The sequence below is a fragment of the Oppia nitens genome, unplaced genomic scaffold, assembly GCF_028296485.1.
Source record: "Oppia nitens isolate AA-2021 unplaced genomic scaffold, nextdenovo-longstitch-racon4-pilon3 scaffold12_pilon_pilon_pilon, whole genome shotgun sequence".
NCBI lineage: Eukaryota > Metazoa > Arthropoda > Arachnida > Sarcoptiformes > Oppiidae > Oppia > Oppia nitens.
Window position 1 is genome coordinate 697269 of NW_026533191.1, and position 144179 is coordinate 841447.

General features: G+C 22.6%; 11 protein-coding genes across 12 annotated transcripts in view; 7 read left to right on the forward strand and 4 right to left on the reverse strand.

The window, feature by feature from the left end:
• LOC128954473 (aspartate aminotransferase, cytoplasmic-like) overlaps window positions 1-1095 on the forward strand; it is a 2351-nt gene extending 1256 nt beyond the window's left edge. Inside the window, exons 4-7 of one of the 2 annotated variants that reach the window (XM_054300058.1) lie at window positions 1-285; window positions 358-454; window positions 600-668; window positions 750-1095. The exon at window positions 1-285 is cut by the window's left edge and continues 99 nt beyond it. In XM_054300058.1, the coding sequence (XP_054156033.1) occupies window positions 1-285; window positions 358-454; window positions 600-668; window positions 750-1029 (731 nt within the window). In that variant the 3' untranslated portion in view covers window positions 1030-1095. The remainder of the gene's footprint in view (window positions 286-357; window positions 455-599; window positions 669-749) is intronic. The other variant, XM_054300065.1, reaches the window with a different exon arrangement.
• Window positions 1096-24401: 23306 nt separating this feature from the next.
• On the forward strand, window positions 24402-27547 carry LOC128956579 (nod factor export ATP-binding protein I-like). Its single transcript, XM_054302304.1, has 7 exons — window positions 24402-24510; window positions 24563-24676; window positions 25748-26221; window positions 26681-26872; window positions 26933-27127; window positions 27263-27443; window positions 27523-27547. The coding sequence occupies exons 1-7, from the start codon at window positions 24402-24404 to the stop codon at window positions 27545-27547; spliced, it is 1290 nt and encodes a 429-aa protein (XP_054158279.1).
• A 2328-nt stretch (window positions 27548-29875) lies between these two features.
• LOC128956589 (ABC transporter G family member 23-like) lies at window positions 29876-32504 on the forward strand (the record flags this gene model as incomplete). Its single annotated transcript, XM_054302315.1, has 5 exons — window positions 29876-29918; window positions 30264-30740; window positions 31602-31755; window positions 31942-32437; window positions 32490-32504. Coding segments are annotated over 5 exons (1185 nt in total), but the record flags the coding sequence as incomplete, so codon positions are not given.
• Window positions 32505-37189: 4685 nt separating this feature from the next.
• On the forward strand, window positions 37190-41781 carry LOC128956600 (ABC transporter G family member 20-like). Its single transcript, XM_054302322.1, has 5 exons — window positions 37190-37597; window positions 37937-38095; window positions 38930-39195; window positions 39425-39554; window positions 41720-41781. Exons 1-5 carry the CDS (start codon window positions 37243-37245, stop codon window positions 41779-41781), a joined length of 972 nt encoding a protein of 323 aa, XP_054158297.1. The 5' UTR covers window positions 37190-37242.
• Window positions 41782-60326: 18545 nt separating this feature from the next.
• On the forward strand, window positions 60327-61787 carry LOC128956610 (uncharacterized). Its single transcript, XM_054302332.1, has one exon. The coding sequence runs from the start codon at window positions 60327-60329 to the stop codon at window positions 61785-61787; it is 1461 nt and encodes a 486-aa protein (XP_054158307.1).
• A 3737-nt stretch (window positions 61788-65524) lies between these two features.
• On the reverse strand, window positions 65525-66923 carry LOC128956622 (uncharacterized). The gene is made up of 2 exons (XM_054302341.1): window positions 66497-66923; window positions 65525-66385 (listed from the first exon to the last, which is right to left on the reverse strand). The coding sequence occupies exons 1-2, from the start codon at window positions 66881-66883 to the stop codon at window positions 65525-65527; spliced, it is 1248 nt and encodes a 415-aa protein (XP_054158316.1). The 5' UTR covers window positions 66884-66923.
• A 960-nt stretch (window positions 66924-67883) lies between these two features.
• Window positions 67884-69228, reverse strand: LOC128956631 (uncharacterized). Its single transcript, XM_054302352.1, has 2 exons — window positions 68887-69228; window positions 67884-68798 (listed from the first exon to the last, which is right to left on the reverse strand). The coding sequence occupies exons 1-2, from the start codon at window positions 69226-69228 to the stop codon at window positions 67884-67886; spliced, it is 1257 nt and encodes a 418-aa protein (XP_054158327.1).
• Window positions 69229-70008: 780 nt separating this feature from the next.
• Window positions 70009-70851, reverse strand: LOC128956641 (motile sperm domain-containing protein 2-like). Its single transcript, XM_054302363.1, has one exon. It carries the CDS (start codon window positions 70849-70851, stop codon window positions 70009-70011), a length of 843 nt encoding a protein of 280 aa, XP_054158338.1.
• Window positions 70852-71816: 965 nt separating this feature from the next.
• LOC128956652 (elongation of very long chain fatty acids protein 7-like) lies at window positions 71817-73925 on the forward strand. Its single transcript, XM_054302373.1, has 3 exons — window positions 71817-71865; window positions 72178-72615; window positions 73576-73925. The coding sequence occupies exons 1-3, from the start codon at window positions 71844-71846 to the stop codon at window positions 73923-73925; spliced, it is 810 nt and encodes a 269-aa protein (XP_054158348.1). The 5' UTR covers window positions 71817-71843.
• A 14516-nt stretch (window positions 73926-88441) lies between these two features.
• Window positions 88442-89981, reverse strand: LOC128955213 (uncharacterized). Its single transcript, XM_054300864.1, has 2 exons — window positions 89941-89981; window positions 88442-89872 (listed from the first exon to the last, which is right to left on the reverse strand). Exon 2 carries the CDS (start codon window positions 89822-89824, stop codon window positions 88442-88444), a length of 1383 nt encoding a protein of 460 aa, XP_054156839.1. The 5' UTR covers window positions 89825-89872; window positions 89941-89981.
• A 35363-nt stretch (window positions 89982-125344) lies between these two features.
• On the forward strand, window positions 125345-126337 carry LOC128956690 (uncharacterized protein F54H12.2-like). The gene has a single exon (XM_054302407.1). The coding sequence runs from the start codon at window positions 125345-125347 to the stop codon at window positions 126335-126337; it is 993 nt and encodes a 330-aa protein (XP_054158382.1).
• Window positions 126338-144179: the final 17842 nt, after the last annotated feature.

Here is a 144179-nt window from a genome sequence, read left to right on the forward strand (position 1 = left end):
ATGACCTGAGTCGGGCACCGGTTGATTCGGTAGTCGTATTGCATGCCTGTGCACACAATCCTACCGGTATGGATCCGACCCGTGACCAGTGGACACAGATTGCCGATTTGATGTCCGAGCGCCGATTGTTTCCCCTATTTGACTGCGCCTACCAGGGCTTTGCATCGGGCAATCCCGATACGGATGCCTGGAGTGTACGGTATTTTGCGGATAGAGGTTTTGAGTTGTTATGTGCCCAGAGTTTTGCCAAAAATTTCGGACTTTACGGTAATTTATACAAAAAAAGTATTAAAAAAATTTATATAATATAAGGTATATTCAATATATTTAACCAAAAAAAAAAAAATTGATAATTAGGTGAACGTATTGGCAACTTAACAGTTGTATTGAATTCAAGTCAAAACATCAATAAACTACAGTCTCAACTATCACTGATAGTTAGAGCTAACTATAGGTATGTCTAATATATATACTGTATATATACTATATATATATACTGTCAAATAAAATAAAAAGTTTTTTTTTAAAAATAAATAAATAAATATTTAATAGTTTTTTTGGTTGCTTTTATTTTTGTTTTTTTTTTTGAAACCAAACAGTAGTCCATCAATGCATGGCTCAAAAATTGTTAGCAAAATTTTATCAGATCCTAAACTAACTGAGGAATGGTATGTATTATATAAAATAAGTTAAATTATAAACTAATTAATAGTTATTATTATTATTATTATTATTTTTCCACACAAAAGGCATGATTGCATCCAAACAATGTCCGCACGTATACTAAATGTTAGGCAATTGTTGCGCGAAAAACTGGAACAATTGAAAACTCCGGGCAATTGGTCGCACATTACCGAACAGATCGGTATGTTTTCCTACAGTGGCCTAACCGGTGATCAGGTGCTTAGGTTGCGCCATAAGTTTCATATCTATATGCCTCGTAACGGCCGAATCAGTTTGAGCGGACTGACCACCGATAATGTTGACTATGTGGCCAAAGCCATCAACAATGTTATAGTTAATCAATAATAATAATAATAATCTTAACAATCAATTAATTTGATGATAATATTTAAATTATATTGAATTTTAATGTCAGTGAAAAAAATAATAGTTTTTTTTAAAAAAAAATTTTAAATAAAAATTATTTAAATAAAAGTTATTTAAATAAAAGTTATTTAAATAAAAGTTATTTAAATAAAAGTTATTTAAATAAAAGTTATTTAAATAAAAGTTATTTAAATAAAAGTTATATAAATAAGTTATATAAATAAGTTATATAAATAAAAGTTATATAAATAAAAGTTGTTATATAAATAAAAGTTGTTATATAAATAAAAGTTGTTATATAAATAAAAGTTATATAAATAATACTAAAAATTTAGAAATACAGTAATATTATACACTATATAATGATTATTAAACTAATTTTATAAAAAATAAAATAATTATTTTTTTTAAATAATATTTATTTTAAAGTTTATAAGTTTATAAGTTAAAGCTATAATAACTTTATTTTTTTAAATGATTAAAAAAGTATACTTTATTAAAATAAAAAGTGTTAATTAAAAATCACTATATTAAATTTATTTATTTATTAATTATTATTATTATTATTATTAAACTTTTAAGTAGAATAAGTATAATAAATATCAACTACAGTAATAACTCGATATAAATTACAATTAAATGTATTTTATTATTATTATTAGACATAAATAAGTAATTATATTATGTTATATAGTATTAATAGATAACTGATTTATAATGAAATAATAATTTTGTTTTATTGAAAAATATTGTGTAAGTATTACTACAATTTTATTATTATTATTAAAAAAAACAGGTATTAATTATTTTTGAATTAATTCGGTGGCCGGAAAAGTCGGTTGCGACCGCAGTATACCGCCGTCGACAGGCATTATATGTCCGGTAATCCACGGGGCTGTCCGTTCGGAGGCCAAAAATACTACGGCTTCGGCCACATCATCGGGTCGRCCGATACGTCCTAACGGATAGATTTGTTGGACATTCGACTCAATTTTGGCCAAATGTTCGGCTCCGCCATCGAATCGGTCAAAAATCGGTGTCCGAACTGTGGCCGGACTATTGAGAATAATAATAATAACCATAATTACCGATAAATTATATATATATATATATATATGCTATATATATAWGCTACAGTATATATATATGCTATATATATATGCTATATATATATATGCTATATATATATGCTATATATATATGCTATATATATATGCTATATATATATGCTATATATATATGCTATATATATGCTATATATATATAGTATATTACTTACTTAACACTATTAACCCGTACGCCTAACGGTGCCAGATTCAGGGCCAAACATTTGGTAAACATATCCAATGCCGATTTGGCCATACAGTAGGCCATGGCTGCCGAAGTTGCCGTCGGCTTGAGTCCGGCCACACTCGATATATTAACAATATTGCCATTGGTTTCGGTCAGATAGGGGACGAACAGTCGGGTCAACAGTTGAACACTTCGGACATTTGTTTGCATAACACAGTCATAATCGGCAATATATTTCTGATCGTCAAACGATACCCGACCGCCGCCGGACACTACACCGGCATTGTTGACCAAAATGTCGATCCGCCGGAACTCGGCTACAGTTTTCCGATGAAGTTCCGAGATATCCGAGTCCAGCAATAGGTCAGCCCTAATACCGATAGCTCGTTGGTGTTGTTGTCGGCGGGAAATGGACAGACATTTATTGACCACAGAGTCGATACGTGTCTGATCTCTACCAGTGATGACAACACTGGCACCCAATGTATATAATTTTAAGGCAATAGCTTCTCCTAATCCAGAGGACGATCCTATTATTATTTTTTTTAAATATAAAAAAATAATAATTTTTTAGATATTATATTATAATTATTGTAAAAAAAGTTTTTAATTACCTGTAATTAAGGCTACTTTTCCAGTAAACTCCATATTATTTTAAAAATATTTTATTAAAAAAAAATATTTAATAAAATTTACAAAATTAAAAATAATTATATGTTGAAAAAATTTTAATAATTTATATATTGATGAATAATTACAGTCTATTTATATATTATGTCTTTTTGTTTAAAAAAAATGTACTAAAAAGCACTTAACAAATAAAAATAATTTTATCAAAAAAACATAAGTTTTTATTAGTACATTATATACTATTTTATTTATATACAAAATGTACTTGATAGTGTATTGAATATTTTAGTACAATTTTTAAGTATATATAAATATATTACTAAATGAACTAAAATTTTATAATAAAAAAAATCTAAAAAATGTTCAAATTTTTAAAATCACAAAAATATTTAAAAAAAAATTATTTCTATATAATTACAATTTTTAGAAATTATACATTTTTAATTATAATTTTTTAATAAATAAATAAATCTATTTATTTTTTAATTAGTAATTTGAATAAATTTTGAAATTTATTTTATGATTTCGTCTAGCACAAAATTGATACAGGTCACTATTATTATTAGTAATTTTATTAATTATTTTAGTATGTCTAAAATTTTTGTTATTATTATTATTAGTAATTTTAATAATTTTTTTAGTATGCTTAACAACTTTGTTATTATTATTATTAAATTTTTAACTATTTTTGAATGACAATTAAATTTGGAAAAAATATTTACTAATTTTTCTGCCAGAAAAACAATTGATGCCAWAGTTAGACCCAGTAATAGAGGACAGGTAGCTGTTTTCATTTCGTCTAATATAAACAATGTATTATATTGATTATCTTGTTCATTTTCACCCAATTCATCTAGCTGATTTTTATTTGAATATAATAAATAGGTATATTGTAGGCCAGTTATCTTCCACTTATCAATTAGGCCGCACTCGATACCTGTCCTCAATCTATATAAGATTGTTAAATATAGTTAATATAGAAAAAATAACAATTATGATTACATATATTTTTTTTATCTATTTATTATATATTTAATTAATTAATAAAAATAATTGTTAAAAATATTTTTATAATAGTAATATATATTAGAAATTAAGATTTAAAAATTATTTTTTAAAAAAAAACAAATTTTTAAAACAAATTAGTATTACATTTGATGAAAATGTTTGATCACCAGTGGATCGGTATATCGATTATAGACATAACCATAGATACGATTGAAATAGGATTCACGGGATTTATGTAATATTCGGGAAAATAATTCCGGTTTTAATTTCATACAAATATCGATATCATTATCGGTTCCCAACACAACATGTGTCTTATTGTTGACAATAAATCTAATGATTTTATTGATTTCCGTAAAAAATTTTGTATTATCATAATTTAAATAACTTTTGCCCATTAATAATGCATTTTCGATAACTTTTTTTTCAATTTCCAAACCTTTATACTAAAATCAAATAATAATAATAATAATAATTTCATTTATAATTATTTACCTATAATTAAACATTATTTTTTATATTACTTTAGTTTATTAATTTAAAAATTATTAAATAATTAAATTTAATATACTTAATTTTTTTTAAATAAAAATATCTTATGTTAAATTTTGTTATTTTTAATTTCAAAATAACTAAATCTATTACTATCTAAGCATATACTAAATACTAAAGATATATTGAATACTAAATATATATTAAATACTAAATATATACTAAATACTAAAGATATATTAAATACTAAATATTAATATATATTAAATACTAAATATTAATATATATTAAATACTAAATATTAATATATATTAAATACTAAATATTAATATATATTAAATACTAAATATTAATATATATTAAATACTAAATATTAATATATATTAAATACTAAATATTAATATATATTAAATACTAAATATTAATATATATTAAATACTAAATATTAATATATATTAAATACTAAATATTAATATATATTAAATACTAAATATTAATATATATTAAATACTAAATATTAATATATATTAAATACTAAATAAATGCTAAATAAATATATATTACTCTTATTTCATCGATTTCAGCCGAAACCATCAATAGTCTAGGATTCAGATTAGGCATATCTATTAGGTTGTCCAATGTGTCCACCACTTTATATGGCTTATTAATTTTGATGGATAATATCAATTGATTATATAGTATAAGCCATATTAGTTTGCTCAGTATAATTAGGCCAGTCATACATAAATATCTATTGTTGATCAGTTTATAATTGAAAGCTATGATTGAAAAAATTATTAGTTTATTTAATATTTTAAAAAATTATTAGTTTTAAAAAATTATTATTTTTTTTTAAAAAAATTATAACTATTAATAAAAAAAATTATTAAATAAATAAATATATACATTGCACAAACATTATGTTTAATGTTATCCAACATTGTTGATATAATATTTTATGATATTGTTTATTATTATTTTTGTTAATTGATAATCTAGCAATTAATAAAACAAATTATAATAATTATTATTATACTAATTATTATATTAATAATAAATTACTAAATTTTTTTATATACCTATTATTATTGTTATTATTATATTTGTTGTTTGAATAAATTATTTCCAATGATAAATATATTGATACAATTGTAAAAACGGCAATCAAACATAACCAAATCTATATATTAATATATAGTATTTAAATAAATTAATAAAATTATTATTGTTGTTAATAATATATATAATTATTTCTATAATATATTAGTAATTCAATTGATATTATAATAATATAATATAATAAAAATCAATAATTTTTTAATTAATAATAATAACATTTCTATCAAATATATCTAGAGATGAATCCCAATCAACCGATTCGTTATTTGTATAATAAGCGCCTAATATACTGATCGCGGCATCAATTTTGGCCACCGATTGGCCGGCAAACGAGCCGATCATCGGTGTTAACGGGTATTCATCGACCAGAATGTTAACAATCTTTGTTTGTCCGGAATATAAAAAAACAATTAATAATTATTTTATTTATTATAAATAAATCATTAATTTTTTTATAATTTTAAAAATTCATACTTTATATTGATATTATGTAATTAATGTTGTGATATATTTATATATTTAAAAAAAAAAATTGTATTTATATTGATAATTATACTTTTTATACATATAATTATTATACAATACTATTAATAGATAAACTTAAACTTATGGTTTAATTGCATTTAATAAAATTTTATTTAATAATATTTATCATATTAAATATTTTTTTTTTATATAGAAATCTAATTCATCAATTTTGTCAATAATAAAACTGTAATATATATACTGTGTGTATATATATATATATATATAAACATTACTTACATTTTGATAAATGTAGTTTAGCTGGGGTTTAGCATAAGTTTCATATTCATCTAATATTAAATAATCTTTATAATCGACAATTACAGGCAATGCACTATATACAGTATATAATCAAACAAATAAAATGTAATTTATAATTTAATGTTATTAATAATTAATAAATAATTAAAAATAAATGTTTTTAAAAAAAAAATTTATTACCCATACTGGGTGCGCTTAACCAGCTCCTTAGTTATAAAAAATAATGGCCCACATAACATTTTCCAATCAATTTTTGATAACTAATTAATTAATTAATTAATTAATTAATTAATTGATTTAAATTTTCATCAACAAAAAAAAAATAATTATTTAATACTAGACAACTAATATTTTTTTCTATTATTTATGTATTATTATAAAACTATATACAATAATTTGTCAATAATATTGTTAACTTTTTAAAACTAGTAATGGCAATAATTACTAGAAAATTTTTTAACAATAATAATATTAATTAATTAATTAATTTTATCAACAACAACAAAAAAAATTATTTAATTCTAGACTAACTTAATTATTATTTAAATTAGTATTATTATATCAATAAAACTATACTATAATTATTCAATAATATTGTTAATTTTTAAAAAAAAATAATTAAACAAAATAATAACTAAATTTTTTAAAAATAATTTTTTTTTTACTTACAAAGTCAGCGCAGGTAAACGTAAAGTTGCCTTTTGGTACAAAATCATAGCCAAACAGTTTAGGTATGTCCTCCTCATAGGTAATCGACAAATCGCACTCAAAATTAGACGACTTGGGTATTGATAACATTATTTTTATCACAAATTTTATATACAGTATAATAATAATAAAACAATTAAATCTAAATAATCATTTTTAAACAAAAAATAAAAATCTGTATAATTTATAAATAATTTTTTATTAATTAATAATTAGTAAAAAAAACATAATTTGTGTTTTCAAATCTATTTAAAAAAAATATAATAAAAATTGTTATTAGTTGTTATTTAATTTGACATAAAATATAAATTATAGTTAATTTTTATTATGATTTATGTTAATAATGTTAATGTATTACTAATATACTAAATATTGGTAAACAATTTATTGATGAGTAAAAAAATGCATTTAGAAAATTGCTATCAAAAAAAATAAATCATAAATATTTATTTATTTTAAAAAAATAACTACATTATGCTAATAATTATTATAGATATATATTAATCAATAAATAACCAATTTGTTAATTGACTACTTTATATAACTGATTGTATTTAATTAATATATTATAATTTTTTTTGAATTCAATTAGTCTATCAATTTTAAAATAAAATAATAAATTTTATTAAATAAAAATTAGAGAAATTACTATTTATTCTATAAAAAAATATATTAATATTTTAATTATATAATAATATTAGGAATAATAATAAAGTTATTAAATATATATAAATAATTATAATATACTGTTAGAATGCAAAAGTATTTTCGTTTTTTGGTATTCTTAAAAGTAACTAAGTTTTTCTGTGACTTATTGCTATATTTAAAAAATAATTTTTTGCCTATTATAAACTTTGATATCTAGTCTTAAAATGTATAATTAAATATTTGTTATATATGTTCAAATGGATCAGTAATAATGCCTGACATCACATGACATCTGTTTAAGATATGTCATAAACTATGAATATCGTCGGATAATTAACGATACGCTGGCGGCCTAAAATTTTAATAATGCTTATTCTAAAGCCTTAAATGTAATCTCTTATCAAGCTTAATAAAAATAATAAAAATGAAAGATGTAGAAGTATATTACTAAGAAAGTTCTGGAAAACCATTCAAACTTAAAATTATAAAATAATAAAGAAATAATTTAGATAAATCCAAGATTTTAAAGAAAAGTAATATAAGAGATAGTATGTTTTGATTGATTAATTTTTAAAAAACTTTCAGCTGTAATAGGCTAAAGATATGTGACATTTAATTAGGTTCTATTTAAATTTAACTCATTACCAATAGGAAAAGCATATCAAAATATGGTAACAATTATTTTAATTTAAAATTTCAATGGATTTATACCATGAATTAAAATGGTTGATTAATCATTTTATACAGCAAATATTGCTTTGTCAAATTACTATTAGTTTTGATTAATAAGACACTTCTTTGGTGGCAAAAATTCAAAAATCGGAAAGTGGTCAAAATCGGTGTCAATGAGTTTACCGCTTCAAAAACAAGGGAAGTTGTTAGTCGACGGTATTCAAAATTTTTCAGACAAATGAAGATATGATTGAGAATTAAATTACGATTATATAATTAATAAAAATATAATAGTTTTTTAATTATATAAAATTTAATAATATGCAAATAAAGCGAAAATAGTTTTGCATTCGAACAGTAAATAAATAGCGATATATTTTTACACTTGTTTATTGTAACTATTATTTTAATAATTTTCTAAATAAAAATTTATTTTATAATTTTGTCTAGCATAAAATTGATCAAGGTCATAATAATTAGTAATTTTAATAATATTTTTAGTATGTTTAACACTATTGTTATTATAATTATTATTAAATTTTGTTGAATGACAATTATATTTGTCAAAAAATATATTAACAAATTTTTCGGCTATAAAAACTACCGATGCTAAAGTTAGACCCAATAATAGAGGACAGGTAGCTGTTTTCAATTCATCTAATATAAACAATGTATTATATTGTTGATGATGTTGATCTTGTGCATTTTCACCCAATTCATCTAGCTGATTTTTATTTGAATATAATAAATATGTATATTGTAGACTAGTTATCTTCCACTTATCAATTAGGCCGCACTCGATACCTGTCCTCAATCTATATAAGATTGTTAAATATAGTTAATATAGAAAATAAAAACAATTATGATTACATATATATTTTTGTTTATCATAATATATATATACAGTATATTAGAAATTAAGTTTAATAATAATTTTTAAAAAATAAATAAATTAATATAAAAATTAGTTATATATTTAGGCCGCACTTAATACCGGTAGTCAATCTATAATTGTTATTATATATAATTAATTAATTAATTAATTAATTAAAAATAATGGTTAGATATTTTTTTTAATCATAGTATATTATAAATTAATTAATGTTTAAAATTATTTTAAAATAAATTAATATAAAAATTAGTTATATATTTAGGCCGCGCTCAATATCGGTCCTCAATCTATAATTGTTATTATATATAATTAATTAATTAATTAATTAAAAATAATGGTTAGATATTTTTTTAATCGTAGTATATTATAAATTAATTAATGTTTAAAATTATTTTAAAATAAATTGATTAAAAAAATTAGTTATTGTATTACATTTGATGAAAATGTTTGATCACCAGTGGATCGGTATATCTATTATAGACATAACCATAGATACGATTGAAATAGGATTCACGGGATTTATGTAATATTCGGGAAAATAATTCCGGTTTTAATTTCATACAAATGTCCAAATCATTAACGGATCCCAACAATATATGATTATTATTGACAACTCCTTTAATTATATTATTAATTTCCATAAAAAATTTATTGTAACCATAGTTCAAATAATTTTGGCCCTTCAATAATGTATCGTCGATAAGTTTTTTTTCAATGTCCAAACCTTTATACTAAAATTTTATTTAAAAATATAACAAAATTACATTTATAATTATTTTTAAAAAAATATTGTATATTATTGTATAGTTTGAATATTTTAATCAATTAAATTAAAAATTATTAACTATTGAATCTATTATTTAATAGTAAACTATATTTTTTTTATTGAATAATTTAATTTTTAAATTAATATATTTTATGTTAAATTATGTTATTTATTATTTATAAAATATAATTAAATTATATATACTTATATTTAAACATTATTTTTTTTGTTTTGTTACTTTAGTTTATTAATTTAAAAATTATTTAAACTATTTTCTATAATTAAAAGATATTTTTTAATAAATTATTAAATTTTAATATAATGAGTATAGTTTAAATAAAAATAATCTTATGTTAAATTTTGTTATTTTTAGTTTATAATAACTAAATTTATTACTATTTATATATATATATATATATATATATATATATACTAAATACTAAATATATACTAAATAAAATAAATACTAAATAAATACTAAATAAATACTAAATAAATACTAAATAAATACTAAATAAATACTAAATAAATACTAAATAAATACTAAATAAATACTAAATAAATACTAATTAAATACTAATTAAATACTAAATAAATACTAAATAAATACTAATTAAATACTAAATAAATACTAATTAAATACTAAATAAATACTAAATAAATATATATTACTTTTATTTCCTCAATTTCTGCCTGAAACATTAATAGTTTAGGATTCAGATTAGGCATATCTATTAGGTTGTCCAATGTGTCAACCATTTTATATGGTTTATTAATTTTAATCGACAATATTAGCTGATTATATACAATAAGCCATATTAGTTTGCTCAGTATAATTAGGCCAGTCATACATAAATATCTATTATTAACCATTTTATATTTGAAAGCTATATAATTAAAATAGTTAATTATTTTTTTTTWAAAAAAATTAATTATAACTATTAAGTAATAATTTACTAAATTAAAAAAATATATATATACATTACATTGAACAAACATTAGGTTTAATGTTATCCAACATTGCTGATATAATTTGTGATGATAATAGTGTTGTTTATTATTTTTGTTAATTGATAATCTAGCAAAATAAAATTTATAATTATTATTTATTTTTAAAAAAATTTTAACAATTTTTTTACCTATTATTATTATTATTATTGTTTGAATAAATTATTTCCCATGATAAATATATGGATACAATTGTAAAAACTGCAATCAAACATAACCAAATCTATATATATATATATAATTAAATAAAATAAATAAATAAGTAATTAATTAATTAATTAATTAAAATTATGATTATTTTTTATATAGAAAAACAGTTTATATTCTATTGATAATCTATTTTTTATATATAAATTATATAATATAATATAATATAATATAATATAACATAACATAACATAATAAATAAATAAAATTTTTTAAATAATAATATTAATAACATTTTATCAAATATATCTAGAGATGAATCCCAATCAACCGATTCATTGTTTGTATAATAAGCGCCTAATATACTGATAGCCGACTCTATTTTGGCCACCGATTGGCCGCCAAATGAGCCGATCATTGGGTTTAACGGATATTCATCGACCAGAATGTTGACAATCTGTTTGTCCGGAATATAAAATAAAATAAAACAATTAATAATTATTTTTATTATTATTATAAATAAATCATTAATTTTTTTATAATCTAAAAACAAAATTCGTACTATATATTGATTATTTAGTTAATAATGTGTAATATATTTATACAGTTATATTACTGTATTATTTTTGTTGTTGTTATAATTAAAATTAAATTACAATTAAAAAAATTGTTTAATTAGACTATGTATTATATAAAAAAAATTATTGTTTTTTTTATCTAATTAAGTATTAATTTTTTATAGTCAATAATAAATATATATATATATATATAAACAGTATATAAATAATTTTTACTTACAATTATTAATGTTTATATATATAAATTATATACTATATATATACAGTATATATTATATATATATATATTACTTACATTTTGATAAACATAGTTTAGCTGAGGTTTAGCCACAATATCGTAATCATCTAATACTAGATATTCACGATGATTGACAATTACAGGCAATGCTCTATATATATGACCATCAAAACAAAAAATGTATTGTTATTAATATATGTTTGTTATTAACAAAAACAAAAATAAAAATAATTAAAAAATATTTATATTACCCATATTGGGTGCGCCTAACCAGCTCTTTAGTTACAAAAAATAATGGTCCGCATAATATTTTCACATCAACATATGCTAACTAAATATTTAATTAATTAATTAATATAATTAATATAATTAATATAATTGTTATTTTTATCAACAAAAAAAAATTATTTAATTTCTAATAATAATAATATATTTTTTTTAAAAAAACTATTGGATTCATATGACTAATACTATGTTTTTTTCTATTAGTAATCAATTTATTAAAATATTTCATTTATGATATATATTTATCTAGATATCTATATAATATTAGTAATACATGTTAGTAATAAAGGTATGATATGTGGTATAAGTTTAAAATAATTTATAAAAAAATAATAATTATATTTTTAAATTTTTATTATTACTAACAAAGTCAGTGCAACTAAACGTAAAGTTGCCTTTTGGGACAAAATCATAGCCAAACAGTTGCTGTTTGTCCTCCTCTAAGGCAATGGACAGATCGCACTCAAAATTAGACGACTTGGCTATTGATAACATTATTTAATCACAAATTTTATATACAGTATAAAAATAATAATAATAATAATAAAAACAATTAAATTTAAAAAATCAAATCAAAAAATCTGTATAATTAGTAAAAATAATTTTTATTAATTAATAATTAATATTTTGAGAAAAAAATAAACATAATGTGTGGATTCAAATCTATCTAAATATATATATATTTTGTATAATAAAAATTAGTTGTTATTTAATTAAGACATAAAATATAAATTAGTTAATTTGATTTATGTTAATAATTAAATGTATTACAAATATAATTTATACAGATATTGATATACATGTTTATTGATAAGTAAAAAATGCATTTAGAAAATTGCTATCAAAAAAAAAATAAATCATAAATATTTATTTATTTAAAAAAATTAAGTACATTATGCTAATAATTACTAGATATATATATATATATTAATCAATAAAATAAGCAATTTGTTAATTGACTATTTTATATAAATCATTGCAATTAATTAATATAATTTTGTTGTTGTAAATACAATTAGTTTATTAATTACTACTACTAACTTATAATAAAAATAATCAAATAGTTAGCAATAATCATATGATATAATAATTATAATAATTAACTAAACTTATATAAAAATTAGTTGTTTGTTTCAACTAATAGTATTTATTTTATAATATTTAATAATTGTATAGAAAAAATCCATAATATTTTTTTTTAGTAATTAATTTTTAGTATAATTTAGATTTTTTATATATATATATAGTAGTCATAGGATTACTTTAAAAAGTTGAAAAACAATATTTATCAATAATTGGTGTCTATTAAACATTATAAAAGTTTTTTTTTTAACAAAATGATTATAATTTAATATATATGTGTTTATAAGTTATATGTTTAAATATGTCATAATTATTGCATAAATATTATAATAACTAATATAATATAATATTAAAATTCAAAATTAAAAAAATAAATAAATAATATTACGATAATGTTATGATGTCATAATTTTTTTAAAAAAATATTATATATATATATAAATATTTATTACTAAGCAGATTTTTTTATACAAATATTTTTATATAATTAGAAAAATATAATTACATTATACATAAACACATGATTAAACAAATTGATAATATGAATGACGTTAATATACTGTATATATTATAAAATAATGATTTATCTATATTATAATAATTTTACAATAAATAGTAGCCATAAAAAAATTAAATAAATAAAACAAAATAAATATTTTGTATAAAAATTTCATTTTAATTTTTATTAAAAATCAATTTCAAATCAATTAGCAATAATAACATTCAAAATACAATTTAATACAACATTTATATATTATATATTTTTATAAAAAAATAAACTTATAATAAAATTTGTTGTTTGAGTGTTCAATAGGTGCTAAAAATAAGGCTAAAAAATAGTTTCCATAGAAATTTCCAGGGAATATGAAAAATAGGGAACTTTCGGAATATCTATAAAAAAAACAATAGAGGGAACTTGCCCTAACCCTAATTTAATAAAACATTATTATTATTATTACAATTATCTATAATTATAATAATTACTATAAAAATTATTTGGTTATTTCAATACATACACACATACATGATATTTAAATATTTTAAAAATTAGTAATAATAATAATAATAATAAATATATTGGTTGCGAAACTGTATCTAATATCTATTTAATGTTTGTTTTTGATTGATAATATTGATATCATTAACTTTGAACTTTAATAACTTTTTTATTTTTTAACTTAAATAAACAAATTTGATATCAAATGAAAGAACACTTTTCAAAGTTTATAAGTCAATAAATAAAATTGCATTAATTATCATATTATCTATAAAAAAGCATAATTATATATATATATAAAAGTTATGTACTAAAAAGTATTTTTGAAATCAAAACTTTAAATATTATTAACAAAATAAAGCTATTAATTTAGTAAAAACAATATTAATACAAATTGATAATATGAATGACATTAATATACTGTATATATTATAAAATAATGATTTATCTATATTATAATAATTTTACAATAATTAGTAGACATAAATAAATTAAATAAATAAAACAAAATAAATATTTTGGCAAAAATCTTCATTTTAATTTTATTAAAAATCAATCTTCAAATCAATTAGCAATAATAAATTTGATTCAAAAACAATTTAATACAAATTTTATATATTATATATTTTTATAAAAAAATAAACTTATAATAAAATTTGTTGTTTGAGTGTTCAAATGTGTGCTAAAAATATCGTTAAAAAATAGTTTCCATAGAAATTTGATGGAATATCGAAAAATGGCCAACTCCCTGGCCTGTCATACACCCCCATACCATAACTGATTTCGAGTGCTTCACATTTGGACATATATTATTATTACAATTATCTATAATTATCTTTTTAAAAATTACTCGTTGGCGACGTTTAATACTAATAATCACAATTTTGACTCATTTAAATATTTTCCTCCAGTATAATAATAATAATAATAAATATACTTTCGTGCAAAGTCTAATCGTTTTCTCTGATTTGTTTTTTATTTTTGTTAAATATATAATCAAACCATTTTGTAATAACCCATTTCTTAAAATCCGGTGTCTAATAGTGTTTCTGTGACACAAAATGTAACTGGCGGCCAATAATAATAATAATCATCGGTTCAAAAATGATACTTATTATGAAATAATTAAGAAACTAATGATTAATACATAATTAGTAATATATATATATATATTTTCGATTATATTCTTGCGAAATTTCTAACTATTTAATTAAAAATTAATTTTATCTTTACAATTGATCGGACAGTATTATCAGTTATATTAAAAGTTCCGCAAAAAAAATTTTTGCGTATGACTTTCCGGAAATGACTTTCATATATATATTTGTTGGCGAATTGCATCTGAAAATTCTTGTATTTTAACCATTTTTATGATAATCACTGCATAATAATGTTAATTATATATATTCAAATTAATAACAATTTTTAGGAATCAATAGATAAACAATGATATGAAATCACGCGAAAATTTTAAAAAAAACACGAAAATAATTTTTGTTTTTAAATTATTAACATTTATAACTTTTTGATATATTTTGTTATTTAAACCATTGTTTTGACCATCTAGTATATCAATTTAATTATAATTTATTACTCTATTATTTGATATCAAATTTGTTTATTTAAGTTAAAAAATATAATAAACATTTAGTTTACAATAAAAAAGTTATATATTTAAAGTTAATGATATCAATATTTTTGATACGAAATTAGATTATGTTTTTAGTGTAGATCAACAATTAAAAATTTAACTAATTTTTCATTAAATATTAAAAAAGGTAAATTAATTTTGACAATATATCCTAATCATATATTTTTTTTAAAAATAATAGATAAAAAATTATTAACAATTTTTTATTAAAAAAACAATAATTATTATAATACTAACTAATTGAAACTATTAATATTATTTTAAAAATGTTTAAAAAAAAATTTTGACAATTTTATATAATAACTTTTATTTATTTATTTATTTATTTTTATTTAAACTGTTAGATAAAATATTAGCACTATTAGGCAGTAATGGGTCGGGAAAGACAACATTAATGAAACTAATATTAGGTCGACTTAGACCACAATCGGGTAATATATTTATCAATAATSATAGCAAACAACTAAATGGCAACCGATTGGCAAATACGGGCGGTCCGGGTGTGGGATATATGCCACAAGAAATAGCACTATTCAATGAATTCAATGTCAGACAAATGTTTCTGTATTATGGACTCATATATCGGATGAATAGTCAATCAGTTAACAAACGTATGGATCAGTTGAATCAATTGTTTGAATTGCCATCAATGGATCAAAGTGTGGGTACATTGAGTGGTGGACAACAAAGATTAGTATCACTGGCCATAACACTAATACATTCACCAAAACTATTACTATTGGATGAGCCGACAGTCGGTGTCGATTCAATACTGAGAGACCGTATTTGGTATTATTTGGAGCAACAGTGCCAACAAAATAGTAAATATCAAAAATTTAAATAATATTTTAACAATACTAGAGTCTAGTTATTAATAAAATCTTTTTTTTTAAATAAATATTAGATTAAACTATCATGTTTGTTTGTTTGTTTTTTTGCTTATTAATTAGATTTTAAATTAAATATATTTTATTAGTAAAAATATTTTTTAACAACACTTATTAGAAACTAAAAGTTATTAGAAATTAAATGTTTTATTAGAAATTAAATGTTTTATTAGAAATTAAATGTTATTAGAAATTAAATGTTTTATTAGAAACTAAATGTTTTATTAGAAATTAAATGTTTTATTAGAAACTAAATGTTATTAGAAATTAAATGTTTTATTAGAAACTAAATGTTATTAGAAATTAAATGTTTTATTAGAAATTAAATGTTTTATTAGAAATTAAATGTTATTAGAAATTAAATGTTTTATTAGAAACTAAATGTTTTATTAGAAATTAAATGTTTTATTAGAAATTATATATTATTAGAAATTAAATGTTTTATTAGAAACTAAATGTTTTATTAGAAATTAAATGTTTTATTAGAAATTAAATGTTTTATTAGAAATTAAATGTTTTATTAGAAATTAAATGTTTTATTAGAAATTAAATGTTATCATATAGTAAATAGTAAAACATCATAATAGTAAAAAAAAATTTTAAAAAATATATATATCTATCTAAACTATATGTATATAAATAATTTTTTTTGTTATAATTTTTTATATATATACTAAATAATAGACACAACAGTTATAATAACCACACATTACACTGAAGAGGCCAGACGTGCAGATTCAGTGGCTTTTATATATAATGGCAATTGTTTGGCCAATGAATCGCCTAATAAACTGATTGATACATACAGGTGCTCAACACTGGATGATGTCTATTATAAGTTATGTAAACAATTTATGGCTAAAATCAAGAAAAATTATAATCAAAACGATTTTAGTATAAATGATATAAAAATTTGTGACAATAATAATAATAATTTTAGTAATATTGATAATAATATCGATAGTAATAATATCATTAATATTGATAATAATAATAATAATATCGATAGTAATAATAATTACATTGAAAATTATCAAATTATTACCGAAAATAGGTTTCAATTTCAACGTATGAAAGCACTGGTATTGAGAAACCTAATTGAAACTAAATGCCGTCCGTTTGCATACCTGTTCTACTATTTAATATCATTGATAATCATACTATCGGTTAGTCTATCATTTGGTGAACCACACGGCATACCCATAGCTATAGTTAACAATGATATAACTACTACTACTACTACTACTACTACTGACCTGGATACTATAGCTAATCAATTTATCAAACAATTAGATAGTGAAATATTTCAAAAAACACAATACAATACAATTGATTTAGCAATTAAGTCAATAATTTTAGGTCGAAATCATTTTTCATTGGAAATCAATGAGGGATTTAGCGATACTATTGAAAGTTTATTAATAAATAAAACATTAATAGATTACGATATGATATCATCAAATAATACAATGACAATCAAATTGTTTGCCGATATGACTAATCCTATCGATGGATATTACGGACAATTTTATATATATAAAACATTAACAGATATTTTATCGAAATTTTCGGCCAAAATTTTGGGYCAAAATCCMKTAGCCTATAACCTGCCCATTGATATATCGTTTACTACTAGTTTAACAACTATTAGATATAATACATATGTTATACCCGGGCTATTGGTAGCCATAACCCAATGTCTGAATTGTTTGGTTATTAATTTTTCCATTAATTTATCAAATGATAGAAAATATGGTTATTTAGATCGCTATATGAGTGCCGGTTTGAAACCAATGGAAATATTTCTAACGCAAACTGTTATCAATTTCATACATATTTCCATACAATCGCTACTATTGATTGTCATTGTATTCAATGTATTAGATTATCCACTAAATGGTAGATATTTAGACATTTATCTGGTATTAGTTTTAAGCGGTATTTACGGTATGACATGTGGCACCACTATTATGCTATGTATTAAAGATAGTCTAACAATATTGGTAATGAAATTTTTATTTTTTTTTATTTAATTATTTTTTTATGATAGGAAATTTAAGCAAAAAAAATATTTTATTTATTTTTTTTATTTATTTTAAATAATTTAATTCTATTTATTTATTTATTTTTATTTTAAATAATTTAATTCTATTTATTTAATTTTATTTTAAATAATTTAATTCTATTTATTTATTTATTTTTATTTAAAATAATTTAATACTATTTATTTAATTATTTATTTTCAATAATTAATTTCTATTTATTTATTTATTATTTTATTTTAAATAATTTAATACTATTTATTTGTTTATTTATTTTAAATAATTTAATACTATTTATTTATTTTATTTTTAAAAAAAAAATATTAGGTATTTATATCGATAATAATATTTCCGCAAACTTTCATATCGTCAATGTTTTGGCCAATCGAGTCGCTGCCCGATTATCTATCGTTTGTCCAATACATTGGTCCGATGAATTTGGCCACACAAGTGACCCGCAATATCATGTATAACGGGTGGTCAATGTTTACACATTTTCAATTAGTTTATAGATGTCTAATACTATTAGTCTATAGTTTAGTATTTACTATTGTTAATGTAATTTTATTTAATAAATTGTAATTATTATTGATATATATATATATAATAATAATAATATTATTAAATGTTTGTTTTTTGTGTATAATAAAAACAATATTATTATTAGTATTATTTAATTAAATTCGATAGATATAAGTTTATTTTAATTGTAAATATTTATTCAAATTTTTTTTTGTAACTAACAATTAAATGTGTATTAAACACTATATACAAAACATATTATATTATAAATTATATTATACTGTAAATCATTAGTTTAAATAAATAATTGTATGTTTAATGTATATGTTATTTAATACTAATGTCAATTAAAATATTTAATAATTAACAATTAATTTATTTAACAAAAAAAAATTTTACAAAATTTTAATATTATTAATAAGTATGACTGTAATATATTTATATAATTTATATAGTTATTTGACTTAAACATATAAATTAATATTAATTAATTAAATGGATAAGAAATTAACACAAATATAAAAAAATGATATACTATTTATAAAAATAATACAATTTCTAATATTTAAAAAATAAATAAATTATAATTTACTAATTATTATATAACAAAACTGAGAAACAGTGTAAACTGACAAAAACAGTTTGCTATCAATAGGTAAAACTCATAGTTAGTAAACGGAAATAAATCCCAACAATAAATGCCAATCAATGGACCGCTTAGTAGTTCACAGAGTCGACCCAATTTCAGTCGCTGTGTCCGCGAGAGCGACCGTTGATTGCGGGCTAACTGTCCCGATAGAGAGCCATAGGATTTATGTGCAGATATGCCGATCGCACACAACAAATGGTTGACATAAAACATGTTTATAAGGAAAGCAATTAATAGTAATCCAATCATAAATTTCCAAATAATATTTGATTCATAAATAACATAGATTAAGCTAAAATCTAATCCGGGTATAAATAAATAGTAATAATAAAATACAATGTTTTTAAACCATGAATTGACTTCAGCTACCAGTGATATACAGCTATTGTATTCAACGAGTATTTCGTTTAAATTGACGATTAATTCTAAATAATTTAATTATATTTTATTAAAAAAAAACCAGTTGAGAATGCTTCAAAAGCATTTCCATACGAATTCCTTAACTTAAAAAATAAATAGAATAAAAAAAGTTTTTGACACTATTTTCTCTATGTTCCCAATAAAATAAACTTAAAAGAATTTCAAAAAAATTTAAAAAAAAATCACAAAAAATGTGTAGCTGAATGTGGATTCGAATCTGTCCTCGTGGGACAGACAGACAGATCGACAGACATAGAATGCATATACGTATTGCTTTCAGGAATTCGTGAAAATCAAAAAATATTTTTTTTTTAATTTTTAGACGCCATTTTCTCTATGTTCCTGATGAAATATCAAAATTTCAATAATTATCCCATAGCTCATTTTTTATGCTTTATTAAAAAATAAAATAAAAAAAAATCAAAAAATATTTTGTAGCAGAGTCTGGATTCGAACCACTAACCTATGTGGGACAGACAGACAGACAGACGGACAGACAGACAGACTTTTAGAATGCATATACGTATTCCTTTCAGGAATTCGTGAAAATAAGTAAATAAATATTATTAAATAATACTATTTATAATACTATTTATAATACTATTTATAATGTTGGCAAAAAAAATAAAAAGAAATTTTTAAAATAATACAGAAATTTCTAGAAAGTTTCTTTAAAAAAAAAATTCTTAATTTTTTTTTTTATTTTTTTCGATATATTTTTTGTTGTTGTCTTTTAACAATACATTGTCTTTACAAATAATAAATTTAAATAATTAATATTAATATTTAAATTATTATTATAAATTAATATATTTTAATTACATTAAATTCTTATAAATAAAAATGATTATTAAAATTCTATAAAAACTGATTATTATTAAATGATTATAATTATTATTTTTTATATATAAGTATCACCATTTTGGTATAGTTAGTGTTTTACAAAATTATTAAATAATAAAATTCAATACTATTTAATTCAAAATATATTAAATTAAAATTAATTAAAATAATTTTTTTAATATAATAATTACTTTTATCGTTGTTAATGATTTTCAAGTTAACCTGATCAAATCTTAATGTCAAATACAATGATACAATGTATATATAATATAGTGATGTTAATAGTAGTGCCGATGCTGTACGGCATCCAATCACTAACAATACAAACCAAACAATTATCAATAATACCGAGCATTGATTGTAGTCCAGGATTAACATTAGTATTGACCAAAAAAAAAATACGGTTATAATTGTACTGCAAAATAGTAGTTGGCCAACAATTATCGTATATTTTGAAACAATTAAACAATTTCGGTTAAATCTAATCAATTGTTTGCCATATAATTGTAAACTTGATTGCCATTCAAGTCTACGATATAGATAATTAAATTTGGCAGTACCCATGCTTTCATTGTATAACAAATATGTACCTTGATTATTATATATAAGAAAAATTTTATATTAGATTTTATTTGGTAGGATTATTACATAAAATAAAATTTAAAAAAAAAATACAACAACAAAAATAAACTTGAAATTTCATAAAATATTATTAATTAATTAATATTTTTTATTGTTATTAAATAAAATAAATTTTAATTATAATGGGAAGTATACAAAAAAAAAACTTTGACGCCCCCCCCCAAAAAAACACCCAAAAAACACAGTTTAAATTTTATTGTATGCCTCCCATTATAATAATCAAAATTTATTTTAGTCAATAATATAAAACTATTGATCCGATTGATCTATAATTCAATATATTTTTATCTAAAATTATAATATATATATTAATAGAAAAATATTAATTTTACAAAAAAAACCATGCATAACCTCACCATGCTACTTTTATGAAATTTCAAGTTTATTTTTATTTTATTATTTTTATTTTATTTTATTAGTAATTAATAATCCCTACCAATAAAACCAACTAATAACTCAATCAATACTAAAACCAATTCAATAATATGTTTTTTATTCAAATAAAACAATTGGTTTACTAATAAAAAATCCAGTCTCTGATTATTGCTTAGAAATAATACTAAAAATTTGATGACATGTATCCAAGTGATAGTCAACTGTATGTAAGCAATGAAACGACGTTTTCGGCTAAATATACCCATAAAGTAGTCATCAGTACTGATGGCGACAAACAATGTTTTATTTGTCAAATATTTCTGAAACAATTCAATACCAAACACTTTACCCCTAATGTGTTGGTCGTCATCATCACCGGTAAAACCGGTTAACAAATATAACAATTTGTTGATTAACTTATTCATTGACATTATATTATAATACAAATACTATAAAAAAAAACCAATTAATTATTAAATTAATTTAGTTATTTATACAATGAACTTATAATTAATACAACATTCAAAATAAAATCAATTAATTATGTATTTTTTTTATATATATATTAAATATATATTTAAAAACATTTTTATTGCAAAATTGCTTTCTATATTGTAATTAATAGAAACATGACTTTTAACGATTGATTTTTATTAATTATGAGTAAAATAACTAAATTTATATTTTATTAACATTTAATTGAATATCCAATAAATTTAAACATATATATAGTATAGTAGTAATATATATATATTGTGAACAAAGCTAATAGTGATTTATTAGATAACAACAAACAAACAAAAACTAAATAAATATATTAAATATAAATTAATTTCTCTAAAAATATATAATATTACATAATAGTGTATATCTTTATATTATAGATTATTATTAGTAAAAATTTAAATAAATTAAACATGTTTTATGCATATTTTTTTTTAAAAAAAAATTATACATTTAAAACTAATTAAAAATTAATTAATTCAACAAAAATAAAACTAATTTATTTGTATTTTAGTTTATAAGTTATATATACTGTACTATTATTTATATATTAATGTTTTATTTTTAAAATATTTATTATATAGTTATGTTAGATAAGAAAGACCTTAAGGTTTTTTTCTTTATATAAAAATATTACATGTTTTGAAAGTTTTCATATATTTTAATAAATTAAATACTGTATAAAAAAAGTTTACTCATACTAATCTGATAACACTGATACTAATCGGTTATAATATGATATTTACAATTATTAATATTATATTGATTCAAAAATTATAATAATAATAATATGTTATCAATAATATTATAATATCAATTAGTTAAATGTTAAATAACAATAAACCTTGAAATTGTTGAAATTTTATAAAAATAACTATAATATATATATATAATGTTTTAATAATTTTCATGTGATTTTCATAAATATTTTAATAAAAATGTTAATTTAATATATTTATAACTAACTAATCTAGTGTTTAATCACAATAATTGTCTAATAATATATAAAATGTAAATTATTTCAATTATATTTATTAAATATATTAACTTTAAAATATAAAAATAATAATATTATATATATATATAATTAGTTATAAAATTAGTTATTGTAAAATGTTTTTAATTTTTTTACATAATAAGTTTTGACTATAACATTGTTAAAATTAATTAATTATTTTTTAATATTAATAAAATTATTTTAATATTTATAAAATTATTTTAATATTAATAAAATTATTTTAATATTAATAAAATTATTTTAATATTAATAAAATTATTTTAATATTAATAAAATTATTTTAATACAAATGCTTTTTATTTATAATAATAACTAAATAATAAATATTAAATTTTATTAATACTAATATTTATATAATATATTAAAATAACAAAAAATTATTTTATAATTATTTATTTAAAAAAAATCAAAATTTAGCACTAATAATGGGTCAGGAAATACAAAGTTAATGAAACTAATATTAGGTCGACTTAGACCACAATCGGGTAATATATTTATACACAAAAATGATAGCAAACAACTAAATGGCAACCTATTGGCAAATACGGGCGGTCCGGGTATAGGATATATGCCACAAGAAATAGCACTATTCAATGATTTTAATATCAGACAAATGTTTCATATATTATGGACTCATATATCAATTGAATAGTCAATCAGTTAACAATCGTATGGATGAGTTGAATGAATTGTTTCAATTGCCATCAATGGATCAAAGTGTGGGTACATTGAGTGGTGGACAACAAAGATTAGTATCGTTGGCCATAACACTAATACATTCACATAAAAACTACTACTATTGGATGAGCCGAAAGTCGGTGTCGACTTAATAATCAGATATCAATAATAAAAAATTTAACTTTAAACTAAATTTTTTAAAAAAATTATCCATATATATAATGCAAGTTTGCAATTATTGGTATATAATAATACCATATACAGTATATCTTTATAAAAAAAAAATTATTATTAGTAAAAATTTAAATAAATTAAATATGTTTTATGCATATTTAAAACTAAAATACAATTCACACATTAATGTCATTTAAAATATTTAACAAATAATTAATTCAATAACAAAAAAAACTAATTTACTTGTATTTTAGTTATAAGTTATATACTTTACTATTATTTATATATTAATGTTTTATTTTTAAAATATTTATTATATAGTTATGTTAGATAAGAAAGACCTTAAGTTTTTTTTTATAAAAATATTACTTGTTTTGAAAGTTTTCATATATTTTAATAAATTAAATACTGTATAAAAAAAGTTCACTTATATATATTATATAAATTATTATATATATACAGTATATATTGTTGAATAATATAAATAATGTAAAATTATTGCCAATAATTGATTTAATTGATGAGTTAAACTAAATTTATAATAAAACTGTTAAAATTAAATTAAATATTAAAATAATTATAATAATAGTGACAATAAGAAATTATATGTAAAACTATAATAATAATGAGTTATGTAATTGATATTCAAAATGTTTTATTTAAATACAGATCATCAGATAATTATGTTTTAAATAATATATCATTAAATGTAGCAAAAAGTAAATTAAAAAAATACATCATAATTGTAATATCTATAAAATTATTTTTTTTTTGAAAATATTAACATTTAAAATTAATGCTTTTATTTATAGTTAGTTAATACTAGATATTACACATATATATATATTATGTTATTAAAAAATCTATAATAAATTATAACTTTTTGATATTTTGAATAAATTTTCTATTTTTTATATTATTATTATGTGATTTATTTTTTAGGCCAAATACTAGCACTATTGGGCTGTAATGGGTCGGGAAAGACAACATTAATGAAACTAATATTAGGTAGACTTAGACCACAATCGGGTAAAATAATTACGAAAATTGATAGCAAACAACTAAATGGCAAACAATTGGATAGTATCGGTCCGGGTGTGGGATATATGCCACAAGAAATAGCACTATTCAATGATTTTAATATCAAACAAATGTTTCATTATTATGGACTCATATATCAAGTGGACAGTCAAACTGTTGACAATCGTATGGATGAGTTGATTGAATTGTTTCAATTGCCATCAATGGATCAAAGTGTGGGTACTATGAGTGGTGGACAACAAAGATTAGTATCGTTGGCCATAACACTAATACATTCACCAAAACTATTACTATTGGATGAGCCGACAGTCGGTGTCGATTCAATACTTAGAGACCGTATTTGGCATTATTTGGATCAACTGTGTCATGAAAATAGTAAATATGAAAATTTAAATTATATTTAAATAATAGTTTAATAGTTTAGCTAATTAGATAAAACTATCATGTTTGTTTTGTTTTCTTATTAATTATAATTAAATAAATCAAATCTATTTTATTAGTAAAAATATTTTTAACAACACTTATTAGAAATTAAATTTTATTAGAAATTAAATGTTATTAGAAATTAAAAATTTATTTGAAATTAAAAGCTATTAGAAAATTATTAGAAAAAGTTAATTATAATGATTTAATTATTTATATAAAAAATGAAAAAATAAATAAATAATAACTGTTATAAATAATTGTATATAAATACTAAAGTAATTTTAATGATTTAATTATTTAAAAAATAACTAATAGTCTATTAATATTTATCAGTATATATATTTGTTTATTTGTTTTTTGTTTTAATAATTTTTGTTTAAATTTATTATTATTATTAATAATTAAAAGACACAACAGTTATCATAACTACTCATTACACTGAAGAGGCCAGACGTGCAGATTCAGTGGCTTTTATATATAATGGCAATTGTCTGGCAAATCAATCGCCTAATAAACTACTAGAAACCTACAGGTGCTCAACACTGGATGATGTCTACTACGAGTTAGTTCAGGAATCGATGGCTACTAATAATAATAATAGTATTAATGATAGTATTAATGACAATAATACTAATTATGATCAAAATGTTGATTATATAGAAACTGATGATCAAACAGTTGTTGTCTTCAATAGCAAACAATTATTCAAATTTCATTGTATTCAAGCACTGGTAATGCGAAACTTGATTGAAACAAAATGCCGTCCCTGGGCCTACCTGTGCTACTATTTGCTACCATTTACTATTATATATCCATCCTATATATCATTCAATGAACCACACAATATGCCCGTCGGTATAGTTAACAATGATTTTATTAGTGGTGGTAATCATTATAATACTAGTAGTAGTAGTAGTAATTCAATACAATTTATCCAATTAATAAATAACCGATCATTTTATAAAACTATATACAATTCAACTGATTTAGCTTACGATTCATTGGTTTCGGGTAGAAATCATTTAGCAATTATAATCAACAACGGGTTTAGCGATCAAATTGATAGTCTAGTTCAAAATGGTACCATAATTATTGATGATTATGATTATGATATGTCGACAACTACTAACCACACATTAATCAGTTTGTTTGCCGATATGACTAATCCTATGTATGTATATTATGGTCAATACTATTTGTATGAGACATTGATTGAAATGATCAAAAATTTTAGCCAAAATAATCCCCAGGTATACAACATGCCTATTGATATAACCTATAAAAATGATTATTCAATTGTTAAACTAAATTATTATCAATTACCGGGACTGTTGGCTGTTTTAAACCAACTGATGACCGCCCTATTTGTTAATCAATTTATGAATACAGTCACTGAACGTCGATTAGGTTTATTGGACAGATATATGATTGCCGGTGTCCAACCTCTGGATATATTTATTGCAAATATGTTAATAAGTTTAGTTCATATATCTGTACAATCATTATTGATAATGTTGTTTGTATTTAATGTATTAAATTATCCAAATTATGGCCAATATCTGGACATATTTATCATGTTGCTAATCAATGGTTATCATGGTATGCAATTTGGTACAACAATTATGCTATGGTTGGATGATATATTTTTAATAGTTGTAAGTATTTTCAAACAAAAATTATATATATATAATATATTGTAAATCTGATAAAAAATACTAAAATTAATTTATATACTGTATATATACATACCGTATATTCTGTATATACATATATATACTGTATATACATATATATACTGTATATACATATATATACTGTATATACATATATATATACTGTATATACATATATATACATATATATACTGTATATACATATATATACATATATATACATATATATACTGTATATACATATATATACTGTATATACTGTATATATACATATATTGTATATACTGTATATATACATATATTCTGTATATACAGAATATATGTAAAGTTATATACAGTATATAAATATACATATACTGTATATATAAACAGTATATTGTAAATCTAACAAAAAAAATACTAAAATTAATTTATATGTATATATATATATATATTATTTCAATTGTTTTCTCTTTTTTATAGATATTTATATTTTCTATACTATTTCCGCAAGCATTTCTATCGTCATTGTTTTGGCCGATTGAATCATTGCCCAGTTATCTAAATTTTTTGCAAAATATATTACCCATGGCTTTGGGTACCAATATTGTACGTAATATACAATATAATGGTTGGTCACTGTTTCAACATTTACAACTAGTTTATAAATTATTGATACTAATTGGTTATAATATGATACTAACAATTGTTAATATTATATTGATTCAAAAATTATAATAATAATATGTTTTATTTTTAAATATACATAAAAAAACAATGTAATAGTAAATAAAATATTATATAACAAATTTAGTAAAATACAGTATTGGATAAAACAATTATTGAAACTATTATATATATATATATATATATATATATATATATATTATTTCACTAAAATTATTGCTTATTTTTATATATTATATAAAAAAATAGTTGATTATTATTCATATTTATAATAAGATAATTTAATGTATAATTAAAAAATATTTGTTTCAATAAATTAACATATAAAATACATAAAAATTTATTTTATTTGATAACAGAATTAATTTTTTCATATATAAAATAATATATTGACTATAAAAATTGTAAATTAAAAAAAATAATTTTTATGTTAAAGTATTAAAAATTATATTACAATAATTGAATTTTTTTTTTTAATATACTAATAGTTTTAGTTCCGTAATATTGACTAATATTTGTTTTATTTGTAATCAATTTATTAAATTATACTATTTATAGTATATATAGTATATATATATATATATATATATATATCTAGATATTAGTAATAAGTGATATTAAATGTATGACACGTGGCATAAGTACAACAAAAATAAAAATAATAATAAAATATTTTTTAAAAATAAACAATATTTAATAGTTAAATAAAAAATAATCCATAGATTTCTATTGAATAGAAATATTATTTTAAATAAATTAAATAAATCAGTTTAAAATCATATTTCTATTAAAATTTATTTTCTTCAATGTCAATGTAATAAAATTTATGTAAATTTTTTAAATAGTTATAAAATTATTTCAAAAATGTTATTTTATTATTTGTTATTGAAATATATTTAAATTTTATTATTAAAAAAAAAAAATCTTATTAACTATGATTTCCTTAAATCTGATTATTTACTTATTATTTATAAAAAATAAATAAACTATTTAACTTTATAATACTACTGTAATATATTTAATAATTATAAAATTAAAAATAAAATTAAGTTATTTAATACTTTTTTTTGGTGTTGAATAAATTAAAACTCAAAAAATATATAATATAAATTAATATTTTATTTTATAATGATTTTAATAATATTTTGTCTTAATTATTGTTTCATTATTATTATATATAATAATATAAACTAAAAGTTAATTAAATTAAACTATAATGAGTTATGCAATTAATATTCATAATGTATTATTTAATTACAATTCATCGATTAAAACAATAAATAATTTTTCATTAAATGTAACAAAAGGTAAATATTATCGAAAAATATATTATTATATTATTAATTATATTTTTATTAATTTGAAATAAGTTTTTTAAATACTAATAGTAAACTAATTTTCTAATTATGTAATACTAGTAAATTTTTAATTAATTAATCATCTATTAATAAATTTTGTATTAGATTTTTGTAATTATATTTAAAAAAAACTATATTTACTTAATTTAAATACAGTTAAAAATTTTAAAACTATTAATATAATTAAATAATATATATATATATATTTTAGTAAAATTATATCCAAGTTATTAAATCATTATTATTATTATAATTAAAAAGTTTTATGTTTATCTAAATTGATTGTTTTTTTAGGTCACATATTAGCACTGTTGGGCTGTAATGGGTCGGGAAAGACAACATTAATGAAACTAATATTAGGTAGACTTAGACCACAATCGGGTAATATATTTATCAATAATGATAGCAAACAACTAAATGGCAACCGATTGGCAAATACGGGCGGTCCGGGTGTGGGATATATGCCACAAGAAATAGCACTATTCAATGATTTTACTGTCAAACAAATGTTTCATTATTATGGACTTATATATCAAATGAATAGCCAAACAGTTAACAATCGTATGGATGAGTTGATGGTTATGTTTGAATTGCCATCAATGGATCAAAGTGTGGATACTATGAGTGGTGGACAACAAAGATTAGTATCACTGGCCATAACACTAATACATTCACCAAAACTATTACTATTGGATGAGCCGACAGTCGGTGTCGATTCAATAATCAGATCTAGTATTTGGCATTATTTGGAGCAACTGTGTCATGAAAATAGTAAAATTTTATTTTATATAATATATATATATATATCTAAACTATATATCATATAAATATATATTTTTTAAAAATTTAACACTAAATATGAAAATATTTAAACAATACTAGAGATATTTTTTATATAAATAAATATTTTTTTTTAAATTTTAGAAAAAACTATCATGATTGTTTTTTATWTATATATATTAATTAGAATTTAATAAATCAAATCTATTTTATTAGTAAAAATATTTCTAACAATACTTATTAGAAAATTATTAGAAAAAGTGAATTTAAATGATTTAATTATTTGAAAAAATAAATAAATAATAATAAATTAATAATAAGTGTTATAAATAATAAGTCTATTAATATTTAGCAGTATATAAACATTTATCAAAATAGTAAATTACAAACAAACAAAAATCTAAAAAACTATAATTAATTATTTTTAGATAAATTTATAAAAATTAAAAGACACAACAGTTATAATAACTACTCATTACACTGAAGAGGATTATATATCTAAACTATAATTTTTTAAATAATTTTTAACACTAAATATGAAAATATAAATATTTTTAAACAATACTAGAGTTTAGCAATAAATAAAAACTTATTTTTAAAAATATTAGATATTTAAAATATTAAATATTTTAAATATTATATTAAACTATCATGTTTGTTTTTTTGCTTATTAATTAGATATTAAATGTTATTGTTATTAGAAATTAAATGTTATTATATAGTAAATAGTAAAACATCATAATAGTAAAAAAAATTTAAAAAAATATATATCATAATCTATCTAAACTATATGTATATAACTATTTTTTTTGTTATAATTTTTTATATATATATATTATTAATAAATAATAGACACAACAGTTATAATAACTACTCATTACACTGAAGAGGCCAGACGTGCAGATTCAGTGGCTTTTATATATAATGGCTATTGTTTGGCCAATCAATCGCCTAATCAACTCATTGATACCTACAGGTGCTCAACACTGGATGATGTCTACTACGAGTTAGTTCATGAATCGATGGCTACAAATAATAATGATAATCAAAATCATAATGATTTTAGTATAATTGACCCATCAATTGATAATAATGTAGACAATGATAAAATTATTTTCAAAAACAATTATTATATTAACTTCAATCATATGAAAGCACTGGTATTTAGATGTTTAATTGAAACTAAATCAAGACTCTGGACCTATATTTACTATTATTTAATACCGTTTGCTATGATAATACCGGCACATCTAGCATTTGATAGTCCACATGATATACCCATTGCTATTGTTAACAATGATAATAATAATAATAGCATTTCCATACAGTTTACCAATTTGTTAAATAACCAGATTTTCCGGAAAACTTATTACAATTCAACTGAATTGGCATACGATTCGGTAGTTTCGGGTAAAAATCAGTATTCAATTGTAATCTCAGATGGTTTTAGTGATGAAATTATTGGTCAATTAACTAATGGTATCATCAAAATTGATGATCAATTTCAGTCTAACTCATCGACAATCAGATTATCGGCTGATATGACCAATATTGTCGGCGTATATTACGGACAGTACTATATATTTAGTACACTTACGGATGTAATCGGCAATTATAGTCAATCAATAGGCCATAATCCCAGAGCCTATTCAATGCCTATTGATATAACCTATAATAATAATAACCTAGTTGATAATTTGAAATTTAACAACTATGTTATATCTGGATCTTTACCAATAGTATCGCAATGTTTGAATCAATTTGCTTTACATTTTTTATTTAATTTATCAAATGAACGCCAATTTGGTTATTTGGATCGTTATTTAAGTGCCGGTTTGAAACCAATGGAAATATTTTGGATACAAATGCTAATCGCATGGATTCATATACAAATACAATCCATATTATTGTTAGGATTTGTATATAAACTATTAGATTATCCTAATTATGGCAGTTATCTGGATATCTATTTAATAATATGTATAAGTGGTTTACAAGGTATGACAATGGGCACAACAATTATGCTATTATTTGATAGCATTATAGCAAAAATGGTAAGTTTTATATATATATATATATCGGGGTTAAGCAAGGTTTTGGAGTTTAGGAGGGTGGGGGTAGATTGAGGTGAAATATATAAAATACTCGAAAAATCTTGTTGGGGTATAGACTTTTGTTGCATTTTTATAAGGCAATTTTTTTTTAAATATTAAGGGGGGGTCAAGAGAAAATTCCCTAAATTTCCTTAAATTTCCTTAAATTTCCTTAAATTTCCTTAAATTTCCTTAAATTTCCTTAAATTTCTTTAAATTTCCTTAAATTTCCTTAAATTTCCTTAAATTTCCTTAAATTTCTTTAAATTTCCTTAAATTTCCTTAAATTTCCTTAAATTTCCTTAAATTTCCTTAAATTTCCTTAAATTTCCTTAAATTTCCTTAAATTTCCTTAAATTTCCTTAAATTTCCTTAAATTTCCTTAAATTCCCATGTAAATTCCATAAAGTTCCCATAAGTTCCCGTATAAACCCTACCTATCCCCTTATTAACCCTGTAATATTTAATATATTATATATATATATATATATCAATATCTATTTAGATATATATATATATAATTTCCATGGTTTTAAAATTTTCTAAGTTAATTTTCTTAAAAACTAAAGACAATTAAATAATAAAATTTTCACCATTATCTTCAATAATTATTACCAATGTATATAGAAATTATCATTTTTATTTTTAAAGTATTTCTTAGCTTTTTTAGCAAAAAATAATGTCATTTTTGACATAACCTTAAATTATTTATTTTAAATACACTAGACATTTTTTTATAATTAAAATCAAATGATATTTTGCTAGTAGATTACAGGGTTATATGGTGAATAAAAAATAATTTTTTATCTCAACTATATCAACCATTTTTTTAATCATTAAGTAACACATTTTAAAATAATATTGTGATAAAAGTTTATTTCAGTTATTTTTTATTAAAACATCACTAAATTTTATCAAATCATTTATAGATAGTACATTGAATGTTAATTTATATAATAATTATTAAACTAATAAATATTTTTAATTTTTTAATAAATTATTTTATAACTATTGCAATTTTTTGATATTAATTTATAATATATATATATATATACAAAAAATTTATTTTATCTTACTTCAAGACTAAGTTATAAATATTAAAATATATATATATATCTAATAGAGGACATAAAAAAATTAGATTTTTAACTTTTATTTACTTAATTATCGCTAAACATTTATCTCATGTTATTGACTATTTATCGTCTTTAAAGAGTTAATTAAATCTTATTAATTTTTGATAATTTTCTTAAATAATCACTTAGGTAACCACTTGAGAATTGTGAAATTAAAAATGATAATTTATGATGAAATCATATAAATAATAATTAAATTAAAAATTTATGATTTGTAAATTTTGGATCATATTTATTAAAATGGCCATTTTATCTTTAAAACAAATAATTTTAAAAATTTTAATTATAAAATTTAAAGACACATAACCATTTTATTTTAATAAAAAAGAATTGCATTTTTATCATTAACAGTAGCTTCACAGGAATAATTTAAAGTTGATACATTTCAGTGTGACAGAATTTTTTGTGGTTATCTTATATATTAGATTACGATAAAAAAAGTTTTTTTATTATTATTATTAATTAATTAATTATAGGTAATATTAGCCAGTATAACATTTCCGCAAGTATTTATATCATCATTACTTTGGCCAATTGAATCATTACCCGATTATCTAACTATTATCCAATATATTGGACCATTGAATTTGGCCACAACTATAACCCGTAATGTTGTTTACAATGGTTGGTCAATATTAACACATTATCAATTGGTTTATAGATGTCTAATACTAATTTCATACAGTATTATATGTACTATAATTAATGTTATTTTATTTAAAAAATTGTAAAAAAAAAATTTTTTTTATAAATTTTTAATTGCTAATAAAAATAAAATAAAATTTTTATAAATAAAAATCATAATTATAACAATATAACTTAATTATGTAAAATTAATAAGATTTTTTTTGTAGTTGAAAAATAAATTAATATATTTACTAAAATTTTAAAAATAAAAATAAAATTAGAAATTAAGTTAAAATTTAATTATTTAAACTCACAAATAAATTATAGTTTTAATAAATTATTTATCTAGCTGATTATATTTTTAAGTTACAATTAATATTAAAATAATATATTTTATTTTATAATAAAATCAATTTCTATAATAAAATATTTAATAATAAAATATATTATATTTAATATAATACAAAAATAATTTCTAAATTAAACTAAATGTTCAAAGTACTAAACAATTATATTAACTACAAAAACAAAATAATAAAATAAACTTATGATTAGTACAGTATATTATTAAAAATAAAAACTGGTTTTTATGAAATTGTAATGTGTTTTACTTATCTATAAAAAAAGTATTCAAATATTTGAAAGTTTTTTTTTATTAATCAGATTTTATTTTTTTTTGTTTATATGATTAAAGTCTTATATATATATATATATAAAAGACTTTAATGATATAAACATTAATAAATATATATATTTATTAATGTTATAATTACAGTGTATTTTTTGAATTAATTATTATTAAATAGACGCGTTTGAAGAGAGAGAGAGAAAGAGAGAGAGAGAGAGAGAGAGAGAGAGAGAGAGAGTCAATGCTATTAATGTTAGAGAGGGCTATTTGACGTCAATATATATATATATATATATATATATAATAGTAAAACAAATTGAGATCCGATAATAACAAACGCCACTAAAACAAAAATTTATAGTTTAAAAGCAATTAAAAAAATTATTATATAATAAATATGAGTGTAAATATAATTATTATTATTATTATTAAATTAATTTAAATAATAATTAAATATTTTAATTAACGTTATATATATATATATATAGTATAAATAATACATTGATTAAAAAGTAATTTTTTACTGTCGAAAAACATATCTAAAAAATAACAAAATTTTATTTAATCATTAGTTTGATAAAAATAAACTTTATTTAAAAACATTTTTATTTAGTAAAAATAAATACAATATAAATTGTGTGAAAATATTTATAATTGACTTAATTAATAAAATCCTTAATAGTGAATCATATTTAAAATTATTAAGATATAATAATAATAATAATTTATTTAGTAATTTTAATTTATTAGTTTAGTTGAATTTTCCTATTAATTATTAATTTATACATTTTTTATTCAATTGTTATTGTTTTATACATATAAGTGGCGTCAATGTCTACGGTCTCAACATTTTTTTAATTGCTAAATACCATTACATAACCTTTGAATTTAATAATTGTTTTAATATATATATATATAACTATTAACTTAAGTAAATAATTAATTTTTATTTTTGAATGTTTTCATTCATATCTATATATGTGTATAAAAATAATTAAAGATAATATATATATACTTATAAATAGATATATATGTATTAAAAATTTTATTTTTATTAAAATATTTCATTTTCGTGTCATTGTAAAGATTGTCAATGTATTGTAAATATTGTATAAATTAGTAAATATATTATAATATATATATATATATAATAATTAATAAATATAAAATAATTAATAAATATAAAATAATTAATAAATATAAAATAATTAATAAATAAATAATAGTTAATAAATATATAATAATTAATAAATTTATAATAATTAAAAAATAAAACTATAATGTGTACAGCAATTGATATTCAAAATGTTTTATTTAAATACAATTCATCGATTGTTGTGTTAAATAATTTTTCATTAAATATAACAGAAGGTAAAGTAACAAAAAAAAACAATTTTTATATATTTTTATAAAATAATGATTTTAATTATAAAATGTTATTTTTTAAAAAACTTGAGATTTATCAAAAAAATTGTAAATCTTAACTAGCTATATTTATTTATTTTTAAATAAAGTATCAATAATATATTCATAAAGTTAAAAATTTTGAAACTATTAATATAATTAAACAATTTTATTTTATTTTTAAAAAAATATATATTTTAGTTATTATATTATTAGTATAATTATTAAAAAGTTATGTTTATCTAAATTGATAACAAAAAAGTGAATCAAAAAATATAATAATAAATATATATTATTTATTATATTTTTATTAATTTGAAATTATTTAAAACTATCACAAAAATAGTAATTGATATAAACTAATTTTCTAATTTAAACTAGTAAATTTTAATTAATTAATTATTTATTATTAAATGTATATTTTTAAAAAAAAATATATTTTAAATTTAAACAAAAAATCTAATTTGATTTTTTTTAAGGTCACATATTAGCACTGTTGGGCTGTAATGGGTCGGGAAAGACAACATTAATGAAACTAATATTAGGTCGACTTAGACCACAATCGGGTAATATATTTATACACAAAAATGATAGCAAACAACTAAATGGCAACCGATTGGCAAATACGGGCAAATACGGGTGTGGGATATATGCCACAAGAAATAGCACTATTCAATGATTTTACTATAAGACAATTGTTTCAGTATTATGGACTCATATATCAAATGAATAGTCAAACTATCAACGATTGTATGAATGAATTGAAATCAATGTTACAATTAGCACCATTGGATCAAAGTGTGGGTACATTGAGTGGTGGACAACAAAGATTAGTATCGTTGGCCATAACACTAATACATTCACCAAAACTATTACTATTGGATGAGCCGACAGTCGGTGTCGATTCAATACTAAGATATCGTATTTGGCATTATTTGGATCAACTATGTCATAAAAATAGTAAATATGAAAATTTAAATATTTTTAAATAATAGTTTAATAGTTTAGCTATTAATAAAAACTTTTATTTTAAAGAAAAATATTTGATAAAACTATCATGTTAGTTTTTTTAATGTTTTTTTATTACTTAGAATTTAATAAATCTATTTTATTTTTGTAAACATATTTTTAACAACACTTATTATAGAAATTAAAAGTTATTAGAAATTAAAAGTTATCATACAGTAAATAGTAAAACATCAAAATAGTAAAAAAAAATCAAAAATATATATATTTATCTAAACTATATGTAAATAATTTTTTTGTTATAATTTTTTATATATATATACTAAATAATAGACACAACAGTTATCATAACAACTCATTACACTGAAGAGGCCAGACGTGCAGATTCAGTGGCTTTTATATATAATGGCAATTGTTTGGCCAATCAATCGCCTAATAAACTAATTGATACCTACAGGTGCTCAACACTGGATGATGTCTACTATAAGTTATGTAAGGAATCGATGGCTAAAAATAAAAATAAAGATAAGGATAGTCATCAACAAAATAATATCAATATAATTGACCGATCAATTGATAATTATGTTGCAAATAATGATATTATTATGAAAAACAATTATATAAACTTCAATCATATGAAAGCACTGGTAGTTAGATGTCTAATTGAAACTAAATCTAGACCCTGGACATACCTATTTTATTATTTGCTACCATTTATTATGATACTACCGGCACACATAACATTTGATAGTCCACACGATATACCCATTGCTATTGTTAACAATGATAATAATAATACCAGTAATAATGATATCAATAATAATAATATTGAAAATAATAATAATAATAATAATAATACAATTTCTACACAATTTATCCAATTATTAAATAATCCCGTTTTCCGTAAAACTTATTATAATTCCAGTCAATTAGGATATGATTCGGTAGTTTCGGGTAGAAATCAATTTCTAATTGTTATCGACAATGATTTCAATGATATAATTCAAAATCAATTAATAAGTGTCCAAACAATTGATGATGAATTGTTGGCATCTAATTCATCGGCAATTAAATTGTTTGTCGATATGACCAACAGTGTCGGTGGATATTACGGACAGTATTATATTTATAAAAAATTTATGGAAATAATCGGCAATTATAGTCAATCACTGGGTCATAATCCCAGTGCCTATACCCTACCTATTGATATAACATATAATAATTTATTTTCTAATCTGAAATTCAATAATTATGTTATACCGGGAACATTGACAACAATAGCCCAAAGTTTGAACCTATTTATCGGTAATTTTGCCTTAAATTTAGGTAATGAACGCCGATTTGGTTATTTAGATCGCTATTTGATTGCCGGCTTAAAACCAATGGAAATATTTGCGATACAAATGCTAATCAATTTCATACATATTTGCCTACAATCGCTTGAATTGGTTGTATTTGTTATTAATTTATTAAATTATCCACTTTATGGTACATATTTGGATATCTATCTGATAGTAGTATTAAGCGGTATTCATGGTATGACATTGGGAACGACTATTATGCTGTGTTTTAATGATAGTTTAGTTATAATAGTAAGTATAGTCATATATATATATATATATATGTATGTGATTATGAAAACTTTAATATATAAACTTTAATATATATGAAAACTTTAATATATATGAAAACTTTAATAAACTATAATATACTGTATATGAAAACTTTAATAAACTTTAATAATTATATACATGACAACAACAAAAAGTTATTAATATAGTAATTAATTAATTGTTTTATTTTTATTTGATTTTTTTACAGATACTATTAATCAGTATAATATTTCCGCAAATATTTATATCGTCGCTAATCTGGCCAATTGAATCGTTTCCCGATTTTATGCGTTTTATACAATATATTGCACCCATGAATCTGAGTACAACTGTTACCCGTAATATCATGTATAACGGGTGGTCTATATTTAGAAATTTTCAATTATTTTATAAATGTCTAATACTTTTAGTATACAGTTTAATATTTACAATGATTAATGTAATGTTATTTAGAAAATTGTAAAATAAAAAAATAAATAACTAAAATAATTAATCTAACAAAAATTAAAATATCTTATTTAATTGTAAAATTGATAATTTATTTTTTGAAAATTAATATATTTACTAAAAATTTTTGTATTTGGAAATTAAGTTAAAAATTTATTTATTTAAATTCACAAAATTTTTTTTTAATAAATTATGTTTTATGTTAGAATTATTATTTATTATTTTAATTAATTATTCAAACTCTAATATAATTTTTTTTAAATGATAATACATTTTATTGATTAACATTTATAGTAGAAAAATAAAAATAATAGTTTTTTTGTCCACTAATAAAACATTTAATTACTGTTAAACTATAAAATCATTAAAAAAATTATTTGTATGTATCAAAAAAACATATTATATTGAATATTTAAATTTTTATTGATGACATAACTCGTGGCAAAAATGTTTACAATTTTTTTTTTAAAAAAAAATCAAAACTATTTATACAATTGACGTAAATATGACGCAATTTAACAAAAAAAAAACAAAACAAAAACTTAACAAAACATTTTTAATTATTTTTTAATTTTAATTTGCAATGATATTAAATATGATATTAATTATTTTGATAGTATAAATTTATAGCATTGAAATTAAATTTAATTATTAGTATATAGTATAGTATAGTTATTTGAAGGCTATCATATATATATCATATACTATTTAATTATATATATATATATATATATATATATATACAGTATATATTCAAGTACAATTAAATATTATTAAAAAAATTGTTTTATCATAATAATTATTACTATAATATTGTAATTTAATTTCTTAGTGATAAAACAGTAATAATGTGTGTGTATATTATAAAAAAAGATATTTTAATCTTTAAGAAAATAAAATAAAATTTTTAATAATTTCAATGATAATGTATATAAATATATTTAAAATTAATAACATTTATATATAGATAGTATATACTGCAGTATAAAATATACTGTAATATAAAATATACTGTAATATAAAATATACTGTAATATAAAATATACTGTAATATAAAATATACTGTAATATAAAATATACTGTAATATAAATATAAAATATTTGGTATAAAAATTTTCATTTTTCAATTCATATAATTTTTATTATTAAACAAATTATATATTAATTGAAATAAATATAGTAATAAAATTAAGTTAAATTTGAAATAATTATAAAATGTTCAAAAAAAAAAGTTTTTATTTTTCTAAAAATTTGTATTTATTATATTTTTAAATTATTCACATATTTTAAATACTTATTAATCAAATTCTTTTATTTTAGTTTTATATTTTTATTTATTTGTTTTTAATTATAATGTATTATAAAAATAAGTTTATATATAATTATTAGATAATGACAAAAATTAACAAACAAACAAAATTAATGAGTTATTGATATTCAAAATGTTTTTTTTAATATTTTGTTTAATTACATGATTTAATGTTTTAAAAATCATTTTTTTTCATTAAATGTTACAAAAATAAAAATAAATTAACAGTTAAAAAATATAAAATAATATTTTAGACTTATCTAAATATAAATTTATATATATATATATATATATGGCTAGTATAATGATAACTATACTCATGAGAAACTTTCTATAAATTTTTTTGCTTAAAAGCAAAATTCAGTTAAAAATTTATAAATTATGAAAGCATATAAACAAAATATACAGAAAAAATAAATAATTGATAAAAATAAAAATATTGTTAATTTTTAGTTTATTTTTTTTTTGTAATTACAATATAATTTTTTATATATTTAATTTATATATTTATTATTAATATTTAATTTATATATTTATTATTAATATTTAATTTATATATCTATTATTAATATTTAATTCATATATTTATTATTAATATTTAATTTATAATTTTATTATATTAATATTTATTATTTTCTGTATATATATATATATACATTTTTAATTTTATTGTTTAATAGTTATATTATTAAAATCATACATACATTTAATTAAATGAAATCAATTCAATAATTACAATGATTACAGATATGACTATAAATAGCATATATGGTCCAAATGCTATCCTCAGTTCATCCATTTCCATATAATCTTTGTTGACATCGAGGGTTATATAGATTTTTGGGTCGACAAATATTTCGTAGGCTGATTTGACACCAGTTTCGGCAAACTTATCAAATAGACCTAGCTCACTAATTTGTCTAGTACTGGGTAAATTTTTAAATAAATAAATAAATATATATATATCAGTTAATTAGTTAATTATTAATAATAAACTTTATAACACTATATATATATATACAGTATATATAATATATAAATATATATATTTTATGTATATATATAGAAATCAATAATCAAAATATTATACATGTAAACATGTAATACATACAAAACATTATAACCAATATATTATTAGTATGTATATTATGTATTAGTATATACAGTATATACAGTATATACAGTATATACAGTATATACAGTATATACAGTATATACAGTATATACAGTATATACAGTATATGTAATATATATATATATATATATATAGAAATCAATAATCAAAATATTATACATGTAAACATGTAATACATACAAAACATTATAACTAATATATTATTAGTATGTATATTACTATATATATATATATATTAAATTTATTAAATATATATATATATATAGTATTATAAAGTTTGTTATTAATAATAATTAAATATTTAACTAATTAAAATAATTTTTAAAAAATATATATATTTTATACTATACAACAACAAAACAACAACAAAAATAATTTAATTAATTTATCAAATGATTTTTGTTGTTGTTGTTGTTGTAAAAAATATATTTTTATAATAAGTAATAATTAAATTTTCAATATTTACATATATATAAAATGCTGTTTAACCAATGGATCGACCAATTTATTCAATACAAATCCTACTGGTTTATCAAAATAATTGATCCGTGATTTATGTGCCACCGTATAGTAGTAGACAGTATTCATATTCATAGTTGTTTGGACAGATAGACGTGATGTTAACAATACATGTGTCAGATTATAGCTAATCAATGACATTATATCATCGATTTGTTGGAAAAAATCTGTATAAGACATATCCAGATATTGATTGCCCAGACATTTGCTAAGCACCCGGCGTTCAACTGGCGTACCCTTTAACTGTTGAATATAAAGTGAAACTTATTTAAAAAATAAAAGAGAAATTTCTAAAATAAATAATAGAGAAATCTATTAAAAAATAATAGAGAAATTTATAATAAATAATAGAAAAATTTCTATAAATAATAGAGAAATTTATAATAAATAATAGAGAAATTTATAATAAATAATAGAGAAATTTATAATAAATAATAGAAAAATTTCTATAAATAATAGAGAAATTTATAATAAATAATAGAGAAATTTATAATAAATAATAGAGAAATTTATAATAAATAATAGAGAAAATTATTTAAAAAATAATAGAAAAATTTCTAATAAATAATAGAGAAATTTATAATAAATAATAGAGAAATTTATTTAAAAAATAATAGAAAAAGTTATAAAAATAATAGAAAAATTTATTAAAAATAATAGAGAAATTTATTAAAAATAATAGAAAAATTTCTAAAAAATATTAAAGAAATTTATAAAAAATAATAGAGAAATTTTTCTAGAAAATTTCTAAAATATATATTTTTATCTATGGGATAACCAAGGTTAATTTTGTTCTATCTGTATATTTGTTATCTTGTAAAATTATTTTTACATGCAATAATTAAATATTTAAAAATTAGTTAAAAATTGATTACTAATTAAACTAAAAAAAAATTAATTTATTTAATCATATTATGAAATATGATAAAATAAAAAGAGGAAAAAAATGTTTTTAACAAAACATTATTATTATTATTAAATAATTATAATTATTTATATATATATATACAGTAATCACTATAATTGTATAATAGTATTATACTAAAACAATATATACGATATGGAGATCCCATAGTAAATAACAACTAAAAATATAGTCAAAAATTTCTATAGAAATTAATTTCATGAAAAATTTCTATAGAAATTTTCTCATAGAAATTTATTATTACAAACTAAACTAAATATATAATTATATTTTTTTTTAATTATTATTATAAAAATAAGCTAAACTTAACCATAATTTCCTGTAGTGTCCTATTGGGCATATGTGCTATAAATTGTAGACTGGGTTTAGCCTCCAAGTCCTCCAATGTATTGATAACAGTATAAGGATTTTCGATAGTAATCGATAAAATCATTTGATTGAAAAAGTTTAGTATAAAAACTTTAGCCAACAATAGACTACCAATTATTATGGCATATGATTGTAGACGACACTTGAATTTAAATGCTTGAATTAAATTTAGAAAAAAATAATAAAATTTTTCTATTAATAAAACTAAAATTTTTCTATTAATAAAAATAAAATTTTTCTATTAATAAAACAAAAAAATTTTTCTATTAATAAAACTAAAATTTTTCTATTAATAAAAATAAAATTTTTCTATTAATAAAACAAAAAAAATTTTCTATTAATAAAAATAAAATTTTTCTATTAATAAAAATATAATTTTTCTATTAATAAAACTAAAATTTTTCTATTAATAAAACTAAAATTTTTCTATTAATAAAACTAAAATTTTTCTATTAATAAAACTAAAATTTTTCTATTAATAAAACTAAAATTTTTCTATTAATAAAAATAAAATTTTTCTATTAATAAAAATAAAAAAATTTCTATTAATAAAACTAAAATTTTTCTATTAATAAAAAATATTAAAATAATAATAATTTAAAAAAAAATAAATTTATATGTAATTTATTATACTATACTCTGCATGAATAGTGAATATAAAACTATCCAAAATTCATTGACTAATATTTCCAGTAATTTTATATTATTATTATTGTTGTTTTGTTGTTGAATTATTTTATTAAAATATTGTTTATATGATGATAATGATGTCGATGATGATTGTATATTATTATATTTTTTATTTAAATAATCTAGCATTACCAGTAGGCCAATTGCCAACACAATTGTTAAGCTCAAGTACATCCAAAACTGCACCCAACCACCACCCCCCCCAAAAAATATATATATTTATATTATTGAAAAATTAATATTATCAACAACAACAAATAACTTACATATATATCAAAAATAAGTAATACACCATCAAATGGGTTAGACTGTGTATTAGTATATTTAGCACCCATTATGGCCAACACCGAGTCAATGTATACGGTAGTCAGCTCTACATAGTCTAACATATAGTCGTCGATTTGTATGCGATCTAAACTGATATCTAATTTCTATATATATTTAAAAAAATATTTACAGTATTTACTATATATATTAATAATAATCTATAATAATATCTATAAAATCTATAATAATAATAATCATATAATATACTAATCATATATATAATAATAATAATCATATATAATAATAATAATAATCATATAAAATAATAATAATAATAATAATCATATATAATAATAATAATAATAATAATAATAATAATCATATATAATAATAATAATAATAATCATATATAATAATAATAATAATAATAATAATAACCATATATATATAATAATTATATATTTAATAATCATATATAATAATAATGATAATATATAAAATAATAATATATATAATAATAATATATAATAATAATAATAATATATATAATAATAATATATAATAATAATAATAATAATAATATATATAATAATAATATATACTGTATAATAATCATATAAAATAATAATAATTTTAAATAAACTTATATTGTATTAAAATAATATTAATGAATACATTTAGATAAATAAACGGTATTTGCGGCTCAACACTGATATCTTGCACTTGTATTACATGGCTATGGCTATCGTCAAGCATTACAGGCAATGCCCTAAAATATATACAGTACACCCACAAAAAAATTAATTAATTAGTTATTTAATTTTTAAAAATATTTATAAAAAATAAATTTTTTGGTTATATTTACCCAAATTGTGTTCTCCTAACCAATAATTTTAATAAATTATACGATGGACTACACAATAATTTTAGGTTAGAATTTGCAGACTATATAATATAAATTTTTTCAAAAATAAATAAATGAAATATAAAATTAATAATATTTTATTATTTAAAAAAAAATGTTTTTGTTATTGTTGGTAACAATGTTAGAAATTTATTTATTTTTTTAAAAAACTACTAAATATTTTTAAAAATAAAATAACATTACATACGTTAGCTTTCCATGTAAATGTAAAATTGCCCCTGGGTACAAAATCATAGCCAAAATCAATTGGTTTATCATTAGATGATGAAATTGAATCATCGCATATAAAATTAGCTTTAGGTGKCAAAAACATATTATTTAATTTTTTTTTTGGTTATATTTGTTGTTGTTTTAACTTTATCTTATTTTTTAATATAATTTTATATAATAATATATATATACAGTATATCATACTACTATAATACTAAAAATACATATATATATATATTAATTGTATTAATATAAAATAGTTATATATATATATATATATAATTTAATTTACTTAATAGCTTTATAATAATAATAATAATATTGTAATAAATTATATATATATATATATATCTATAGTATGTTTTTTGAGTGTGTGGAATAATTGATTATAAATATATGAATATTATTATAAAGTATTATTTTATATTATTAGTTTTATTGAATATTTTTTTGATAACAATTGATTATAATTTTTCCTAATATTTTTTATTAAAAAAAAATAAAATCTGAATATTAAATTTACTTAAGTTAAGCTCATTAATAAAATTAATAATATTGTATATATATATTCTCTTTATTTAATCAATATTTATATTACTATTTAAATTACATATATAATAATAAAATAAAAATTAAACTAAATTGTAATTTTTTTTATATACTAAAAATATCTAACAAATACATTTTTTTAAAAAAACTTAAAATTAATTTTTATGATAATAACATGATTATATTTTTTGATATTTACATTATATTAACATGATTAATATTAGCATATTCATAGAAATTTACTAGGATAATTAATAGATATATAATAAATGGTCCTAGTGCAATTATTATTTGATCAATTGTACCATTACATTAAAAATTAAAATTATATTTAACATTGTTTGCCTTATTATTATTATTATTATTATAATATAGTTTATTATTTAAATAATATTTATGTGCATATCTTGAATAATCAAACTTATTATTATTAGTATTATTATTATTATTATTATAATGAAATTTGAAATTATTTTGACCACAATTTTTAACATTGTTGAAAATTTTCAATGTTAAACAACTATCAATAAAACTATAGCCATATAATTCAATAATAAATATGAGCATGGTCAAACATAGTAATAATAAATAGGGTCCAAATGCTATACGCAATTCATCCAGGATCATCCGGTTTTCATTATCCATATCCAAACTGATATAGATTTTAGGGTCGACCAGCATTTCATAGGCAACCATACAACCAGTTTCGCCCCATTTGTTATATAAACCCAATTCAATGATTTGTCGGGTACTTTGAAAAAAAAAATAAAATTAAAAATTTTAATAATATTACCTTGATTATTATTGATAAAATTTTATTAACAGTATTGCAAGTATGGGTATACACATACTGGTCTACTTCAATAGAGTATGGTATGGTAAAAGGGTAGGTTAGTGGAGTGGGTGGGGGGTTAATTAGTACACAATGTACTATACTATACATATATGGGTCAAATCACTGATTATAATAACTCAATAACTTTGAAATAAAAATTTTATAGTAGCCCTCAAAAAAAATTTTTTTTCAAATAAGTAAAAGTGTTTTTTCAATAGTTTTTTTTGTATATATTTTCATGTAATATAACTAAATAAGAAAATAATAATAACTGAATATTACATATAATTATAGTAATAATAATAAATTTATATTTAATTTAATAACTTATTTAAAAAAAAAATTTAACTTAATTCTACATATATATATATATGTAATTTATTTTATACACTCTAAATATAATACTATTTTTTATTAAAAAAAAATACTCTATAATACCATTATATACTATATATATTAAAAGAGTCGACTGTGTCCTTGGATCGGCCTTCCTCTGGCCAAACATCGTCGGCTTCTTGTATGGCCCGCTTCCCTCGTCTAGCGGCCAATCGTATGTCTCGTTTCGCGGTGGGCGGTCGTCCAACCAATCAGCATCCGCTGATCGCTCGGCGAAGTAATAAATTAGACTGAATTTGCTCGCGACTTTATCTTTTATTTTGACACCAATAGATAATTCACATCACATTACAACAATTATAAAATAATAGATATGTGGGATAACAACTGTAACCGGTAATTGTTACTTAATGCAGAATAACTTCACAACCAACCTACTGTTCACTGTTCCTCCACCCATATATATACCCGACCGTCAACTGAATCGTGCGCATCGATTCAGCTGTCGGTCCGAATACATATATGGGATAAGATCGCATACCTTACTATATATGTCTACAATTAATAACAACAGTTATTACGCAACAAATACCGTTACAAACGCCATCCAATCAGGTCGATCGCCCCCGATCGACATAAACAATTATTTAAACAATAAATAAAATAAAGAACAATTTTATGCATTATATAAGCTATATAAACACAATAACACATGTGATCCATGAATCCGACGTCGTACACTTATTCTTCGGTTTACGATATCGATTTCAAATCGTGGCCACCTCTCCCGATCGAAGAATAGCATCAACCTAATATCCAATTAGGTCAAACACGACTTATGACACTTCAGGCGTCCCTTAGTGTTGCGTAACTTGTATGACGACACCACGAAATTTCGCATACAAGGTAGTCAGTACTGAATAATCTAGGGTTTCCTTAAACCCTCTGCTTATCGCTATTTACAAATATTTTGTGTCTAACAAAATAACTGTTAAATAACGTATGTGTTCTGTCTATGTGTATAATGTCTGTGTGTATGTTTACAGATAAATACAAACGTAAATTTAGAATAAATTAATTAGTCAATAATAATCATTATAAAAGAGTATAGATAAAAAGAAATCTGCGGGCGGCCAGCATTGTCTGCACCCGACACGTCTACAGATTCCCCCTCAATCAACATCTATCCAACCATCATTGGTTGAAACACAACAGCTGAGGAGTCCAGTTGACTCACTAGGTTGGCTCATATTTCCTTCGTTAACTGCTATTACGCGAAATTCAATTTTCATATGTCTGTCAATTATTGGAAAATTGAAAAACGAGTCTTTCAGAAACTGAAGATTAGCCCGGGACCAGAATCCTTGGTTCTCAGGTTTCATCTGAATTATGAACTGACAGTCATCTACTGATCCAGGCGTCTCCCATACTAGTCGGAGATATCTATCGTCAATTTTCCTTAAGAATGGTTTTCCGGGTCTATCGATATAACATTTTGAAAACTGAGTAATGGTGTCCGGTGCTGACGGTCTGCTAGAAGACGGTACTTCTGACTCTACTTTAGATTATACTCCGTCTTTGAAGGTAATGTGGTTCCATAATCTTCTTAACTTATCAACAAATACAGTTTTTGTTTTTAAACAGGGTATATGTATATCACATCCTAATTGCTCTAACTGAGTTGTTGATAGGTCTTCAACCCTAGCAATTTTGAATGTTTTTCCTTGTACAGCTTCTTCGCTTCTGTCTTCTGAAATATATGCAGTATTGGGAAACACGTTACCGACTGTTGGTGTAGTATTTACCACTTTACTCATATTATCGGCGGCAATTGAATTTGTTTTGGGGGTTTCGAGAACCATTGTAGTTTGTGTCGTATTAGATAACTGCGAATGGTCGGTCGCTAGAGAACTTTGTTCGTTAAGCAGCTGGACACCATCAGAAACTTTCACTGCTTGAACGGCATAATATTCGCCACTTTCTCGTCTTAATATTAGAAGAAACTCTTGGTTTTCCGGCTTTTGGACTATTGAAACTAGCGCATGACGGTGGTTGTTCACTTCGATGCACTGTTCTTCTGCTCGTGCCTCGTCATCTTTGTCTTGATCAATCGGTTGAGAGCTAACAATTTGATCACAACTTTGGATGGATTCTGTGACCCTTTTACGAGATCTATATCTGGTATATCGAAACCAGTTGCCGATTGCCTTTTTATTGCAATTCAGTAGTTTTGTCAAATATTCTAAATCTATCGATGATGGGTAAGCGTTGGATTCGTAGAATTCCTTCAGTATTTTCCTTTGAATCTTAGAAAATCGGGTTATTTTATCACATGATTTCTTTAGGCATTGACCACTTGGTTTGTCAATATTTGTGGTTATAGGGATGTTGGCATATGTAGTTTTATTTTTGTTGTTTATGGTTATTTTAGATTGTAGTTGCTTATCCAAAATATTAAGTAGATTTTGTCTTTTCCTTAAAACTTTATCTCCTTCTATTATTGGATGAACTTCTCTCTTTCTTTTAGCCGAGATCTCATATTGTTTGTTCAATGCGATGACTGAGTCGTCACTGTCATCACCGTGGGAGCCGTCCAATTGAGCTATATTCAAAAAGCTGTAACCGTGTTTTCGTTTTTTATTTACATTAATTGTACTTTTCAAATTGAACAATTGAGTTTTGAGATGTATCTGTTGATTCTTTGTTTGGTTTATAATAGCAACTGCAACTATTTGGCAATCGTGTGTTTGTTTCATATGGTCAACCGCCTGCGTCTGATGATCTTCTTTATGTATGACACGTAATACAGACTGAATCTTATGAACTTCATGTCCTTCCGACTGAATCTGTTGATCTTCATGTCCTTCCCACTGAATCTGTTGATCTTCATGTCCTTCCGTCTTAATCTGATTATCTTCAGTTGATCTTCATGTCCTTCCGTCTTAATCTGATATCTTCAGTATGTTTGACACGTCCTTCCGACTGAATTTGATTATCTTCTTGACACGTCCTTCCGTATTTGATTATCTTTATGTTTGACACGTCCTTCCGATTGAATTTGATTATCTTCAGTATGTTTGACACGTCCTTCCGACTGAATTTGATTATCTTCAGTATGTTTGACACGTCCTTCCGACTGAATTTGATTATCTTCAGTATGTTTGACACGTCTTTCCGACTGAATTTGATTATCTTCAGTATGTTTGACACGTCCTTCCGACTGAATTTGATTATCTTCAGTATGTTTGACACGTCCTTCCGACTGAATTTGATTATCTTCAGTATGTTTGACACGTCCTTCCGACTGAATTTGATTATCTTCAGTATGTTTGACACGTCCTTCCGACTGAATTTGATTATCTTTATTATCTTCCGACTGAATTTGATTATCTTCAGTATGTTTGACACGTCCTTCCGACTGAATTTGATTATCTTCAGTATGTTTGACACGTCCTTCCGACTGAATTTGATTATCTTCAGTATGTTTGACACGTCCTTCCGACTGAATTTGATTATCTTCAGTATGTTTGACACGTCCTTCCGACTGAATTTGATTATCTTCAGTATGTTTGACACGTCCTTCCGACTGAATTTGATTATCTTCAGTATGTTTGACACGTCCTTCCGACTGAATTTGATTATCTTCAGTATGTTTGACACGTCCTTCCGACTGAATTTGATTATCTTCAGTATGTTTGACACGTCCTTCCGACTGAATTTGATTATCTTCAGTATGTTTGACACGTCCTTCCGACTGAATTTGATTATCTTCAGTATGTTTGACACGTCCTTCCGACTGAATTTGATTATCTTCAGTATGTTTGACACGTCCTTCCGACTGAATTTGATTATCTTCAGTATGTTTGACACGTCCTTCCGACTGAATTTGATTATCTTCAGTATGTTTGACACGTCCTTCCGACTGAATTTGATTATCTTCAGTATGTTTGACACGTCCTTCCGACTGAATTTGATTATCTTCAGTATGTTTGACACGTCCTTCCGACTGAATTTGATTATCTTCAGTATGTTTGACACGTCCTTCCGACTGAATTTGATTATCTTCAGTATGTTTGACACGTCCTTCCGACTGAATTTGATTATCTTCAGTATGTTTGACACTTCCTTCCGACTGAATTTGATTATCTTCAGTATGTTTGACACTTCCTTCCGACTGAATTTGATTATCTTCAGTATGTTTGACACGTCCTTCCGACTGAATTTGATTATCTTCAGTATGTTTGACACGTCCTTCCGACTGAATTTGATTATCTTCAGTATGTTTGACACGTCCTTCCGACTGAATTTGATTATCTTCAGTATGTTTGACACGTCCTTCCGACTGAATTTGATTATCTTCAGTATGTTTGACACGTCCTTCCGACTGAATTTGATTATCTTCAGTATGTTTGACACGTCCTTCCGACTGAATTTGATTATCTTCAGTATGTTTGACACGTCCTTCCGACTGAATTTGATTATCTTCAGTATGTTTGACACGTCCTTCCGACTGAATTTGATTATCTTCAGTATGTTTGACACGTCCTTCCGACTGAATTTGATTATCTTCAGTATGTTTGACACGTCCTTCCGACTGAATTTGATTATCTTCAGTATGTTTGACACGTCCTTCCGACTGAATTTGATTATCTTCAGTATGTTTGACACGTCCTTCCGACTGAATTTGATTATCTTCAGTATGTTTGACACGTCCTTCCGACTGAATTTGATTATCTTCAGTATGTTTGACACGTCCTTCCGATTGAATTTGATTATCTTCAGTATGTTTGACACGTCCTTCCGACTGAATTTGATTATCTTCAGTATGTTTGACACGTCCTTCCGACTGAATTTGATTATCTTCAGTATGATTGACACGTCCTTCCGACTGAATTTGATTATCTTCAGTATGTTTGACACGTCCTTCCGATTGAATTTGATTATCTTCAGTATGTTTGACACGTCCTTCCGACTGAATTTGATTATCTTCAGTATGTTTGACACGTCCTTCCGACTGAATTTGATTATCTTCAGTATGTTTGACACGTCCTTCCGACTGAATTTGATTATYTTCAGTATGTTTGACACGTCCTTCCGACTGAATTTGATTATCTTCAGTATGTTTGACACTTCCTTCCGACTGAATTTGATTATCTTCAGTATGTTTGGCACGTATTTCCGACTGAATTTTATTATCTTCAGTATGTTTGACACGTCCTTCCGACTGAATTTTATTATCTTCAGTATGTTTGACACGTCCTTCCGACTGTATCTGATGATCTTCAGTATGTTTGACACGTCCTTCCGACTGAATTTGATTATCTTCAGTATGTTTGACACGTCCTTCCGACTGAATTTKATTATCTTCAGTATGTTTGACACGTCCTTCCGACTGAATTTGATTATCTTCAGTATGTTTGACACGTCCTTCTAACTGAATTTGATTATCTTCAGTATGTTTGACACGTCCTTCCGACTGAATTTGATTATCTTCAGTATGTTTGACACGTCCTTCCGACTGAATTTGATTATCTTCAGTATGTTTGACACGTCCTTCCGACTGAATTTGATTATCTTCAGTATGTTTGACACGTCCTTCCGACTGAATTTGATTATCTTCAGTATGTTTGACACGTCCTTCCGACTGAATTTGATTATCTTCAGTATGTTTTTGACGTGTTTCCGATGTCATCTTAAATATTAGCTGTCTTTAATCACTTATTGTTACTCAAGTCATTTAGTTAAAGTAATATTCAACAACAGCGCAGACATCGAAAAACAATTAAATATCATAGTATGAGTTCCCATCAAATAAGGTTTATTATTTAATGGGTGTGTGTTTGATGATTTGCTTATGTTAAAAACTTATAAATAATAATCTCTATTAAGTATTTTATGTTAAAACTCTTTATTTAGATATAACAAAAATAACTTTAAAGCATATTTTCAAATTCTAAATTATTGTTTTTTTTGTGTATATTTTGAAATAAATAAAAGCTTATATTTAGTATATTGTATAGAAAATTATGTTTATTTAAGAAATAATGTGAATTTTAAGATCACATAAGCAATAAACTTATTTGTTATATACATTGTATAGAAAATATCAAAAAATTATCTATTTTTGAAAATAGTGTTTATAAATTTATGTTTATTCTTCTTATAAGCTTAGAAATGTTTATGTTAGTTGTTTTTAATGGTTTTAATTTGAATGTTAGAAATAGAAGTGATAGCAAATATTTCTAAACAAATTTTATAATTCATTAGTTTTTTTTGAAAATAATTTATTATTGTAAATTGAATAAGTATTTTTTTTGTATGACCCTCAATGCATTTAAATAGACACAAAAAAAATAATCGTAAAACAACACTATAATCTTTTAGTGTTAATTTTTGAAATAATATTTATATATTTTAAAAATTAGAAAAAATGATTTCGTTTGCTGATACGTTTATACAGAGCAAATTAACTTTTTTTTTTTTTTTTGAATTTTAAACTAAAAAAAATTATATAATTCAACTAAATAAAATAAATTTACTTACTTAATGATTTACAATGATTTAAAATTTAGGCCATTTTAAATTTTCTTTTTTTTTCTTTCTCTTTGGGCTTACCTGTAGTCTAAATAGTTGGAATGGGGTACTATTGGGCATTTTTATCCCTGCTTCTGATAAAAGAGTCGACTGTGTCCTTGGATCGGCCTTCCTCTGGCCAAACATCGTCGGCTTCTTGTATGGCCCGCTTCCCTCGTCTAGCGGCCAATCGTATGTCTCGTTTCGCGGTGGGCGGTCGTCCAACCAATCAGCATCCGCTGATCGCTCGGCGAAGTAATAAATTAGACTGAATTTGCTCGCGACTTTATCTTTTATTTTGACACCAATAGATAATTCACATCACATTACAACAATTATAAAATAATAGATATGTGGGATAACAACTGTAACCGGTAATTGTTACTTAATGCAGAATAACTTCACAACCAACCTACTGTTCACTGTTCCTCCACCCATATATATACCCGACCGTCAACTGAATCGTGCGCATCGATTCAGCTGTCGGTCCGAATACATATATGGGATAAGATCGCATACCTTACTATATATGTCTACAATTAATAACAACAGTTATTACGCAACAAATACCGTTACAATATATATATTAATATATACACATAATTTGCAATACTAGTTATATTAAATCATCTAATAATTATAATAATAATAATAATAATAACATACATGTATTGAAAATTTTTGATCAATAATTTATCCGATTTCGGATTAAACAAATAGCCGGCAACTTTATCGAAATACATTGTTGCGGACATATGTGCTACATGTCCATAGTATTGGGGATTCATCGACATAATCATATGTATGGATAGATATGGACCCAGTATTATATGCGATTTTACCTGGCTAACACTTGCCATTATATCGTTTATTTCGCTATAGAAATCATTATAACTCATATCAATAAATCGGTTATCAATGTTTGTTGACATAGTCCGGCGCAGATCTGGCGATCCTTTAATCTAAATGTATATATATATATATGTATATTAGTATTGCAAGCACTGGTATATATATATATACAGTATATATATATATATATACAGTATATATATATATATATATATACTGTATATATGATGATATATATATGATATATAAATATGATATATATATATGATATATATAWATATGATATATATATATGATATATATATATGATATATATATATGATATATAWATATGATATATATATATGATATATAAATATGATATATATATATGATATATAAATATGATATATATATATGATATATAAATATGATATATATATATATGATATATATATATGATATATAAATATGATATATATATATGATATATAAATATGATATATATATATGATATATAAATATGATATATATATATGATATATATATATGATATATAAATATGATATATATATATGATATATATATATGATGTATGCATTTTGGGTATAGTATTCAGGGTTAGAGACAGGTATTAGACACCATTAGTTTATATATATATTATTATAGTTTATCTGATTGAACCATACATTCAAATTTTTTTTGTTTGGTGCATATAATTTGTAAATAATATTATTAATTAATTAGACTCAACATTATTGTACTATTGATTAATTTTTATGATTAATTGTAAAATTGTAACTATAGATAATAACATTGACATTACAAAAAGTATCTAGTATTTATCTAGTTAATTTTACGATTAATAAATAAAATGATCAATGAACAATAATGTTTGAGTTTCAAAAATATTATTATCTATATAAATATGCCCTTGATATAAAAATTTTTTTTCTCCAAAATAAAAAAAATGTATAGTTTTTTAACAGATATTTAATATATATATATATATATAAACTAATTGTATCCCAAAAAATGCATACACCATATACTGTATACCATAAATAAAAAATAATTAAATATTTAACTGATTAAAATAATTTTAAATATATTTTATACTATACAACAAAACAACAAAAATAATTTATTAATTTATAAATGATTTTCTTGTTGTAAAAATGTAAAATATTTTTTATAATAAGTAATAATAATAATAGATTTAATTAATAAATTAACTAAAATTTTAGTTATTTTTTAATTATAATACTTGTTATACTAATATATATATATATATAATATTAATTTTTTTCAACAAAAAAAATATATATAATTAAATAAATATTTTTTTACCAATATTTCCTGTACAGTAATATTTGACATAAATGTTATACATTGAAGACTATCATCAATGGTTTGCAAGTCCTCTATACGATCGATAACAGTGTACGGGTTGTCAATAGTTATCGATAAAATCATTTGATTGAAAAAGTTTAGTATAAAAAATTTTCCTAACAATAAACTGCCGATAATTGCCAGATATTCAATGGATTTATTTGTGATATTAAATGCTAAATAAAAATTTAGGGGAAAAAATATATAAATTAATTATTTTTTAAATATTTTTATAGTGCTGTAATTTTTTTTAAATAAATGTATCAATATATATAATTATTTAATTATTAATAATAAACTTTTATAACACTATATATATAGTATTATAAAGTTTGTTATTAAAAAATAATTAAATATTTAACTGATTAAAATAATTTTATATATATTTTATACTATACAACAAAACAACAAAAATATATATTTTTTAAATTTATAAATTATTTTTGGTGTAAAAATGTAAAATATTTTTTTATAATAAGTAATACTAATAGATTTAATTAATAAATTAACTAAAAATTTAATTATTTTTTAAATTATAATATAGATATATTACTTGGCATAAATAATGCATAGATAACTGTCCAAAATTGATTAAACAATAAACTGGGTAACTTTTGTAAACATGATGATGATTGATTAATTTTACGTAGTTTTAAACCAATTAATTGAATTGCTATTAAAATTAGTGTAATTGTTAGTATTGTTGCGATTAGCGATAACCAAACCTACAGTAGAAACAAATTAAAAAAACAAAAAAAAAACATTTTATACAATAGTTAGTAAATTTTATGATTATATAAAAATTATTACAAATTAATAAATAAGTATTAAATACTACTATTATTTATTTGTTTAATACATTTATGTTATAAATTTTGATAAAACCATCAAACGGGTTGTGTTTAGTGTTACGATATTTACCGCCCATAATGGCCAGCGCCGGGCTAATAATAGGTGTGGCCACACCCCCGTTATCTAACATAAAGTCATCAATGTCCAATTGATCTAAGCTTATATCTATTTCCTAAATATATAATAATAATAATAATACCTTTAATTAATAAGTTATCTAGTTAAAAATAATAAATAAATAAATTATTAAACAACATATTAAATTTAAAAATAACTATAAATTATATAATTAAGTTATAAGTTATATTATTTTTAGTTTAGAATAATAAAGTACTAATAATAATAATAATTAAATATAAAAATTAATTTTATATATGTTTTAATTAATATTAAATAAAAAACTATAAATAATAAAATTAAGTTAAAAAATATTATTTTTAGTTTATAATAATATAGTAATAATTAAATATATACAATTAATATTTAACCTTTAATTAATAAAATAATAATATTATATATAAGCTAGTTAAAAATAATAAATAAAAACTATAGTAAACAACATAATAAATTTTAAAAAAAACTATAAATTATATAATTAAGTTATATGTTATATTATTTTTAGATAATAATAACAATTAAATATATATAATTAATAAAAAAATATACATTTAAATATATTAATGCCATTTGTGGCCTAATATTGATATTATTTTCAGGATTATTCATCGATAGTCTATCATCAATCATAACAGGTATAGCTCTAAATTAAAATACAAATTAGTAAAAAAAAATAAATAATTAAATAAAAATATTATTAACTTTTAATTAGTATTAAATTATTAACTTTTAATTAATATTAAATTATTATCTTTTAATTAGTATTAAATTATTAACTTTTAATTAGTATTAAATTATTAACTTTTAATTAGTATTAAATTATTAACATAATTATTATTATTAAGTATAAAAAAGTATATATTATAAAAATTTATTTTATATAAAAAAAATATTTAAACAAATTAATTATATTTAATTTAATAATAATAATAATAATTAAAATAAAAAATTATTAGTTTTTTTTAAATTTAAATATTACTCAAATTTTGTACGTTTAACCAATAGTTTTAGTATATCGTATAGTGGACTACATAATAGTTTTAAATTGGAATTTTCAGACTAAAAAAATAAATAAATAAATCAAATAAAAATTTAAAAATTTTTAACTAAAATTAAAAAATGAAATTAAATACATTTCCTTCCCAAACAAATGTAAAATTGCCCCTGGACACAAAATCATAGCCAAAATTAATTGTTTCACCAGTTTTATAGGCAATTGTTTCATCGCAAACAAAATTAGCTTTTTTAATATTAAACATTTAAAAAAAAAAATTTTTTATTAACAATTAATTTTTTTAAAATTATATAAACATAATAAGTACAGATGAGATATGAAAAAAATAAAATATTAAATCTTAATAAAATAAAATTTATTTAATATATATATATATATAATTTTTTTTGTTAGTTTATTAATCTAAATATTTAATTCATATAGTATTTAATTTACATATAAATAATTTGTAGATAAATTAAATTAACATAAATACTACTTTTACTCTCAATTTTATCAAATTCTATAATTAAATTATTTATGTATTTATTTAATAGTACTTAATAAGCGTTACATAAATCAAAAAAAAAATAATAATTTTATCCAATAGTATAATAGAGTCAATATTATATAAATATATTAATATTATAGGTGCATATCGAAAAATTATTTTTTTTTTTTATAAAACTTAAGTTTTATAAATACATAGTAAAGTAATAACTTAATTGATATTCAAAATATATATATAAAAAAAAGTTGCACTAAAAAAATTAATTTTTTTAAATATAGCTATTATAGTAATTATTGTATAATAATAATAATAATGAGTTTAATATTACAATTAGTTATACAAATTGAATAATTAATAGTCTACTATATATTACTAACTAATTTAATACTTTATTATATATATATATATAAAAATTGAAAAAAACATAATATAAAATTATATAATATTATAATTATGATAAACTTATATCATTTAATTAGATAAATATTATTATACTGTTTTAACCTATTTTTGAGTTTAATTTTTATTATTATTTTTTTAAAAATAAAAAAAAACTAATAAACCACACATAAAACATATATTAGCATAAAATTATGTTATAGTAATATTAAGGTCATATTATAAAATATTTTATTTTATTTTTTTGAAAAAAGTATCTAGGTTCAATGACTGGCATAAATTTAAATTAACCTACCTAATTAGTTAAATGAATCATATATATGATTAATATAGATAATTTGTTTGTTTATGATAATCAATAATGAATATTATTATTATTATTATTATTAGTAATTATTAGTAATTTTTTATTTAATGACTTGTTTTATTTAAATATTAATTTATTAATTAACTTTATTTTATATTTTAATTAACATGACTTCAACAACAACAACAACAACAAAAAATTAATATAAAATTTTTTTTAAAAAATAAATAAATTAGGTCTAATTGTGTAATACCATAAACAACGATATAATTAAATTTGATAATATTTTTTCAAAATTAAATTACCTAGTATTTAGTGTTAAAATTTTTTTTATAGAAAAATATTACAATATAATGGTAAGTTAATTGATTTAATATATATTTAATATAATAATTTTTTTAAATATTTCTAATCAATTATTATTATTTGTTTTTTTTAATTAATTAATTAATCAAAAAAAAATAGATATTATTGTTGAAAACTAAATCAATTTTATGGATATATCTGATATCATATCTAATTATAACACAACTATTATCAGTCAATTATTGCAAACAAATATCAAAACCGTCGGAACACCAGTCAAAACACGTGAATATCCGTAAAAATGCTAAACACATGACCCGTGAGGAATGGGATGAACTGAAACGTGGTATCAGTCTGATGAAGATGCGGTCCGTACGCAACCAATACGACCCGTTGGGCTGGTATTTCCAGTCAAACATACACGGCTGGCCAAAATACGATGCCTCGGCCGGTGCCCAGTCTATGGTCAACAAACATAACTGGCACCGGTGCCAGCATGGTCACTATTTTTTCCTACCCTGGCATCGGATGTATTTGTATTTTTTCGAGCGTATCCTACAGAGGGTTACCGGCAACCCCAACATGACTGTCCCCTATTGGGATTATTTTGATCCCGAACAACGGGCATTGCCCGAGACGTTTCGGATACCGCCCGACACCCAACATAACCCGCTATATGTACGCGAACGATGTCGGGCCATAAACTCGGGTATGCCGTTACGGGAGGAAAATGTATCGCCAGTACCGGCGCTGAGCGCATCGTTTTTCGCTACCGACGACCGTATCGATCAGTTTCACGTATGCCATGCGTTCGGCGGTGGCCAGAGTCAGCCGAAAATTATTGCCCCCAAACAGGGTCTACTCGAACGGATACCGCACGACAACATACATATGTTTATCGGCGGTCCGAACGGGTTTATGTCCGACGAGTGTCGGGCCTCGAGAGACCCGATTTTCTGGTTACATCACAGCCAAATCGATCGGCTGTGGGAATCGTGGAAAGCTATGGGCGGTTCGGGACCGGTAGCCGTCGATAATAGCGATCAGTTTTACAATCAGACGTTTGACTTTTACGACGATAGTGGTCGCCGTAAAACCTATCGGGTATCGGATTTTATGGACACCGCAAAATCGTTGAACTATCGCTACGATCGGCTATATGTGGCCGAAAATCAGGTGAAAGTCCGCCGAAATGTTACTAAAATACCCGATGTATTTGTTACCGCCCGACAACGTAATGAAGCCAAACTGGCCATTGTTCCCGTCGAACAAATGTCTATACCGTTGGAACTGGAGCCGCGCGGCCGTAAACTATTTGAAAAGTTGGCCAAATCGGCGGATCAATTACCGAAACTACGGTTTTCATTACAGCTAAACTTCAATTATATCGATAGCACCCATATCTATAATATGCATATGAATCTACCCAACAGTACCTACCCGTATGAAAATCCACCCTATTTTCTCGGGTCACTGGTCTATTTTCAGGCCAACTGTGTCCCATTAATACGGCGGGAATTACGCCAAATAAAAAAATGTTTCGACATTACCGACAATGTTAAACTCATATTGAAACAAAACTATCAGTTTTCGGGGACAGTTATCCAGGATATTAATATAACATTTGTACCGAAAACATGCGACGATATAGTATTGTTTCATCATAAACGTGGCACAGGTAGTAGTAGTGGCTCAGGTAGTAGTGGTAGTAGTAGTTTAGATACTATGATCCGATTCAATGAGATTCATTTGATACATTATTTTAGCAAATAATTATAGTTTATATTATATATAAATAGTTTTTAATTTGTAGATTTAAGTTGTTTTTTATTTTATAAAAAAAATTTTGATTAATAATTATATTTTATTTTTTTTTTAAATTTTATAATTGTTTTTCTATGATTAGACTTTTATGAATGTATATTTTTTTACAGTATTTATTAAGTTATGTGTGTGTGTGTGTGTGTAATGTAATTAATTTAATTAGTTATACAATAAAGATTTTTTTTGACAGTTAAAAAAATTAATTATTAAATATAAATATGTTATTAAAATCAATATTTTTGTTGTTTAATTATTTATATTTAACATAATAATAATTTCTATTTTTTAAATAAAATATTTTAAATTAATTATAAAAACATCAAACAAACAAAAATTTACACTATTTAGTAGCTAAAATTTAATAAGTATTTTATTTTATAAAACATTGTTAATACATTGGTTATATTAGAGTTGGATTATTATTTATTAATACAGTATTATTAAACTTACTATTATTAATAAAGTGAACACACGACTTGAAACTTGACTTGAGTTCAAGTCAAGTCTACTTGGATAAGCATTAGTGTGAACGCAGCTTTATATTAGAGTTGGATTATTATTTATTAATACAGTATTATTAAACTTACTATTATTAATAAAGTTTATAATTATTTAAAATAATAATAATATTGGATACAAAATATACTGTACTTTATACAGTGTATAAAGTACTGTATATATTATATGAGAAACTTTTGGGGGAGGTGGTGGGGGTATAGGTATGGATATACAAAACGGTCTATCTACTAATTAACATTATCTAATTTGATAGCATTTCTAAGCAGTAGTGGTGAAAAAGCACAGTATAATCGGGGGGGGGGGGGGGTCGTCTAAAATTTAGTTATATCTAATATAAAAAATGTTATTAAAATTTAAAAAAAAAATAATTATACTTATGTTCACACATATAAATTTTTCAATTAATTATATGATAATTATAATAATTAATTATGAATTATTTGTAAAGTATCTTTTAAAAAATTTTTTATTTTGTATTATTAAAATAAATATATATATATATATAAAATAGTATTTTAAAAAAATCATAGTATTGAGAAAAATAATATTACATAGAATATAAATTTACATTAAAAATCAATAATAATAATAATAATAATAATATTACATAAAGTATAGTATAAAAAATAAAAAAAACTAAAAAGTTTTTACAGTTTACTATAACAACAAAAAATATTAATAATAATTATAAATATTAAGCAATTAAATAAAATCATTTTTTTTATAAAAAAAATACCAATTAATTAATATGTTTGTAATATAATGATATTATTTTTTTTAAATAAAAAACAAAACATGTATTTAAAATATAAGTATAAAATAATTTCTAATATAATATAGATATTAATAATAATAATAAACTAATTAAATGAATGAATAACTATAACTAAATAAAATTAATTAAAAAATTACTAAATTAATTAACTAATTAATTAAATTTAATTTAAAAGTTAATAATATTAAACGTATGACACTTCGGCATTTCGGACTTCAATTTATCGGTAAATTGGACAGCAATATAGTCGCCAAAGTTGACCACTCGTACGTACTGAAGCCGTGGCAATCGGGACAACGACCGGAGCCGATTCATCGGGAAACCGGCACTGACTATACCGACCAGCGACTGGAGTTGTGGCAGATTGTGGCCAATATCGTCGTCGTCGTCGTCGCCGAAAAACTGGTCGCGCAATGACTTACCGCGAACACTGAGATGTGTTAGTCGCGGAAAATTGCGTAACAATTTAGTGGTCACATGACAATCGTATCGTGAATAACGTAGATTCAGATACAGTCGCCGCAGCCGACGGCCAGTGTTTATGGCCAACGACTTGAGTTCTTGGCTCATATGTTCGGCCGACCCGAACGCCATTTCCAGACTAACCGATTTGAGTTTCGGACATTTATCGCCAATCAGATGCCAGTGATGGCCAATGTAGGCCGAGTGGTGGTTTGATGATCCGCTATCGCCGCCAAACTGCTGGCCGTAATTGCGGGTCGATATCTTCAGTTTGGACAGTCCGGGCATTTGCGACAAACCGGTAAGYAATTGATTAACCGATTCATCCGTACACTGGTCGCCGACTAACGTTACCGAAACTGATTGCATCGATCGGCAATAGTTGGCAATAAATCGCTTATAACTGTTGACCGTATTTACCGTAAAACAAAACGTCAGACTATTTAAGTAACGAAACATTGGTTCAGTCGTCGGACAGTTGTTACCGTCGTTTGYAATCAAATCGTAGCCAATATTCTGGCGAAAACCGCGACTTTTGATATCCAATCCAAGCAACAGTGGACAGCGGACAAAATGATCGGCCAGTATCGGTTCGGTGGCCGACATATAGTGATAGTTAAATTCAACCGAAAACGATCGCAATTGATAGCGAAATCTATCGAAAAATCGGTCGACAGTCTGGATGCTCAGCGGCCACGATATAGAGCCGAGCGTCAGATGCCGTAATTGATGACAACCGTCGACCACAGTGTCCAGTAGTCGATGTTTTTGGTAGCCGTCGTCCCGCCGACGGAAGACAACATGCGTTACGTTCGGACACTTACGGAGCAACAGTGCGACCGATTTGACGGACATCGACTGCTCGATGGTCAGCGTCTGGACGGTAGTGTAGATCAATCGTTGCCATTGACGGCCAACACTTTCGTAGCAAACTTTCTGGTCAATTGGCAAATAACTTAGCAATAGTTCCACTAAATCATCGCCAAAACGTTCAAAACTGTCGGCCGATATCTGGCGGCGGCGCCTGTAGTCGATGTCGTCATCATCGGTGGCGGCGGTAGCGGTGATTATGGCCATTGATTTCTTCTCAGTGATTGTTGTTTGACTACTTTGTCCGTACATTGTGTGCATGTATACACGGGTCGGGTCAGGACGTGTATAGTAGGGTGCGATAGGATATGATAGGATAGGATAGGTAGCACTCCTACTGATGGTAACGGTATGTATATATATATATATATAACTGACTTTCCCCAGTRRATATCGGTATCAATTCATAATAATAAAATTAATTAATTATAATTAAAAGTATTTAGCAATAAAAAACTTAAAATTAAAAAAAATAAAATTTAAAACAATTTCAKATTCATTCAAATTAATTACAGTTTTTTTTTCATTCAACTATATATACAGTATATCACGCGATACTACTGTACTATTGATATGAATTATAAATATTTTTTGATTTAATCAAGTAATTTTTGTTTTGTTTTTATTATTAATTCAATAGTATAGTTGAAATATTATAAGATATATTAATATTATTATTTTTTTGATCAAATATAYTGTAYTGTACTTAAAGCTATTCAATACTTTAAAAAAAATATTTTTAAAAATTAAAACAAGTTTCAATGATGAAACATTTTTATTGATGATTTTGATTAATAATCAATGATTTATTATCTTATTATATATATATATATATATATATGTATATATATATACAGTACAAGTATAAAATATTTTTTTTTGAGTTTAGTTTAAATAAAACTATTAGCATTTTTTTATATTTTAATAATATATATATATATAATTACTAATACATGTTATATGATTTGAGAAATTTTTTTTACTTYAATATTAATAATTGATTTAATAATAATTAAAAAAAAAGTTTTGTTATTATTAAAAATTTTAACTATTACTATTACTAACTATTACTATTAATCGTTTGGATTGACTCGAGTATTAGTGACCGATTGGTTACCGATAGTCCATCGGTTGGCGGTATTTGTGTATTTGGTGTCCGATTTGATCGACGATTCAGATAAACAACTGCACCGATACTAACCGTTAGGATGACAACAATAATCAGTGAAACTACTGATAAAATAATATACGGATTAATAGTAGTCGTGTTGTCGTCAGCTGCCGTCGGTGTAGTAGTGGTCATCGACATCATCGTCGGGTCAGTGGCTGTCATCATGTTTTCCGATGATGCCGTTGTTTTATCGGTAAACGGTTTACGGGTAGTCGACGGCGGCGGCGATATCACCGAAAAGCATTCACTGATAAACGGTTTGAGTGTTGCCTGTGATCGGCACTGTCTGGATAGTGGCCGGCCTTCAGGTGTCGTACAATACATGGGCCGACCGTTAATGTTAAACCATAGTACATGACCCATGTCCTGATCGTTGAGCTGATAGTCCATTACGTGAAACAATTGATCCATTAGATTGTTGCGAACGGTTGCCATATCGCGGACAAACTGCGGTACTCTGCAGCCGCCCTGTGTCCGACTATCGGTGCTACCGGTGCTTTCAAGCACCGGGCATTCAGATTCACTGTTAATTGATTTCAAATTGATATCATTGGYGGCCGTTATGTAGATCCGAACGAACCGAAACTTTTGATACTTTATATTCCATAGCATCAGATAATTGTTTGGTAATCGGGCGGTCGGTATCACTATCAGTACGTTTGGATTGACTTTAACTAACGGATCCTTATATACCAAGGGTTTTCTAGCCTTATCGCTCATACATTCAGTATAGGTATCTTTACGTTTGATCTAAAATTTTATATATATATATATATATAGATTTACATAATAATTATAATTCAAATTTAAGTAATAGGAAAATACTGTATCAATATATATATATATCAATAAATTCAATACACTATGATATGTCCGACACATAATAATATATCTATAATTAGTATCCCATCCCCGGCCTTCACCGCCAATCTGATAGTCGGTAACCATTAGTTTATCAGTTGGATCCGGTATCCGATCCCATTTGAACACTTGTTTGGGCACCTGTATGTCGTGTGATTGATGATGATTGGCCGTAATCTGGATCCGATAGCTAACCGTATCGTTCAATATATAGTAGTTTGAATTGAATTTATTACTATTGTCGTTGAGTTTCAATTGTTTCATTGACTTAAAGTTGTTTAAATAGTTGCCATCGCGTGTCATATTAGAGCACAGTTGTGTCCGCCATTCATCATCACTGATATGGCTATCATTACATTCATTCATATCTATCATTATAACTATCATTATGATGATGATGACAACCCATATAATGTTAACTGTCCTAAACATATCAACTAATTTAATATAACTTCAAATTAAATTAATATATAATTTATATTAAAATAATTATATTTTATTTTATATTAAAAATACTAACTGTTAAATAGTTAATAAAATATAATTATTATAATATACAATATGTTTAAATAATAATAATAATTAATTAATGCGCGTGAAACTAATGTATAAAAAAATTGTATAAAATATTTAAATATTTAATTATTTTTTTATATTTATTTTTTTATATAGATAAAATTATATTAATTTTCTACATATTGTTTTATGAATATGTAAAACATATAAACAATTTTTTAAACTTTTTATATCTAATGTATAATCTAATTGTATATTATAATTAGTATTTTGATATTTACACAATAATAATAATAATAAATTATAAATTATAAATCAATACTATTATAATTTATAAATAAATAAATAAATAATACAATAATATTTAATGGCAAAAAATACTAAATTTTAAACAAATTATTTATGAATCAATTATACACTTGTCTTATACACTTATATATATATAATTGTTGATTAAAACTATTAGTTTTCTTTTAAATATATATATATATATATATATATATAATATTTCAATATATATTTCAATTATAGTATATGACATTCAAAAATTTTCCAAACAAAAAATATTGATAATATAAATCCTATTGAAACTAAAGTATATTTTATATATATATATATAAATATTTAAATATAAAAACTATTATAATATTATTGATTTTTATTTTAAATAAACACAGTATTAAATTGCTATTACATTATAATATATACAATTCAAAAACATATCAATTTGATTTGATTTAAATTATCTAATTAAATAGATTATTGTACTAGTATAATTTTATTGATACAATAGTTATTATTAATAGTAGTTAATAATAATAATAATTTGTTAGATTAATAAAAACTAAAATCTAAAAAAAACATTTAAGACTTAATCACTTAGACTACTATCTCTTACTGTCGATTGTTTACTACTACTGGTATTATTGCTATCAAAACTTTTTACGGTTTCAATTGATTCAATAATTAACGACCGATTAGTTACCGATAGTCGACCATCTTTTGCTAAGGAAGTGGCCGATTGTGTTGATCGTCGGTTCAGATAAACAACTGCACCGATACTGGCGGTAATTATGATAACAACTATGAATGAAATGATTGCCAAAACAATATATGGATTAATAGACGACGACTGGTTGTCGTCAAGACTTTCGGTGATTGTTGTTGTTGTCGTCGTCGACATCGGTATCGATAAGTTTCCCGATGTCTGTACTGTTGTTGTTGTTGAAGTAGCGGTAATGTTGTCCACCGCTGTCACCACCACAGTAGTCGGAAAGCAGTGGCCGATAAACGATTTGAGTGTTGCCTGTGATCGGCACTGTTTGGATAGTGGTTGGCCTTCAGGTGTCGTACAATACATGGGCCGACCGTTAATGTTAAACCATAGTACATGACCCATGTCCTGATCGTTGAGCTGATAGTCCATTACGTGAAACAATTGATCCATTAGATTGTCGCCAACGGTTGCCATATCGTGGACAAACTGCGGTACTCTACAGCCGCCCTGTGTCCGACTATCGGTGCTACCGATGCTTTCAAGCACCGGGCATTCAGATTCACCGTTAATTGATTTCAAATTGATATCATTGGCGGCCGTTATGTAGATCCGAACGAACCGAAACTTTTGATACTTTATATTCCATAGCATCAGATAATTGTTGGGCAATCGGGCGGTCGGTATCACTAATAGTACATTAGGATTGACTTTAACTAACGGATCCTTATATACTAACTGTTTGTTAGCCGTATCGCTCAGACATTCAGTATAGGTATCGTTATGTTTGATCTAAAAAAAAATAAATGAAAAATAAATAGCAATTATCTATTACTTATAAAAATTATTTGTTATATATATATATATATATATAATTTACACTATGATATGTATGACATATTATAACATATTTTTTGTTAGTATCGGCGCCTATTCCTTGACCGCCGATATCATAGTCGGTAATCATTGTCTTATCTTTATCTATCTTATCCCATATGAACGGCTGTTTGGGCACCTGTATGTCGTGTTGATCAGTGTCACCCGTAATCAACAGCCGATATTGTATAGTATTGTTTAGTATACGATAATTACTATCAAATTTATTACTGTCATTATTATTGAGTTTTAATTGTCTCATTGTCTTAAAGTTCAGATAATGGCCATCCAGTGTCATATTAGCGCACAGTTGTTGAGGCCAGTTATCTGTATAAACCCTGGCCATCATTATAATGACAATAACTATGCTAAACATGACTAAACTGTCCCCTTTTTTTTTGGATACTATTGAACTTTTAAAATATTATTTATGTGTTTTAACAAAATTACAAATTAAACAATTTTTTTGCTAACTTTCAAATAACTCCATAACCGATAATCAATAATAAATTTATTATTGATTATTATTTAAAATAATAAATTTTAATTTTGAATTAATGCCCGCGCAATTTATTGTTTATTATAAATTAAAATTTTATACGATTATTTTATTTATATAATTAAATGCCAATTAATTGTTTAATTTAAATAATTAGAAAAATGATTATTATATAATATATATTTAATAAATTATTTTATATTTAATAAATTATTTTATATTTAATAAAATATTAAAGTTTTTATTGTATAATACTAACTAAATTTTTAATTGTAATTAATGTTACTAACATATAAAATAAAATATATTTTTATAGATATTAATAAAATCATAAAATTAAATGTAATAATAATTATTGGTTAGTAATAATGATATTATATTAATTTTTTTTTATAAATATTAATATACACATAATTATACAGATTGTTAAACAATTATAATAATACAATTATTATAAATTAAATATTAATTAATATTAATATATATATATAATTAATATGCAAATTGTTTTTCAATAGCTATACAATTAACACAATTATTGTCTAGGTTATTTTAACTTAAATAAATAAATATAATAATAAATTTACTAATAAAGTTTATTTAAAAAAAAAATAAAAATAAGTACATTTATAAAATGACATTGCTCAATTCCGATTTATAGATCGTATAAAACTTTTTAATCTGGTCATCGGTAAACTGGCCACCGCCACCATTGGTCATCGATAGTACACCGTCGGGCACTACCGATTGTCCTACCAGTGGCCACTTGTATGTACCGCCCAATTGAATCGGTATCCATTCCGGGGCCAAATATTCGGTCAATTGGGTCGACCTAATCGACCGATATATTTGGCGCAATTGGTCGCTCATAAACCCTATCATTAGCCGGACGGTAGCTTTCAGATGCCACGGCAAGTCTATGGCCAGTATATAACGGGGTCCGCGGGGATAGTATTGGTTGATGACTTCGATTAAATAACGGGTCAACTCCATGTCCACATTGGACATACCGGCACCAGTGCTATCCAATATCAGACCCCAACCACCACGACCTGCCTGACGATCGGCGCACTCAAACTGCCAGACAGTAAACTCCACGAACCGATTCAGCCAATCGCTGCACTTATAATATCTGGATTTCCGATTGTAGACAACTGGCCGTCCATTCAGATCATTACAATAGCGAACCAACGAACCGATTAACCAGAATTCCCGCGGAAATTGTTGGTCATTAAAATCGTTGATACCGTACGACTTGCGCCAACGCATCGACCGTATGAGTCCGTCGATGGCCTCGTCTTCCGTCTGTGTGGTCAACAAATACCGCTCGACTGTCCAATCGTCAGTCAATACCCGTTTCAAGTCCGACGAGTGATAGTCGCCGCCGCTATTGTTATCAGATTTTACTGTTTCAATGAATCGTTTCCTAATCCTATCGATTGTCTCCTTATTATTAGTATTGACAGACATTTTCAAAAAAAAATTTTGTAAAATTTTTTTTGTTAATAATTTATTAATTAATTAATAAAAATATTTTTTATGTTTTGTTAAAGTATTATCTTTCATATGAATAGACAATTTAGTTTAATTTCCAGTCTATACTAAATTTTATTTTTAAAAAATTTAATTAATGTTTATATATATATTTTTTTAAAGTTATAACCAGGGTTTTTGAGGAAATAAATAATCCTGCCCCCTGTCAATGCCCAAATAGATGACATAAAATGTCTGGCATTTTATATTGCTAAAATTCAACTGTATTTTTTTAAAAAAATAATGTTTTACTATTTTAATTTCCAATTAAAAAAATTTTTGTTTTTAGCATATTAATTATATACTAGTATATATACAGTGTATGTAATTAATATACTTATTTACATTGATATTATCTTTTAATTAAAAGATATACAAAACAAAAATACAAACAAATATATATTGATAAAACAATGTTTTTTAAATAAATTAAAAATATATAAAATCAAAATAATAGGTGTCACCATCGGAAAATAGATGCATTTATTGTTTATGGACAGCCATTTTTTAAAACCCTGGTTATAACAGGTAAGTTAAATATTAAATTATTTTTATATTTAAAAAAAACATATGGAGTTTTTCTTTAAACATTAGTTGACCCCCATTTCCAGCACCACTCCCCCCCCCCGACAACAACAAAATATATTTAATTAGTAAATTTAGTAATTATGTAATTTATTTTTATATATTTAATTTTTCAAAAAAAAAATCATAATTAAATCTATTGCATAACTATTTTTTTTTTAAAATAAAAAAACATATTTAATGTAATGCTATTTTACTTATATTATTAGTGTTTATTAAATTAGTTTATTACAATTATAATTATTATTATTAAAGTAATGGTACTATAATAATAAACAACCAAATAGTTAACAATTAATAATTAAGTATTAAGTGTTATATTAACTAAAAAATTAACTAATAAAATGAATATTACAGAAACAATGGGTAATTAATTAATTAATTTAAATAATAAATAAATAAATAATTATTTAATTTCTTAAAAAAATAACAAAAATAATTTAATATTATTCAATAATTTTTATTATTAATTTTAATATTATTCAATAATTTTTTTTAATATTCAATAATTTTATTATTATTCAATAATTTTATTTATTATTCAATAATTATATTATTATTCAATAATTTTATTATTATTCAATAATTGTATTATTAATTTGAATATTATTAAATAATTTATTATTAGTAATTTTAATATTATTCAATAATTTTATTATTAATTTTATTAATTTATAGAAACAAACAAAATTAATATACTGTCCACAGATCCACGTGCCGACTACTATATACTATGTAATAGACCGGAACTATTACTGTCAATCATATCAGTCTATCTGATAATAGTCACCCAAATAGGTCCCCGATTAATGAAACCTAGAAAACCGTATGAATTGACCGAAATACTGGTCGTACACAACGGTCTACTGGTGCTAATCAATGGCTATTTTGTATGGTTGGCCTTAAATTGGCTAGAGTTTGGCCAGAAATCATTGCGGCCGTACGTACCCTTGGATGACCATCAACTAGTATGGACTGACCGGAGCCGCGAAATATTTCACCAGAAAATCCTATATTTTTATACAAAACTTTTGGATTTATTGGATACAGTTTTCTTTGTTTTGAGGAAAAAGTCACAACAGATAACATTACTACATGTTTATCATCATATTTCAGGTTTTTATTTTATTAATTAATTAATTAATTAATTAATTAATTTTTTAATTATTAAAATTATTAAATTTATTTGTTGGTGGTGTTTATAACCCCTACCTAGTAATGGGCAATTAGAAAGTTTCTAATAAATTTCTCCCCATGAGAAAGTTTCTAGAAAATTTTATCAGGGATTGAATTTCTATAGAAATTTCACATTTATTGTTATATTACTATGCGATTCCCATATATAAGCTATATATTGAATTATATATATATAAATATACAATATAATTAATATAGTATATATACAATTAATAAATATTAAATATATAATTAATATAAATATATATATATATATATAATTCAATATATAGCTATTGTTATACCTATAAATATACTAATGATATAATAATACTATACATATATATAATACAGTATTATACTGTACTACTATAATGCATAGATTTTACTGTAGATAATACTATTATACAAAATGAGATACCAATATATATATATATATATACAGTAAATAATTATAATTATTTAATAATAATAATCAGTTTGGAAAAATTTTTTATTTCAATCATTTTGTTTTTATATCATATAGTTTTTATATAATTAAATAAATTGATAATTAAAATACTACTAATAATAATAATTTTATTATTACTTATGAAAATAAAACAATAGAATAGAAATTTATTTATTTTTTAGAAACTTTTTAAAATTATTTTAATATATCATATAGTTTTTATATAATTAAATAAATTAATTAAATTATTAACTAAAATACTAATACTAATAATAATAATTAATTATTACTTATGAAAAAAAGCAATAGAATAGAAATTTTTATTTATTTTTTAGAAACTTTCTAAAATAAATTTTTAACTATTATTTTTACAAAATTTCTCTCTCTCTTTTTTTCTGTCAACACTACCCCCACCCACCCACACCTCCCACTCACCACCAAAAAAATAGCGCCAATATTTGTCTGGATGTCAACCGTCTGGTGTCCTCAAGAGGTTATACTGGAAGTGTTTTGCCTAATAAACAGTTTAGTTCATACAGTCATGTATTTCTATTATTTGTTGGCCGCGTTTGGACCGGTAGTCCAATCGTCTATCCGATACTGGAAACACCATTTAACACAATTACAGTTAATACAGTTTATCATACTATTAGCCTATGATATCTATTGTCTATTCAGTGAAGGTCTGGCCAATTATCCCCAGACATACAAATGGTTTGGTACTCAACAGCCGATTATATTTTTGATTATGTTTTCACACTTTTATATCAAATCGTATACTAAATCTAAATCAAATTAAAATTATTATTATTATTATTATTAAGAGTAGTATTAGTAGTAGTAGTAGTAGTAGTAGTAGTAGTAGTTTACTAAAAGTTAAACATTTTTGTTATTATTATATTGTTTTGTTGTTTATTATGAAATTCAAACTTCTTTTTTTTATAATACAATATATGTCAGAAAATAAAATATAAAGATATAACTGTTTAGATAATATTGTTTATTAATAATTAAATTAAGGGATTAAATTGATTAAAAAAAACGCATAAATTATATATATATATATATATCAATAGTATAATATGTTTTTGATATGCATTTATTTTTATGGGATTTATTTCAACGTTTACTAACTATGAAATCTCTTATCAATTGATAGTTAATTATTTTTTGTTGTTGATTTAATTTAAAAAATTAATTTTTTTTTTGATTAATAATATAATAAACATAAATATTATTTCATAAAAAGTTATATTTTGATATTAAATTTGAATTTTGTTAAATTTAATTATTTTAGTTATAAATAACAATAATAAATATGAAATATCTTATTAAAGTTTAATTTTTTAATATAATTTTTTAATATAATTTTTTAATATAATTTTTAAATATAATTTATTACTATTCAAAAAAAAACTGTAATAATAAATTCATAACAACACATATCAATGGCTATATTTAGAAAAATAATTTTTTTAAAAAATTATGACAAATATATAAATATATATATCTAATAAATTTTTTAAATTTATAAAACATGTGCTATTCTAGATCTATAAATTAAAAATAATAATTATTATCATTATTATGTATTGTATTTATAATAATAATAATAATAATAATAATAATAATAAATATATTGTTTATGAATCTATCAATATATATATATAATTTATTTTCATTTTATATTATAAATTATATATTATTATACAGTATTTGTTTTTATAATATACTTAACAACAAATAATTTTTTTAAAAAAAAAAAATATGTGTGCAATGATTAAATATATATATTTATTTATTTATTGTATAATTCAAAATAATATTTGTATTATAAAAATTAAAATCTATTGCATCTAAAATTAGTAGAATTTATACATCATAATTTATATAAAATATTATTATAATATCAACAACAAAAAAAACTATTAGACATGATATTTTATAATTAATTTTAAACTTAATTTATAATAATAATAATAATAATAGACAGTATAGACAGAAATAAATTAAAAATTTCAAAACTAAATAATTTTTAATTATGTAAACTAAAACATATGCTGTATTGTTATTTGAAAATATTTATCATAATTTAACTACAATAATAATTTTAAAATATTATTTATATATAGTATTTATTTGCATTATAACTGTATAATATTTATTATAGCTTTTAAAATAGTTTTCAAACACTTTTATAAATTGATAATTATTTCTAATTATTATTATTAGTAGACAAAAAAAATAATGATAATTACTAACTATATTAGAAAATTTAATGAAATTATAGGTAAAATAATTGAAAATTTTGTTAAATTACTGATTTGTTTTCCCATTGATCAACACATTGACGGCAATGTATTGGGTATTGAATTGTTTATGCATTATATCCAATACAACAACTCTCTGGTGTCGACCGGTTTTCACGACTATTTTATGGGTATATTTCATTGGAAACGCCGTTTTCTGGCCTACATTCAGCTAATGGTTATTTGGTTACATGTTTTGAAATTTTCAATGGTTTCACTGACCGATAATCTAGACATAAATCTTATTATATTATCTAATCAATTATTTATGTTCAATAAGGGCTATGTATTTGAACTAACAATGGCTGCCATTGTCTTATTGTTGGCAATTATAGGTAAAAATTTTTATATTATAATTATTTTTTATGAAATAAAAAATATATATAAATATAAAAATAATATATATAAATATATAAAATATATATAAATATAAAAAATATATATATATAATATATATAAATATAAAAATATATATAAATATAAAAATATATATAAATATAAAAATATATATAAATATAAAAATATATATAAATATAAAAATATATATAAATATAAATATATATATATAAATATATAAAATATATATAAATATAAAAATATATATAAATATAAAAATATATATAAATATAAAAATATATATAAATATAAAAATATATATAAATATAAAAATATATATAAATATAAAAATATATATAAATATAAAAATATATATAAATATAAAAATATATATAAATATAAAAATATATATAAATATAAAAATATATATAAATATAAAAAATATATATAAATATAAAATATATTATATATATATATTAAAACAATTTATTTTTCAATATCCTATTATTATTATAGGCACCTATTCATTGTATACTGAACAATATGGACAGGCTAAATTTTTAGACCTATATTTTATACTAATAAAACAATCTAGATTAAATTTAACAAAACATAATAGAAAAATTTTTACAAATGGCTGCCTATTTGTATTCAAATATATTTTCATTGTTTGCGAAATTAGCAAATATATTGTCTATATATTGAACATATATTTGTCAATAGTTTTCTATATAACATACCGATCCGATTGTAGTCCAGTATTGTTGATCGTATGGTTTCTAATGGGTTTTATTGCCGCCCGTGGATGTCTAGCCCTATTGGTTATAACATTTTATTTTGTCTATTTAATATCATTGTATCTAACATTACGATTCAAACAAATTTATAGACCACTAGTATCTATTGAAATTACAGGTAATAATTATTTTTTGTAATAACTTTAATAATAAATTTTTTTTTGTATTAAAAAAACCTAAAAATTTATTATCATTTTTATTATTAATTTTATTTTTCTATTGTCTATTGAAACTGCAGGTAATAATTATTTAATTTTTATGATTTTTTTATTTAGTATATTTTATTATTAGATATTAAAACAAACAAACAAAAATATTATTGATTTTATTAATTTTTTTTAATAACTAATAATGAATTTATTTATTGAATAATTTTTTTGGTATTAAAACAAAACAAAAATATTATTATCATTTTTTTTAAATATTTTATTTCTCTATTGTCAATTGAAACTGCAGGTAATAATTATTTAGTTTTTATGATTTTTTTTATTTAGTATATTTTATTATTAGATATCAAAACAAACAAAACAAAAATATTATTATCATTTTTTTAAATATTTTATTTCTCTATTGTCTATTAATTAATTAATTTTTTTAATGATTTTTTGTATATTAAATAAATTATTTTTTTTAAAAATAAGACAAAACAAAAATTTATTATAATTTTTATTTAATTTTTTCTATTATATAGATATTACTAAAAACATAAATTTGCTAATCTATCGGCAAATTGTTGATCACAATAAATGCTGTATAATAACTAATGATATCAATTGTTGGGCTAAAAACATACTATTAGTCTATTACTATATGTTTATACCGGGTCTGGATTTTTGTATTATATTTATCATTTATGAACAAGATCAATTAATGAAATCTATAGGTATAGTTGCCCTGACACTGGTACTCGTGAATATGTTTTTAGTTAATCATCTATTGGTTATGATTGGCATTGAAGCGCATAAATCGTATCGATATATGTCGGCAATGATAGCCCGTTATCCCGATAGCCGATTGATTGAACTGTCCGTACGATTGAAAACCGATAGATTTGTTGAACTACTAAGCGGTCCATTGATTGGCATTTATTGTTGGAAATTATTTCCGTTTACTAACTATGAGTTTTCACAATTGATAGTCATATGTGTCCTACAGTTTACAATGTTTCTCAGATTTGTTATTTAAAGTTATTGACTATATATATATATATATAGTATTTTGCATATTATGTATATATATATATATATATATATATATATATATATATATATATATATATATAAGCTAAGTAATTAAACATTTGATTGTATTAAAACAACAACAAAAATTTTTATTATAATTTTTTTTAAATTTTATTTTCTATTGCTTATTTAAAACTACAGGCAATAATAATTATTTAGTTAATAAATTAGTTATGATTTTCTTTTAATTTAATAAATCTTTTATAAAAACAAAAATATTATCAATTTTATTAATTTTTTTTTAATAACTAATAATATTTTTTTTTGTATTAAAACAAAAAAAATTTATTATCATTTTTAAAAAAATTTATTTTTCTATTGTCTATTAAAACTTCTATCAATTGATAGTCATATGTGTCCTACAGTTTTCAATGTTTCTCAGATTTGTTATTTAAACTTTAAATAAAAAAGTATTGATTTTTTGATTGATTTTTGATTGATTTACTATTATGTACATACAGTATATATATTATATTATATATTTATACGAAATTATTTAAACAGATTAATTAAAAATATAAAATTAATTATCAAAATCAATGATTGAACTATACTATACAAATAATATCAAACAGTAGTTCAAATAAAAAGTTGACTATTTTTTGTATGTGTTTTACCTATATGTTTATACTGTGTGTGTGTGTGTGTGTGTGTGTGTGTTATTTTTTTATATATCATATATGAGCATGATCATTATATATATATATATATATATATATAAATTTTACTATAGTTAGCTTAATTAATCATCGATTTATTTCTATAATATTTGCACTTTTATTATCTAAACATTTAAGTTTTATTGCACGTAAATTAGTTATTTAATACAACTACAAAAACATAATATAAATTTATATTATATATATATATATATATATATATATATATATATATATATATATATATATATAGATATATATATTTAAATTCATCATATAAATTATTTATTGTATTTGACTTGAATTATACTATTGATAAATTTAAATATACCATATTATTATTATTATTATTAATTATTGTATTACTGTATATACTTTTATGATAATTATATTATAAATTAATAATACATTTAAATTTATGTCAATTATAAAAATCAATTAATTATGTATTTATTTTTATTAGTATTATTATATATTGTATTTAAAAAAAAGACGATTTATAATTGATTTAATTGAGTCAATAACTTTGGGTAACAGTTTTCTAGACATCGAAGTTAATTAATTTGTTTTATTTATATTGTAATTTATAATAATTAAATATTCAATAAATACAAACATAAAGTTATAAAAAGCTATTGCGAAATGTTTTAAATAAGTGCATAAATATATATATATAAAATAAGTTTTAAAAAATAATAAATACATTGGTTTATATATTATCAAATTTATAAATAGTAATCCACAAAAAAAATAATCTAATAATATATTATATACTATATATATATATATATATATATATATATATATATAAGTTTGTGGTTATTATAGCAATCATTAAATTTCTTATATTAAAAAAACAAATTATAATTTACTAAATACTATATAAGAAAACCAAGAAATAATGTGAACTGTAGGGCACAGTTAGCTATCAATAGGTAAAACTCATAGTTAGTAAACGGAAATAAATCCCAACAATAAATGCCAATCAATGGACCGCTTAGTAGTTCACAGAGTCGACCGGTTTTCAGTCGCATTATCGGCGACAGCTGTCGTTGATTGCGGGCCAACAGTCCCGACAAATATGGATACGATTTATGGGCAGATATGCCGATCAAACACAACAAATGGTTGACATAAAACATGTTTACAGCGAAACAAAATAAAATAAATGAAACCAAAATTTTATAAATAATAAGCGACTCATATAATATAAAAATCAAACAAAAATCGTATCCGGGTATAAATAGATAGTAATAGAAAAATAATAAATATTTCATCCATGAGTTAATTTCAACTACCAGTGCTAGACATTCATTGAATTCAATCAATGTTTTGTATAGTTTGACGTTAGGCTCTAAAAAAAAAAAAGTTTTAATTGAAAATTTTCAACAACAAAAAAAACAATTATCATTATTTAATATAAAAAAAATTGAATTATAAATATATATATATGTAATAATTATAAGTAATCATTTTTTTTTTGTTTAACTTACTATTTTTAGTATATATTATGATTATGATTATATATTATATTTAAATCAATATATATTATTATTAAATCAATATATATTATTATTAAATCAATATATATATGAAATTCATGTATTACTAAAAATTAATTTAATATATATATATACTTACTTTTTTTAGATTTTTTCAATTTTTCAATTTTTAAATTAACTTGCTCAAATCTTAATGTTAGATAAAGTGAAACAATGTATACGTAATAAACGAAACCAAACAATAGTGCCGAAAATGGACGTATAGCTATAATCAACAAAACTAACCATACAATTAACATTGATATATAACATTGACCAGGGTTATATATTATGGTCAATATGGACATAAATATTACAGACAATGGTATAATATAGTTGAATAGTTGGCTGGAAATTATTACATATTTTGTAGCAAATAAACAATTTTTATTGAATCGTCTAAATTGTTTGCCATATAATTTTAGATTGGATTGCAATTCAATTTGTTTATAAAAATTATAAAACATACCAGTACCATTTTGTTCATTGTATAACAAATATAAACCTATAAAAATTTATTTTTTAAAAATAAAAAAAAATTTCAGATATTACTTTATAAATATGATTATATAATTAGTTATATAATTAGTTGTATAATTATATAAATATAAATATAAATATAAATATAATTTTTTTTTTAGATAAATTCCAATAAATATATTAATAAAAAGTTTTTATAAATTTAGTTTACCAAAATATTATAAAATATTTTAGGTTAGTATATAGTATATATATATATATATTATATTATTATATAAATTTTGTATTAAGTTGTATTATGTTAAAACATAAAGATAAATAATTTATAAATAATTTATAAATAATTTATAAATAATTTATAAATAATTTATAAATAATTTATTAATAAAAATAATATGTTTAAAATATAAAATATACAACTAGTGTACAAAAATTATAAAATATATAAATATATATGTAAGATTAGTATTTAGATATATAATCACTATTTTTATTAGCTAGTAAAAACTAATAATAATTGTTATTAATATATATATATATATAAACTATATTAAAATGATTTTTAAAAAATAACTAATTTTGGAAATTTTTTTAAAAATTATTATAATTATTAATAAAATATTACCAATAAATGCTACAAATATGTCAATCATTCCTATTAATAATTCCAATACATGTTTTTTATTAATCAAATACACGGGATTTGCTAATAAAAAATCTAGATTTTCATTATTACTTAGAAATAATATCAAAAATTTGATGATATGTATCCATACAATCATATTTTGTATGTAAGCAATGATACGACGTTTTCGGCTAAATATACCGTTTAGATAGTCATCAGTACTGGTAGTGACTATCAGTGTCTTATCTTTTATATATTTATAAAACAATTCAATACCCAATACCATACCGTCTCTAATGTGTTGGTCGTCGTCCACACGTAAACTGGTTAACCAGTCAAACAATTTATCGACTATTTTATTAATAGTTATTACTGAAAGATACCATAATTTATATCTTGAAAATGTCATATAATTTAATAAAATTATTATCAAAAGATACTTTAATTTATTATAAATTAACTTTAATGCAAACATATTTAATATCATAAATTATCAACAAAAAAAAAATAATAATATTTAAATATTGTTTAATGGATGATATTTTTTTTAATATAATAATTATAGTTTCATAAAACTAAACTATTAGCTAAATAATTACATTTCATTTTCATGTTATTTCATTTTAAATGTATTTTTGTTATAATATAATAAATAGTTTTGATACAGTTGACCTTGATAGTTTAATTAATATTTAATATAATATGAAAAAATATTGGATAAATGATTATCAGTATTAAATATTGTTAATATAAAATCATAAAAAACTAATTAGTATTTTTTAGAAATATTTTTTTTGTTAATGTAATTTAATGAATATATACATAATATATATATACTGTATATATATATATATATTGTATTTCTATGTACATATATATATATATATATTAATACAATTTATATGATATATTTTTATTAAATAATTTAAATAATAATTTAATGTATATTAAAAACTTTTTATGAAAATTTTATTGAAGAAATTAATAATGCATTTAACTTTACTGCAATTAAAAATCAATTAATTATATATTTGATTTTTATTATTATTATTATGTATTGTAATTTATAATTGATTTTAATGAGTCAATATAACTTTGGTTAACAATTAAATGTAGACAATAAAAAGTTAATTAATATTAGTATTTATAATTTTAATTTATAAGTAATATATTTATAAAATTTAATTAAATATCCAATAAATTCAAACATATAGTTTTGAGTGCAAGCTATTAGTGAAATGCCAAATAAGTGCATAAATATATATATATATGAAATATTAATACAATTATAAAATTTATTATATATTATGATTTTTACAGTATAATATTCATATATAAGAAAATATATTATTTTTAAATAATACTAAATATATTAAAATAGTAATCAAAAAAAACTAAAATAATACAAATCTAATAATAAATGTATAAATTATGTATTATTTAATTTCTGTAAATTTTTTCTTTCTATTATTATATATATATATAGTTTGTAATTATTATAGCAGTCATTAAATTGGTTTTTTATAGACATCGAAGTTAATTAATATTTTATATTTTATATTGTAATTTATAATTAAATATCTAATAAATTCAAACATATATAAGTTATATAGTCTAGACTTACTATTATATGTACAAAGCTATTAGTGAAATGTTAAATAAGTGCATAAATATATATATAATTTATATAATATTATAATATAATTAAAAAACTTGTATTATGTTTTTTACATTAAAATATTCCTATATATATAAGAAATATTTTTTTAAATAATAAATACAGTAAAACTTATATATAATAATCAACAACAAAAAAATATGAATTATTGCTTATTTTTAATACTGTTTTTAGTTTAATTTGAAATATAATTAAAACAAAAAATATTATTAAGTAATCATTAAAATAATTTTTTTAAAATTAATATTAAGATAAAACTGTAATCATTTAAATGATAATAATGTATAGCATATATATAATTAGTAATGTAATAAAAAAATTTTTTTTAGTAATTTGACAAAAAAAAACTTACATAAACTAATAATAATACTTACTAATAGATTACTACAAATAAAACAATTAATACTATTTCTAATATTTCAAAAAAACAAAACAAAACAAAACAAATAAATCTATAATTTACTAAATATTATATAAGAAAACCAATAAATAGTGTGAACTGTAGGGAACAGTTAGCTATCAATTAATAGGTAAAACTCATAGTTAGTAAACGGAAATAAATCCCAACAATAAATGCCTTATTGATGTCATATAATATAATTATCAAACAATTATGTTATTTGTCTATTGTCTATATAAAACTACAGGTAATAATAATTATTTAGTTAATAAATGAGTTTTCTTTTTTTTAATAAATTTTCTATAAAAACAAACAAACAAAAAATATTATCATTTTTTTTAGTAACTAATAATAATTTTTTTTTGTTGTATTAAAACAAAAAAAAATTTATTATCATTTTTAAAAAAATTTTATTTTTCTATTGTCTATTAAAACTTCTATCAATTGATAGTCATATGTGTCCTACAGTTTACAATGTTTCTCAGATTTGTTATTTAAAGTATTGATATTTTGATTGATTTTGATTTGTTTACTATTATGTATATATAAATTTATGCTAATTAATTAAACAGCGATAAAATAATCTTAAAATCAATTATTGTCGATAACAATGATTTCACTATACTATACCAATATAATCAACCAGTAGTTCAAAAGTTGACTATTTTTTTGTGTGTTTTACTATATGTTTATACTGTGTGTGTGTGTGTGTGTGTGTGTGTGTGTGTGTTATTTTTTATGTCATATGTGAGCATGATCAAATATTTAAATATATTAGCTAACTTTATTATAATAATGTTATATATATTATTATATTATATATATATTATTATACAGTATTATATATATTATTATATTATATATATATTATTATATTATATATATATTATTATATTATATATATATTATTATATTATATATATATAACATTATTATAATAAAGTTAGCTAATAGACTGTTTTTAATAATTTTAGAGTTATAAAAAATCTCCATATATTTTACTCATTATACGAATAATACTAATCAATTAAATTTTTATTAAAAAATAGATATTAATTAGTTATTATAAAAAACTGCTACAACAACAACAACATAATATAAATATATATATATATTTATACATATAATTAAATTAATCATATAAATGATTGTATTTGATTTTGGATTTTACTATTGATAGATTTATAAATAACATAATTTTTTTATTATTAAATTTGTAAATATCTATAAAATTTATTTAAAAAAAAAATAATTGTAAAGAATCTGATGTAAATTATTGTAAATATAATTTTTGTTTTGTAAATATATAATTAATAGATATACATTTTTTTGATTAAATATAAGCTATATTAGAAATTTTAAAAATATTTTAGATAAATTTGACTATCAATTGAACCTAATAGTTAGGTTCAATTATACCAGGTAAATTCATATTATATTTATATTAATATTATAAAATAATTAATAGTCTAATATTGACTATTATTAACACGATATTCAATAATTTAGTTTATTATTTAATTTTTATTTATCAATAATTATAATTTTGAATAAATAATTAATGTTAATGTAATGTGTGAACTAAATCATATGCTATACCAATGTTTTATAAAATTAATAAAATTATAATTTTAATAAAATATAGATTATAATAAAATTATAATTATAATAAAATATAGATTATAATAAAATTATAATTATAATAAAATATAGATTATAATCTTTAAATTTCTAATTATATATAATACTCAGATATGATAAATTATATGATTTATATTAATTTTATCTATAATAAATTATTATTAATAATAGCGGATAAAATAAAAATTTTATATTTTTCTTATGAATTATTTATTGAAATTATAATCAATATAATCAATAGATTAGTTAAATTATTGATTGATTATCCCATTGAACAGCACATTGACGGCAATGTATTGGGTATTGAATTGTTTATGCATTATATCCAATACACTAACTCTCTGGTGTCGACCGGTTTTGATGACTATTTTATGGGTATATTTCATTGGAAACGCCGTTTTCTGGCCTACATTCAGCTAATGGTTATTTGGTTACATGTTTTCAAATTTTCAATGGTTTCACTAACCGATAATCTAGACCTAAATCTTATTATATTATCTAATCAACTATTTATGTTCAATAAGGGCTATGTATTTGAACTAACAATGGCTGCCGTTATGTTATTGTTGGCAATTATAGGTAAAAATTTTTATATTATAATTATTTTTTATAAAATAAAATCAATAAATATAAAAAACAATTTATTTTTTAATATCCTATTATTATTATTATTATTATTATTATTATTATTATTATTATTATTATTATTATTATTATTATAGGCACCTATTCATTGTATACTGAACAATATGGACAGGCTAAATTTTTAGACCTATATTTTATACTAGTAAAACAATCTAGATTAAATTTAACAAAACATAATAGAAAAATTTTTACAACTAATTGTCTATTTGTATTCAAATATATTTTCATTGTTTGCGAAATTAGCAAATATATTGTCTATATATTGAACATATATTTGTCAATAGTTTTCTATATAACATACCGTTCCGATTGTAGTCCAGTATTGTTGTTAATATGGTTTCTAATGGGATTTCTAGCCGCACGTGGATGTCTAGCCTTATGTTGTATAACATTTTATTTTGTCTATTTAGTATCATTGTATTTAACATTGCGATTCAAACAAATTTATAGACCACTAGTGTCTATTGAAACTACAGGTAATAATAATTATTTAGTTTTTAATATATTAGTTTTTTATGATTTTTTATTTAATAAATTTTCTATAAAAACAAACAAACAAAAATATTATTATTTTTATTAATTTTTTTTATTGAATGTTTTTTCTATTAAAAAAAACAAAAATATTATTATTAATATTTTTAATTTTTATTTATCTATTGTCTATTTAAAACTGCATGTAATAATAATTATTTAGTTAATAAATTTTCTTAAAAAAAAACAAACAAACAAAAATATTATCATTTTTTAATTTATTTTTTTTAATAACTAATAATAATTTTTGTGTATTGAATAAATTTTTTCTTTTGGTATTAAAACAAAACAAAAATATTATTATCATTTTTTTATGAATTTTATTTATCTATTGAATATTAAAACTGCAAGTAATAATTATATAATTTAATAAATTTTTGTATGATTTTTTTCTCTATTTTATTGAATAAATTTTCTATTACTGTAAAACAAGCAAAAAATTATTATGATTTTTATTTTATCTATAGATAATAATTATTTAATTGAATAAATTTTCTATTAAAACAAAAACAAAAAAAATATATATTATAATTATTTTTATGTAATTTTTCTTTCATTTATTTATAGATATTACTGAAAATTATTTAAATAATCTAATCTATCGGCAAATTGTTGATCACAATCAATGTTGTATTATAACTAAAGATATCAATGATTATCAATGCTAGAAATATCCTATTAGTCTATTACTATATGTTTATACCGGGTTTGGATTTATGTATAATATTTATCCTATATGAACAAGATCAATTAATGAAATCTATTGGATTAGTTGCCCTAACATTAGTACTAATGAATATATGTATTGTTAATCATCTATTGGTTATGGTTGGCATTGAATCGCATAAATCCTATCGATATATGTCGGCAATGATAGCCCGATATCCCGATAGCCGGTTGTTATCACTGACCGTACGATTGAAAACCGATAGATTTGTTGAACTACTAAGCGGTCCATTGATTGGTTTTTATTGTTGGAAATTATTTCCGTTTACTAACTATGAATTTTCACAATTGATAATCATATGTGTCCTACACTTTACATTGTTTCTCGGATTTGTTATTTAAATTTTAAATAAAAAAAAAGTATTGATTTTTTTTGATTGATTTTGATTTATTTACTATTATGTATATATATACAGTAAATACATATACAGTATATATTTATACGAAATTATTTTAAACAGATTAAAAAAATAAAACTAAAAATCAATTATCAAAATTAAAATGATTGGACTATACTATACTAATAATATCAAACAGTAGTTCAAATAAAAAGTTGACTATTTTTTGTGTGTGTGTCTTACCTATATGTTTATACTGTGTGTGTGTGTGTGTGTRTGTGTGTGTGTGTGTGTGTGTGTGTATGTATGTGTGTGTGTGTGTGTGTGTGTGTATGTGTGTGTGTGTGTGTGTGTGTGTGTGTGTGTGTRTGTGTGTGTGTGTTATTTTTTTATATATCATATATGAGCATGATCAATTATATATATATATATATATATATATAACATTACTATAGTTAGCTTAATTAATCATCGATTTATTTCTATAATATTTGCACTTTTATTATCTAAACATTTAAGTTTTATTGCAAATATGTATTCTATGTATTCTACAGTTTACAATGTTTCTCGGATTTGTAGTTTTAAGGTATTGACTATATCTAGTATTTTGTATAATATGTAATTATATATTATATATATATATTATTATTATTATTTTTAATTACTGTAATTTTTTTCATGTTAATGATTATCAAAAAAAAAAAAAAAAAAAAAAAAAAAAACATTATAATATATTAATTAATTATTAATACAGTAATACAATGATTTTTAAGTATTTATTTTTTTTGAAAAAAATAAAACATTATTTGGTTTTAAAAATAAATAAATTAAACTAATTATTTGATAAAAATAATAATACAATTATTGTATTGTGATTTTTTAAATTTTCATTTAATTTATGAAATTTATAAATGATTTAAATAAAAAATTTACAACAACAAAAATTAACTGATGATTTCTCATTAATTATTAATTTAATATAAAAAAATAAAATAAAATTATATCTTAAATTAACACAAAAAAAATTAATAATAATATTACAATCATATAYATATAYATATATATATATTATCCAACTTAAACACAAACACACAGATAAAACAAATACAAAATAGTAATTAAAATTTWTTTTTTAACTATACAATAAAAAACTATTTAATATATGAGATAAATATTTAAAAATTTAATATAACTTTAAAATAACAACGACAACAAAAATATATATACAGTATATTTTATATAAACATATATTAATATTTTACAGTAGTTTACAGTACACATAGAAAATAAAATAACTAAAACTAAAAAAAACTAAATTTATATAAAAAAACAAAACACAATTAGGTATCTCAACAACAAAAATATCGGCTAAAATAGATAATTGAGTGCACAGTTAGATGAAACCTCTCTAATTGTCGGACAACTGGCCAACAATGTATCTCTGATGACCGTAATGTCCAACTGTTCGCCGGGAAATGTTATATAAACATATTGAATACGTTTCAATCGGCACAACGATTTCAACGCCTCCGGCGACAGATCGGCTTCGGTAACAAACAAATACCGTAGACGTGGAAACAGTCGGTCGATACGGGCCAACAGTGGCTGATCGCCGACCACCAAATTATGTACGTTAAGCTTGAGATGTGTCAATCGGGTTAACTGGTCTAACGGTGCGGACATCGGTTGCGATTCATTGTAAATCATACCCTTTAGCTCCAGACGCTGGATGTGCCGAAAATTCCGGTTCAATGTGTCGATCACTTCGACAATATGCTGGCCGTCCGCGTGATACCATTCAATGGACAATCGTTTCAGTTGACTTAAATTTTGGCCGATCCGAGGCAATAGTCGGCCAATTGATACCGAAAACGTCTGACTCGGATAGTATTTGATTTCAATGGATACCAGTCGAGACATTTGCGACAATCCAGTCAACAATATATCGCTGGCCACCCGATTGAGACTAAAGCTGGTCATTACCGATACGGTTCGCATTGTTCGGCCATAGTTGGCCACAAATCGCTCGAAACGATCGGTGTCTTTGTTGGCGTAGAGTAACGATAGTCTCTGTAACTGATTAAACACTGTTGTTGTTTGGTGGCCATCGGTGGCGGCGGCGTCGGTCAAATAATGAAAACACCTATCGCTATACGGATTGGTTATGTCCAGTGACCGCAAATTCGGGCAATACTTGCCGATACGGTTTTGGAAGTAGTCGATATCTTCGCGATGCGGATCCACACGCAATGACCGCAACTGTCGGCCGAATCGGTCGAAAAATTTGTTCCAAGTCTGACGTCTAACTTGACCGTAGCTTTCGACGGACACGTGAAGCAAATGCGGTAAATGTTTGATAATTGCCGTCAGTTTGTGATCGTTCAGCGGATAGTCATCGTCGGTAAACTCTAGACGAGTGATCGAACCGACCGAACATTTGCGTACAATTGTCTCAAATTGGCGCCACGTTTGCGGTCGCGGAGCCGACGAACTATACGTGTGGCCAAATCGGAGTTCACGTTGAGTACGATAGACTATACGGCGCCACTGGCGACTAACACACTCGCAGCCGACACGCCGGTCAAACCCGAGATAACCTAACAATAGTTCGGCCAAATCGTCGCCGAAACGGTCAAACGAGTCCCGTTGTTGTTGCGATTGTTGTTGTCGGCAATTGTCCTCAGATGATGGCCGACGCTGTCGTTTCGGTGACGATGACATCGATCTATTGGTTGTTGTTGTTGTGGTCATCGGCGGCGGCGGTAATAGTGACCACTACTTGTTGTTGTTTGCGGTAAACTATAATAGAATTAATAATAATAATAATAATTTAAATGAGATTTTAAATAAAATTATAATTTACTTACAATTAATTTGTTTACAATTTTTTTTTAATTAATTAATTAATTAATTAAAAAACAAATTAAAAATTATTATTAACTAAAAAATATTTTCAATAATAATAATAATAATAATAATATTGTTATTATTGTTTAAATTACATTAATATATCAATACATATAACATAAACACTGTTAATGTTATTATTATTACTATTTAATTATTTATATTAATTATTATTAATAATAAACAATAGATTAAAAAAAAAATTATTGTTTGATATTATTATTATTATTATTATTGTTATTATTATTATTGTTATATACAGTAGTTATGCAAACAATAACAATGCAGTCAATGATTGACTAAATGTATTGAAATTTGATTTTTATTTATTATTGTTTTCAATTTTCAATGTAGTAATAATGTGTTGCCATCTATTTGTTTGACAATAATAATGTGTAAAATATTATAAATATTTTTTTTTTTAGTTAATAATAAAATAATAACTTTAATTTTATATATTATATAATATTTTAGATATAATTTTAAATATAAATTAATTACTAGAATTTTTTTAAATATATATTAAAATTTTTATAGTAATTAATTTATACTTAAAATTATATTTTTATATACTTTTTTTTTTAAATAGTTAATATTATAATTATTTTTAATAGCATGTTTGAATTAAAAATAAATAAATATATTATTATTATTATTATTTATGTAATTAGTATGTAATTAAAATATTTAATAATATTAATTGCTTATTTAAATTTTTTTTGAAAAAAATTATTTATAATGAAAATTTTTAGTTATATTATTACAATAAATAGTTAAATGTTTTGATATCTAATTTAAAAGAAATTTTTGTTTTCTAAAGCATTGAAAAAAAAAACAAAATAAATAAATAAATAATTATTTATTAAATAATATTAAGAAAAATAAATATTTTTCTTTAAATACTAATTTTAATTTTAAAATAATTAATTTAAAAAAACTATTTATAATTATGTTTATTTTTCTTAAATATAAATTAAGTAAAGATAATATTTAAAGTCAAATAAATATTAATTATAAATAAAAAATATATATAATTATAATAATATTATTTTGTTTAAAAATATTATCTAAAAAAATAAAATTACGGTAATAAAAGAAATATATAGTAATTATAGTAATAATAATATAATTTATATTATTATTATAATATAACATAAAAATAACATTAAATATGAATAATGTTTATTATAATTTTCATTATAATTTTCATTACAATTTTCATTATAATTTATTGGATAAATATAATTATGATAATAAACTAACATAATGAAAATAAAAATAATTCAAGTATTTTATAAAAATTAGTTTTTAAAAAAAAAATATTATATAAATTTTCAAAAAATTCCTATTATAAATAAATAGAAAATTTATTTAAAATTGTTTTTTTTATGACAAAAAGCATTAATTTCTAAAAAGTTAATAACAATCAATATATACAGTATAAAAAAATATTTTTGATTATATATATATATATATTTATTTAAAAAAAATTAAAATTTAATTAATACTCAATTATTTGGTAACCATATAAATAAAACTATAACCTTTATTTCAAATTAAAAATATATTATTATTTAAGATCTATTAATATCTATTTAATTTTTAAATATAATAACTATAAATACTTACTAAAAAAATATATAATTTTTCATTTTATTCTCTTTACTATTACTTTATAATAATAAATAAATAAATATTTTTTTGATGAAATAATTTCCTATATCATTGAAAATATGTTTTCCGTATTTAAGATAATAAGTATAATAACCGATAGATTGTTAATATTGTTGACCGGTTTTCGCGATGACCAACACATCGACGGTAAAGTGTTGGGCATTGAATTGTTTCAGCGATACATACGAAACAATATACTGTTGGTGGCCAACAATGCCGACGACTATTTTCAGGGGATATTTAGCCGTAGACGTCGTTTTGTTGCTTACCTGCAAATGTTTGGCGTATGGATACATGCTTTGAAATATTTGGGTTTATTTCTGATTGATGACAATAGACTGGATTTTTTGCTATTCAATCAATTTTATTTTATTGATAAAAAACATATATTGAACACACTAGCCGGGTCAATAGGTAAATATTAATTACACACACTGTGTGTGTGTGTGTGTTTGATTAACAAAAAGCAGGGTATAGCCAGATCTCAATAATATAAATACAGTATACTGTATGTTATAACCTAACCTAACATACAGTATATATAGACAGTATATATATATATAGACAGTATATATATAGACAGTATATATATATAGACAGTATATATATAGACAGTATATATATAGACAGTATATATATAGACAGTATATATATAGACAGTATATATATAGACAGTATATATTTAGACAGTATATATATAGACAGTATATATATATATATATATATATGCTTATATATGCTACGGGCCAGTAGGATGGACAGGTGTCCAACTAAATTAGCCTGCTTAACGTGTTGTATATATATATAAAATACAATTTAATAGTTAATTATATATATATATTGATACAACCCTTAACCAATACATAGATGGCACCACTACTCACTATATACCTGAACCACTTTACCTGGTTGACCACTCCTACCTTTATCCCTATATAAGCTCTCGCACTACTGGACATCCGCTCTCTTACCTATGACCTTACTTACGGTCCACATCAATACTACATCACATATCAATCTAACCATACCTCTATACCACGTGTATTATATTCTAATCATAACCAATTATTATTAATAAAGTTATTGTTTAAATTATTAAACTTTRTGAATCTTCGTGTGACTACCTGACGTCGTCACACTCCATYCGATACACCACTCAGCGTAGCCACACTATCCGTGTGACTACCCAACGCCGCCWCACTATCCGTGTGACTACCTAAMGTCGTCACACTCYATTCGTCACACCACCCAACGTCGCCACACTCTGTCCGTGTGACTACCTAACGTCACCACACTCCACTCGTGTGACTACCTGACGTGGTCACACCCCATTCCTAAACCTTTGTCTCAATTGGCGCACCGTCGGCAGGATAACCTCCGCACCTCAACACATCCATCATTGAACTCAGATCAGGCTTCCGGAAAAACACACATCAAGTCATTGCAAAACAAACAACAATGACTACCAACTCTTCAACCAACACTACAACCATCACAACTGAATCACCACCCATCACACCCAATCACAGACCATCACTCGAAAAATACAATGGCTACAAGACGGTTATCAGAGCTGATCTATGGATCAATCTGTTTGAAGTCRCCACCAGACAACAGACCGGAAATGACCGGATATACACACTGATGGCATACCTTTCAGACGACGCCTTAAACTGGTATGCAACGGAAATAGCATCAAAAATTTCTACAGTGTCGTGGGACGAGGTACGACAAAACTTCGTCCAACGCTTTGCATCCCAACGACGAGATGCACTTATCCTCGCACAAGAGCGTAAACTTAAACCCGATGAAGACGTACAAAACTATTTCGACGAAAAAATGCGATTATTACGTATGGCCGAACTCAACAACAACAACATTGTCGGTCAACTAACTGCCGGAATGCCTGAATCATTTCGTGGCTACCTTCTATGCGCTATGCCACGCGATCACAACGATTGGCTCACATTAGCTCAACGACTTGAGTCGTCACTACCATCACAACATGTGACGACACTAAAGCTCGCCACACCACACGAAATCAACCAACCAACCAAGGGGAGACCAACATACGCATCAGCCACTCGAACTAATATACAATCAACAAGACAATCCCAGCCGCCCGGCCCGTGCCGTAATTGTGCAAACGCAGGAGTTGTCGCCCATCATTGGCATCGCGATTGTCAACGACCATGGCCCAACACCATACCGAAAGTTCAACCGCAACCGAAAACTAACCCATTTTTCCAAAACAGTCGTCAAACGCCAACATCATACATATATGCAACCGTGGGGCGAGATCAACCTATCCACACGTCACTTCTCACAAGTGGAGATCAACTCAACGAAAACTACGACACAGTTCAGGGAAACGACCTGGGCGGTCGTCACTAAACGATATCGCGGTACGGGTCAACGACATACCAGCACGAGCTGTAATCGACTCTGGCTCAACAATAAACGTAATCAGCACAGCCTTTGCCAGAGTTCTCAATCAAACCCCTGACCCTCGAACCGCAATTCTCGTCACACAAGTGAACGGAATAACAAAATCGGACGGCCGCCTAACCATAACCCTAAAGATCAACAAAACTACACTCAAAGTGCACGTGCACGTACTAAAAGACGCTCCAACAGCCCTACTACTAGGCATTGGCACCTGTGCCGACTTCAACTTATGCCTCGACTTCAAACAACGACTCGTCACACAACACTCATCTCTCGCAACACAAAGACAGCTCTGTCTCCTATGTGATGACCACATAACCCTAAATACAACACCAACTCCTAACCAATCTAAACCAACCAAACCTAACARCCAACCAMTTCCTAACTCAACTATAAATGTACTACGCAAGTACCCACAAATYTTCGCAGCCGACCCCAACGACGTGGGTCGGATACCTAACGTCGCTCACCACATCCGTCTACTGCAAGACCAACAACCACTCTACCAAAAMCTTACCGTCACTCCATTCCAAACTTAAACGAAATCCGACGCCAAATCAAAATTTTACTCGACAAACGTCTCCGATCACCATTCGCTTCACCTGTCACTCTAGCGAAGAAAAAGGATGGATCATCCAGATTATGCATTGACTACCGCCGACTCAATGCTGTTACCGTCGACGAACGCGAACCACTACCTAGAATTACAGACATTATAGACCAGCTATCCTCGTCACACGTTTTCTCAACACTTGACATGGCGTGGGGTTACTGGCACGTACCCCTCACGTAAGAATCCATCGAAAGATCCGCATTCATCACTCCCGATGGCCATTACGAATGGCTAGTATTACCCTTTGGCTTAAAAAATGCTCCACCGACTTTCCAACGCATAATCCGTCAAGTACTTGGAGATATGYTAAACAATGGTGTCATACCATATCTCGACGACATTGTCATACACGCACCCGATCAGTCATCACACGATATTATTTTACAAAAATTTTACAACGATAGAGTGACGCGAATATTCGTCTCCGTCAAGAAAAGTGCCGCTTTTCTGTAACGAAGATAGAGTACTTGGGTCACACCATAGAACACGGAACCGTTTCACCTTCACCCACTAAATGCAAAGCAATCACACACTATCCGACACCTCAAAACATTCACGATATACAACAGTTTCTTGGAATGTGTAACTTCTATCATCGTTTTATCCACAATTACTCTACAATAGCCGAACCACTCACAAGACTTACCCGTAAAGACAACTTATTTATCTGGGGACCAATTCAAGACACCGCATTCAAACAACTCAAAAACGCGTTATCAACACCACCAGTTATGGCCATATACCGTGACGACAGACCAGTCGTCATCTACACTGACGCCTGTAAGATTGGAATAGGGGCGATTCTGATGCAACCAGACGATGACGGGMACAAGCACGTCGTCGCATACCACTCTCGTCGACTTAATATYCATGAGAGCAGGTATACGACCTCAGAGCTCGAATGCTTAGCMGTCATCGAGTCTATGGAACGATGGCATGTTTACGTTCATGGCAAACATGTTGATATACACTCAGACCATTCGGCTCTTCAATGGCTTCTGAGCATCAAAAGTACATCAAATAATCGACTCTTCCGATGGTCAGTGCGTCTCTCAATCTACAGTTATACCATTCATCACAGACCTGGAATTCAAAATCAAGCCGCTGACGCCCTGTCCCGACATCCCATTACTTCACTCTTCATAGATCAAAACACTCAAACAATCGCAACAACGATACGATTCTGACGACTTAATCAACACGAAATATACCACTGATGACGACGGACTCATCCGTCACAAACATAAAGGCCTCAATCGATACTTTGTCCCACCTTCTCTTCAAATGCAGATCTTACGCCATTATCACGACGAACACGGACACCCAGGCATAGCAGCAACCAAACAGCTCATCTCAGGCCACTACTGGTGGCCTACAGCAGACGACATCATTAAATCCTATGTCCGTACCTGCAAAACCTGTCAACTCGTAAAGCCATCAAATCAACCAACCCTCGGAACACTACAGCCTATCCCTACACCTGACCAAMCAAACAATCTATGGGCGATGGATACCATCATAATGGGATCCTCCTCAACAGCCAAATCCAAATATGTACAACTCATTGTCGATCACCATTCCCGTTATGTCTGGACACGAGTCACACGCGACAACAAAGCTAAGACAGTCGTTCGTGTCCTTAAAAACATTATCGAATCAATAGGAGCACCAAAACAACTCATAACCGACCGTGGTACCAACTTTACCTCAACAGTATTCGAAACCTTCCTCTCATCACACGATATCCGTCATACTCTATCCTCTCCATATCATCCACAAGCAAACGGTCTTTGCGAAAAGGCCAATGACATMATAATGACCAAACTCCGAACAGCTAAACTCGACTACCCACAAAAACACTGGCCAACCCTTTTGTCTAAGGTCGTCGAACAATACAACCGAACACCGCATGGGACGACCGGATTCTCACCTCAATTTCTACACTTCGGGCTCTCGTCAGACGCATTATGCGATACCAAACCTTTAGATACAGCACGACGAGAGGCAATCGAACGCTCCGATGAAGACAAAACCAAACGTAAGCTCAAACACGATGAAAAGCACCCACCATCCGACTTCCAAGTAGGAGACCTCGTCGTCCGAAAACTCGCATCACACCATCCATCAAAACACAAGCTATCACCTACCAATACCGGACCTTATACCATATTACGACGTCTCGGTGACGAGACTTATTCAATAGGACTACTCGACGATCCGACCTCACCACACGCTCCGACCTCATCACACGCTCCGCCACATACAGCACACTCCAGTCAACTCAAGCTCTTCAACCCTCGAGTCGACATCAACGAGGGGGGAGTGATACAACCCTTAACCAATACATAGATGGCACCACTACTCACTATATACCTGAACCACTTTACCTGGTTGACCACTCCTACCTTTATCCCTATATAAGCTCTCGCACTACTGGACATCCGCTCTCTTACCTATGACCTTACTTACGGTCCACATCAATACTACATCACATATCAATCTAACCATACCTCTATACCACGTGTATTATATTCTAATCATAACCAATTATTATTAATAAAGTTATTGTTTAAATTATTAAACTTTGTGAATCTTCGTGTGACTACCCAACGCCGCCACACTATCCGTGTGACTACCTAACGTCACCACACTCCACTCGTGTGACTACCTGACGTGGTCACACCCCATTCCTAAACCTTTGTCTCAATATATATATTTTTTATTTTATTAAATTATTTATAATAAATTATATTAGTTAAATGTTTTTTGATAAATATATATATATGATCTAGGTACATATTTATTATACAAGGAACATTATGGTACTGGTAAATTCTATCAACTATATCGACGCCTTGAATATATTAAATTACTTGAATTCAATACTAATAAACAATTGACTAAATTTAAAACAAAATGTATGTTTGTATCGAAATATCTGATAATTATTAGCATTGTTTCCAATTATATTAGTTATATATTGCATATACTGTTTGCAACCGTAGTTGTTGTACTAAACTATGATAAATCCTATCCATTGTTGACCATTGTCTGGATAGTATGGTCAATGTGGGTTAGCCGGGTTATACTGGCACTGTTATGTACAACATTTTATTATGTCTATATTGTATCGATTTATATATCACTTAGATTTGAGGAAATTAATACAAAAATTCAATACTACTATAGCAATACAGGTAATATAATTATATATTTTAAAATAATTATAATAATAATAGTAATAATAATTAACTTAATATTCTAATAAATATTATTTTAAGTTTAGTAGAAAAAAATTATATATTATAGTTGTATAATAATAATATTAGTAATAATAATAATAATAATAAAAATTAATTTAATATTCTAGTAAATATTATTTTAAGTTTAATAAAAATATATATATATGATAGTTGTATAATAATAATAATATTAGTAGTAGTAGTAGTAATAATAATAATAATATGTAATAAATATAAAATTAATATCAATTATATATTTTTATTTGAAAAATTATAACTAAATTTTTTTGATAATATATTAATTAAATTTTTTAAAAAATATTTTTTTAACAAAATTTCTATTTCACCAACAAATAGAACTAAACACTAAACTAATGGATAAACTCTATGGACATACAGCCTGTTCAGCACTGGTAGCCGAAATCAATTCCTGGTTCAAACACATAGTATTCATATATTATTATCTATTTATACCCGGTTGCGATTTTGTTATCATATTTATTATCTATGAATCAAACCTGTATATTAAATGGATGCTGACTATAATATTTGCTATACTGTTAGCCAATATGTTTTATGTCAATCATTTGTTGTGTTTGATTGGTATTTCGGTACACAATCCTTATGGCTATTTAGCGGGACTGTTGGCCAGCAATCAACGACAGCTGTCGCGGACAATGCGACTGAAAACCGGACGACTCTGTGAACAACTAAGCGGTCCATTGATTGGCATTTATTGTTGGGATTTATTTCCGTTTACTAACTATGAGTTTTATCTATTGCTGGCCAACTGTGTCACACAATTTACATTATTTATTGATTTTGTTAAAAAATAATTTTTTTTTGTAAATTATATATAAATATATAATATTAATAATATTTTAAATGTAAGAAAATAAATTATGGTTTTTAAATGTATTGTATGAAATTGTACTCAAATTAATCACACATTAATAAGTTTTTTTTGTTTGTTTGATAAAATTAACTTTTATGCACTTAATATTATTATAATAAATAGTTATTTAAAAATAATTCATATAATTATTGTATTTGAAAAAAAACAATATACTAAACTGTATTACAATATTTTATAGAAATTAATTATAAATAATAATAACATATTAAACATTATTGTTAGTGAAATATAAATGTTTGTAAATAAATTTTTTTTTTGATTTAAATAATTTTTGATGTTTATTTATTTGTCTAAATTATTTCATTTTCACTATTATTATAAAAAAAATAATATTAACTCAAATAAATTATAATCGTATTAGAAATAAATATTTTTATATTTATAAAAATAATATTTTGTTTAGAAAATGATTTTTTTTAAAATTAAATTAAATAATAAAAATTAAATAATAATTTTAATTATCATATATGACTTATTTGTAAAATTTTTATATATTAATAAAATATATTAATAATTTCTAAATAAGTTTATCATTATTATTACTGAAAACATTTAAAGCATTTTTTACAAATGAAATAATTATTAAAAAAAAAAAAAAAAATAATAATATACATCAAAATTAATTTATTCATTTTAAATACATATATTTGTATGGCTTTGATGTTAAAAATTGTCTAATTTTTATTAAGAGTATAACTAAATATACAAATGTTAATTTGAAAATCTAGAAAAATTTTATCCTAAAAAATTTATATAATTGATAAAAAAAAACATATATAAAACTACAATCTATACAAACATAATTGTTTTTTTTGTACTAACATATTATATTTTTTGTTTAATAATAACAAATAACAAAATAATTTTTGATATAAATAAACTATAACCTTGATTTTATATATTTTTAAATAATAGACAAAATAAAACATTAAATATTATTAATAGTAATAATTATAATAATATATAGTTATTTGTAAGTTTAGTAAATAGTCTATTATACAAAAAAAATAAATCTAAAAAATTAGTGACAACTAAATAAAACTTATTATTATATTAATACTAAACTATAGATTAAAACTAATATTTTATTATATCATTAATTAGATTACTAAATAATAAATGTTTAGATGAAAAAAATTTAGTACATATACTAATTAGACAAATAAATATTTTTAAAAAAAAATATCATTAATAATATAATTTGATTTTTATTTTGTAACTATTATTAAAACATAGATTTTCTTTTTATTTTATTTAAACTAAATTTTTTTACAAAGTTTTTCCGCTAATAATATGATTTATGATATTTATTATACAGTTTAAGAAATTATACAGTTTAAAAAAAATAAAAATAAATAATTTTTTAATTTTATTCTCATTACTATAAATTTTTAATAAATAAATATTTTATTAATTTTTTATTTTTTGGATAATAATATTCTTTGATAATATGTTTTCCATAATCAATATAATAAGTATAATAACCGATAAATTGTTAATATTGTTGACCGGTTTTCGCGATGACCAACACATCGACGGTAAAGTGTTGGGCATTGAATTGTTTCAGCGATACATACGAAACAATATACTGTTGGTGGCCAACAATGCCGACGACTATTTTCAGGGGATATTTAGCCGTAGACGTCGTTTTGTTGCTTACCTGCAGTTGTTTGGCGTATGGATACATGCCTTGAAATTTTTGATTTTATTTCTATTGGATGACCAGAGACTGGATTTTTTGCTATTCAATCAATTTTATTTTATTGATAAAAAACATATAATCGAAATGATCCTGGTCATATTGTATACATTGGTCGGCTCAATTGGTAAATTAATTTATTTTACATAATATATTTATAACAAAGTAGTAGTAGTAGTAGTAGTAGTAGTAGTAGTAGTAGTAGTAGTAGTAGTAGTAGTAGTAGTAGTAGTAGTAGTGTCCAAATCACTATTAAATTGAAATAATTTTTAAAAAATATTTAATAAAAATTAATAAAACACTATAACTATAAGTTTGTATAGCAATAATAATTTTTAAAAATTATAATAAAATTGTGCAACATTTGAAAAATTAAATTATAACATTTTTTTCATACAGCTTTCTAAAAGATTTAAGTATAAGTAACAAAAAAAACTATTTTTTTAAATAAAATTTATATAAAATAAAAATATTTTATTTGTTTAGAAAACAATTTTCTACAGTAATTAAAAATATAAAACAACTATTGAATAGATATTTGTTTCTAGAGTTGAATAAATGAAAAAAAAAGTTTTTTGTTGTTGATTGAAATTTCAATAAAAATTAAATACAATTTTTTTCACTTGTTTTGTATATATATATATTGATAAACATTAATTTTATCAATCAAACAAACAAAAAGAAATCAGAAATTATTTTTTTTTATTCAATTATATAATATTAGTTTGTTTTTTAAATAGTTTGCATAAAATTTTTTTAATTTTTTTTTTAAAAATAAATTATATTCTAGGTACATATTTATTGTACAGGGAACATAATGGTACGGGAATATTCTATAAATTGTATCAACGTCTAGAAAATATTAGCATGCTAGATTTTAATACTAATAATAATAATAATAATAAACAATTGGATAAATTTCAAACAAAATGTTTGTTTGTATCGAAATATGTTATAATTGTTAGCATCATTGGCACCACTATTGTCTATATACTAACTGTACTGTTGGCCACTATAATGGTTGTACTTAACTATGATAAATGCTACATATTGTTGGCTATTGTTTGGATACTATGGTCAATGTGGACTACCCGGGTTATACTAGCATGGCTATGCAGTACATTATACTATGTCTATATTGTATCCCTATATATATCATTAAGATTCAGTGAAATTAATAAACAAATTAAATACTATAGCAATAATATGGGTAATGATAATAATAATAATAATAATAATAATCAGTATTGCAATGATGGGTATATATATATATGGATATCTATCACTGATTGTTCAATAATAGTGAAATAAAAATTTTATAGTAGGCTAACAACAATTTTTTTTTAAATTAAAGAAAAAATTGGTATAATATTTTATTTTCCAGTATATTTTCATGTAATATAAAAATTAAAAAAAATTAATAACTCAATATTACATATAAATTGTAATAATTAATAAATTTATATTTAAATAATAACTTGTTTTTTTTGGTCTTATTTTTTATACATATTTTATATGTATTTTATTTATACTCAAATTTATATATAAATATATAATACTCTATAATATCATGATATATATATATACCCATAATTGCAATACAGATAATAATAGTTAGTAATAATAGTTTTAATTAAAAAAGTAAAAAAGTTTTACAAAATTTTCGTATTATTATTATTATTATTATTAAATTCATAGATCTAAACACATCTAAACTAATAATGTATAAACTCGTTGAACATACAGCCTGTTCAGCACTGGTAGCCGAAATCAATTCCTGGTTCAAACACATAGTATTCATATACTATTATCTATTTATACCCGGTTGCGATTTTGTTATCATATTTATTATCTATGAATCAAATCTATATATGCAATGGATGTTAGCCATACTATTTGCTGCATTGTTAGCCAATATGTTTTATGTCAATCATTTGTTATGTTTGATCGGTAGTTCAGCCCATAAATCCTATGTCTATTTAGCGGGACTGTTGGCCCGCAATCAACGGTTGATGTCGCGGACACACCGACTGAAAACCGGACGACTCTGTGAACTACTAAGCGGTCCATTGATTGGCATTTATTGTTTGAATTTATTTCCGTTTACTAACTATGAGTTTTATCTATTGCTGGCCAACTGTGTCACACAATTCACATTATTTATTGATTTTGTTAAAAAATAATTTTTTTTTGTAAATTTATATATATATATATAATCTTAATAATATTTTAAATGTAAAAAATAAATTATGGATTTTAAATGTATTGTAAGATATTGTACTAAAATTAAACACACATAAGTTTTTATTTGATAAAATAAATTTTATGCGCTATTATTACAGTATTATAAATATTTATTAAAAATAATTCATATAATTATTGTATTGGAAAAAAACAATATACTAAACTACAAATACAATATTTTGGTGAAATTTTATAATGTAATTAGTATTAATTTTAATTAGAAATCAATTATAATTATGTATTGATTTTAATTAATATATATACAGTATATATATAATAATATAGATTTATATATCTAAAAGTTATATAAAAAATAATATTTATTAAATTTTTTAATTGCATAATATTTTTTTACACAATTATTTATAGTTTCGAAAATAAATATATATATAGGTTATAAGGATTTTTTTAAAAAAATTTTTTATTATAAAATTTTTGAATATGTATTTCATGAAACTTTCAAATAACAAAACTAAGAAATAGTGTGAACTGACACAAACAGTTAGCTATTAATAAATAAAACTCATAGTTAGTAAATGGGAATAAATCCCAACAATAAATGCCAATCAATGGACCGCTTAGTAGTTCACAGAGTCGACCCAATTTCAGTCGCTGTCTAAGCGATAGCACCGGTTGATTGCGGGCTAACTGTCCCGATAGAGACACATAGGATTTATGTGCCGATATGCCGATCAAACACAACAAATGGTTGACGAAAAACATGTTGGCAACAAATATAGCTAATATTATTGCCGTCAAAATTTGCCAATAAATATTTGATTCGTAGATAATAAATATTAGACAAAAATCGCAACAGGGTATAAATAAATAATAATAGATAAATACAATGCCCTTAAACCATGAGTTGACATCGGCTACCAGTGCTGAACAACTATTGTATTCAACCAGTATTTTAAATAGTTTGTATTTAAAAACTATATACAGTATTTTAAATAAAAACAAAATAAATTTTTTTTTAATAATAATAATAATAATAATATTATGTATAATATAATATTATTAAACTAAATGTTTCAATAATACTGTAATAAAATATTTTAGTTTTAGTAGATATATACTTATACTTTCATAGTATTAATTTTTTATACATTATATAAAATTTATATAATTTATATATATAATTATATAAAATTTATATAATTTATATATATAATTATATATATATATTTAAAAAATCAAAATAAATATTTTAATAATAATAATATTTTAGTTTTTTGTATAAATATACTTATACTTTCATACTATTAATATTTTTTTATAAACTATATACTAGGTATATATATATATATATTATTAATTAGTTAAATAATAAAAATTACCATGTTTATTTTTATTGTATCTAATTTTTCGGTTAATTTGTTCAAACCTGAGTGTCAAATACAATGAAACAATGTATACATAGTAGAAGGCAGTGACCAACAGTGCCGATGCCGTACGCGAGCCGTAAATAGTTAGTACTGTCCATATGATTGTCAACCATATATTACAATCATAGTAGCCGTATATTACCAACAAAATTGTTAGCAATAAATTTACTGAATATAATATACCATATTTCAGTAATATACTCAACAATATTATATATTTCGTTGCAAACAAACAATTATTATTGAATCGTTGAAATTGTTGGCCATATAATTGCAATGATTGTTGCATTTCCAATAAATGATATAATTGATAAAATTTCCCGGTACCATTATATTCCTTATACAATAGGTATGTATCTATTTATTTAAATATTTAGATATATATATATATCAGGATTGCTAAAGGTACCTCGATATCAGGGAAAGGGGGTATAGGAGGGGTAAAATGGCAAAACAAAAACTCGAAAAAGTTTGGGGGTATAGGGGGCGAAAATTTATTATTGCATTTTTATTGGACAATTTTTGCAAAAAAAATTGACTAATCTCCCATTAAATTCACAATTAAATTCCCATTAAACTCCCACTAAATTCCCACTAAATTCCCACTAAATTCCCACTAAATTCCCACTAAATTCCCACTAAATTTCCATTAAGTTTCCACTAAATTCCCATTAAATTCTCACTAAATTCCCACTAAATTCCCACTAAATTCCCACTAAATTCCCACTAAATTCCCACTAAATTCCCACTAAATTCCCATTAAGTTTCCACTAAATTCCCACTAAATTCTCACTAAATTCCCACCAAATTCCCACTAAATTTCCAATAATATGGTATGGGGGGCCCCCTAATTTATTTTTTTGGCTGTAACTCTCATATAACCACCTCTACACCTACTGGGTCTATATGTGAAGTCATGGGGAAGGGGGGGGGAGGGTTAGKAGGAAACAATAGGGAAGGGATTGGTTCAATATAATGTTAATTTTGGACATTCAACAACAACAACAACAAAAAAAAACAAACATCAATTTGTAGGACTATTTGTTAAATACATCAAACTTTTTGGTATGGGTTAAATATTTTGGTTTTTTTTTAAATAATTATTTTCAAATATTACAATTACCGATTGAGGCCAAAAATATGGTTAGCATTGCAAAAACCAATTCCAATATGTGTTTTTTGTCGATAACATAAAACGGATTTACTAACAGAAAATCCATTGACTGGTTATTACTTGAAAATAATATCAAAAATTTCAACGAATGTATCCATAGATTACATAGCTGTAGATAACCAACCAAACGGCGCCTACGGCTAAACCTACCGTCAAAATAGTCTTCAGCGCTGTTAGCTATTAGTAGTGTATTGTTTCGCAGGTAATGTTGAAACAATTCAATGCCCAGTACTTTACCACTAATATGTTGATCAGTATTAAACCCGATCAACCATTTTAATAATTTATCGCTAATTTTATTCAATGCCATTACATATATAATATAGTTTTTTTTGTAGTTGAAATAAACTATGCAATTAAAATAATAATAATAAATAATTATTTTATATTAGATTAAATTATATTAAAACTATTTTTTTTAATTAATAGTTTTAATAGTTAGTTAAAAATTACAATCTAATATATATATATATATTGTTAATAATAGAGTATAATTTTATTTTATTATATATTTAATATTGACTTAATTAGATTTTAGCATTTATATTTATATATATTTATATATATATATATATATATATATATATATATCATCGACCTTAATATTATATTATAAGTTAGTTTATATACTGTATTACTATACATTTATATTTTTTGTTGTTGTTATTAATAGTTTTATTTTTACCAAAACAATAAAGTTTAATTACCTATTAATAAATTTATTTTTAAAATATTTAAGATTTACATATACATCATTAGTGTAATTATAATATAATTTTGTTTTTATACATTAACAGGTCATTAGCTATTTTTAATTAATGTTTATATCAAACGCATTAAAGTGATTTATAAAATTAAAAAAAAAACTAAAAGTTTGTTATTGAAAATTGATTTTTTTAAGTTGAAATGTTTAAATAAATTTATATAATAATATATTATATTAGTACTGTATATTGTTTTTTGTTAATACATTAATTTTTATTAATTGTTTTAATAACTGTTTAAAATAATATAAGGGCATAAAATTGATTTAATCAAATAAAATAAGTTAAGTATTTGTTTATGTGTGTGTGTATGTGTGTGTGTGTGTATGTTTGTGTGTGTGTGTGTGTGTGTATGTGTTTGTTTGTATATATATATATATATATATATATATATATATATATATAGAAAACAGTACATTAATTTTATCAATAAAAAAATAAACTATTTAAATTTATAAATAGATGTATAACTAAATAAATCTATTGTTATATATAATTACAGTATATAAACTATAATATTAAGGTCGATGATATATTATATTATATAAAAAAATATAAATGCTAAAATCTAATTAAGTAAATATGTATAGAATTTTTAGATTTATTATATTTTAAAATTTAAATAAAATAAAATATTGTAATAATTAACTAATAGTTTTTTTTATGTTGAAACTATAATTATTGTATAAAAATATTTGCACTTAATGTTAAGTTATTATATTTAGTAAAGTATCTTTTATTAAAAAAATAATATTATTATTTTTTATTTTATATAATTTTTTAAGATAGTAAATATAGTATCTGATCATTAATAACAAATAAATAAAAAATAATTGACAAATTGCTAAATAAAATTGTATAATTTTTCTAAATTTATTATATTTTAAATAAACTTTTAAATGAAATATTATAATAAATTTTTTTTTGAAACTATAAATAATTGTGGAAAAAAATATTATGCAATTAGAATACAATTATTAGATATTATTATAAATAATTTTTTTCTATATTTAACTTTTAGAAATATATAAATCTATATAATTATATATATATATATATATATTATGAAATAATACATAATTAATTGATTTTTAATTAAAATACTAATACTAATTACATTAGAAATTTTTCCAGTTTCTCATAATTGTATTGTATTTATATTAATATATATTTATATATATATATATATATATATATATCAATTGTATATCGTCATAAAAATAATTACAATACATATGTATATTAAATTAATAAGTTTTGTAATAAAAAAAAATCATAATACAATTTTTTTCTAATATCAATTTTATTATTGTATTAACTTTGTATAAGTACTGTAATTATTGTTTAAATAAAAATATATTATTTAACAATAAAATTATTTGTTTTAGATTTATATATATATATAATGGCAATGAATAAGATTATCGACAAATTATTATTATTGTTAACTGGCTATCGGGTCGACCAACACATCAGAGACGGTAATGTATTGGGTATTGAATTGTTTTACAAATACATGAGAGATAAGACACTTATAGTCACCATCAGTACTGATGACTATTTTAACGGTATATTTAGCCGAAAACGTCGTATCGTTGCGTATCTTATTAAAAAAATTAAATCTTATTTAGAGTCTAACGTCAAACTATACAAAACATTGATTGAATTCAATCAGTGTTCAGCACTGGTAGTCGAAATTAACTCATGGATTAGTTATTTATTATTTTTCAATTACTATCTATTTATACCGGGATTAGATTTTTGTACAATTTTTGTTATCTATGAGTCGAGTATTATTTGGAAAATTTTGATTTCATTGATTTCAGTTGCTTTCAGTTTAAACATATTTTTTGTCAACCATTTGTTATGTTTGATTGGCATAACTGCACATAAATCCTGGGGCTGTTTGTCGGGACTGTTGGCCCGCAATCATCGGCAACTGTCGCGGATAATGCTATTGAAAACCGGACGACTCTGTGAACTACTAAGCGGTCCATTGATTGGCATTTATTGTTGGGATTTATTTCCGTTTACTAACTATGAGTTCTACCTATTGATAGCTAACTGTTTGGGTCAGTTCACACTATTTCTTGGTCTACTTATATAGTTATTTAAAAAATTATAATTTATTTATTTTTTTAATTTTTAATTTTTACTATTTTTTTTTGTATTACACATATACACATAATGATTATCTAAATGACTATTATATTATAATTTATTTTTATTATTAAGTTATTATAAATTATATACTAAACTTTTAGATGAAATATTGTAATAATTTACTAATAACTTTTGAAACTAATAATTATTGTATAAAAATATAATCCAATAAGCTATTTTAAAAAATATATTATTTTTTATATAAATATAGTAATGATATTTAATGTTTGCACTAAAGTTAACTAATTATGAACTAATATATATTTTTTGTTATATAAAATACATTTTTTTAAATATATAAATAAAATATTTTAGATGTCATTAATAATAACAATGAATAAAAAAATTGACAAATTGCTAAAAATTGTTTTTTTTTAAATTTTATTATATTCTAAAAAACTTTTAAATGGAAATATTGTATAATAACTTTTGAATATATATATATATAATTATTGTATAAAAATATTATGCAATTATTAAATATTATTTTTTATACAATGATTATATTTAAATTTTAAATGTTTAAAAAATATTATATATATATATATATATAATGAATTATATACATAATTAATTGATTTTTTAATTGTAATAATAATTATATGAAATTTTAAGTGTATTGTAAAAATGAGTACAATATATATATATATATATATATATATATATATATATATATATATATATAATATAAATAATAGTAGAAGTAGTGTAATAACAAAGTATAAAATATGTATTAAATTTAGTTAAAATGTATTTTAATAGTAAAAAAATATAATACAATTTATTAGTATTAACTTTTATTTTACATATTATATGGCAATGAATAAGGTTATCGACAAATTATTAAATTTTTAAATATTATTTTTTTTATATATATAAATAATGATATTTAATTTTTGCACTAAATTTAAGTTATTTAAAAACTAAAGTATTATTTAATAAGAGAAAAAAAATAATAATATGAATAAAATAGTCGACAAATTGCTTGACTGGTTAACCGGTTTTCGTGGGGATGACCAACACATTGAGGGTAAAGTATTGGGTATTGAATTGTTTCACAAATATATGAGAGATAAGACACTAATAGTCACTACCAGTACTGATGACTATTTTAAGGGTATATTTAACCGAAAACGTCGTATCGTTGCTTATCTACAAATTAGTAACGTATGGATACATGTCTTGAAATTTCTAATTTTATTTCTAAGTAATAATGAAAATCTAGATTTTTTATTAGCAAATCCCATGTATTTGATTAATAAAAAACATGTATTGGAAATAGTTTTCGCATTGGTTGACATATTTATAGCTTTGCTTGGTAATATTTAATTTTTTTTAATTATATTTTATAATGATTAATTTTTATTTTAATATAGCTATTTTTGTTTATTTATTAATAACGATTATTTCTTTTTTTTTAAGTAATTTATAAGCCAATAAAAAATAGTGAATATTTATAGTATATATATAATATATACTAACCTTTTATATATACATATACCGGTATAATATATACTAACATTATATATATAATATATATACTAACCTTATATATATAATATACTAAACTTATATATTATATATAATATACTAAACTTATATATATTCTAACCTTATATTTAATATATATGTATATGAGCCGTGAGCCTTATATATATATATATGTATATATATATATATATAAATTTAATATTTATATATTAATATTTTATAATTTTTTTAAACTAGTTGCATCTAAACTTAGCATCTATTTATTTTAATTTATCTTAAAATTATATATTAGTTAATTATAATTAAATTATTGAAATAATAGGAAATTTTTAATAAAAAAAAAATAAATTAAATAGGTACATATTTGTTATACAATGAACATAATGGTACTGGTAAATTTTATTATTTTTATAAACGACTTGAATGGCAATCCAATTTAAAATTATATGGCAAACAATTTAGACGATTCAATAAAAATTGTTTAATTGTTTCAAAATATGTGATAATTGCCAGCGAACTACTCAAATATAGTATAATATTGGGATTAATTTTGATGTCCATATTGACCATAATATATAACCCTGGTCAATGTTATATATCAATGTTATTACTATGGATAGTATTGTCAATTCTAGGTATGCGTACACTATCGGCATACTTACTCTGTTGCTTTTATTATGTATACATTGTTTCACTGTATTTAACATTAAGATTTGAGCAAGTTAATTCAAAAATTGCTAAAACTAAAAAAAGTTTGTATAAAATTTATTATTATTATATGAACTATAATAAAGTCATAACCCTGATATAATATATATATATATATTATATCAGGGTTAAACAAGGTTATGGTTAGCAAAATCTCGATCTTATGGGGTATTTTGACTTTACCCCTTTACCCCCATTACTTAACCCTGATATATATACATATATATACATAGATATATACATATATATATATACACATATACAGTACATGCCATTAGTTTTGAATAATAAATATAAACTAATTTAATACAATTAAATTAAATTAAAAATAAATAAAATATATTAATTCAATAAAAAATGTTATAATATATAATAATAATAAATAAAAATATAAGAAAAATTAAATGTTAAGAGATTAAGAGTTAATCTCTTAATCTCAATGTCAACTGATATGACAAAAATTTTGAATGAAACGTGAAGACGCCATTTTTCATCAAATATCAACAAAAGTAAGTATAAATTTTATTTTGATTTAATTTATTAATTATTAATTATGTTTTAATTTTAATTTTCAGATCAAAATGGGCCGCAAAACTGAATTAACGGACGTCGAAAGAGGCCAGATCGACATTTTACGGCAAACACACCCAGATTGGTCTGGAGCCAAAATAGCGGCCGCAATCGGGAGATCACAGCCAACTGTGAGTCGATATTTGGCTGACCCCGAAAATTATGGTCGATCGCCGCGAAGTGGACGTCCTAAGGCCATTACCAATTACAAGCGCCGGCGCATAGTTGCAATGGCCAGCCGCCATCCACTTACCGCAAGGAAAATTATGGACAAAATATCATTGAACTGTTCATTGCGAACAGTTCAAAGAACATTGTCCACTAATGAACACTTGCGGTGGCGAAAAATGGCCAAAAAGCCTCGGCTCGAGCAATCACACAAAGATGCTCGGCTGAGGTTCGGACTTGAGCACGTCCGCTGGTCGTCGGAATGGCGAAGAGTCATATTTTCCGACGAAAAAAAGTTCAATCTGGACGGACCCGACGGCTTAGCCTATTATTGGCATGATCTCCGGCAAGATCGTCGGGTTATGTCCACTAGAAACTTTGGCGGCGGATCTGTAATGGTTTGGGCGGCTATTGGTTACTTCGGCAAATCCGATATTGTAATTATTGATAGCCGCATAAACTCGATCCGCTACCAGGATATCGTTGGCCAACATTTACTGCCAATTGGACCATTAATTGCTGATCTCCCGTGGATTTTCCAACAGGACAACGCGGCAGCACATCGGTCCGGCTCAACAATGGACTGGTTTGAGGCCAATGAGGTGAATGTTTTGCCGTGGCCTGCAAGAAGTCCTGATCTTAATTGTATCGAAAACCTCTGGGGCTGGTTGGCACGTCGGGTTTACCGCGATGGCCGTCAATTTGACAATCGGCCTCAGTTAATTTCGGCCATCACGGAGGCATGGTTAGAAGTTCCTCAGGAACTTCTAAAAAAATTAATTGACTCAATGCCAAACCGTATGACCGAATTACTTTTAGAAAAAGGCGGACAAACTCGATATTAATTAATTACAATTAAATTTAACAATTAATTCTAAACTTATGACATTTTGATTTTAATAATTTATTTAATTTTGTGCAATTTTTAATCAATTTATTATTATTTTTTATTTATTTTTTTATTTATTTGTATGTTTTTATGTTTTTAATAAAATATTTAAAAATTATTTAATTCTAATTGTTATTTAATTTAATTTAGTTAATTTTAACTCTATTCAAAACTTATGGCATTAACTGTATATACATAGATATATACATATATATATATACACATATATATACATATATATATATATATATATACATACATATATATATATTACATATATATATATATATAATTCAAGTTTAATATAGTATACAATAACAATAATAATTTTTTTTTGAAATTTATTTAATTTATACTTTATTTTAGAGCCTAACGTAAAGCTATACAAAACATTGATTGAATTCAATCAGTGTTTAGCACTGGTAGTCGAAATTAACTCGTGGTTGAAATATATATTATTTTTCTATTACTATTTAATAATACCCGGATACGATTTTTGTTTGATATTTATAATCTATGAGTCGAGTATTATTTGGAAATTTTTGATTTCATTGATTATAATTACTTTCGGTTTAAATATGATTTATGTCAACCATTTGTTGTGTTTGATTGGCATAACTGCACATAAATCCTATGTATCGTTGTCTGGACTGTTGGCCCGCAATCAACGGCTACTGTCGCCGACAATGCGACTGAAAACCGGTCGACTCTGTGAACTACTAAGCGGTCCATTGATTGGCATTTATTGTTGGGATTTATTTCCGTTTACTAACTATGAGTTTTACTTATTGATAGCCAACTGTTTTTGTCAGTTTACACTGTTTCTTGATTTTGTTATATAATATTTAGTAAATTATAATTTATTTTTTTTTAAATATTAGAAATTGTATTATTTTTATTTATACACATATATATAAACACAACTACACATACACATACACATACACATACACATACACATACACATACACATACACATACACATACACATACACATACACATACACATACACATACACATACACATACACATACACATACACATACACATACACATATACACATACACATACACATACACATACACATACACATACACATACACATACACATACACATACACATACACATACACATACACATACACATACACATACACATACACATACACATACACATACACATACACATACACATACACATACACATACACATACACATACACATACACATACACATACACATACACATACACATACACATACACATACACATACACATACACATACACATACACATACACATACACATACACATACACATACACATACACATACACATACACATACACATACACATACACATGTAAAAATGTTGTAATAATTGACTAATAATTTTTGAAACTATAATTATTGTTTATAAAAAATATTATGCAATTAGAAATTATTAAATATTATTTTTTTATATAAATAATTATATTTAACTTTTAGATGTTTAAACCTATATTATATATATATATATATATATATATAAAATAAATACATAATTAATTGATTTCTAATTGCAATTACAATTATATGAAATTTCCAGTTTTTCACAATATATTGTATTAATATATTGTAAAATGTCATAAAAATAAATACAATATAATACATATGTATTAAATTATTAAGTATTTTAATAAATAATATAATACAATATTTGATTATCAATTTATTTGTATTAATTTATATATATATATATATATTAATGTCAATGAATAAGTCAAACAATATGTTGTACTAATATCTACAGTATATATCGTCATAAAAATTATTATTACAATACATAAGTATTAAATTATTGTTATTATTATTTTATTTTTAAAAAAATAAATAAATATTATTTGAATTTTAAGTTAATTTAATACAAACTTTTGGCAAATAAAATGGCAATAAATTAGATAATTGAAAAATTGTTATATTTTAATAACCGGTTTTCGTGATGACTACCCAACACATTGTCGGTAAACATATTGTTATAAATTACACTAAATTGAAATATCAGTATATAGTATACTAAATATATATATATATATATATAATTTTAGTGAAATTTTTAAATTTTTGTTTCATAATTTAGTTATAACTGTTGCCCAAAAAAATATAAAAATAAATTATTTAATAATTAATAAATAAATATAAATATATATAAAATATTTTAACCCAAAAAATCCAAAACTTTTATTATCAATGATTATGTTGTATACGACAATTTGATTTTTTAAAATTAATATGACATCAAAAAAAATATATTTATAAAAATTGTTTTGTTTTAATATTAACAAACATTAATCAAATATATATATATATATATATATATATTTCCATTAAATTATACTAAATATTAATTAAACTATCAAGGTCAATAGGTATAACAAATTAGTTAAACAGTTTTTATTATTATATTGATTTATTATATTATAAGAAACATTTTTAAATGAAATAAAATATAATGTAATTATTGAGTAATATTTTTTTTGTTGAAATATATAATTATTGTATATATAGTGTTGGCAAAAAAAAATAATAAATTTATAAAATAATAGAGAAATTTCTAGAAAGTTTCTATAAAAAAAAGTTTTCTATCTTTGGGATTCCCTGGGTTAATTTTTTATTTTGTCAATATTGTTTTTACATTGTTTTTATAAGTAATAATTAAATTTAAAAAGTATTAGTATTTTATTGATTAAAGTAAAAAAAAGTAAAATTTAATTAATTATAACTATGAAATATTAGACTGTAGTACGGAATACATTGGATTGAGGCTAGCATTGTATTCAAACATACATCAAATTAACTCGCCAGTGGAAGATATCAGTGTATAACTGAGTCTTGAATTTATAATTTGTGATTATTTATAAAAAAATAAAGTAAGCACAAAAAAACTTCAAAAAAAAAACTTTTTTAAAAAAAAAAACTTTTAAAAAAAAACTTCAAAAAAAACTTTTTWAAAAAAAAAACTTTTAAAAAAAACTTTTAAAAAAAAAAACTTAAAAAAAAACTTTTTAAAAAAAACTTTTAAAAAAAAAAACTTAAAAAAAACTTTTAAAAAAAAACTTTTAAAAAAAAACTTTTWAAAAAAAACTTCAAAAAAAACTTTTCAAAAAAAAAACTTTTCAAAAAAAAAAACTTTTCAAAAAAAAAACTTCAAAAAAAAAACTTAAAAAAAAAACTTTTTAAAAAAAAACTAAAAAAATATATTCTTTGAAAATATTTGAAAATATTTTTTTAAATAAAAAAATATTTTAAAAATTAAATAAAAAATACTATTATAGAAATTTATCTATAAATACAAAAATATAAATATAAACAAAAAATAATTAATGTTAATTAATAAAAATAGATAACTATTTTTACTAATTAATTTATATCTATAATATTAAATATTAATCTATAAAAATTTTAAATATTAACAAATTTTATAAAAGTATACTTTTCAGTATTTCAACAATTATTTTCTCTACGCAATGGACAACTCATCTTTTCCGGAGCCTATGGACGAGTCTATGAACGAGTCATCGGTGGACTATATAGACAATCCAATACCCGACCCTAGAGAATCAATGGATGACGAAATACTTGATGTAAATGACGACATATTTAACGATGATTTCAGTGACGACTTCTATGTAAACCTTGATTTGTTGGTCAACAATAATTATGGTTTACCAGTACAAGAGGGAGCAGGTGTTTATGATTCATATTCGCAAAGTCAGGAGTCACTCATTAACACACCTACTGATTACATACCTGTCAACGATATTAACAATGACAACAACAACAATGACAACAATGACAACACTGACAACACTGACAACAATGACAACAATAACAACAATAACAACACTGACAACAATGACAACAATGACAACAATGACAACAATGACAACAATGACAACAATGACAACAATTACAACAATTACAACAATGACAACAATGACAACAATGACAACAATGACTACAATGACAACAATGACAACAATGACAACAATGACAACAATGACAATACAGGTATGTATTAAAATTATATAACTTATTATGCAATTATTATAATTAAAATTTTTGTTTAGTTAAACAATTAGTCAAGTTTCATGTATTGAATGACTCTACCCATTCATATATAAAGCTTAAAAGACAAGAGCATCGTAAAGTTATTCGATTTCAACACAATTTGGGTTCAATTGATAATTTGCTTCAATTTAATGATCAAATTGATGAGATGTATGAGTCATTGGTGCGACCGGCATTTCGTAACCACAATGCTAGCGACTATTATAGTGTGATAATCGAAGCACAGGGCTTAAATAAACCATTATATATGGGCGGTAAAGCAATCTCACAGTTTGATAAACAAGAGTTTGCCAACAAAATCTTTGGTCTCATCCAATCTAATACAGAGTTTTTGCTCTCCGTATTTAAAATGAAAGTTTATGTAACTGAATCGCTAGAAGGATCTGGACCTAATATGAAAAACAAGAGACAACTTCCACCGGAAACTTCAGATGAAAGAAGTAAACGTATAAAATGCATTGTTCGGATTGATAACAAAAATGGTAAATAATCTTAAACTTAAGATGTATTATATTATGTAAATAATAAAAATATGAAATTACAGATGTTGGTTGTGGATATCGTGCAATTTGGATTGGTGTTATATGGTTTGTAGAATGCTTTGCAAATCAAACACTTCGTGGAAACAGTAGATGGAGAAAAATTACTGCTAACAATTATTCCGACAAATATCAAAAAGACGAGTCACAAAAGTTGTGTCAATCTGCAGGACTTGACTACAATAAACCTTTTGGGGAAAAACATTGGAATCAAATGCAGGAGTATCTCAGCACTATTGAATTGACTGACGGATCAAAAGGATTACAACTGATAATTGTCGACTCATCAAATGTCGACAATTATTTATTTCAAGGCTCTACAGACTTTCCCCAAAAACTATTCATTGAACATATTGATTACGGCAAAAACACTGGTCATTATAATTTTATTAAAGACATCAATGCTTATACGCAAATATCAAATTTATGTAAATATTGCTTAACGAAACATCAAAAAATCAATCACACATGTAAGTATGTGTGTAACTATTGTTCTGCATATCCCAAATGTGATGAAAACAGTGAGAAAATAGATTGCGATTTATGCAATCGCACATATGTTAGCGATAAATGTTATCAAAATCACAAAGATAACAATATCTGCAAAGTTAAATCAAAAACATGTAATACATGTAATGTTGAATACTCAACTGATAGGAGAGTAAAACATGTTTGCTATCATCTAAAATGTACAAAATGTAATGTGTTTTACAAAGAATCACCACATTTTTGCTATATAAAACCATTAGATATGAATAAGTTGGAAAAAGAAGACAAAGAAAACAAACTAATAGTTTGTTTTGATATTGAAAGTGAACAGATAGCTCAAAATAATGGGTTTTATGATCACAAACCTAATCTACTTATTTCATGTAAGTTATTATATAATAATTTTATGAAAGAAAATTTATACTAATTACAAATATTTTACACAGTATGTGTTTGCGACAAATGTTGGGATTACCAACAAATGGCGAAAAGATGCGATGCCTCAATTGATGAACCAAATGACGGATGTAAAGTGTGCGGATATGGTATCCGTACATTCTATAAGGATAATGTAGTCGAACAGTTTTCAGACTATTTATTCAAAGATGTCGCTGTAAGAGCATCAAAAATTAAAGCACAGTTATACGTTATTGCGCACAATTTTCGGGGATATGATGGTCATTTCATATTCCAGGAATTGTTTGAAAGACAATTTGGTGATCCGAGTGATATCATTATGAATGGTATGAAAATACTCAAAATCACAAACAATAACACATCGTTCATCGACTCACTGAGTTATTTCCAACAACCATTGGCTTCACTTCCAAAATCTTTCGGCTTTCAAAACATTGTAAGCAAAGGATTTTTTCCCCATCACTTCAACAGAAAAGAGAACTACGGCTACTCGGGTGAGATACCAGACATAAAACATTTTGGTATTGATGAAATGAGATCATCTAAAGAGTGTGTGGAGTGGTACAATGACTTCAAAGCAAACAATTACTTATGGGATTTTGAACAACAAATCAAAAAGTATTGTCTAAATGATGTAATTGTACTCACAATTGCTGTCATGGAGTTCCGCAAACTTTTCAAAGGATTCACCGGATTGGATCCAATCACACGTAGATTTACACTAGCAGGTGTTGGTCTCGAGTATTTTAGAGCTAAAATACTAAAGGATGATATGATTGGTGTCACACCCATCAATGGATATATTGACGGACGCCACAAGTCAAACAAAGGCAATGTATGGCTTGATTGGATGGAGGAGAAGAGAGGTGTGAAGATCTGTAGAGAGATGAGAATTGGACAGAACTATGCTGATGGTTGTATTCGAGATGGTGTACTCGGAGAGATATTTGAGTTCAATGGATGTTATTGGCATGGATGTCAAAAATGTACTCATCTGTTCAGACATAGAGATAACTATGATGGCATTGTACAAGTAGACCCAATCAAAGATTATCAAAGGACAATAGAAAAGGTATTTAAATAAATTATTGTTTATCTACAACTTACTTATATTTATATACACTTTAGGAAACATATTACAAGTCTAGAGGCTTCAAAGTGACATCTATTTGGGAACACGACTTTGATAAGCTTTTGACAACTGATGTTGAGTTCAAATCATATCACACAAAACGTATGGCATACTATAAAACAATTGACAAAATAGGTCACGCAAATATTCGTGAGTCGTTTTATGGTGGTCGTACAAACAATTTGTTCTTCAACGCTGATTGTACTGGTAATGAGGTGATCAAATATAAAGACGTGTGCAGTCTATATCCGACTGTACTTTCAAAATGCGAATACCCTATTGGTCATCCATCTATAATTAGTAAATTCAACGATACATCAATTGACAATTACTTTGGATTCATCAAATGTAAAGTATTGCCTCCCAAAGATCTATACATACCTGTACTACCATTAAAATCAGAAAACAAAAAGTTAGTATTTGCATTATGTAATCAATGCGCAAAGGATATGAATCCAAATAAATGTAGTCATAACGACAAAGAGAGAGCTCTCAGCAGTACTTGGTATTCTGAAGAGCTCAAACTAGCAATTGAAATGGGTTACAAAGTTATTAAAATATATGAGGTTTTGCATTATGAACGCAAAACTAATGAAATATTTAAGCCATACATACAACAATGGCTTAAACTCAAGACAGAGGCAAGTGGATGGCCTGATAATTGCACTAATGATGAGTTAAAGCGAAACTACATCAATGAGTACAAAAGTCGTGAAGGTGTGGATTTGGACTTTGATAAGATGTCACCAAATCCCGGTCTTCGTTTCATTGCAAAGTTAATGTTGAATAGTTTGTGGGGAAAACTGGCTCAAAGACCTAACCAAAAACAAACTAAACTTTGCAAAACATATGATGCATACCGTAGCATTATATCTGATGCTAAAATACAAATAAAAGGTAAAAATACATTTTAAAAAAATAATAATATAAATTATTTATTATACTATACTTTAGGAGAAATTATGCCCAATGATGAGACTATTTTAGTCAACTACCAATACATTGACGACAACTATTCATCTGCTGGAAATACAAACATTGCATTGGCATCAATGGTTACCGGAAATGCACGTATACATCTGTATCGTGAATTACACGGCATTGAAAATTCAGCAAAGGGACGAGTATTGTATTTTGATACAGACTCTGTTATTTACCGACATGACCCATCCAAAGTCTGGTACGACCCGCCGATCGGAGACTTCTTGGGTGATATGACCGATGAAATAGAAAAAGATTACAAAGAAGGGTCGTATATCAACTCATTTACTTCATGTGGTCCCAAAAACTATGGCTATCAGGTCGTTACTGGTGATGGCCGTGTGATTCAAAAAGTTAAAGTAAAAGGCATTTCAATCACTGAAGAAGTAAAGCATAAAATAAACTTTGAAAGAGTTAAAGAGACTGCTCAACACTACTTTAACAATACATCAATCACAACACTGGCTCCACAATTATGTTTCCGTTCAGATAAACTGCACAACGTGACAACAAATAAAGTAAATAAGATATATCAGGCAGTATCTGAAAAACGTAGGATTGTTAGGGGACACCCTTTATATCAAACTGTCCCCTATGGATTTTATGAATAATATGTTAAAACTATTTAATACTATTTATATTTATATTATTGTACTAATTATTTGAAATTATTTTAAATAAAATGTGATTAAAAACTATTTTTATGTTTAATTTATTTACATCAACTATAAATAAATATCTAAACATAAAACTAAGTATACATATTGAGGTCATAATTGACTATATAAAGCAATGTTTTTATAAAATTATTTTATATTCACTACAACTATGGCTAAACGACACTTCAAAGACAGTTATTTGAAAAAATTATTGGAAGGTATTGTATTATTTATGTAAATAATGTAATTAATGTATTTACATATCATTTCAGAACCACCGCTTAAGAAATTAAAACAAGACCAGTGCATTCAAACTGAATTGATTCGTTTGAAAAACATGAAATTTTATATGTTGTCAGAGCCGGGATTGAAAATCATCGTCGATAGACTGACTGCAATTGGACATAAAAATGGTATAACAGAAGATACTAACAAATTAGTAAAATACTTGTCTGAATTGGCTACCTGTGAATGGAAATTTGATACAAAATCAAATGTATAAAATTTTATAAAAGATGAATAAATTTTTTTTATTATTAAACCTATGTTTTATTTATTTAAAATGAATTGCATTAAAGTGGATCGAAAACACATTTCATTTAAACACCCATTCACTTGTATGGTCGCTGGACCTACAAGTAGTGGTAAAACTGTACTACTTAGAAATATATTGGAGAATTATAAACAAACTTTATATTTTACTGATATACCAAATAAGTTAAAAATTGTGTGGGCATACGGACAATGGCAAGAATTGTACACTAAATCTATTGCTGACTGTGATATACAATATATTGAAGGCCTACCCAATGAAGAAGAAGTAAAAGAGATTAAACCTCATCTCATAGTTATTGATGATTTGATGACTGAGTTGGGAAATAATGTTAAATTAGCAAATTTATTTACTAAAGGTAGTCATCATATGAATATAAGTGTGATATTTATATCACAAAATATATTTCATCAAGGGTCCCAAATGAGGACAATTAGTTTAAATTGTCATTATTTGATATTACTTAAAAACCCAAGAGATAAAAGACAGATAATTAGTTTAGCTTCACAGATATATCCGGAAAATTCAAAATACTTTATAGAAGTGTATACTGACGCCACATCTGTTCAATATGGTTATATTAAAGTAGACCTAAAGCAGGATACACCTGAAAAATATAGAGTACAAACAAATATTATACCAATTAATAATAAATTGAAAATTATTTGCTATATTCCTAAGTAATGTCTGATAATTTGAAAAAATATTTTAGAGATTTGCAGTTTGTTTCTAAAATAAAATGTAAGAAAACACAAAAAACATTATTGAATTATTTAGCTAAAGACCCAAAAGTATATTTAGCTATAAAAGAAATTGGATTAAATGTTATAAAAGGAAATATAAAAACTAAAAAATTGAATAAAAGTAGAAAACTTTTACTTAAAAAGTTTGAAAGGAAACAAAGTTTAAAAACTTGTAAAAGTGTTGTACAAAAAGGAAACGCTTGGATGTGGTTAATACCGTTACTAACAACTGTATACGAATTAATAAAAAAATAATGTCATTCAGAAAAGTTGAATTGGTTACTAATGATAGTGATGATGACATCGATATGGATATCTCAACAATGAGTGTGGATAGTAAACCGTTTGATAAAATTAAACCAAACACATTAGTAACTAAAAACATTGTTGACAATGTTACAAATGATGGCAATATTAAAAACAATTTATCACATATTAATAATTTTCCACATATTAATAATTCATTTTTAAGTATAATAGAAGATATGGTTTTAAAAGTTTTAATTAAAAATAATTTAATTAATACAACTAAAAAACAAAGCAAAGTTAATACAAAAGTTCATAAACCTAACAAAAAAGTTGTTAAAAAAGTAGTAAATAAAAAGATTGTTAAAAAATCTAAATCTAAAAAATCTATACAATGGATCAAAATATAAATGAGTTGTTGAATAAAATATATTATGATCCACAAAATAGTGGATCATTTAGTGGTGTAAATAATTTGTATAAAACTGCTAAACAATTAAATCCAAATATAACATTAAAATTAGTAAAAGATTGGTTAAAAGGAGAGTTAACTTATACTCTACATAAACAAGTACACAGAAAATTTATACGAAATCCTATTGTTGTGACATATATTGATGAGCAATGGGAAGCAGATTTAGCTGATATGAGAGAATTTGCTAATAAAAATGATAAATATAATTATATTTTAACAGTAATTGACTGTTTTTCTAAATTTGCATTTACTGTTCCATTGAAAGTTAAAACAGGAAAAAGCATTACAAATGCTTTTAAAACACTATTTAAAAACAGAAAACCATTATCTTTACGTACAGATAAAGGAAAAGAGTTTTTAAATGAAATATTTCAAAAATATCTGAAATTAAATAGAGTTAACTACTTTCACTCAAATGATTATAAAATAAAATGTGCTATAGTTGAACGCTTTAATCGTACATTAAAGTCACGTATGTTTAAATACTTTACTGCTAATGGTACGCGAAGATATGTAGATGTACTACAAAAACTTGTTAATGCATACAATACATCATATCACAGATCTATAGGTATGTCACCTATTGAAGTGACTACAGAAAATACAAAACAAGTATACAATAACTTATATGTTAAATCTAAAAAGCTTAAAACACCAGATGTCGCTACAGGAGATTTAGTACGTAAAGTGTACGAAATGTCTAAATTTGATAAAGGTTATTACCCTAACTGGACTGATCAAGTCTTTACTGTAGTAAAGACTATAAAAGGTGATAATCAATATGTGTTTAGACTAAGTGATGGACAAGGAAATATTATTGAACAACGATTTTATCCACAAGAGATCCAAAAGATCAAAGAAAATCTATACCGTATTGAAAGAGTTATTAGAAGTCGTGTTAGACGTGGTCGTAGGCAGTATTTTGTTAAGTGGTTAAACTATCCGGAAGAATACAACAGTTGGGTTGATAGCATTCAAGATGTCTATACTAAATAAATTGTGTAAAACTGAATTAATTTTGTTTACTATTCAAATGTCATTAATGACAATTGTAATATTTGTTAGTTTAATTAACTTAACTTTTGAAATTGGCAACAAAAATTTATGGGCAATTATTTTAACTAGTTGTATTGGATATATAATGCCTAATCCAAAACTAAAGTTATGTAAAAATGTTATAAAAGGCACTGATACTGTATTTTAAAAATAAAAATGAATTGTTTACTAATTAACATACTGTGTTTTATTTTATTTATTATATTTATTGTTGTGTTATTATTTTTAAGAGATAAAGAAAAAATTATTTGGAATTGTTATTTTGATAACAATACACAAATGAAACTCTGCGAATAATGAGTAAATATATTACTTTAGTTAATAATGTCAAAACATTTGACAATACAATGTCTGATTTTAGGACAAAATTAGGCAAAACCGTTAAACTTGATGATAGTTGGTGTGTTGGTATATCTGAAATAACTTATACCAAGTCATGGTATAATATACTAAATGATCATAAAATTACATTATTTGATGAAATGGGACGTATATATGGTAAACAGTCTAATGAATATGATGATAAGTTTACACTTAAAGCTGGCTATTATGAAACACCACAGAAATTAGTTAATGAAATTAACAATATTTTGACTTTATTTACTGACATTAAACCACCAAAATTAGCTTATAACGAGATTAATAATTTTATTACAATTCATGTTGGTATAGTTGAAAATGTAGTTAAAATATTTCCTGATTTGGGCGATGAAATTGAAAACATTTTAGGTTTAAAAGATAGAAAAGCTACACATAATTATTATTATGGTAGCAATAGCTTGGTTAATATAGTATTCAATGGAATTGAAAATAAAAATATTATTAAAGGCTATCATCCTGTAGAGATTAGTGGCGGTTTTCATTCACTATATTTATATAGTGATATTGTATACCCATCACTAGTTGGTGATACATTTGCACCTCTACTGAGAGTAGTTGAAATACCTAGAAAATATAAATTTGGAGATACAGTACATTTAAATTATGAAAGACCTCAATATAGACCTGTAAGACTCAATGAATTTGAAACACTTGAAATATCTATAAAAGATGATAGTGGTTTATCTATACCATTTAAATTTGGTAGAGTAACTATAACTTTGCATTTTATTAAAGTATGAATAATCCATATATTGATTACTATAAAATCCAAGCCGGTAACGGTATTGTATCTTATGCTGGACATAGATACCAGTCCGGAAATGGTATATTTGGAAAAATATTTAAACACATTAAACCTGCATTAAAATATGTAGCAACTAAAGGATGGGATGCATTTAACGGTATTGGTAATGATATACTATCTGGTAAATCATTCAAAGAAGCCGGCACAAATCAGCTGATACGATCAGCTGATACAATTTTAACAGATGTTAAAAATAAAGTTTCAAATGTTAGACAACAAAAAGGTTTAGGACGTAAACGTAAATTAAAAACAAAAACTAAACCAAAATCTTATAAAAGACGTAAAACAGTTAAGAAAAAACTAAACAAAGAAAATACTAAAAATGTCTACAATACACGAATTATCATCTCTAATGACACTTCCAGAAATGGATGTCTTTGGAGTACCACCTACCCAACTAATGATTGAACGAGATGTTCAAACTGAACACCGTCCAATAAGTACATTATCTAATTCAACAAATACTATTGAGTTTGAAGTGCATACAGGTTTAAATGAATATATTAATTTAAGCAAAAGTGAGCTATATTTGTGTTTAAAATTTAAACTACAAAAATCTACTGTATCAACAACCCCTGAAGTTAAACAAGAAGACTGGAAACTAATATCTCCAATCAATTACTTAATGCATTCATTTATTAAACAAATTGATGTTAATATTGGTCAAACAACTGTTACAACATCATCAGTGAATTATTCATATGTGTCATATATTGACACATTACTTAACAGTAATAGAGATGCAAGAAAAACGCATTTAGAGACTGCATTTTGGCATAAAGATGAGACACCTATGGATTCGGTAAATGAAATAAGAAGTAGTCGTATACGACCGTCAGGTAACTCGTTATCTGACGGGTGTGAAGTTGAAATGTATGGCAATTTGCACATTGATTTAGCATCACAAGTAAAGTCATTACTTGGAGGAGTCACACTGAATATTAAAATCTATCCACAAGATCCCAAGTTTTATTTAATTTATGATAAAACATTGATACCAACAGTTGAAATAATGGACGTAAGACTGTTTATGCATAAATCTATTGTTAACCCGCAAGTAGTTGTGGCACACAATAGAGCACTTGAAAGTGCTAATGCCCGCTATTTTATTACACGAAAGGAAGTAAAGACATCAATTATAGCTAAAGACACATTAGATTGTTATTTAAATAATATAATCAATGGAGTGGTTCCTAGAAAAATATATATTGGTTTTGTTAGTAACGAAGCATATAATGGTTCATATAATATGAACCCATTTTATTTTAAAAATTACAATATCCGACACATTGCTTGCTATGTTGATGGCACTCAATATCCACACAGACCATACACACCAGACTTTACAAATAAAAAATATATGCGTGAATACTTTGGATTATTTGAAACAGCAAATCAAATCAAACATTCAACAGATATTGACATAACACGGGAAGAGTATGCTGAAGGTTATACATTATTTGGATTCAATTTTACACCGGATTTATCTGACGGAGTAGCAAAAAGTGGTTATGTATCAACAGTTGTTAGAGGTAACTTACGAGTTGAACTTAAGTTTGCCTACCCTATACAAGAGACTGTAACTGCAATCATATTTGTGAATATGATAGTTGTGTAGAAATAGAGAGCTCAAGATTTGCTATTAAAAATTTTCAATAAATTACTATGAATACATTACAAATAAATAATTATTTTAAAAATTGTAATAAATATTATGGTACATATCCTAGAGATATGCTACCAAATATTATACCAAAAGCTAGTGGTGTTATTATTAATACAGATAAAGCTAGTGCTCCTGGGGAACATTGGGTTAGTGTATACAAAACAAATAATGGTAGCATTATATATTTTGATTCATTTGGTTTACAACCACTACATATTGATATCTTAAATTTTATAAAAGACAATACTGTAAACGGTTGGTATTACAACTGTATTAATTTTCAAAGTGTATACTCTAATACTTGTGGATTATATTGTATTTATTTTTTAACTAATTATTTTAATGGCGGATCATTTGAACAAATCCAAACTGTGTTTGGTTTAACCCTCACATTAATGACTGTATTGCCAAATTATTATGTAACTGGTAAATGTCATTTATCAGATGTGTATAAAAATTTTAGTGATTATTATAATATTTACATTAAAATAAAAGATATTTACAATGAAAAGTTTCTTATTGTTATGACTGATGTAAACGTAATTAATGGTACGTTAGCAAATATTGCGTCAACATATAGACATCGCATTGAGCGCTATTTTATAGAAGAAGGGTTTCCTCTCAACAACGAACACGACTTACTTTTTATAGTAAACAAACTTAATCTCTAAAATGAGTAAAATTAATCAAATCTGTGGTGTAATGGACGCACAAGGTTTTGTTTATAACAATATCTTTGTCCCCCGTGAGATTGCAATAATATCTCACACTTGTAAAATGTCTGAGTTGTGTGAGACAAACCTAACTTATAGAGATATGGAATTGAAAGATCGGATTACCAACCTTTATTTGGCCAACAACTTATTGGGACTATCGTTACGTACAGTGAACACTGAGATAACACAAAACTCAACAATGGATGCCAAACAAATTATTATTGAGATGTATGAGAAAATCAAAAGCAAAGAAAAGCCATACATTGGTATTAAGTGTCTACAATTGGCGGATCTATTGGACATGTGTGCTATAATGTATATTTGAATGATGACTAAAATTTTATTTAAAAAAAACTCATTATGTATTAAATAATTAAAATTATATATAGGTATCCAATTTTTTTTGTATAATTGTGTATATCATTAATATAGTATTACAATATATATATATACATATATAGCTCCCATAGTATAATAATATAATTAAATTTATTCCCTGATAAAAATTATTAGAAATTTACTCAGGGAAATTTATATAAACTAAAAATTTCTATTCTAATTGTATAAAAATAATGATCCATTTAAATATTATTTTTTTTAATAAATAATGCTATTTATAAATTTTTGAACTTAAGTTAAAGTTTATTATAACGTAAAGTATCTTTTAATTAAAAAAAAATGAAAAAATACTAATATTTTTTTTTATTTCATGTCATTTTTTTAAGGTATTATAAGATATAGTCCTCAATCTCTATGTCATAAAATATGAATAAATTAGTCGACAAATTGGTTGACTGGTTGACCAGGTTTTCTGGCGATGACGACAACCAACAAATCGATAGTAATCTATTGGGTATTGAATTGTTTTATAAATACATGAGATATAAAACATTGATAGTCACTACCAGTACTGATGACTATTTTAACGGTATATTTAACCGAAAACGTCGTATCGTTGCTTATCTACAAATTGCTAACATATGGATACATGCCTTAAAATTTCTGATATTATTTCTAAGTAATAATGAAAATCTAGATTTTTTATTAGCAAATCCCATGTATTTGATTAATCAAAAACATGTATTGGAATTAATTACAGCAGTCATTGACACATTTGTAGCATTGATTGGTAATATTTTTAATAATAATAATAATAATTTTTATTAAACTTATAATTTATTTATTTAAAAAATAGATTTCAATAAAGTTTTTTTTTGTTTATTTATTTATTAATAACTATTATTTTTATTTTAGAAATAATTATATTTTAAAAGCCAATAAAAGTGAATATATCAATATATTTATAAATATATACTAACATAATATATATTATAATTTTTCTAAACTGGATGTATAAACTTTTTATTGATTTCAATAGTGATTATATATATATATATATATATATATATATATATATATATATAAATACTAATCTTATATATTGTATATATATATATTTTATCTGTTAAACTAATCTTATACAGTATATATATATAATATATATAAATATAATATTTATGTTTTATACACTAGTTGTATAAACTTAGAATTTATTTATTTTAATTTATCTAAAAAATTATATAATTATATTTATAAATAGTAATATCAAAATTTTATTTATTTTAAAAATAATTTTCTAGGTACATATTTGCTATACAATGAACACAATGGTACTGGTAGATTTTATTATTTTTATAAACGATTAAAATTTCAATCCAGTTTACAATTATATGGCAAACAATTGATTAGATTCAACAAAAATTGTTTGTTTGTTTCAAAATATGTTATAATTGCCAGCGAACTACTTAAATACAGTATAACATTGGTTGTAATTTTTATATCTATATTGACATTAATATATGTCCCTGATCATTACTATATATCAATGACAATTATATGGATAGTATTGGCAATTATCGGCTTACGTACCCTAACAGCACATTTGCTCAGTTGCTTTTATTACGTTTACATTGTTTCACTGTATTTAACATTAAGATTTGAGCAAGTTAATTTAAAAATTAAAAAATTGAAAAAATCTAAAAAAAGTAAATATAAATATACATGAATTTTATATATTGATTTAAATATAATATATTTTGAATAGTTAAAAAAAATAATTATATATATATATATATATCTAATTTTTTTTTGCAATTAAAACTTATTTATTTTAGAGTCTAACGTAAAGCTATACAAAACCATAATTAAATACAATGATTGTTTAGCACTGGTAGTCGAAATTAACTCATGGATGAAATATTTAATATTTTTCTATTACTATCTATTTATACCCGGATATGATTTTTTGTATAATTTTTGTAATTTACGAGTCGAGTATTATTTGGAAATTTTTGATTTCATTGATTATAATTACATTCGGTTTAAACATGTTTTATGTCAACCATTTGTTGTGTTTGATCGGTATATCTGCACATAAATCCTATGGCTGTTTGTCTGGACTGTTGGCCCGCAATCAACGGCTACTGTCGCCGACAATGCGATTGAAAACCGGACGACTCTGTGAACTACTAAGCGGTCCATTGATTGGCATTTATTGTTGGGATTTATTTCCGTTTAGTAATTATGAGTTTTATTTATTGATAGCCAACTGTTTTTGTCAGTTTACACTGTTTCTTGGTTTTGTTATTTAGTATTTTTGTAAATTATAATTAACTAATTAATTATTTTTTTTTAATATTAGAAATAGTATTATTTTTATTTGTTTAGTAATAATAATATAATAATAATAGTAAGTTATAAAATTAATTAGTTATCATTATTGTAATAATTAAGAAATCTAATAAAAGTAAATATATATATATATATTTTATATTATTATTAATACATGAATTATATATATTGATATTATATATATATATATATATTTATCTATATATTTATAATTTTAATTTAATATACAATTATAAATAGTTTCAAAAACTTTCATAGTTGATTATTTTTATTATTATAATAATAATTATTACACAAATTATATATATATATATTTATAATACAAATTTAATATACTAAATAGTTTTTTTTTAAAAAAATAAATATTTTTTATTTTATTAAAACTTATTTTAGAGCCTAACTTAAAGCTATACAAAACATTAATTAAATTCAATGAATGTTTAGCACTTGTAGTTAAAATTAACTCATGGATGAAATACTTAATATTTTTCTATTACTATTTATTTATACCCGGATATGATTTTTGTTTTATTTTTATAATTTATGAGTCGAGTATTTTTTGGAAATATTTTTTTTTATTGGTTATAATTGCTTTCGGTTTGAATATGTTTTTCGTCAACCATTTGTTGTGTTTGATTGGCATAACTGCACATAAATCCTATGGCTCACTATCGGGACAGTTAGCCCGCAATCAACGGTCGCTGTCGCGGACAATGCGACTGAAATTGGGTCGACTCTGTGAACTACTAAGCGGTCCATTGATTGGCATTTATTGTTGGGATTTATTTCCGTTTACTAACTATGAGTTCTACTTATTGATAGCTAACTGTGCCCTACAGTTCACACTATTTCTCGGTTTTCTTATATAGTATTTATTAATAAATTATTATTTATTTATTTATTTTCAAAAAAAATATTAGAAATAGTATTAATTTTTTTATTTGTTTTAATCTATTTAATTAGTATTATTATTTTATAAATTTATCTATTAAATTGTTATAATTTTATTACACTACTAATAGATATATGCTATAGATTCTTAGATTACATGATTACAAATTTATATTAATAGTAAGCATAAAAATCAATTATGAATACAAATATTATTTTTATTATTAAATTATAGATATGATTAAAATTTAATGACTAGTATAATAATTTCAAATTATATATTGAAAGAATAATTTTTTTACATAACATAAATAATTTTTTTTATAAATACATTAATTATTAGATTATTATTATTATTATTATTATTATTTTTTATTACTATTTATATTATTTATTGTATTTATTATTTTTAAAAGTTATATATTTTCTTATATATATATATGTTTTTTTAATTATATTAACATTACATAATAATTTGTGATCTTATTTAACATTTCATTAATAGCTTTGTTCATAATAAGTCTAGACTATAACTATAAGGTTTGAATTTATTGGATATTTAATAAAATTATATTATAAATAAAATATTAATTAACTTCGATGTCTATATATATATATATATATATAATTGTTATATATAGTTATTGGCTCATTTAATTGATTTTTAATTAAAGTTAAATGTTTTATTATTTTATGCATTAAATATTAATATTAATAATAATAATAACTACTAAATTATGCTTGAAGAAATTTTGCTATTTTATGCAATATTTTAATTTAAATAATTTTCACATGAAATTTATTTATAAATAAGTTATATATAAGTATTTTTTTTATTAATTTTTGATATGAAAATTTAAATAACAATAATATTGTTGTTTTAAAATAAAAATTTCAAATTAATATAAACAATACTAGACATAAATATTAAAATCAATATAAAAAACTAATCAATTATTTATATATTATAGATATTTTTTTAATAAACATAGACTTTGAAAAATATATTAAATTATAAATATATGGTATATATTATAATAATAAATAATTCATTTATTTATAATTTTGCAGTAAAATTAATTTCTTATAATATAATTGTCACAAAAAACTAATTATTTTTTTCAAATACCAATTAGTTATTATTAATTTTATTTATTTAATATTTAATAATTGATAATTTTGTGAAATAATGTCAATAAATAATATAATCAACAAATTGTTATATTTGTTAACCGGTTTTAAAGCCGATGATTACAACCAACAACACATTGGGGGTAAAGTATTAGGCCATCAATTGTTTCAGCGATACATTACTAGTAAAACCATATTAGTGGCCAACAGTAGTCAGGATTATTTTTCGGGTATATTTACCGGAAAACGTCGTTTAGTTGCTTACCTACAGTTGATTATTGTATGGATACATGTCTGGAAATTTTCAATATTATTTCAAAGTAATGATGAAAATCTAGATTTTTTATTAGTCAATCAAATGTTTTATATGAATCAAAAACATATTTGGGAATTGATTATAGTATTGATTCATATGTTTGTTGGTTTTATGGGTAAGTATTTTATTGATGATGAAAATAATATATTTTATAAAATTTTTAAATAATTATTATTTTTTAAATTTTCCTAACAAAGAAAACAATAATACTTGGACATTTAACTAACTATATATATATATATATAATTATTTGAATAGATATTTATTAATTAATATATTAACTAACATATATATTATACAAAAAACACTTGTACTGGGACATTTTATAATTTTACATTTAACTAATTATATATTAATATATATGAAATATAATATAATATAATATATATTTATATATATAATTAGTTAAATACATATTTATTAATTAATTGTTTATCATCTAAATTAATTTTATATAACAATTAGTTTCTTAGTGACATTTAATTTTTTTACATAACTTTATATTTTTAGCTACATATATATATTATATAGAGAAAACAATGGTACTGGGACAATTTATATTTAAATAATTATATATTTATGATATATATATATTAGTTAAATACATATTTATTAATTAATTGTTTATCTAAATAATTTTAAATAACAATTATTTATTTAGTCAAATTTAAGTTGATTTCTATAAAATTTATTAATTTTTTTAAGGTACATATTTATTATACAATGAACACAATGGTACTGGTACATTTTATAATTTATATCAACGATTTGAATGGCAATCAAGTTTACAATTATATGGCAAACAATTTGATAGATTTAACCGAAATTGTTTGTTAGTCGCAAAATATGCCATAATTATGGGCGAAATATTCAAATACGGTATAATTATTGTATTAATTTTCTGGTCAATATTGATGATGATTGTAGCCTATAGTCAATGCTATATATCAATGATAATCGTATGGATAGTATTGGCTATTATAGGCGCACGTATGATATCCGCACAGTTATTGAATGCTTTCTATTCAGTATATATTGTATCACTATATTTGACATTAAGATTTGACCAGGTTAACTTAAAAATCATCAAAAATGATAAAAGTAATTTTTGTGTTTTTTTAACTCATAGATATTTTAAAATTAAATATTCAACTAATATTTGATATTTTTATTTATTTTTTTTAAATAAATATTTAGAACTAAACATCAATTTAAATCTAAATATTTTTATTTAAATCTAAATATTTTTAATTTTAATAACTAATTAAATACATGTTTTTTTTGTTAAATAATTTTTAAATTATTAATATTTTTTTATATATATATAATAAATTATTTAGAGATAAACATAAATCTAAACGAAATACTCTATGAATACAATAGCTGTATATCACTGGTAGCCGAAACTAACTCCTGGTTTAAAGATATCGTATTTATTTATTACTATATATTTATACCCGGATTAGATTTTTGCTTAATTTTTGTAATCTATGAACCAAATATTATATTGAAAATCTTGGTTTCATTACTATCTATTATTTTCATTACAAACATGTTTTATGTCAACCATTTGTTGTGTACGATCGGCATATCTGCACATAAATCCTATGGCTCTCTATCGGGACAGTTAGCCCGCAATCAACGGTCGCTATCGCGGACACAGCGACTGAAATTGGGTCGACTCTGTGAACTACTAAGCGGTCCATTGATTGGCATTTATTGTTTGAATTTATTTCCGTTTACTAACTATGAGTATTACCTATTGATAGCAAACTGTTTTTGTCAGTTTACACTGTTTTTGAGTTTTGTTATATAATAATTACTAAATTATAATATATTATTATATTATTTTTTAATTATTATTAAAAAATAGTATTATAATTTATTTGATTAATTATTTATCTATTTAATTAGTATATATATATATATATGAATATTATACTGTAAAAATCATAATACAATACTGTATATAATAGTTTTATAATTGTATTAATATATCATATATATTTATGCACTATTATCAAACTATTAATTGGTTTTTTAATATAGTATTTAATAAATTATAGATTTATTAATTTGTTTTTTTAATATTAGAAATTGTATTATTTTTTATTTGTTGTAATCTATTATTAAGTATTATTAGTTTAAGTCAAGTTTTTTTTTGTCAAAATTCTATAATTTTTGATTACACTACTAATTTTATATGCTATACATTATTATCATTAAAATGATTGATATTAATAGTAACAATTTTATTTTTTAAATGATTACTTAATTTTCAATAAAATTAAACAGTATCAAAAATAAGCATTAAAAAAATTCAATCATAAATCAACACAATATTAGTGGAATATAGATATGAATTTAATTAATTAATTTAATTTAATTAATTTAATTATGATAAATATTTAGTAAATACTATAATAACTACAAACTATATATCAATAGAATTAATTATAATTAATAAATTTAATAAAACTTAAATTATTAATAAATTAATTATTAGATTATTAATATTTATTGATTACTATTTATAAGTTTTATTGTATTTATTTTTGTTATATATATATAGGAATATTATAATGTAAAAATCATAATATTGTTTGATAATTATATTAATATAACATATAATATTTATGCATTTATTTCAAATTTCACAATAGCTTTGTTACTGTATGTTTGAATTTATTGGATATTTAATTATAAATTACAATAAAATATTAATTAAGTTTAATGATTAATAAATATAATATATAATTATAATAATAATAAATACATAATTAATTGATTTTTAATTGAAATAAAGTTGTCATAAAAAGTTTTTAAATAGACATTTAAGTATTATTTATATAAAAATATATCATATAAATTCAAAAAAAAATTTTCCTAAAAATACTAATTAGTTTTTTTGTTTGTTGTTTTAATTATAACATTATTTAATGCTGATAATCATTTATCCAATATATTATTTCATATTATTAGTGAAAAATATTAATTAAACTATCAAGGTCAATAGTATTAAAAAAAATTATCGCACAATTTTATAGATTTATAGATATTATAAAAAAAACATTTAAAATGAAAAATATTGTAATTATTGGCTAATAGTTTTTATTTTGTTGTTGAAACCATAATTATTGTATAAAAAAATACTGTATCATCTATTAAACAATATTTAAATATTATTTTTTTTACTATAAATACTTAATTGATAGCTAACTGTGCCCTACAGTTCACACTATTTCTCGGGGTTTTTTTATATAGTATTTATAGTAAATTATAGATTTATTTATTTTTTTTAAATATTAGAAATAGTATTATTGTTTTTATTTGTTGTAATCTATTATTATAAGTATTATTAGTTTAAGTCAAGTTTTTTTTTGTCAAATTACTATAATTTTTTTATTATACTACTAATTATATATATATATATTCTATACATTATTATCATTATAATGATTACAGTTTTAGATTAATATTTATTAAAAAAAAATATTATTTTAATGATTACTTAATAATATTTTTGTTTTAATTAGATGTCTAATTAAACTAAAAACAGTATTAAGAATAAGTAATAATACATATATATATATATATATTTTTTTTGATTACTATATATAAGTTTTACTATATTTATTATTTTTTTTAAAAAATTTCTTATATATTTATATAGGAATATTTTAATGTAAAAATCATAATATATTTTATTTATTATACTTACAATAAAACTTCAATGTCTATAAAACTGTTACCCAAAGTTTTTTTTAAAAAAAATATTAGAAATTTAATGACTGATATAATAACAACAAACTTTATATATATTTATATACAGTATATATATATAACAATAGAAAGAAAAAATTTACAGAAATTAAATTATACATAATTTAAACATATATTATTAGATTTGTATTATTTTTTTTATAATTATATTATACTGTAGAAATCATAATATATAATAGTTTTATAATTGTATTAATATTTCATTTATATATTTATGCACTTATTTAACATTTCACTAATAGCTTTGTTCATATAATAAGTCTAGAATATAACTATATGTTTGAATTTATTGGATATTTAATTAATTTTTTTTTTAAAATAAATATATTACTTATAAATTAAAATTATAAATAATAATATTAATTAACTTTGTTGTCTATATTTAACTCATAAAAATCAATTATAAATTATCATTTATAAAATATTGACACAATACATAAAAATAATATTTAAAAAAAATAAATACATAATTCATTGATTTTTAATTGAAGTAAAGTTAAATGCATTATTCTGCAATAAAATTGTCAAAAAAATGTTGAAATTTATATAAAAAATAATATATATATATATATATATATATACTAGTACTTGTACATAGAAATACAATATATATATATTATGTATATATTCATAATATAGTTATAGTTATATATATACATATACTTTAGTTATTGACTCATAAAATCAATTATAAATCGTATTTATAAATACAATATATAATAATAATAATAATAATAATAATAAATACATAATTAATTGATTATTAATTAAAATAAAGTTTTAATAAAAAGTTTTTTAATAGGCATTAAATTATTATTTATATAAAAATATTATTAATAATATATATATATAGATTATATATATATATATGTACATAGAAATACAATATATATATATATATATACAGTATATATATTATGTATATATTCATTAAATTACATCAACAAAAAAAATATTTCTAAAAATACTAATTAGTTTTTTTTGTATGTTTTAAGATTAATATTATTTAATGCTGATAATTATTTATTTAATATTTTTTCATATTATATAAAATATAAATTAAACTATCAAGGTCAAATGTATCAAAAAATCTTTATTATATTATTTAAAAAAAACATTTAAAATGAAATAAAATAAAATATAATATAATTATTTAACTATAGTTTATATTTATGAAACTATAATTATTATATTAAAAAATATTAAAAAATTATTATTATTACTTTTTTATAATTAATGATATTTAATGTTTAGTTATTATAAAGTAAAGTTTTTTTTAAATAAAAGTAAAATAGCATTTTTAAGATATATATATAAAATATATAGTATCTGTCAATTAAATAACAATATGAATAAAATAGTCGACAAATTGCTTGACTGGTTAACCGGTTTTCGTGTGGACGACGACCAACACATTAGAAACGGTAATGTATTGGGTATTGAATTGTTTTATAAATACATTAGAGATAAGACACTGATAGTCACTACCAGTACTGATGACTATATTAACGGTATATTTAACCGAAAACGTCGTATCGTTGCTTATCTACAAATTGCTAACATATGGATACATGCCTTAAAATTTTTGATATTATTTCTAAGTAATAATGAAAATCTAGATTTTTTATTAGCAAATCCCATACATTTGATTAATAAAAAACATGTAATGGAATTAGTTATGGTAATGATTGACATATTTGTTGGTTTGCTTGGTAATATTATTTTTAATAATATTTTTTAAAATATTTTTAATTATTTATTTTTAAAAACTCATTTTAATATAGTTTATATACATGTATATATTAATAACTATTATTTTTTGGAAAAATAATTTTATTTTACAAGCTAATAGTGATTATATATATAAATACTAATCATATATACTGTATATTTATTTATTTAAACTGTTAAACTAATCTTATACAGTATATATATATATATATATAAATATAATATTTATGTTTTATAATTTTTGTACTACTAGTTGGAAATAATGTTAGCATATATTTATTTTTTTAAATTTTAAAATTAATTTATTAATAACTATTGTTTTTATTTTAGAAATAATTGTATACATATATATGGAAATGGATATATATATATATATATACTAAATTTATATATGTATATACTACCATTATATATATATTTAAATGTAACATTTATATATTTTATAATTTTTTTTTTTAAAACTAGTTGTAAATCTATCTTAGCGTATTTTTATTTTAATTTATCTTAAAATTTTTTTTTAATAATAAATTTCTAGGTACATATTTGTTATACAATGAACATAATGGTACTGGTATGTTTTATTATTTTTATAAACGACTTGAATTGCAATCCAAACTAAAATTATATGGCAAACAATTTAGACGATTCAATAAAAATTGTTTATTTGTTTCAAAGTATGTGATAATTGCCAGCGAACTACTCAACTATACTATAACATTGGCAGTAATATTGATGTATATATTGTTATTAATTTATTACCCTGGTCAATGTTATATATCGATGACAATTATATGGATAGTATTGGCAATTATCGGTTTGCGTACAATATCGGCACTATTGCTTAGTTTCGTTTATTACGTATACATTGTTTCACTTTATCTAACATTAAGATTTGAGCAAGTTAATTCAAAATTTGCAAAAAATAATAAAAGTTTGTATAAAATTAATAACTATTATTATTAGATTATTATTATTATTTGATTATTATTATTATTAGATTATTATTATTATTATTAGATTATTATTATTATTATTAGATTATTATTATTATTATTATTAGATTATTATTATTATTATTAGATTATTATTATTATTATTAGATTATTATTAATATTATTAGATTATTATTATTATTATTATTAGATTATTACACGAATTATATATATATATATATATATTTATTTTTTACTAAATAGTTTTTTTTAATTAATAAAAAACTTATTTTAGAGCCTAACGTAAAGCTATTCAAAACATTGATTGAATTCAATGATTGTTTAGCACTGGTAGTCGAAATTAATTCATGGATGAAATATATATTATTTTTCTATTACTATCTATTTATACCCGGATACGATTTTTGTTTGATTTTTATAATATATGAGTCGAGTATTATTTGGAAATTTTTGATTTCATTTATGATAATTGCTTTCGCTATAAACATGTTTTATATCAACCATTTGTTGTGTTTGATTGGCATAACTGCACATAAATCCTATGGCTGTTTGTCTGGACTGTTGGCCCGCAATCATCGGCTACTGTCGCCGACAATGCGACTGAAATTGGGTCGACTCTGTGAACTACTAAGCGGTCCATTGATTGGCATTTATTGTTGGGATTTATTTCCGTTTACTAACTATGAGTTCTACTTATTGATAGCTAACTGTGTCCTACAGTTCACACTATTTCTCGGTTTTCTTATATAGTATTTATAGTAAATTATAGATTTATTTTTTCAAATATTAGAAATAGTATTTTTGTTTAGTCAAGTTTTTTTTGTTGTTAAATTACTATAATTTTTTTTATCACACTACTAATTATATATATATGCTATACATTATTATCATTAAAAATGATTACAGTTTTATATTAATATAAATTTGAAAAAAAATTAGTTTAATAATTACTTAATAATATTTTTTTGATTTAATTATATGTCTAATTAAACTAAAAACAGTATTTAGAATAAGCAATAATATATATATTTTATTACTATATATAATTTTTATTTTATTTATTATTATAATCTGTAATTATTATTATATACAGTATATAATATATAGGAATATTTTAGATGTAAAAATCATAATATAATTTTTATAATTTTATTAATATTACAGATATATATATTTATGCACTTATTTAACATTTCACTAATAAATTTGTTAATAATAAGTCTAGTCTATAACTATATGTTTGAATTTATTGATTATTTAATTAAATTACAATCTAAATAATATATTAATTTTACTTCAATGTCTATAAAACTTTTACCCAAAGTTTTTTTTTAATATTAGAAATTTAATGACTTCTATAATAACCTCAAACACAATATATATATATAACAATAGAAAGAAAAAAAATTAATAAGAAATTAAATAAGAAATTAAATAATACATTATTTATACATTTATTATTAGATTTGTATTATTTTTTGTTGTTGATTAATATTTATGTTTTACTATATTCAGTATTATTTAAAAATAATATATATATATATATATATATATATATGAATATTATAATGTAAAAATCATAATATATAACAATTTTTTAATTGTATTAATATTATATATATATATATATATATATTTTAATTCACTGGTATTACTAGTATATGTCACTACTATCAAATCAATTAACATCAAATTGTTTATATACAGTATATTATATACATATTTATATACATTGTTTTTAAGCATCAATTATCAAAAATCAATATTTAATATTTAGATTTGATTATATTTATATATTATATAGAATTTATATATAGAATATATATATAGAATATATATATATATATATACAGTACAATAAAAATCATTGTTAAGAAAAAGTGATTTATTAGTATTATTATTATTACCGCAAATAAATATTTCAATAATTCTATAACTATTGATATATATAATATATATATATATATATATATATATATATATATATATATATATATATACTTATTGTATATAATTTTCATTTTAAACAATTTTTATTAAGTTTTGTTATTGAATTGCATTTAATTTGCTTTAATACTACAGTATTTAATGTAATTATTATGTTTTTCTAAAAATAATTTATATTATTTTTGTTTTAATATTATTTTATAGGTTTTCTTATACTTTTGAATTATAATATATTTTTTTATTTTAATGCATTTATTTAAATATTTATTTCATAATTTACAATTAGTCTATTAAGGTCAATCAAGGTGATCAAATAATATTTTATTATTAACTAATTATATATATATATATATATATATAATATATATATTAATGTTCTCATCAATCTAATTTTAGCAATTTATTTTTTTAACTAAAATATCTAATTAAATATGAATTCTTACTAAATATTTAAAATAACTTATAAAAAACAAAGTTTTTTATAAAGTTCATAAAACTAATATTATTATTATTATTATTATTATTATTATTATTATTATTATTATTATTATTATTATTATTATTATTATTATTATTATTATTATTATTATTATTATTATTATTAATATTATTATTATTATTATTATTATTATTATTATTATTATTCTAATTGTATGTACTGTACTATATAAAAACTAAAAAATAATTATATAAAATATATTATATATTTGCAATCATTGACAATCATTATTGATCATCACTACACACAGTCATAAAACATTTATTATAATTAGTATATATATATATATATTTATATAATATCTAAACTGCATATAATTAAAAAAAATAAAATAAATTATTATAATTATCGTATAATAAATATTAAAATATTGTTTTTTTTATTATTAATTTTATAAAATATTTAAAAAAAAACAAATGTCAAAATTAGCAAAAATTACTAATAAATTGCTAAAATTGTTTACCGGACTGAATGATGATCAACACATCGGCGGTAAAGTATTGGGCATTGAATTGTTTCAACAATATCTCCGACAAAGTTGTCTACTAATAGCTAACAGCGCTGAAGACTATTTTGACGGTAGGTTTACCCGTAGGCGCCGTTTGGTTGGTTATCTACAGAATCTGAATCTATGGTTACATGTATTAAAATTTGGTATATTATATGCCAGTAATGATCAGTCAATGGATTTTCTGCTATTCAATCAATTATATTTGATCGATAAAAAACATTTACTTGAATTGGTTATAGCAATGATTGTATTGTTTATGGCATCAATTAGTAAATATTTTTTTTTAAAAATTAATTATAACTATAATTGATTTTATAAATTTGTTTTTAAATTAATTTTGAAATTGACTTTAGAATTGATTTTAAATTGATTTTAAAATTGATTCATAAAATTGATTCAAAAAATTGATTTTAAAAATTGATTTAAAAATTGATATTATTTTTCTTTTTATTTAAATAATCAGGTACTTATTTTTTAATTAATTATAACTATAATTGTTTTTAAATTGATTCAATAAATTGATTCAATAAATTGATTCAATAAATTGATTCAATAAATTGATTCAATAAATTGATTCAATAAATTGATTCAATAAATTGATTCAATAAATTGATTCAATAAATTGATTCAATAAATTGATTCAATAAATTGATTCAATAAATTGATTCAATAAATTGATTCAATAAATTGATTCAATAAATTGATTCAATAAATTGATTCAATAAATTGATTCAATAAATTGATTCAATAAATTGATTCAATAAATTGATTCAATAAATTGATTCAATAAATTGATTCAATAAATTGATTCAATAAATTGATTCAATAAATTGATTCAATAAATTGATTCAATAAATTGATTCAATAAATTGATTCAATAAATTGATTCAATAAATTGATTCAATAAATTGATTCAATAAATTGATTCAATAAATTGATTCAATAAATTGATTCAATAAATTGATTCAATAAATTGATTCAATAAATTGATTCAATAAATTGATTCAATAAATTAATTCAAAAAATTGATTTTAAAAATTGATATCATTTTTTATTTTTATTTAAATAATCAGGTACTTATTTTTTAATTAATTATAACTATAATAAATTTTAAATTCGTTTTTAAATTGATTCAATAAATTGATTAAATAAATTAATTCAAAAAATTGATTCAAAAAATTGATTCAAGAAATTGATTTTATTTTTTTTATTATTTTTATTTAAATAATCAGGTACATATTTATTATACAAAGAGTATAATGGTACTGGCAAATTTTATGAATTATATCATTTATTGGAAATGCAAAAATCATTGAAATTATATGGCAATCGATTGACTAGATTTATGACTAACTGTATATTTATATCGAAATATATAATAATTTTGTGTCAACTACTTAAATATGGACTATACATATTGATTATGCTAATGACAATGCTAACATTGATAAATTACCATGGTCAATGTTATATAGTGTCGACAATCATATGGTCAGTACTATGCATTTACGGGGCGCGTACAGCGTCGGCACTGTGTGTCACTGCCTTTTATTACGTGTATATTGTGTCACTATATTTGACATTAAGATTTGAGCAAGTTAATTTCAAAATTAAATACTCGCGAACTCATAGTAATTATTATTTTTAATTTTTGTTAATTTAAAAAAACTTATTAAATTGAAATAATTAATATTTCTATATATATATTACCGTAAATGTGTGTTTTATTTCCCATATGGAATTTTATATAAAAAAAAATTATGAAAATTAGTATTTTTCATATGGTAAAAAACTCGCATTTTTTGCCACCCTTTGTAAATTAAGTCTATGTGGGAAAAAGCAAAATTTGGGGGGGGAGGGAACTGTAATTGTGACCAATCTATTAAAATCGGTATATTTTAGATAATATTATCGGTAATTAATTAATTAGTTATAACGATGTTTAACAATAACTTGATTTTTTTGTATATATTTAAAGTATCTATATATATACAGTATATATATATATATATATATATATATATATATATATATTATAAATCGGTAAATAGATAGCATATTCAACTAGGGGTTTGGAACAACTAGAGACGTCCAAATACAAAGGGGGTGGAAAATCTTAAAAATATATTTTTTTAAAAACAGGGGGGTGGGAAATTATTATTGAAAGTAAAAAAAACTATATTTTTCTTATTATGGGAGAAAACTCGCATTATTTCCCATGACATTTCCATATGGGATAGAAAACATAATTTAACGGTAACCTAAAATAATAATAATTATTATTACTATTATTATTATTGTAAATACAGATCTAAACGTCAAACTATACGAAACACTGGTTGAATACAATAGTTGTTCAGCACTGGTAGCCGAAATTAATTCATGGTTTAAGGGTATAATGTTTATCTATTATTATTTATTTATACCCTGTTGCGATTTTGTTATTATATTTATTATATATGAATCGAGTATTATATGGAAACTATTGCTAACAATCGGTTTAATTGGTTTCGGTATTAATTTGTTTTATGTCAACCATTTATTGTGTTTGATTGGCATTTCGGCACATAAATCCTATGTGTCTCTATCGGGACAGTTAGCCCGCAATCAACGGTCACTGTCGCG

Bases quoted from the DNA above. Each gene is read 5' to 3' on its own strand.
- LOC128956652 (XM_054302373.1), top strand. From the start codon at position 71,844: ATGAATATTACAGAAACAATGG. The intron at 71,866-72,177 runs GTAATTAATTAA...ATTAATTTATAG, and splicing joins GAATATTACAGAAACAATGG to AAACAAACAAAATTAATATA. The intron at 72,616-73,575 runs GTTTTTATTTTA...CCAAAAAAATAG, and splicing joins TGTTTATCATCATATTTCAG to CGCCAATATTTGTCTGGATG.
- LOC128956631 (XM_054302352.1), bottom strand. From the start codon at position 69,228: ATGGCCAGGGTTTATACAGATAACTGGCCTCAACAACTGTGCGCTAAT. The intron at 68,799-68,886 runs GTAAATTATATA...ATTTTTTTTTAG, and splicing joins TATGTCATACATATCATAGT to ATCAAACATAACGATACCTA.
- LOC128956579 (XM_054302304.1), top strand. From the start codon at position 24,402: ATGAAACTAATATTAGGTCGACTTAGACCACAATCGGGTAATATATTT. The intron at 24,677-25,747 runs GTACATTGAGTG...TTTATTTTTTAG, and splicing joins ATCAATGGATCAAAGTGTGG to GCCAAATACTAGCACTATTG. The intron at 26,222-26,680 runs GTAAATATGAAA...AATAATTAAAAG, and splicing joins TCAACTGTGTCATGAAAATA to ACACAACAGTTATCATAACT.
- LOC128955213 (XM_054300864.1), bottom strand. From the start codon at position 89,824: ATGACCACAACAACAACAACCAATAGATCGATGTCATCGTCACCGAAA.
- LOC128956600 (XM_054302322.1), top strand. From the start codon at position 37,243: ATGGCAACCGATTGGCAAATACGGGCAAATACGGGTGTGGGATATATG. The intron at 37,598-37,936 runs GTAAATATGAAA...ACTAAATAATAG, and splicing joins TCAACTATGTCATAAAAATA to ACACAACAGTTATCATAACA. The intron at 39,555-41,719 runs GTAATATCATGT...CAATGATTACAG, and splicing joins TCTGAGTACAACTGTTACCC to ATATGACTATAAATAGCATA.
- LOC128956610 (XM_054302332.1), top strand. From the start codon at position 60,327: ATGACCCGTGAGGAATGGGATGAACTGAAACGTGGTATCAGTCTGATG.
- LOC128956641 (XM_054302363.1), bottom strand. From the start codon at position 70,851: ATGTCTGTCAATACTAATAATAAGGAGACAATCGATAGGATTAGGAAA.
- LOC128956690 (XM_054302407.1), top strand. From the start codon at position 125,345: ATGCATTCATTTATTAAACAAATTGATGTTAATATTGGTCAAACAACT.